This window comes from Canis aureus, chromosome 19 (genome assembly GCF_053574225.1).
Source record: "Canis aureus isolate CA01 chromosome 19, VMU_Caureus_v.1.0, whole genome shotgun sequence".
In the NCBI taxonomy this organism is placed as follows: Eukaryota; Metazoa; Chordata; class Mammalia; order Carnivora; family Canidae; genus Canis; species Canis aureus.
This window is the reverse complement of record NC_135629.1, coordinates 51,264,698-51,368,614: the sequence shown is the minus strand read 5'-3', so window position 1 is coordinate 51,368,614 and position 103,917 is coordinate 51,264,698. Positions and strand designations below refer to the sequence as shown.

Sequence of the window (103,917 nt, the reverse complement as noted above, 5' to 3'; positions counted from 1 at the left end):
CACTGCTCAGTGGGGAGCCTGGTTCTCCCTCTCTCTCTGTGGGCCCCCCACCTCATGTTCTCTATCTCATCCATGCCATCTCCCTCCCTCTCTCTCAAATAAAATATTTTTTAAAGATTAAAAAGAATAAAAATAATAATAGATAAAGTATAGACCCTTATATGTGACAGATGGCCACAACAGTATCTCCCATCCCACATTCATTTCTAGAATCTTGCAGCTCCCCTATTAGATTCCATTGGCTATGGAGTCTAATACACCTTTCCCTGAACCTGCTGATACCCAGTGGAGTGCAGGGAAGGTGACCCTGCTGACTGGTGAGGATGGATCATACAAGGCACCACAGCTTTCCCCATGCTTGCTGGAAGACTCACTCAAAGGTACCAGCTGCCCGAAGGCTGCAGTGTTGTGAGGAAGCCAACACAAGCCCATGCTGAGAGACCACCAAGCCCACATGAGAAGAAAGAGCTCACCAGCCAACCCCCAGCTTCTAAGGCTCTAGTCCCTAGCCATGTGCACGCACCCAGCTGAGCCCTTCCCACACTCCTGGCACATTAAAACCATAAGAGAGGGGATCCCTGGGTGGCTCAGTGGTTTAGTGCCTGCCTTTGGCCCAGGGCTCAATCCTGGAGTCACGGGATCGAGTCCCGCTTCGGGCTCCTGGCATGGAGCCGGCTTCTCCCTCCTCCTGTGTCTCTGCCTCTCTCTCTCTCTCTCTGTCTATCATGAATGAATGAATGAATGAATGAATAAATAAATAAATAAATATTAAAAAAGTAAAAATAAAACCATAAGCGAGAACAAAAATGATTGTGTTTTAAGCCACTAAGCATGAGGTGACTTCCTATGCAGCCACAGTAACTGGAACATCCCCAAATTTTTCAAATGACATGAGTATAAGTCACATGGAAAGATCTTTCGAGCATTGCTAAAGAGAAAAGCAAGCTACACAATGAAGTGCCCAGTGAGGTACTATTTTGGACACACACAAGATCTGACTATTGCCTCTGGACCAGGTCACTGCCACATCAATGTTTAGAGAAAGGTCTCTCAGGGTACGCTCCTAACACACGACATTTGGAACAGCTGTTATCCCCCAAGTGCAGGGAACAAGAGGATGGAGTTGGGAGCTCCTCCAAGCTCGTGAGGCCCTGGACACCTGCCCATTTTAAGAACCATTTCTTAAATTCCTCACCAATGTTTCATTCAGCAGAAGGTTTCCAATTGATGTCATGGTCTCAAAGATCCCTACTGCAGTGAGGCCATTCATTTCTTCTGAAGCATTGATATTTATGAGGCCCAAATCCTCACGTTCCTCCCACACTGGACTTCTCGTGTGTCCCCTTCACAGGTGGCCTGAGTGGTTCCCAGCAGTCCTACTCAGCTGTCATCACTTACCCTGAGGCTCCACCATCCAGTCTCAGTCCGGCCCATTCTTCTTTTTTTTTTTTTTTTAATTTATTTATTCATGAGAGACAGAGAGAGAGAGGCAGAGACACAGGCAGAGGGAGAAGCAGGCTCCATTCAGGAAGCCTGACGTGGGACTCGATCCCAGGACCCCGGGATCACACCCTGAGCCAAAGGCAGACACTAAACCACTGTGCCACCCAGGGATCCCTCGGCCCATTCTTCTAAGTGACTCTTCAATCCACCAGTTCTCCCTCCACCGTGCCTCCCACCTTGTCCAACCGCAGCCACCGTCCCTGGTGTGATCAGCTCCTCCCTGATTCCCCGGCTTCCACCCCCACTCCCTGCCAGGCTGTCCTTTCCACAGGGCCAGAGGCATCTAAACCTTCAACGTCTCAGTGCATGTGAGGCTCAGATCATCTGAGCCTGGCGACTTTCCAGCTATAATCACTCTAAACCTAAACCACACAAGTTTTCCACCACACGCTCAGGCGTTTGCCCATGCGCCTCCCTCTTCCCATAATGGTTCATCTGCCAAATCTTCCTCTGAGCCTCATCTCAAATGTTTCTTTCCTGCCCCTTCTTGCCTTCCTTGACATTCTAGGGAAGGAAGCAGGTAGGCCCTCCTTAAGAGATTCCTAAAAAAGCTCTCATTCCAAAGCACATTCTTATGACGCCCATGAAGACTTGTTGATGAGTGACAAACAGGAGGAGATGTGATAAATACAAATAAGTAAAAATTGAAAAAGAAATGCTAGCTTGCGGGACCTGGCTGGCTCAGCTGCTAGAGCCTGTGACTCTCAATCTCAGGGTTGTGAGTTCAAGTCCCACATTGGGCGTGGAGCCAGTTCAGGAAAAAAAAAGAAGAAATCCTAGCTTGTTTACTGAAAAACACTTTGAGAAACTAACAGAAGTTTTTGTTCTTTATCTTTAGAAGCCCCACAGAGCAACTGCAAAGAAGAAATTCGAGCGTGTACATGAAAATAAAGGGGTTTAATCCCATGAACCGCCAAATAATGCAAATGAAAACAGTAATGAAACACTTCGTTATTATTTTTTTTTATTCTTAGGCTTAGCAAATTGGCAAACATGTTTTAAATGACACATGCAGTGTTTGCAAGTGGTGGAAAGGCAGACTGTCAAACAGCTACTACGCCTGATTGTGACTTCCTAAAAAGCAGTATGACAAGATTACTTAAAAATATGTATACCCTTGCAGCTCAGTGGGTTAAGCGTCTGACTCTTGATCTCAGCTCAGGTCTTGATCTCAGAGTGAGCTGTGAGTTTGGGCCCCATGTTGGGCTCCACACTGGACATGGAGCCTACTTACAAACACATACACACATATACATATATGTACACTTTTTTCTCAAGAATTTCTCTTAAGGAAGTCATTGGAGATACAATCAGAGAACAAGGCATCATTTCCATTATTTGAGTGGGAATGAAAGTATTCAATAAGGCAATGGCAACATGCATTAAGGTTCATCCAGAGGATACGGAACAGCCATTAAACATATCAGGGGCATGAGAAAGGGCTTATATATGGCACAAAGAGGGGGAAATGGGCTACAAATGGTATTGATCAATAAAATTTGAGTTGAGTCTATAGTCTTATTTATCGTGTTATACTAATGTACTAATGTTAATTTCCAAGTCCAATAAAGTACTATCGCTATGTAAGATATGTAATATTATCTACCATTGGGAGAAGCTGAGGAAAAGGTCCATGGGACCTCTCTGTACTGTTTTTGTAACTTTTGCCAAGTCTATAATTATTTCAAAATAAGTGGTTAAAAAATTGTAGCAGGACAGTCTGCTGTAATAAACATCCTCATTGTCTAAGGGGTTTATATCAACAGAGGGTGATTTCTTTTCTGCACACACTACCAGGTTGTGTTACTCAGGGATCTAGGGATATGAAGGCTCCACCTTGACATGTGCCTCTATAGTTGGCAAGCCAGGAAAATGACACTTAGAGTATCGCCTTGAAGGTGACACTTCTGCCTAATGCCTCTGGCCCAATCAAGTCTTATGGCCACTAGGAGCTTCACTTGGGGACAAAAGGAGCAATTCTTTTGGGGCCTACAACAAGTTTAGTGAGTACCACACTATGCATAGGAAATAATCCCATTTCAGGGATCCCTGGGTGGCGCAGCGGTTTGGCGCCTGCCTTTGGCCCAGGGTGCGATCCTGGAAACCCGGGATCGAATCCCACATCGAGCTCCCGGTGCATGGAGCCTGCTTCTCCCTCTGCCTGTGTCTCTGCGCCTCTCTCTCTCTCTGTGACTATCATAAATAAATAAAAATTTTAAAAAAAAGGAAATAATCCCATTTCATAAACATTTACATTATATTTATATATCGATCGATCGGTTGATAGATAGTAGTTGACTGGAATAAGTAATATATAGGGCAGCCCCGGTGGCCTAGCGGGTTGGCGGGTCCTTCAGCCTGGGGTGTGATCCTGGAGACCCGGGATTGAGTCCCACATCAGGCTCACTGCATGGAGCCTGCTTCTCCCTCTACCTGTGTCTCTGCCTCTCTCCGTCTCTGTGTCTGTCATGAATAAATAAAATAAAATATTTAAAAATAAATAAATAAATAAATAAAAATTAAATATACTGTGATGATCTTGAGTAGATTGTGGATGTCTTCTCTACTTAGAAACGATAATTTCTACGTTTTTCTAAGTTCTCTACTTTCTAAAGTTTTTGCATTTAAACCTGTGCTATAGGGATCGCTGGGTGGCTCAGCGGTTTGGTGGGTCCTTCAGCCCAGGGTGTGATCCTGGAGACCCAGGATCGAGTCCCACGTCGGGCTCTCTGCATGGAGCCTGCTCCTCCCTCTGCCTGTATCTTTGCCTCTCTCTCTCTCTCTGTCTGTCTATCATGAATAAATAAATAAAATCTTTAAAAATAAATAAATAAATAAACAAACAAACAAACAAACAAACCTGTGCTATAATCCAAGATGGTGATGGAAACAGATGGAATTTAGATCAACCTCAGGGGAATAGTCTCTCTTTTTTTTTTTTTTTTTAAGATTTTATTTATTTATTCATGGGAGACACAGAGAGAGAGAGAGGCAGAGACACAGGAAGAGGGAGAAGCAGGCTCCATGCAGGGAGCCCATCATGGGACTGGATCCTGGGTCTCCAGGATCAGGCCCTGGGCTGAAGGCGTCGCTAAACCACTGAGCCACCTGGGCTGCCCCTCAGAGGAATAGTCTTAAGCAGGAGATGATGAGGATGAGAATTTGAGGAGGTAACATCAGTGTTTTTCTAGCCTCACACATTTGTGATTTCAGCTTTAATCTCATAGACATTTGATCAAGCGGGATTCTTGTTTACAAATAACATAAACCAGCCTGGGTGGTTCCTGAATCAAAAGGGCTACAGGTACTGGATTCCTAGCCTAGCTCTGGAGTCAAAGTCCTGGATCTGAGAATATGGTTGACCGATTCCAGGTCACACATTCATGTTCTTGTGCAAGGGATGCCAGGAAAGCTGCTAGGTAGCCTTCAGAATTTCAAAAACTGGAGGTGGGAGACAGAGAGATCCACAAATATGAACGAGATTCAGATGCAGAATAGACAAAATAAAGTGTGGAAAAAAAACAACAACAACAAAAAATAAAGTGTGGGGTGAGGATCTCAGTTTGAGAAAAGGGAGATTAGCTCTACCATCAACTTGCTGTGTGACCTTGGGCAAACCCATTTCCTTCTCTGTGCCTCTGTTTCTTCATCTCTTTGTTGAAGGAGGCCTGAGTGATTTTGCTGATATTCGTCTAATGAACTAGACAGTTTATATATATGTTTTTTAAAGATTTTTATTTATTTATTCATGAAAGACAGAGAGAGGCAGAGACACAGGCAAAGGGAGAAGCAGGCTCCATGCAGGGAACTCTACTTGGGACTCAATCCCAGGACTCCAGGATCATGCCCTGGGCCGAAGGCACTAAACCATTGAGCTACCCAGGGATCCCCGACAGTTTATATTTTTAAGACCTTTTTTATTTATTTTTTATCTTTTTATTTTTTTAAGATTTTTTTAAATTTTATTTATTTATTCATGAAAGACACAGAGAGAGAGGCAAAGACAGGCAGAGGGAGAAGCAGGCTCCATGCAGGGAGCCTGATGTGGGACTCGATCCCGGGACTCAGGATCACACCCTGGGCCAAAGATAGGTGCTAAACCACTGAGCCACCCAGGGATTTCCCCTAAGATTTTATTTATTATTTGACAATGAGAAAGAGAGAGAAAGAGCACACAAGCAAGTGGGGCAGCGGGCAGAGGGAGAGGGAGAAGCAGGCTCCCTGCTGAGCAGAGAACCTGACACGGGGCTGAATCCCAGGCCCCCAGGATCATGATCTGAGCTAAACACCGACGCTTAACCCACTGAGCCACTCAGGAGCCCTGTTATATACAGATTTTAAAGACTCTTAAAGAGGTGATACTTGGGGCACCTGGCTGGCTCAGTCAGTACAGCACGTGACTCTTGATATCAGTGTCATGGGTTTGAGGCCCACGTTGGTTGTAGAGATTAAATAAATCTTAAAAAAATAAAGAGGTGATACTTGAGCTGACCTCTGTTGGGCTTTCTTCTCAACCATTTCTCAGTATGTGGCTTTCACCTTCATGCAGGTGAGACAGCAGCTGCACTTCTAGGCACCACTGTAAGATCCAGACAGGAGAACAAGAAGGCCCAAGGGCCAATGGCCCACAGTCAAAGGATTTCTCCTTTCAAGGATTGTTATTTTTTTATGGGGGCAGAAATTTCCATCTGCTTCATCAATGAGAACTGGGTCTTAGGGCTAGCAGCAACAGCAAGGGAGTCTGGGAACATACTTTTAATTAGGCACATGATAACCTGAAATAGGATTGGGATTCTATAAATAAAAAATAAAACAAGGGGCACCTGGGTGGCTTCCTCAGTTAAGCCTCTGACTCCTGGGTTCAGCTCAGGTCATGTGTTCCGGGTCATAAGATTGAGCCCCCCATTGGGCTCAGCACTCACCGAGGTGTCTGCTTATCCCTCTCCCTCTGCTCCTCCCTCTGCTCTCTCTCTCTCAAATAAATAAAATCTCGTTTTAAAAATTAAAAAATAAAATTAAATGAATGAGGGGTGCCTGGGTGTCTCAGTTAGTTAAGCAACCAACTTTTGATTTGGGCTCAGGTCATGATTTTGAGTCACGCCATTAAGTTCCAACCAGCTCTCCACTCAGGGCAGAGTCAGTTTGTCCCCCTCCCTCAGCTCCCCACCTCTCCTGCTCATGCTGTCTCTCTTTCTCAGATAAATAAATAAAATATTTAAAAAATAAAAATAAGGGACACGTGGGTGACTCAGTGGTTGGATGTCTGCCTTGGGCTCAGGTCATGATCCCAGGGTCCTGAGATCGAGTCCTGCATCAGGCTCCCCACAGGGAGCCTGCTTCTCCCTCTGCCTATGTCTCTGCCTCTCTCTGTGTGTCCCTCATGAATAAATAAATAAAATATTAAAAAAATAAAAATAAATTAAAAGAAGAGAAAATAAAAATAAAATGGATGTTAAATGGTGCAGCTGCTGGAGAAAATAATACAGAGGTTCTTCGAACAATTAAAAATAGAATTACCAACACCTGGCCAGCTGAGTCGAAGAATGTGCAAGTCTTTACCTCAGGGTTAGGAGTTTAAGCCACATGTTGGGTGTAGAGATTACTTACATAAAACTTTAAAAAAAAGAAAGAAAGAAAGAAAAACATTGCACTGTAGTGGCAGGCAGGTAGCAGTATTCCACTGCCCTTGTAGACAGGTGGATGTCTCTTCACTGCCCGCCCACCTGCCGTGACCCAGGACCCCAAGTTACGGTCAGTTTGGCCAAGGAGGACAGAGCCTGGATCCCAGGCAGGGCATCAGGGGTGCTGAGCACCCTAACACGCAGAATGAGAAGAGGAGACATGGGTCTGTGCAGCCTCCGTAGGGATTCCAATGGGCTTTTTCGCCCCGGACTCCCATGGTCCCATGGGTTCCTGGCAGCCAGGGAGTGGGCGACCTGAAAGAGGTTGGGTTGGCCATGCCACCCTTGACTTACATCCCGAGGCCAAGGTTCACTGAGACTGACGCAAGAAGCTGAGGGAGCCAAGGTTGCACGCATAGCTTGGAGGAGATTTTCACAATGTTAGGGGATTTTTTTTCCCTCTTATTTATCTATTTCCCCTCCCTCCCTTCCCTCTTTCCTTTCTATTTGATTTTTTCTTTTCCTTTCTTTCTTTTTTTAGTGTTAATCATGGCAAAATACATAGATACACGTAACATAAAATTTACCATCTTAATCATTTCAAGTGCATGGTTCAGTGGCATGAAGGACATTGACATTGTTATGCAACCATTAGCACATCAACCTTCAAAACATTTCCATCTTTGCAAACTGAAAGTCTGTCCTCATTAAACACTAACTCTCCCTCCCCCTGCTACCCACCATTTTCCTTCTATCTCTATAAATCTTTTTTTTTTAAGGATTTAATTTATTTATTCATGAAAGACACAGACAGAGAGGCAGAGATAAAGGCAGATGGAGAAGCAGGCTCCCCATGGGGAGACCAATGCAGGGCTCGATCCCCGGACCCCGGGATCACACCCTAACCAAAGGTGCACTGAGCCACCCAGGTGCCCTGTCTCTATAAATCTGAATCTGACTCCTCTAGGGACCTCCAATAAATGTAACTTGCCCTTTGATGAATGGTTTGCTCCACTTTTTTCTTTTTTTTTTTTATAAAGATTGCATTTATTTGAGAGAAAGAGAAAGAGAATGAGGGTTGGGGAGAAGGGGAGAAGATCTCAAGCAGACTTCCCACTGAGTGTGGAGGCCAACATGGGGTTCAATCTCACGACCCTGAGATCGTGACCTCAGCTGAAATCAAGAGTTGGACACTCAACCAACTGAGCCACCAGGCACCCCTTGTTTCACTTTTTTTGTAATCACATAAGTAGTAATACATGAATATGACACATCCCTGTAGGACATCAAACATCATAGGACACAGTGAAAGACACTTTCTCACTTGCCTCAAACTGGAACCCACAGCTGTGTGGCTCCCTGGATGTCACCACTTGCTCTGGACAGTTGGCATGCAGCCTTGACTGGAGTTCCAACCTCCACTCATTTTCACTCCAGCCCACGACTGTCAATCAGTCTTGGTTCTTCAAGAGTCATAGAAATTCACAGACAGTCTGCTCTTTTTTTTTTTTTTTTTTTAAGATTTTATTTATCCATGAGAGACACACACAGAGAGAGAGAGAGAGAGAGAAAGGCAAAGACACAGGCTGAGGGAGAAGCAGACTCCATGCAGGGAGCCCTGCATGGGACTCGATCCTGGGCCTCCAGGATCAGGCCCTGGGCTGAAGGCGGTGCTATACCGCTGAGCCACCCAGGCTGCCCGACGGTCTGCTCTTAGAGATGCGACTGACATGTCCACCTGGGCAGGCAGAAGCAAGCCCAGCTGGCCATCCAGGAGCTTGTGCCTTTGTAAACCAAGAACAGACTGCTGGTAAATGAAAGTCTGATCTTGGCCTTTGGGATCCCCGTGGCATCTCAATCCCACCTCAAGTACCTTGCACTTGCTCTTCCTTCTGCCCACATCGCCCTTTCTTCAACCAAGCCTTACCTTAAATGCCCTCATCCTCAGAGATGCCTCCCTTCCTTCCCCATCTTAGCTCAGCCCAGTGGTGTGAGGGACACTGCTAATATTACCTATCTTACTCTAGGTGGTAGTTACATAGATAAGCCCATATAAACCTTTTTTTTTTAATTTTTATTTATTTATGATAGTCACACACAGAGAGAGAGAGAGAGAGAGAGGCAGAGACACAGGCAGAGGGAGAAGCAGGCTCCATGCACCGGAAGCCCGACGTGGGATTCGATCCCGGGTCTCCAGGATCCGCCCTGGGCCAAAGGCAGGCGCCAAACCGCTGCGCCACCCAGGGATCCCAGATAAGCCCATATAAAATAAATCTCTGGTGGAACACTTGGGTGGCTCAGCTGGTTGAGCGTCTGACTCGATCTCAGCTCAGGTCTTGATCTCGGGGTTGTGAGGTTGGACTCTAAGCTCAGTGAGGAGTCTGCTTGAGATTTTCTGATTCTCTCTCTCCCTCTGCCCCTCCCCTCTATGTGCTCTGTCTCTAAAATAAGTGTATAAATATTTTTATTTTTTTAAGATTTTATTTATTTATTCATGAGAGACACACAAAGAGAGAAAGAGAGAGAGAGGGAGAAGCAGGCTCCATGCAGGGAGCCCGACGTGGGACTTGATCCTGAGTCTCCAGGATCACACCCTGGGCTGAAGGCAGATGCTCATCTGCTGAGCCACCCAGGTGTCCCTATAAATCTTTTTTTAAAAATCTATGGAGGTGAGGGCAGCCCGGGTGGCTCAGCGGTTTAGCGTCGCCTTCGGCCCAGGGCGTGATCCTGGACACTGGGATCGAGTCCCACGTTGGGCTCCCTGCATGGAGCCTGCTTCTCGCTCTGCCTGTGTCTCTGTGTCTTTCTCTGTGTTTTCTCTCATGAATAAATAAATAAAATCTTTATAAAAAAATCTATGGAGGTGAATACATTAGGTTTGTGCATGTCTTTGCTTGTATGTTATATCTCAGTTTTAAAAAGTCACAAAAAGAGGCACTTCCCACACTAGCCATTCCTTTTTGTATTATCAAGAATTTGGTTATCTAAAATCACCTTGTTGGGACGCCTGAGTGGCTCAGAGGTTGAGAGTCCGCCTTTGGCTCAGGGCGTGATTCCGGAATCCCAGGATCGAGTCCTGCATCGGGCTCCCTGGATGGAGCCTGCTTCTCCCTCTGCCTGTGTCTCTGCCTCTCTGTGTGTCTCCCATGAATAAATAAATAAAATCTTTAAAAAAATAAAATAAAATCACCTTGTTGATTTGTTTCATACTATCTCCTCCAATGGAATCTCAGCTCCTGGAGGGGTGGAATCTTTGTTTTGTTTCTGTGTTGTCCTCAGCACCTAGAACATTTCTGGGACAGAGTAGACGCACAGGAAAAGTTTAGGGACACCTAGGTGGCTCAGCGGTTGGGCATCTTTGGGTCAGGGCGGGATCCTGCAGTCCCAGGATCAAGTCCCGCAACAGGCTCCCTACATGGAGCCTACTTCTCCCTCTGCCTGTGTCTCTGCCTCTCATGAATAAATAAATAAAATGGAAAAAAAATGAAAAGTTTATTGAATGAGGAATAAATACAAGGAAATGGAGACCCAGAAAGAAGATTTGTCCAGGGTCCCAGAATTGACGTAAATGAGATGCAGAGCTGACTTCCCACTTCTGGACAGATTTCCCATACCTCTGAAGCTTTCCAGTATCTTCCAGATCATTCCAAATATTTCAAAACCATTGCAAAAATTCTTCATCTGTGAGCAGACTGTGCGCAATGCACTTCACATGGATATATTGCCTAAACCTTGACAGGGTGCTCGCTTCCGCAGCACATGTACTAAACCATGACAGGGCAAGGACTGCTAATGATTGAATTTTTCATTCCAGGATTCATGTGGATTAGTAACCGGTGGGTGCGTCAAATACAAACTGTAACTAAGAGGTGTAATCCCCCACTCTGGCCATCTCTCCCTACCCGCACCTCAACTCTTGTCCAGGGCTCCATCCCATCCCTATCCTGTGACCTAATTAATGAGTCATCTGCCCAAATTACCACTTGGAGCCTGCTGCTCTCGGCCTCCCTGGCCTCAAATGCTTCTGAGTGCCCTGGAAATAGTTTCCTTCATTCGAAGGGCATGCCAAGGCCTCGGGTATCTATCCTGATTTTATTTCAGCCTTACAGCATTCCACACATGTGCCTCACCCTTCAGCCACCCTGTCTCCTGCCTCCACCGAGGTGCCTCTCCTGCTATTTTTAGTCCTGTTTCAGTGGACAGAAAGATAGAGCATGACATGCAGAGATTTCCCATATATCATCGCCTCCACCATGCACAGCCTCCCCACCATCAACATCCCCACCAGAGGGGTGCATTTGTTACAATGGATTGACCCACGCCAACAGTCATTTTCGCTCAGAGCCCATAGTATACATTATGGTTCACTCTCCAGGTTGTACATGCTTTGAATTTGGAGGAATGTATGAGGTGTAGCCGTGGTTACAGTATAATATAGAATAGTTCCACCACACTAAAAAAACCTCTGTGCTCCGGGACACTGGGCGGCTCAGTGGTTGAGCATCTGCTTTTGGCTCAAGGAGTGATCCCAGAGTCCTGGGATCGAGTTCTGCATCAGGCTCCCTGCACGGAGCCTGCTTCTCCTTCTACCTGTGTGTCTGCCTCTCTCTTTCAATCATGAATAAATAAAATCTTTAAAAAAAAAAAAAACCCCTCTGTGCTCCACCTATTCATCTCCACCCCTCCCCCAGGACACCTGGCAACCACTCATCTGTTTACCGTTTTCATAGTTTTCTCTTTTTCAGAATATCATATGCAGGGTTGAAAGTGTACAGTATGGTGCTTTTTCAAGCCAGCTTCTTTCACTTGTTAATTTGTGTTTATGGATCCTGCATATCTTTTCATGGTTTGATAGCTCATTCCTTCTTAGTTCGAATAGTCCATTGGCTGGATGTATCATGGTTTATTTATTCATTTACCTGCTGAAGGACATCTCGATTGTTTCCAAGTTTTGGCCATTCTGAATAAAGCTGCCATAAATATCTGCATGCAGGTTTTTGAGGTGGGCTTAAATTCTCATCTCATTTGGGTAAGTATCAAGGAGTGTGATTGCTGGATGATATGGTAAGAGTGTGTTTACATTTGTAAGAAACTGCCAAGCTGTCTTTCAAAGTGGCTGCACCATTTGCATTCCCACCAGCAGTGCATGAGGGTTCCAATTTCTCCACAACCTCACCAACACTTGTGATTTTCTAGTTTTGGCTTTTTAAAATTCTTATAATAGCTGTCATGGTAGGTATAAGGTACATAGCATCTTGTTGTCTTTTTTTTTTAATTTTTATTTATTTATGATAGTCACAGAGAGAGAGAGAGAGAGAGAGAGAGGCAGTGACATAGGCAGAGGGAGAAGCAGGCTCCATGCCCCGGGAGCCCGACGTGGGATTTGATCCTGGGTCTCCAGGATCGTGCCCTGGGCCAAAGGCAGGCGCTAAACCGCTGCGCCACCCAGGGATCCCGCATCTTGTTGTCATTTTGACTTGTATTTCCCTAATGTTTAGTGATGAACATCTTTTCATGCCCTTACTGGCCATTTTTATGTCTTCTTTGGAGAAATGTGTATTCAAGTCCTTTGCTCATTTTTAAAAATTTTTTTTTAAATTTATTTATGATAGTCACAGAGAGAGGCAGAGACATAGGCAGAGGGAGAAGCAGGCTCCATGCACCGGGAGCCCGACGTGGGATTCGATCCCGGGTCTCCAGGAACACGCCCTGGGCCAAAGGCAGGCGCTAAACCACTGTGCCACCCAGGGATCCCCCTTTGCTCATTTTTTAACTTGGATTGTCTGTTTTGTTGTTGAGTTGTAGGGGTTCTTTACATATTTTGTTGGAAGCTAGACTGTTATTGGAAACAGAATGTTCAATTATTTGCTCCCATTCCATATATTGCCTTTTCATTTTCTTGAGAGTGTCCTCTGATGCAGGATAGTTTATAATTCTTCTGAAACCCACTTTACTTATTTTTTCTTTTATTGTCTGCGCTTTTGGTGTCACATCAAAGAAAGGATCATCAAATCCAATGTCATGAAGTTTTATCCCTATTTTTTTCTTCTAAGAGTTTTATAGTTTTAGCTCTTCCTTTTATTTTTTTTAAATTTTTTTAGCTCTTCCTTTTACATCTTCCTTTTACTTTACATGTGAACATCAAGTTTTCCCAACACCATTTGTTGAATAGACTGCCCTTACCTCATTGAATTGTCTTGCACCCTTGTGAGAAATCATTCAGACCAGATATACATGGTTTATTTCTGGGCCATCTATCCAAGTCCATTGGTCTATATGTCTGTCCTTATGCCAGCAACACAGTGTTTTGGTTACTGTGGCCATAAAGTTTTGAAATCAGGAAGTGGGGGGATCCCTGAGTGGCTCAGTGGTTTAGTGCCTGTCTTTGGCCCAGGGCATGATCCTGGAGTCTGGATCTAGTCCCAAATCAGGCTCCTTGCACGGAGCCTGCTTCTCCTGCTTCTCCCTCTGCTTCTCTCTCTCTCTCTCTCATGAATAAATAAATAAAATCTTAAAAAAAAAAAAAACAGAAATCAGGAAGTAGAAAACCTCTGACTTTGTTCTTAAGATTTTTTTGGCTATTTAGGGTCTTTTGAAATTCTATAGGAATTTTAGGCTGAATCTTTCTACTTCTGCTAATAAGCTCATGGGGAATTTGATATAGATTACGTTCAATCTGTAGAATGCTTTGAGCAGCAGTGACACCTTAACACTATGTAGTCTTTCTTTCTTTTTTTTTTTAAGATTTTATTTATTTATTCACAAGAGGCACAGAGAGAGGCAGAGACATAGCCAGAGGGAGAAGCAGGCTCCTTGCAGGGAGCCTGACACCGGACTTGATCCCCAGAGCCCGGGATCACACCCTGAGCCAAAGGCAGACAGATGCTCAATTGCTGAGCCAACCAGGGGTCCCAACATTATGTAGTCTTCCAATCAATGAACTCGTGACGTCTTTCCATTTATTTGTGCTTTTTTTGAATTTCATTCAGCAACATTTTTTAGTTTTCAGTGTACAAGTCTTTTATCCTTTTTAAAAAATATTTATTCATCTATTTATTTATTTATTTATTTTTTATTTAGAGACCCCGGAAGGGTGGGGGAGGAGGGGCAGAGGGAAAGGGAGAGAAAAAATCCCAAGCTGACTCTGCACCAGGCACAGAGCCCAACACATGGCTCAATCTCACAACCCCAAGATCATGTCTTGAGCCGAAATAAGAGTCAGACAGACCCTCAACCCAATGAGCCACTCAGGCGTCCTACAAGTGTTTCCTCTTGGTTCATTTTTTTCTTTTTTTTTTTTTTCCATTTTTTTCCTAAGTATTTTATTCTTCTTACTTTCCCAACCCTGGGGTTTTCTACATATAAAACTTCTACTTGTTTTCTACTTCTTCCTTTCTGTTTCGGATACCGATTATTTCTTATTATCTAATTACTCTGGCTAAAACCTCCAGTGGTATGTTGAGTAGAAGTAATGAAAACAGCATCTTTCTCTTCTTGATTTTAGGGAAAAGTCTTTTATCATGTTTGAATCATGGGAATGTTTCACCCATTCAAACTAAATGAAAATATACTTTTTAGTTTAGTGGCCTTTTTAGTTTAGTTTAGTGGCCTACTTCTCATTTGAGAAGTGGTCTCTGCATTCTCCAGCACTGCAGAGGCCCATGTTTGTAGACCCATCCTACCCTGTTCTCTCTCCTGGAGTCTTTGAGGATGAGGTGGTATCTTGGTTGGTTTTGTTTTGTTTTGTTTTGTTTTTTTTTTTTATTTATGATAGGCACACAGTGAGAGAGACAGGCAGAGACACAGGCAGAGGAAGAAGCAGGCTCCGTGCCCCAGGAGCCTGATGTGGGATTCGATCCTGGGTCTCCAGGATCACGCCCTGGACCAAAGGCAGGCGCTAAACCGCTGCGCCACCCAGGGATCCCTGGTTTTGAATCCACACCCCACACACCCAGCCACTGACTTGTGGCTCTCTCAGTATTCTCAATACAGGATTGCATTTGAGTCTGCTGTTGTGTTTGTGTGTGTGTGTGTGTGTGTGTGTGTGTGTGTGTGTGTGTTTTAAAGATTTTATTTATTTATTTGAGAGAGAGAGAGACTGACAGGGAGAGAACAAGCAGGGTGTGGGATTGAGGAGGAAAGGGAGAGGGAGAAGCAGACTGAGTAGGGAGCCAGACATGGGGCTCAATTCCAGGACCTTGATATCATGACCTAAGCTGAGGGCAGATGCCTAACCAACTGAGCCACACAGGTGTCCCATCTGCTGCTCTGTTTCAAAGGAAAGACTGTCAGCCTGAGATCAAAGTTGAGTTCTGAATTATCAAAATCCCAACAAAAGTGGAATTCAGAAACAGTGCATCCCCAATATGGCAGCCACCCCAATGATGATTTCTCTTATTTTCACTTATTTATTTAACCCTTACCACAGCCAGATACTGGAGATAGAAGTAATGGTCTCAGCTCTCACGTGGCTAATGGGCATCGTATGGGGATAAGTGATGGTCCAGTAGATTCAGGTCCTTTAGTCACACCTATTTGAAGGCACAGAGGCATCTGTAATTACTCGCCTTCTCTATGTAGCCTGCTGGGCCAAAGGGCAGGCTGTATCTGCCGTGGCTCATTTCTGGCAAAAGGCCAGGCTCCTCTGGCCTGAGCCTCCTAATGAATTAGAGGTAAAAACTGGGACATGGCAGGTTGTCCACCAGAATGAAGATTATGCCTCCCCTAGTCCTAGATGACTATGCAAGCCCAGCCACTTTGAAATGAAGTGGATTCTGTGGAAGGATTTTTGGTTGTTTGTTTAGAAAACTAACATTTATTATAGATTGAAGGTGTAATACAGTTTCCAAAAATGTGGCAGTGAGAATACCAGCATAAAAGATAAATTTGAGGGCAGCCAGGTGGCTCAGCGGTTTAGTGCCACCTTCGGTCCAGGGCATGATCCTGGAGACCCGGGATTGAGTCCCACGTCAGGCTCCCTGCATGGAGCCTGCTTCTCCCTCTGCCTGTGTCTCTGCCTCTCTCTCTCTCTCTCTTTGTGTCTCTCATGAATAAATAAATAAAATCTTTAAAAATAAAAATAAATAAATAAATAAATAAATAAATAAATAAATAAATAAATAAATAAATTTGAGTGGTGCCTGGCTGGCTATTAGTAGAGCATGCGACTCTTGATCTTGGGGTTGTAAATTCATGTTGGGTATAAATATGACTTAAAGATAAAAATCTTAAAAAAAAAAGAAAAGAAAGAAAGAAACTTGTGCTAAAAACAACCTTATTCATCATTGGCAATATTACATAACAATTTTCGTGGATTATATTTTAGTGCCTTCAAGGAAGGTTTTCCCTGAAAAGAAGAAAAAATGATGCAGTTATAGCCAAAAAAATAAAAGAGTACAAATCCATATATGGTGTTTACTGAGTGCCAAGCATGGCTCGAATCACTTTATACATTTATGTATTAATTTACTTCTCACAACAACCCTATGAGCTAGCTGCAAATGGAGTCTCCAGTAAATTGAAACAGAGAAGTTAAAAACAGCATGACTCCATCCTTAAGGTAATATATGACCATGCCTAGGTGTTGAAGGGACAGGTGGGGCCTTGCGATTTCCAAAGACAGATCAAAGGGAGACCTTGTCCAGGGTTAGGCATCACTGAGATGTTCTTTACTGAGCTCTCATGGCCCTTTGCCAAGCTTGCCCTTACATCTCTGTAGAACTAGCTTTGAAGACATTTTAAGCTAAGTCCCTTCCCAGAAGAGAACTCCCTCCTAATAACTTCTTCCAGACCAGCTGGGGAGAAAGGGCCTCCTCCTACCCTATGAATAAGAGAAAGCTGGGGTCTCAACAGAAACTGAACTTACTAGCTGTTGCAATTTTTCTGAAGGGAAATGAAACCTAGTGCTTTTAACTGACCCTTCCGCCTCCCCCCAAAAGAACAAGAAAAAGAAAAAAGAAAAGTCACACATGGTAATAGGAATGGAATTTGATGATGACATTCATAAATGTGGCAAAAACTCCCAGACCCTGCCCATCCTTACAGATTTTCCCAGGTGATTACTAATTATCTCATTTGACCCCCACACGGAACCTGTCAACAAGGGAAGCGACCATTATTTCCTCCCCTTTCCATGTCGGAAAAGCTCATTTACTCACCCAGGGTCTGCCTGATTCCGAAGCTGGAACTCTAAACTTTTTTCTTTTCTTTTCTTTTCTTTTCTTTCCTTTCCTTTTCTTTTCTTTTCTTTTCTTTTCTTTTCTCTTTTCTTTTTTTCTTTCTTTTCTTTTCTTTCTTTTCTTTTCTTTTTTTAGATTTTATTTATTTATTCATGAGAGACACACAGAGAGAGAGAGGCAGAGACACATGCAGAGGGAGAAGCAGGCTCCATGCAGGAGCCCAACGCGGGACTCGCGGGACTCGATCCTAAACCGCTGGGCCACCCTGGCTGCCCTAAACTGCTCTTTCTTTCTTACTCTGGATTAAACATTCCCACCCGCCCCCCAGGGTTCAATTGTCTCCTTTTTGCCTCTTTTCTGCCTCCTCTCCTGGGTTTCTCCATAAGCCTGCTGAGAGGTTAGTACACTCTGCCAAGCTCAGTTTGTAAAGCCCCAGAGAGCTCTGCTTATTCTGGGGGGCGGCGGGGGGGGGGTGCCCTCCAAGACTGCCAGAGCCTTCCTGGGGTTCAGGCAAGATTCTCACACGTGCCTTTTTGGCAAGTGGTCTTGGCAACCTCATGAATCCCAAAAGAGACTGATTCTTAAAAGCTGCTCTCCATCAGTTCTCTGTGATTAGGGCAGTTTCAAAACTAAAATCCATTTAGTTTTGATTTTGCTTTGGGAAGAGGAAACACCCTGTTTGCTCAACTCCTCCTAAAACAATAAATCAATATTTATGTCCAGACCCCGACTGGATGGATCAATTGATTTCAGAGATGTTTTTCCTCCTATTCGTCCAAGTGCTGGATCCCACAAAACAAGATCAGTTTTAGGCTGAATATTTGCGAAGATTTTGTTTAAATTCTTCACCAAGTACTGTTTAGACCAATTCTGACGAACGGTCTCAAAAGTATCTAGGACTAGACTCCGTTAAAAATCTAGATATACGATTCCTAGAAAGGAGAAGGCAAGTAGAGGGAAGAGGGGGTAAAGTTTCGGACAAGTCTAGTTCTTCCTTTGGAGCCAGAGGGGAGATGGTCATCAATTAGCCTATTCGATGATTTGGAAGCAAGGTTTGGAAAAGCCTGGAATCCAGAGACAGGGCTTCACGGGTTAACTAGCCCTGGTCACATCGGCCGGTCGAAACTCCTCCTCTCGAAACTCCTCCTCCCGCAGTGAGGTGAAGATATTCGAAAATCACCCCACCGCAGACTCCTCCCCCTGGCGAGGAAAGTCTCATTGAAATGCTGCAAATGACCGGGGCCCCGCGTGCATTTGCCGCCCGACCGCGCGAAGCCCGGGTTTCCTGCACGGCAGCTAGCGGGAGGCTGGGAGCATGAGACCCGAGGGCTGGGGGCTATGCTGGGCCGCCGCCCTGCTCCTCGCAGCGACGGGGGCGGCAGGTAAGGCTGGCTCCAGGTTCCCGCGTGCGGTGGGGTGACCTCCCAGAACTCGGGGACCCCCTGGATAATTCTGGGGCGGAAGCGGAATATCACCCCGTCCTTGTGAGATGTGTGGGGAAAATGGCACGAAGTCCCCAAACGGCTTGGAGGGAGTGATGATGGGCCTGCGAGGCTTTGGGGGTGTGGGGGCGTCACGAGAAGCGGGGCGAGGCTTTCCCTAGAAGTCTCCGCCGGATGGGGGGGCCCCCCTTGTGTTCCTCAGAGAGGGACAGCGGGCTCTCCAGCCCTAGGGAGGCAGGGACCCCTCATCGAGTTGTTCTAGGGTGAGGGCTGCCAGAAGCCCGGGGGGTTCCTGCGGACGCCCCGGGGCGGCTTTGTACCGCGCAGGGGCTCGGCTGGAGCCCAGAGCCGGACGCAGACCTTCCTCACGGGCTCCGCACGCTCGCTTCTGCCGGTGGCCGCCGCCTGCGGCCCCGCCCCCGGCCCCGAGGGCCAGTCCCCGAGCTCCCATTGGACGCGACTGGAACACGCGAGCCTCGAGCCACTCCCCTCGGCCAATGGGAGGCGGCGGATGCGAGGGGCGCGCGGGGCGGGGCGGGGCGGGGCGGGGCTTGGCCCGAGGTGTGGCTGGGGACCCACCGCACCTGGTTCCGGTGAGGCGACCGCGGAGTTCCTCGCGCCCGGCCCGGGTTCCTGTCACAAAGCGGCCCGCGCGTCCCAGGCCCCCGGCGTCGCCTCCGCGGCCCCGGCCCGGGTGGAGTTCGCCCTCCGCGCCCCCAGACCCCTTTAGGGGCCTCCGCTGAAGCGCGGCTGAGAGACACGCAATTCGCGGGGACCCTCCGCGGGGGCAGGGCCCGGGCGGCGGCAGCGTCACACGGATCCCTCGGGGTGGCCTTGCTCGCTCAGACGCTCTGAACGGCTTTAGCGGCGGCTGTGCGCACGGCGATGTGCCGTTGACGGGGGCGTCCGGCTTAGATGTGGTGATGGGAGCACTTGGTGCGCCCTCCCTGAGGTAGCCTCCCCGAGGCATTTGACCTCGCCCTGGGTATCAGAGAAGCGGGCTCTTTTCCAAGCTTAGAACCACAGCCGCCCATTAAAGAATTGGGGTCACCCGATCGCAGGATGGCAGGAAACGTTTTTTATTGACAGGAGGGGAGTGGGCGGCCTCGTGTGCGGAGATTTGAACTGGGATTCCTTCCTCCCCGTGACGCGTCAGTTTTCTCCGAGGGGAGGAAGGGAGGATGCTGCCGTGCAGGGGAGTTGCGGCAACTCGGCCTCCCGGTGTGTGAAGACGAGGGAGTGCAGCTTGTCAAGAGGCGTGTAATTGACCTTGTATTTCAAACGCCTGTTGACTCCATGCCTGAGGAAATCGTGGCTCAACTCTTGAGCAAGATTTGTCACTTACTTACTTTAGTTTCGGCTTTCCCCCTGGGGTTCTGATATAGCCGCAGGAGGAGGAGTTTTCTGGAACTGTCTATGTGGCCGGGCTGGTTAACCCCTGAAGCCCTGGCTCCCATTCCAGTCTTTTCCAGAGCTGCTCCAGGGCCAGCTGCTTGATCTGTCCAATTTTGGTAAGCCTGGAAGAGCTGAGCCCCGCCCCCACCACCCCAAATTGGGAATGCACCTCCCGAAAGATCTCTTTCCTTTCTCTCAACTTGTATTTGACTTTTTTTTTTTCATCCCTAAGCGGAAATGATGACAGTGAAGTCTTGAGCAAGATGCGTTGCTTGACTTTAGTTTTCTCTGTCCAGGAGCCTCAGTCCTGATGTGTTCCCCAGACTCCTGGGAGCTAGCAGCTCCTTCTCTGGTGTTAACAGGATGATGCGTATTTGTAGCAGTCCTGGCTGCTCCCGCGTGCTCCTTAACTGTCTTTAAAACATTTTGAGGGGTGTAGGGAGATGGAAATTCTTGTTCTTTATCCTTGGAAATGGAAATTGTTGGAATCTGAACTGCATGCCTTCCCTCAGCCAGATCAAAATCAGTTAACAGTTGTGTGCGGAGTATGGAGTATGCCCAGGGCACACCCAAGAAACTCTACGCAGAAAAGTAGAGCACCTTGCAAAGAGTTGTGTCTGTTTTAGCAACGTGGGCCAGGGAGATTCATTTAGTCATTGCTGGGCATACTTTTCTTCCAGGGCAACATTGGAAAAAAGACCAGGAGAGCTTTTTTGAGACTGCGAACCTTCAATGGGAATTATGTGGCTCATTCTGTCTTTCCAGGATATTCCTGCTCTTATCTGTAGGGTTCCTCCCTTGATAAGATCCAAATCTAGATGCCTTTGTTGCTCAGTGCTTTGATGGCCCTTCACATTTCATCTTAAGTACATTAATAGCATTCACACTTTCCGTGGCTGTCAAGCACGTGACATTTGTTGCTAAGATACCGTGGAGGTAACCAGCAATGAACAATCACAAAAATCAAACCCTCCCCAAATGAGCTGACAACAGCTTCCACAGAGATCACCTCTGAGGAAAATGCCTTGGCATCCCCTAGTTTGGAAAAGCCTGCTGGAAAATTGATTTTTCATTCATATTCAGCTGAGTCTGTTTGCTCCAGCTGTTTCTTTTTTTCAAAGAAACAATTCTATAATTTTTTTTTTGGAAAGATTTTATTCATTCATTCAAAGACACAGAGAGAGGCAGAAATAGGCAGAGGGAGAAGCATGCTCCCCGTGGGGGGCCTGATTTGGGACCCTGGGATCTGGACCTGAGCCAAAGGCAGACGCTCAACCACTGAGCCACCCAGGTACCCCCTATCTATAATTTTGATTTTCCTCAACAACTCTGTTCAGTAGTATGGGGGAAAAAAACATCGAAAGCATTTATGTGCTGGAGAAAAAGCAGAAATGTGTATTCTCCTTTTCTGTTTCGATAACCTTATTCCTGACTTGTCCTATGTGACAGGAGAAATTTACTGGCTAAGTTTTGAGATTTGGACGCTGGAGGGTGTGAGTGTGTGCAGTTTTTGTATAATTTTAGACATCCCCAGCCTGAGGAGAGATGGGTGGATGGGGGATGCTCCAGTTTGCTTTTACTGGAATGCAAATGAAACTGACAAGGAAAACACAAACCTCACTTCTGCAACAGGGAGGAAGCCCTGTGGTTTCTTTGGGTAGTGGTGCTTGAAACAGGACTGATTCAGTCCCCTTTCTCAGAACGGTGTTGTGTGCTGTGGGAACAACCTTCTGATGTGCTGTCTCTTGGTGCTTGCTGTTCCTGATCCCTGTCCCCACTAGCCAGACCATGGGACTTATTGATTTCCCAGCTGACAGTTGCCTGGCTGCGCCTGTAACAGTAAAATCCATTAGCTTTTCATTCAAACATTGTCTGGAGCTGTCAGCCAGCTATTGGACGACCTATCCTGATAAAAAGTAAGGGTAGGGTTTTCCTGTTGGTGAGGTCTTCAGCCATCTTTGACTAGCAAATATTTGGAGAGCTGTTGCCAGGGTGAAGACATGGTGTCCAGGGAAAGGGTTTATTATTCCTTATCCCTCTTTAAAGGGCCTCAAGGGGTTATTACTACTTCCAGTCTTTCTGGTGGTATGTTTTGTTGGTAAAATAGGGCTTTGTGCAAAGGTTAGGAGGCCAGAGGAGTGGATTAGTGGTAATGGAAGTTGTGATCCCCTAGGAGAGGAAGATGTGATAGAAGCTCCTCCTCCAAGATCCTCATTGCAAATGCTCTGTGCTTGAACTTCCTCTTTAATTTTTTTCTGAGAGTCCTGGAATTCCAATTGCTTTTTACCCACCCTGTGTGCCAGTAGCGAGAAGTGAGTCATATCCGGCCTTTGGGACAATTACAAATCAGTTGTGAGTCATAAGGGTGTAGGGTGTATTATAGAGGCAGCTCTGAGGGAGTCATTGTTCAGATCAGTAGCTGGGCAGTTCGATTATTGGTATCTGCAGCACATTCCAAAGCTCAACACATTCCCTTCCCTCTTACTTTCTCCTCCTCATTCTCCTTAGTCACCTGGGCTGTCCACTACGGCCACCTCAAGCATGGCATCCTTATAATTCAGTTTCCCATTTCTTTAATTCTTCTAAGCACTCCTTGTATTTCTCTGAGCCACCCAGGTGGCCCTCACCCCCGTTTGCTTTTTAAAATGGACAGCCCCAGTGGCTCAATGGTTTAGCACCGCCTTCAGCCCAGGGCGTGATCCTGGAGACCCACATCAGGCTCCCTGTATGGAGCCTGCTTCTCCCTCTGCCTGTGTCTCTGCCTCTCCCTCTCTCATGAATAAATAAATGAAATCTTTAAAAAAAAAAGTTAAAAAAAAATAAAATGGACAGATATTAAATGAAGAGTTCAGTGAGTTTTGGTAAATGTCTACCTCCATGAAAGCACTTCCCTTTAGGATATAGAACATTTCCAACTTCCTAGAAAGTTCCCTGGTGCCTCCTTTCTTGTTTAATTACCTCCCCTACACACTAGAGGCAACCACTAATCTGATTTTTATGCTTAGAGATTAGCTTTACCTGAACTACGACTTCACATACTCTTGAGCAAAAGAAGCCAGGCAGGTAACGTTCCAGAGATTCATCCATGACAGTGCATTCACCAGCCAGTTGTCCCCTTTTATTGCTGAGATGTGTCCCATTGGATGAACACATCACCTGTTTTTAACCTGATGTTATGTCAGCATGTGTGCAGAGCTCCTTTTTGTTATTATGTTCCTTAATCCTCAAAACAGTCTCACAAATAGGGACTCTCCCCTGTTTTACAAATGAGGAACTGAGACCCAGAAGGATTAAGTCAGTAGTGCAAGTCAATCTACTTAAATGACCCAGAAAGCCATTTAAACCTAGGTCTGGGGGCACCTGGGTGGCTCCTAACATTAAGTGTTAAGCATTGGCCTTCATCTCAGGTTATGATCCCGGGGTCCTGGGATCAATCCCCATTCTGCATCCCTGCTCAGCGGGGAGCCTGCTTCTCCCTCTCCCCTCTGTTCCTGCTCTTTCTCTCTCTTTCTATCTCTTTGAAAGAAAGAAACAAAGAAAAGTTAAAACAAACCCAGGTCTGACACTCACTACACTGCCTCTCAGGGAGTCTATGTGAAAGGGCTGGGTGAACCATCAAAGTAGAAATGATAAAGGGGCTCATATTTGAGAATGCAATACATGGGTGCATACATACATAAATGCAGACACACCTCATTTTTTTAAAAGTTTTATTTATTTGAGTCATCTCTGCACCCAATATGGGGCTTGAACTTACGACCCCGAGGTCAAGAGTCGCTCGCTCCTCTGGCTGAGCCAGCCAGGCACCCCCAGACATACCTCATTTTATTGAACTTTGCAGATACTGTCTTTCTTTACAAATTGAAGGTTTTGGCAATCCCTCATGGAGCAAGTCTCTATTTTTTCCACAGCTTTTGCTCACTTCATGACTCATCATATTTAATGTAAACATAACTTTTTTTTTTTTTTTAAAGAGTTTATTTATTTATTCATGAGAGACACACACAGAGAGAGGCAGAGACATAGGCAGAGAGAGAAGCAGGCTCCATGCTGGGAGCCCGACGTGGGACTCGATCCCAGTACCCCAGGACCACGCCCTGGGCCAAAGGCAGGTGCTCAACCACTAAGCCACTCAGGCGTCCCTAAACATAACTTTTATATGCATCAAAAAAATTCGTTTGGTTCGCTTTATTACAATAGTCATTTTATTGTGGTGGTCTGGAACTGACCTGCGATATCTCCAAGATATGCCTGTATGTAAATAGTTAGATAATATAAATAAATTAAAAATAAGTAAATATATAGTTATTTTAGTTAAAATAGCTTCTTTTGGGGGGGGGGCGTGCCTGTGTGGCTCAGTTGGTTAAATGTCTGCCTTCAGCTCAGGTCATGATCCGCCTGTGATCCCTATGTCAGGTCTCCCTTGCTCAGTAAGGAGCGTGCTTCTTCCTCTCCCTCTGCCCCTCCCCACTCTTTATGTTCACTCACTTTTCTCTCTCTCCTCTTTCTCTTAAATAAATAAAAATCTTTAAAAATAATAGTAAAAACAGCTTTTTAAAAAGATTTTATTTTTAAATAATCTCTGCACCCAATGTGGGGCTTAAACTTATGACCTTGAGATCAAGAGTTGCATGTCCCACCAATGGAGATAGCAGGCACCCCTAGGGAGGTCGTTTTTAAACTGGGTCCCAATGTCCCTGGCCCCCAGGAACCCCCGGCCCAGGTTCAGGATTAGATTTAAGCCTGGCTAAAGTGTTCAAGGGGGTCTGGAGGTCTCTAGCTTTGTCTACTCCTATTGGAATGACCAAAGACATCAAAAGATACTTGGAATAGTTAGACAATTGGAGTAACAAGCACTAAAGCCAGGGACATGCAGTGACTGGTATGGTTATTGTGCTTGATTATTTTTTCTTTCCTTTTAAAAAATCTAAAAAATAAAGTATTTTTTGAAGAAAAATAACTCTGAAGTGAGCTGGCCATTATTCCCTACGTGGAAGCACAGATAAGATTCTATTTCTTTTCTTTTCTTTTCTTTCTTTCTTTCTTTCTTTCTTTCTTTCTTTCTTTCTTTCTTTCTTTCTTTCTTTCTTTCTTTCTTTCTTTCTTTCTTTCTTTTTTCTTTCTTCCTTTCTTTCTTTCTTCTTTCTTTCAAGGTTTTATTTATTTATTCATGAGAGACACACAAAGAAAGAGAGGCAGAAACATAGGTAGAGGGAGAAGCAGGCTCCATGCAGGAAGCTCGATGTGGGACTCGATCCCAGGACTCCAGGATCACACCCTAAGCCAAAGGCAGATGCTCAATGGATGAGCCACCCAGGCATCCCTCTTTTCTTTTTTTCTTTTTTCTTTTTTTATTATTATTATTTTTTTAATTTATTTATGATAGTCACACACACACAGAGAGAGAGAGAGAGAGGCAGAGACACAGGCAGAGGAAGAAGCAGGCTCCATGCACCGGGAGCCCGATGTGGGATTCGATCCCGGGTCTCCAGGATCGCGCCCTGGGCCAAAGGCAGGCGCTAAACTGCTGCACCACCCAGGGATCCCTCTCTTTTCTTTTTTTAAAAAAAGATTTTATTTATTTATTAGTGAGAGATATAGGCAGAGGGAGAAGCAAACTCCCTGCAGGGATCCTGATGCAGGACTTGATCCCAGGACTCCAGGATCACAACCTGAGCTCAAGGCAGACACTCAACCACTCAGCCACCCAGGCGTCCCAATAAGATCCTATTTCTTTAAAAATAGGGCAATAAGGAACTATTACAAACTATTCTGCACATCCTTTTTCTCCCCAGTTAGAAAATGTGACGGGCAGCTTTCCGTTTTACAACTTAGGATGACTGACTTTCTTTCTTTCTTTCTTTCTTTCTTTCTTTCTTTCTTTCTTTCTTTCTTTCTTTTTGGACTTCATCTTTTTCAGTGGCTATAGAGAATTCACATTATTATCATCTACAGATTTTGCATACATCACTATATTACCTACAGTTAGATATAGATAAACCTTTTTAAGTTAGGTTGTGTGTTAATTAGGGGTGCCTGGATGGTGCAGTTGGTTAAGCATCTAACTCTTTGGTTTCGGCTCAGGTCATGATCTTAGGATCATGGAATCGAGCCCCCACTTTGGGCTCTGAGCTCAGTTGGGAACCTTTTTGAGAATCTCTCTCTCCCTCTGCCCCCCCCCCCCATGTCCTCACTCTCTCTCTAAAATAAATAAATAAGTCTTTAAAAAAAAACCCATGCATTTATTATCTCACAGTTTCTGTGAATCAGGAATTTGGAAGTAGCATAGCTAGATGTTCTGGCTCAGGGTCTCCCATGAAGGTGCAATCTGGATGACTACAAGGAAAAAAAAAATTGGGCAAGCTGGGAGGGAGCATTGCAGCAGACAGAGCTGCAGGGATTTGAGCTCTGAGGTTGTGAAACTTTTATGGGATCCAGTACAGAGCCAGGATATGGGTCACAAGATTCATTGTGAAGGGGGCAGGAAAAAGTCCCTTCCACAGTGTTATAATTCACACTGTTTTGGGGCAGGGGGCAGTTTTTGAAATCTGGTGACCTCAAGGTCATCACTGCCTTCCTTGCTTGTAGGGAAGCTTTCAGATCAGCAATTTATGGGGAAAACAAACGTCTGCAGGTGTGTGTGTGCGCGTGAGCGTGTAAGGAAATGGGATGGAAGGAGTGCTGGCCATATATCCGTGAGATTGGAAGGGAAGTACTAGGCAGGTCCTTTTAATTAAATAAAATAATAAAATAATCTTTAAATAAATAAAATCTTTAAATAGCCTTTCTATTTTGGAATTAGGTTAGATTTACAGAAAAGTTGCAAAGATATTGCAGAGAGTTCTCATGGGCCCCACATGCAGATTCCCCCAATGCTAACATCTTATAGACCATGGTATATTTGCCAAAACTAAGAGTTTAATGTTGGCATATTACTATTAATTCTATCTAGACTTTATTTGGATTTCGCCAGCTTTTCCCTTTCCTCTTCTAGGACCCAGTCCAGAATTCCACTTTGCATTTGGCCCTAAAGTCTTTCATCATAGTCTTAACTAGTTGCTCTCCAAACTCTTTAAATTACATACCTCCACTGGTAAAACAAAACAAAACACACTGAGTATGTTCTCCCCAATATAAATTTTCATTATATACCACTATTACTGGTATGATATGACTCCATAGAAAAGCAGAGATGTTGAACAGGATGAGCTTAAAAATACGTAACACTTCTTTTTTTTAAGATTTTATTTATTGGGCAGCCCAATAAATTAATTATCTTTGTGCAAAATGAGGTAATGATTAAATTTTGTACAAACCATTAAACTATTCTTTTGGTTATGGCTAACATTCAAAATTGATAAAAGGAAAAAGAGAGGTGCCCAGGTGGCTCAGCAGATTAAGGTTCTAACTCTTGCTTTCGGCTCAGGTCACAGTCTCTGGGTTGTGGGATCGAGTCCTGAATTCTGAATTGCTTGGTGGAATCAGCTTGGGATTCTCTCCCTCTCTCTTTCTCTCCCCCTCTACTCCTTCCCCTGCTCTGTCTCTCAGATAAAATGAATGAAATCTTAAAAAAGAAGAAAAAGAAAAACGATCTTTCTTTAAAGATTTTATTTATTTGTTTGAGAGAGAGAATGAGATGGGTGGGAGTCAGATAGAGAGGGAGACTCTGCTGAGTGGGGAGCCCAACACAGAGCTCGATCCCAGGACCCTGAGATCATGACCTGAGCTAAAGGTAGTGCTTAACTGACTGAGCCACCCAGGCACCCAAAAAAAAACAATCTTCTTACAAGAATAGTGGAACTTATAATAAATATAGCCAACATTCAAAACTTATATTTTACATACTATTTGCCTACAGAACATCTGAGTCAATAAGAAAATCCTGCTAGCTTCTATTTTTATTTTTTTGGTCTTATTTATTCATATTTTTTGGTCTTTTTTATTTATTCATAAAACATGATGAGATAAGCCACATCATAATTTTGGCCACATTGTTTTAATTTACATAGGGCATCCAAGTTTATACTTAGAGATTAAAAGATTTTTTTTTAATTACCGGGTCTCACTAATAATAATAGTTTGCTTTGATTCTAGTTCACATAGAATTGTGCATTCCAAATCAATGATCAATTGATTGAGGGATGCCTAGTGACTCAGCGGGTAAGCATCTGCCTTCGGCTCAGGGCATGATCCTGGAGTTCCAGGATCGAGTCCCACATCGGGCTCCCTGTATGGAGCCTGCTTCTCCTTCTGCCTGTGTCTCTGCCTCTTTCTGTGTCTCTCATGAATAAATAAATAAAATCTTTTTAAAAATTATCGATTGATAATGAACAGTTAATGAATAATGGTCAACATTGAGATCTCTTTTCCAAAATGCAAAAATCAATGTATTTTAGGAAATTTCCCCAAAATTTACTTGTCCTCTTTTTTTTTTTTTTTTTTAAAGATTTATTTATCCATGAGAGAGACAGAGAGGCAGAGACACAGGCAGAGGAAGAAGCAGGCTCCATGCAGGGAGCCTGATATAGGACACCATCCCCTGACTCCAAGATCATACCCTGGGTGGAAGGCAGGCACTCAACCGGGGATCCCCAACTTGTCTTCATTTTTATCTAAAAATCTGAGTCTTTTTTTAAAGTTTTTATTTATTCATGAGAGACAGAGAGAGAGAGAGAGAGAGGCAGAGACACAGGCAGAGAGAGAAGCAGGCTCCCTGCATGGATGTGAGACTGGATGTGAGACTGGATCCTGGGACTACAGGATCACGCCCTGGGCTGAAAGCAGGAGCTAAACCACTGAGCCACCCAGGGATCCCCAGTTTTTGCTTTTCTAGAAAAAAGTTTCTCTTACTACAGCTTTTGCTATGTCTCTGTTCCATTGTTTTTTATCTGACCTTCCAGTATCTGATTATTTTTGCTGCAGCATCTCTGTTCTCTAGCATCCACATTCATCATTTCTCACAATTTTTTTTTAATTTTTATTTATTTATGATAGTCACACACACAGAGAGAGGCAGACATAGGTAGAGGGAGAAGCAGGCTCCATGCACCGGGAGCCCAACGTGGGATTCGATCCCGGGTCTCTAGGATCGTGCCCTGGGCCAAAGGCAGGCGCCAAACCGCTGCGCCACCCAGGGATCCCCATTTCTCACAATTTTTATCTCTGTATTTCCTCCCTACCTACTGGAGACGGCCCCTCATTTTTCCTTGATTTCACACTGTCAATTTTCCTCATTACTATTGCCAACACAGGTTTGTAATATGTTAAATCATTTAAATCATTTTCTTTATTCACATGCAAGGAACTTACACTATTTTGTTTCCTACCTTAGTGGGTCCATACATTGGACTCAACAACTATTATGTCAAGTTTTACACGTTTTAGATCTAGTCTTTGCATCCTCTGCTACACTTTTAGTTCATGAAATTTATTGGGTGTGTTTTACTTCCTGGGAATGATTAGATTTTATTTCTAGTTCATTCTGCAGCTGGCAGGAAATAGAAACACTCAGGTGGTGGTGTCAGTTTCCAATTCTGGCGCTGAATGGTCCTTCCTCTTCCCTTCTCTCTCAGTGGAAGACAAATGCGGGAGAAACGAGTTCCAGTGCCAAGATGGGAAGTGCATCTCCTACAAGTGGGTTTGTGACGGGAGGGCCGAGTGCCTGGATGCCTCAGATGAGTCCCAGGAGACCTGCAGTGAGTCCTCTTTGGGTGTAACACACTTCTTACCCTCTTTGATGATAGTGGGTGACAGACAAAGTGGACATCAGCCAGCAGATTCATGTGTTGAACCATGAATTGGGACTTGGGGGAGGAGATGTTTCTGAACTTTAAGAGCTTTTTTTTTTTTTAACGAGGTGAAATTCACATAATGTAAAATTAACCATTTTTAAAATTTTTAAAAATTTTTTAAGAATTAAAAAAAAAGAATTTTATTTATTTTTGCATAAGAGACATAGAGAGAGAGGCAGAGACACAAGGAGGCTCCATGCAGGGAGCCTGACATGGGACTCGATCCTGGGTCTCCAGGATCCCACCCTGGGCTGTAGGCGGCGCTAAACCGCTGAGCCACCAGAGCTGCCCAAATTAACCATTTTAAAGTGACCAGTTCAGTAGTATTAATACGGTCATGATGCTATGCCACTATCACCTCTCTCTCCTTCCAAACCTTTCCACTGCTTCATGTCTGATTTTTTTTTAAACAAGTTCCATTACATGTCCTTCATTTTGACCCAGAAAGGTGGGCTTGGCACCTTCTTTCTGAAAACTGTGTTTTTCCTCTGCAAACCTGGGGCTGGGAGGCAGATTGGGCTTCCCTCTGAGCAAACGCTCAGTTCTGTTTCTCCCACAGTGTCTGTCACCTGCAAGTCGGGAGACTTCAATTGTGGGGGCCGTGTCAACCGCTGCATCCCTCAGTTCTGGAGATGTGATGGCCAGATGGACTGTGAGAATGGCTCAGACGAGCAAGGCTGTCGTAAGTGTGCTCCCTCCCCCTGCAGCCCTGCGAGGGTCCCACTGGTTCCCCCAGGCAGTCCTGCCCCAGCTGAGCTGCAGATTGGTGGCTCTTCAGTTGGGTCCATCTCCTGGAAGCTTCTACCAAGCCCTCTTGCACTATTTGAACCCCACCTTGCCCAGGAGGCATTGCAGGGGATACTGATGGTATCACTTCTTGGGGTCATCAGCATATTCAATGAGGCTGTCCTTGTCAAGTGTCTTGCCACCCACATGGCACAGGATCTGTTGAGCCCCTGTGACCACCACCACCAGCCACCCTGGGAGGCCAAGCACACAGTAGGTGCTTGCTGTCTAAGACCTGACCCCTCAGCTAACCTGAGAAGAAGGAAGCTTCACCAAGTTGCAGGGTTCTGGGAAGAAACAGGGTCAAGAGTCCTGGAGGGGGAGGCACATTAGAGAGCTGGGTGTCTGTCTTGGCTCTTCAATGCTAGTTAATTAGTTATCGAAATGAGTGGTTTGGTTTGGTTATCCTAATAGGGTAAGTCTCTGAGAAAAATAACTGGGAAAATTTTAAATAACTAAGATAATGTCAGATTTGCAAGTTTGGAAAATATAAAGCTCCATGATATTAAAAAAAAAAAAAAAAGCAACACATGAGTTTCACATACATTCACTTTAGAAATGCATGTCTAACCTGGATTAATTGTCATCTGATGAAATACCCCCTCAGGGAATATTTACAAATAAAATGGATTGTTATTCTTCTTCCAGGTACATTTTTTTCCTTCCAGCTTTATTGCAATATACTTGGCATACAACATTATGTAAGTTTAAAGAGCAGGCGGCAGAAAATTAATTAATTTTTTAAAACTTTTTTTTTTAACAAAAAACAAATTTTTTTAAAGTTGCCAATTTCTTTTTATTTTTTCTTCCTACAGATTTTATTTATTTATTTGAGAGAGTGGGTGGGAGGGAAAAGGAGGAAGAATCTGAAGCAGATGCGATGTGCTGAGTGCAGAGCCCAGTACAGGGCTCAATCCCACCACCGCAAGATCATGACCTGAGCCAAAATCAAGGGTCAGACACTCAGCTGCTCAACTAACTGAGCCAACCAGGTGCCCACACCCCTTTGTAAAATTTTTTGGGTGGAGGTGGCACCAGGGTAACTCCATTGAGCGTCCTACTCTTGGTTTCTGCTCAGGATTGTGAGATCGAGCCCCAAGTCAGGCTGTGCTGGTTGTAGAGCCTGCTTAAGATTCTCTCTCTCTCTCTCCCCCTCTCCCTCTGCCCCTCTCACCCACCTCGTGTGTATGCTTTCTCTCTCTAAAAACATAAAGAGTAAAAAAAAAATTAAATATTAAAAAAAATTAAAAAAAAACATAAAGAGTAGGTGATGATTTGTTACACATACATATTGCAAAATAATTACCCCTGTAGTATTTTTTTTTCCTTTTTTTTTTTTTTTTTTTTTACCCCTGTAGTATTAACTAACATCTCCATCACATCACATGAACCACATTTTTGCGGGTGGCTCTTTTAATAATAACAGCAAACTTTTTTTTAGGGTTTTATTTATTTATTAGAGAGAGAGAGAGCACAAGCAGGGGGAGCAGGCAGACAGAGAGAAGCAGGCTCCCTGCCAAGCAAGGACCCCGATATGGGGCTTGATCCCTGGACTCTGGGATCATGACCTGAGCCAAAGGCAGATGCTTAACTGACTGAGCCACCCAGGTGCCCTAATAATAACAGCAAACTCTTAAATAGTGCTTCCCCTGCCTGGGCCCATGTACAGATGAGGAAACTGAGGCACAGAGGGGCCACAGGAGCAGGCTGGGGACACTCACCTTGCCCGGGGTTTCCTATCCAGGGCCCCTGACCACTATCCTGGCTTCCTCTCCAGGGTCTCTCACTGGGATCCACCCTCTCCGAGGCTCAGTGTCTTCATCTTTGGAATGGGCTGCTAGTGAGAAGTGAGGGCTCTCTGGTGACCAGGTTGTCTTTTCCCATCAATCCCTGCAGCGCCCAAGACATGTGCCCCGGATGAGTTCCGCTGCCAGGATGGAAAGTGCATTGCCCCAGAATTCGTCTGCGATTCAGACCAGGACTGTTTGGACGGGTCCGATGAGGTGTCCTGCCACATACCCACGTGTGGCCCATTGCACTTCCAGTGCAATAACTCTGCCTGCATCCCTGAGCTGTGGGCTTGTGACGGCGACCCAGACTGCAAGGATGGCTCAGATGAGTGGCCACAGCACTGTGGGGGCCGCAACACATCAGCCCCCCAAGGGGACGACAACCCTTGCTCTGCCCTTGAATTTCACTGCCAGAGTGGCGAGTGTATCCATTCCAGCTGGCGCTGTGACGGTGGCCCTGATTGCAAGGACAAGTCTGACGAAGAGAACTGTGGTAAGGGCGTTGTGCATGGGTCCTCTCCCCTGTCCCATAGCTGGCCTTTCAGGACTTAAACGATTTCAAGCCACACAGCAAGCACTTCAGTCTCATTTCGTGTCTCTTCTAGTGTTACTGATCACATGGAAGAGAAAGCCTCCCTTAAAAGGAGACCCTGTCTTTTATGCTTGTATAATTAATCTCTCTTAATTTAATTAATTAACTACTTATTTATATGACAAAGAGGAAAAAGAGGGGAAGCAGCAGAGGGAGAGGGAGAGGGAGAAGCAGGCTCCTGGCTGAGCAGGGAGCCTCATGCAGTATTTGATCCCAGGGCCCCAGGATCATAACCTGAGCCAAGGGCAGATGCTCAACCAGCTGAGCCACTCAGGCACCCTTAATCTCTCTCTCTTTTTTTTTTTTTTTTTTAATTTTTTTTCTTAATCTCTTTTTTTGACAAGGGGAACAAGCTATTATTTTCATCCAGAAAGGATCCTGGGCTCCAGGCCTGGCTGGTGATCTTTGGCCAAGGACTCAACCTCACTGTGTTGTGTTCTCCTCCCTCACAGATTGGGGCAAGAACATTGGCATTTGTAGACTTCAACTGGAGTCCAGCACCACCCACTCAAACGTTCTGTGATGGTGGAGACATCCCATGTCTGCACTGCGATAGCTGCTACCGAGGAGTAGCTGGTGCAACCACAGAATGGAATATTTTGTGTTATTTCACTTTAATGAATTGAAAGTTTTGTAGCCACACATGCTTAGTGGCTCCTGTGTTGGAGACAGTGCAGATAAAGCATTTTACCAAAGCCCTGAGTCATTGCTTCCTGAATGAGGGGCTGGTTCCTCAAAGCTAGCGGTGTTCTAGATTCACAGTAGACATGCTTTCATGTCTCTGTTTCTTTGGTATCTTTGCTCACGTGCACTCTTTTCATAGAATTGTAATTGCAATCTCTGTAGATGTAATCAGACTTTTTAAAAGTCACTTTAAAAAACATCACTTTGCTGAGTGAAGTAAGTCAATCGGAGGACAAACATTATATGTTCTCATTCATTTGGGGAATATAAATAATAGTGAAAGGGAATATAAGGGAAGGGAGAAGAAATGTGTGGGAAATATCAGAAAGGGAGACAGAACGTAAAGACTGCTAACTCTGGGAAACGAACTAGGGGTGGTAGAAGGGGAAGAGGGCGGGGGGTGGGAGTGAATGGGTGATGGGCACTGGGGGTTATTCTGTATGTTGGTAAATTGAACACCAATAAAAAAAATCACTTTTTTTTTTTTTAAGATTTTATTTATTCATGAGAGACACAGAGAAGCAGAGACATAGGCAGAGGGAGAAGCAGGCTCCCAGTGAGGATCCTGATGTGGGACTTGATCCCAGATCCTGGGATCACGACCTGGGACAAAGGCAGACGCTCAACCACTGAGCCACCAAGGTGCCCTCCCTTTTTTTTCAAGTTTATGTCTTCTTTTTAAAGTAATCTCTACATCCAATGTGGGGCTTGAACTCACAACCCCAAGATCAAGAGTTGCACACTCTAACAATTGAGCCTGCCAGGTGCTCCTACATATCACATTTTTAAATAATGTATGGTCTTGTATACAATCAGTGCTAAAACTTAACACAAACTCACTTAATTCTTATAACTTGTGAACAGGCTTCCCTCATTCTTTACAGATGGGGAAACTGAGGCCCAGAATGGGTGAGTAACTGGGGGACACACGCCTGTGAAAACAAAAAATTAATCTTTCTATGGGTACCTGGGTGTCTCAGTGATTATCTGCCTTTGGCTCAGGGTGTGATCCCAGGGTCCTGGGATCGAGTCCTATATCGGACTCCCCATGGGGAGCCTGCTTCTCCCTCTGCCTATGTCTCTGCCTCTCTCTCTGTGTCTCTCATGAATAAATAAAATGAAAAAAATTTGTCTTCTACTGCAGCATCACCTCATAAACATTTGTCCTACTTCACAATGTGACTCTGTTCTGCACAATGGTACTGATCAAATTTGTCACAATTTGGCCTATCTCTGTCTAGATTGGGGATACAATATTGCTCTTCTGCTAAGAGTAGCCTTTGGCTCTGTCAGGTTTATAGCAAATTATGTGATCTAGAGACACCTGACTGGCTCCCATCAGTAGAGCGTGCAACTCTTGATCTCAAGGTTGTGAGTTCAAGCCCCACATTGGGTATTGAGATTACTTAAAGTCTTTTTAAAAAAAAATTGTGCGTTCTCAAAAATGCATAAGTGGAAAGACTGGAGAGAACTCCAGGAAAACTCAGTGGTTGTGTTAGGGTGCTTCCCCACATTTTCTTATTTTCCAAACTTTACTCTGTGACATTAGTAATAATTTTCGGGGATTCTTCATTGAGGTAGAAAGTACTTACTGCCATGAAAGAAAATCTAAAACTACATTGGTCAGGGAAGCCTGGGTGGCTCAGTTGGTTAAGCATCTGACTCTTGATTTCAGTTCAGGTCTTGATCTCAGCATTGTGAGGTTGAGCCTCATATCAGGCTCCATGCTGGGCGTGGAGCCTGCTTAAGATTCTCTCCCTCTCCCTTTGCCTTCCCTGCCCCCTCTTTAAAAAAAAAGAAAACTACATTAGTTAAAATTTAGAACATGAAATGGGGGGTACCTGGGGAATTTTTACTCAGGTGGGAAGTAGATAAAATGGATGGGCCACTGTCTTCTCCTGCTGGCAGTGGGCTGTGTTTTCTCACCTTGAAAATCTTTCCTGTTACATGCTCTCCCTGATGCCTGAGGTTGCCAGGAAATTGCTGCTTCAAAGATGGTAATTGGTTTTTCTTTGCTGCTCCTTGAAAAAAACCAACATGTGCCCTGTCTTTCCCAGCTGTGCCCACATGCCGGCCTGATGAGTTCCAGTGCTCAGATGGGACCTGCATCCATGGCAGCCGGCAGTGTGACAAGGAGTATGATTGTAAGGACATGAGCGATGAGATTGGCTGCATCAATGGTGAGCTCCCCTTGTGTCAGCCCTGCACCCACCCTATGTCTTCGGGCAAGTTACTTGACCACCTCAAACCTTACCTCCACTTATCTGACCAATGTGCGTGGCAAAAGCATCTACTTCAGGACTGTGAGATTTAACGAGGCCAAAGTGTGCAGAGCTTCTGTCTTTTGAACTTAGAGATAACACGTGCAGTATAATTCCATGGAAAGCCCTTTCCTGAGCTTATAATATGACAGTTCCACTCCTGGGAATGGTCCCAGGAGGACATGCAGAGCAGCACTGGCCTAATGGCAAAACATAAGCAGCAACCCGATTGTTTATCAGTAGAATTAACTTTAAAATGGTTTTAATTGTGGCAAAATCATGTAACATAAGGATTTTATTTTTTTTTATTCAAATATTATATTTATTTATTTTTAGAGCGAGTATGTAGGGGAGAAGGGGGAGGGCGGCTGAGAATCTTTTTTTTTTTTTAAGGATTTTATTTATTTATTCATGAGAGACACACACAGAGAGAGAGGCAGAGACACAGGCAGAGGGAGAAGCAGGCTCCATGCAGGGAGCCCGATGAGGGACTCGATCCGGAGTCCCCAGGATCACGCCCTGGGCTGAAGGTGGCGCTAAACCACTGAGCTGCCCAGGCTGCCCAAGACTAAGAATCTTAAGCAGGCTCCACATCCAGTGCGGAGCCAGGTGCCAGGGTTAGTCTCACAACCTGAGATCATGACCTGAGCTAAAATCAAGAGTTGGGTGTTTAACTGACTGAGCCACCCAGGCACCCCCTGAAACAAACTTTTTTTGAACAAGAAGTTAAATGCTGATAATCCACTTTTTAACAATTGTAAATGATACATCTCAGGAAATTAAGTATGTTATGTTTTATTTATGAATACATTTACATATAATCATATACAAATGAACTCTCATGTGAATAAGGAGTAGTAAGCAGGCTCTTGCATCTCAGAAGCACCTGACCCTCCTCTTTGCCTCTTAGTGACACTGTGCGAGGGCCCCAACAAGTTTAAATGCCACAGCGGCGAGTGCATCACCCTGGACAAAGTATGCAACTCGGTCAGAGATTGTCGGGACTGGTCGGACGAGCCCCTCAAGGAGTGTGGTGAGCCCCGGGGTGCAGGTGGTGCTCAGACTTATGGGGAGCTGGGGATGTGACCCAAACATGGATACTGTGCCTATGAGTGCTTTAGCTGTGGGGCAACACAAATGTGGGGGTCCTTGGGGATAAGTGGCTTTGCTTCCAAGCCTCAGTGTTCACATCTTTAGGATGGTTCACACATCTTAGGGTAGCTGGGGATTGGCTGTTGCTATCCTTGTAAGTTTTCAGCAGTGCCCCTTAACCTGTAACTATGTAAATATTTTGGACTTGACCAGCTGTAAGGTCTGTCACAGCTGTTCAACTGTCACACCTGTTCAATAGGACCGTTATGGCAGGAAAATAACATGAATGCACATGTGCACACAAACGTGTGTGACTGTGTTCCGAGCAAACCTGATTATGGACATTGATGTTTGAATTTCATGTGGCACAAAATACTGTTTTTCTCTTTATTTTTCTTTTTCTTTTCAATCATTTAAAAAAATGTAAAAACCATTCTTAGCTTTTGGGCCATGCAAGAACGCATGGTAGGCTGGCATTGGCCGAAGTTCTGTAGAGAGCCTGTGCATGGATGCTGGAGCTAAGTACCCTGAGTGTGGTCCAGCACTGTGATCTTGGACAAGTCTTTGAGCCTGGCCATGCCTCATTTTCCACAGCTGTAGTTCAGTTACCTGTATGGTTGTTGAGAGTTAGCATATGCAATTGTGGGATATGGTTTTTATTTTTTATAATCAAGAACATTTTGAAATGAGTTTTACCCAAAAATAGCAGAGGATTTATCCTCTTCACCATTTTTAAGTGTCCGGTTTAGCGGCATTAAGCAGATTCACATGGTTGTACAACCATCCCAATGATCTGTCTCTAGAACTTTCTCATCTTTCCTGATGAACCTCTGTCCTGTGAAACACCAACTCCCCACCCCTCCCCCACTCCTGGTGTCTGCCATCTACTGCCTGTCTCTGAACTTGACTCTAATAGGGACCTCCTAAGAGTGAATCCTATAGTATTTGTCCTTCTGTGCCCCACGGAGTTCACTCAGTAGAATGTCCTCAGATTCACTCATGGCACTACACATGACAGTGGTTATTTTAAGTCCCCTTAGCAGACATGGTAGTTCACTGGTCTCCACGTCCTTGTGATCATGATAAGGGTGATGAGATGGTGCAGGGGTACTAACGACCTGAGCGTGACCAGTCTGCCCACCCCTCCCCCACACCTGGTGCAGGGACCAATGAGTGTCTGGACAACAAGGGCGGCTGCTCCCACATCTGCAACGACCTCAAGGTGGGACACGAGTGCTTGTGCCCAGAGGGCTTCCAGCTGGTGGACCAGCGAAGATGTGAAGGTGAGTCCTGAGCAGGATGGGCTCCCTGCCTCCTCAGCCCTTTCTCCTTGTGTGGTTGCCAAACCTTAACAGGTGTCCCCACCTGTTAAGTGGGCATGAAAATGGTGCTGACCTCCAGGCCAGTTAGGAGGATTTAATGAGGTTGCCAGATGCATGGGTCATCAAGTACAGGCTTGGCCCGTGAGGAGCACTTGGTTCTTGCCTTTGGGGATTAATAATTAAGAAATAAATCCCTGCTGACGCAGCTTTGCCCTGTGGGTGGCACCTTTGGGGTGAATGGTGAGGTCAGGGTCATTGTTGGAGATGACGCTTGGCTGTTTCCGTGTTTTCATTCCTGAACCTGATGGCCCCCAAGACCTTGGTTCTGCAGGTCTTCCCCAGAGGGCATGGGGTGTCCCCATTTGCTCCCGGGAGGCATGGCTTTTAGTAGGAGCCCATCAGTCTATCAGCACCCCATGAAGAAGAAGCCCCAAATCTTTTTCTGTGCCCTAACTTGCAGATATCGACGAATGTCAGGATCCCGACGTGTGCAGCCAGCTGTGTGTGAACCTCGAGGGCAGCTACAAGTGCGAGTGTGAGGAGGGCTTCCAGCTGGACCCCCACACCAAGGCCTGCAAGGCTGTGGGTGAGCAAGGGGTGGGGCTGGTGGGGGGAGAAGAGCACACTGTGTCCTGCAGAGACCTCTGGCAGATGGATGAGCAGGCCAATTAGAAACTTTCTAGGATGCTGCTCTCACATGTCTTGCTTCCCTGCAGACTCAGGTCAGTTGCATGAGTGCTGGTTTCTAGCCCTCAGCCCTGCCAGTGGCTTCAGGGTACAAGAGGTGAAAAGCCATGGCCTGAAGGGCCTGCACCCCCTCCAGCTGTTCTTTTTTTTTTTTTAAAGGGTGAGTTTTATTTCTATCAATACATCGGTAACATTCACCATTGTTGGGAACCAGCTTTATTTTTTTTAAGTGATATTGATAGATTTATTTTTATTTCTTTTAAAGATTTTATTTATTTATTTATGATAGTCACAGAGAGAGAGAGAGAGAGAGAGAGGCAGAGACACAGGCAGAGGGAGAAGCAGGCTCCATGCAGGGAGCCCGACATGGGATTCGATCCCGGGTCTCCAGGATCGCGCCCTGGGCCAAAGGCAGGCGCTAAACCGCTGCGCCACCCAGGGATCCCTTGATTTTTTTTTTTTTTTTTTTTTTTTTAGATTTTATTTATTTATTCAGAGAGAGAGAGAGAGGCAGAGACACAGGCAGAGACACACGCAGAGAGAGAAGCAGGCTCCATGCAGGGAGCCCGACATGGGACTCGATCCCGGGTCTCCAGGATCACGACCCGGGCTGCAGGCGGCGCTAAACTGCTGCGCCACCGGGGCTGCCCCCCCTCCAGCTGTTCTTATTCACTTATAAGAACCTATACCCAAAAAGAAAATTCACTTAATACAGACCAAGGTATAATCTCTCATAAGAAAACCAAATCACAGGTCAGCCCGGGTGGCTTAGCGGTTTAGCACTGCCTTCAGCCCAGGGTGTGATCCTGGAGACCCGGGATTGAGTCCCACGTCAGGCTCTCTGTATGGAGCCTGCTTCTCCCTCTGCCTGTGTCTCTGCCTCTCTCTCTGTGTCTCTCATGAATAAATAAATAAAGTATTAAAAAAAACAAAACCTGCAGCAATAGTTGAGGTTCTTTTCTACCTAATCTAAGATTATAGGGTGCTTGGGTGGCTTAGTTGGTGAAGCATCTTCCTTTGGCTTGGGTGATGATCCCGGGGTCCTGGGATCGAGCCCACATTGGGCTCCCTGCTCAGTGGGGAGTCTGCTCCTCTGTCTCCCTCTGCCCCTCCCCTTGCTTGTGCTCTCTCTCTCTCTCTCTCTTTCTCAAATAAATAAAAACAAACAAACTTAAGATTAGAACGGCACTCATGCACTGATTCTCAGAATCACCAAATCAAGAGATCCCATGTGTTTGGAGGCATAGCCAAACTTCCCTTTGCTTTGTGTCATGTCATTACCCACCTGTCTGATTCTAATGAGGTACAAGTTTGCAGAAATATTTTAGATCAACTTCTGTTTCCTCAAGGTCTGTTTTAGCCTTGAAGTCTTTCTCCTGTGTTATCACCCCTTTTGTGACAGTTCCTTGGCCTCCCTTGCTCATACCCCCACACATTTCCCAGTTTTGGGGAAAACCAAAGACTGAGCTCATGAAACCCTCTAGGATTTGAAGTTTCACTTTCCTTCCAATATCTATGGGCTGATGTCTATACAGGTGCCTTTCAGGGGGTAAGGGGCACATGGTGTCGTGGGAAGGGGTATTCTGAGCGAGGTCCATTGTACACATGGTTAGCTTGTTGGTGAATATTGGCATCATGGTTAACAGCACAGTCCCCAGGGACAGGGCAATGTGTGTTCAAATTCCAGCTCTGCCACTTACTAGCTGGTATGACCTTGGGCTAGTCCCTTCTCCTCTCTGAGCTTCAATCCCCTCACATACAATGGGAGTTTGACAGTAGCCCTGGTCTCATAGGAGTGTGAGGACCAATGAGGGAAAATATAATAGGAAAAGCACTTAAGCAGAATTTCCTGCCCTAAGGAATAGCTCTATACACATTAGCTGTTAATGTTTCTTCTTCTTCTTCTTCTTTTTTTTAAGATTATTTATTTATTTGAGAGAGAGAGAGAGAGAGAGCAAGCATGAACGGGGTGGAGCAGAGGGAGAGGGAGAAACAGGCTCCCCACTGAGCAGGGAGCCTGACGCAGGGTTCCATCACAGAATCCTGAGATCATGACCTGAACTGAAGGCAGACACTTAACCGACTGAGCCACCTAGATGCCCTTCGTTTCTTCATCTTTACGTTCCAAAATGTAAAATGCTGGGGCCCCAGTGCGGATTTTATTACCAATGTAGGCTTTATTATCATTCAAGTATGGCAAGGCCAACCAATCAGGAGACGGCCACCATTGAAATGATCGGTTGTTACTCACAGTTCCCAAGAGGAGGGCCATGGCAGCCAGGCGGCCAGCTGGGGAAGCACCAGGGTCAGTCAGGAGGTGGAGGAAGAGAAGGGGGATCACATGGGCCAGAGCCTCCCTTATGGTTTCCTTGGGCATGAGGTGAAGCAGGGTGAGCAAGCTCAGGACTAGGTAGTCTGAATAATCTCAGCGGGCTCTGGGGCAGAGCGGCTGCCCCTGGTTGTCTGGTACCTGCCCTGTGGTGACTGAAGCAGGCGGAGGGGTTGCGACCCAGAGCGTGAGAGCCCAGTGGAGGGGTGGCGGACATGGGCTGGAGAGTTTGCTTTCAAGGCAAGTCATGAACCATCCCTAGGAGCTGGTTGGCCCTGGGAGGGGCTGTCCTTTCAGGCTCTGCAAGGCCTCGGATGTCAGAGTATCAGAACCACATGGTCTTGTTTTGTTCTGTTTTGTTTTTAGATTTTATGTATTTATTCATGAGAGACACAGAGACAGAGGCAGAAATATAGGCAGAGGAGAAGCAGGCTCCATTTGGGGAGTCTGATGCGTGACTTGATTTCTGGGAACCAGAGATCACAACCTGAGCCAAAGGCAGACACTGAACCACTGAGCCACCCAGGTGGCCCTGGAGCCACATGGTTTATACACCAACGAGGCATTTCCCATGGCATCCTGGGTGTCTCCCCTGGTTCAGCCAGACCCCCCAAGGGTGACAAGCTCGAGTCAGAGGGCCTTCTGCTCCCCTGAGCATCCTTCCTGTGTCCCCAGGCAACATCGCCTACCTCTTTTTCACCAATCGCCATGAGGTGAGGAAGATGACTCTGGACCGCACCGAATACACCAGCCTCATCCCAAACTTGAAGAACGTCGTCGCCCTGGACACAGAGGTGGCCAGCAACAGAATTTACTGGTCCGACCTGTCCCAAAGGAAGATCTACAGGTGAGCCTTGGAGCTCCACCCAGCCCCCTAACCCAGGTGAAACAGGCCCCTCGTACTGACGTTCTGCTCCCCCTTCTCCCACTGACAGCACCCAAATCGACAGAGCCCCCAGCTTCTCCTCCTATGACACTGTCATCAGCGAGGACCTCCAGGCCCCCGACGGGCTGGCAGTGGACTGGATCCACGGCAACATATACTGGACAGACTCCATCCTGGGCACCGTCTCCGTGGCTGACACCAAGGGTGCGAAGAGAAAGACGCTCTTCAAGGAGAAAGGCTCCAAGCCACGTGCCATTGTGGTGGATCCCGTGCATGGGTTGGTACCCCCATAGCTGAGGGGCTCAGAGGGAAGCACAGGCGGGGTTTAGAAGTGGTGCGGACTCAGCCTGGGGAAAGGCATGTGCCTGGGCTGGACTGACCTCTGTGGGCATGGGGCTTTCCTTGCTGTCAGGAAAGCACAAAACCTGGAATGGTGGCTCTTCTCCACCTGCCTTTTGGGAACCATGTGTTGATCCTTCTCGATGTCTGCTGAGATGGAAGCAGACCCTGAAAAGTCATGTGCTCAGGATAAGAGCCCCAAATCAGAGAGGCGCCTGGGTGGCTGAGTCAGTTAAATGTCTGACTCTTGATCTCAGCTCAAGTCCTGATCTCAAGGTTGTGAGTTCAAGCCCTGCTTTGGACTCCATGCTGGGTGTGGAGTTTACTTTAAAAAAAAAAAAAAAAAGAAATTGAAATTGAAATATGGATTTAAATTGGTATTAGAAATTAATACTAAAAAATTAATACTTATTTAAATTCTGCTTTAGTATTTTACTGCAGAGAATCCTGTGCCAGGATAGGATTGGAGAAAAGTAAAAGCACTCAGCTCCAATGGTAGTTTACAGGGAGTAAAGGTCGCCACCCCAACGGGGCCCCCCGGAGGGTGTTTGCAGGGCCGGGGGCTGACTCAGCACTCCAACGCCCACAGGGACCTGTGTCCCCTGGCAGAAAGTATCTCCCCACCCCCTGTCCTGCACCCATTACACCACATCTGCCTGTGGAATTTCACAACTCTGGAGGGGCGGTGGCAACCTTGGTACAGGCATCCTGTCCTGGTGGCAATCATCAAAAGGAAAGGGAACTGTTTTTTTTTAAGGTTTTATTTATTTGAGAGAGAGTGAGCACAAGCAAGGCATAGTGGGAGAGGGAGAACCAGGCTCCCTGCTCGGCATGCGGGGCTCGATCCCAAGACCCCGAGATCATGACCTGAACTGAAGGCAGAAGCTTAACTGACTGAGCTATTCAGGTGCCTCAAAAGGGAACTTTGGAGATGAACATGACTCAGATGGGACAGACCCTGGGGTGAAGGTGGGCCTTGGCCCACAAATGTTCTTATTTAGCAGAGGGACACTCGGTTTAATAAATTTAACCCCCCCAGCTGCCAGGAAAGAGCGAGACCCCTAGAAATAACCCCTTAGATACAAGTCATGGGATGTGTGTGTGTGTGCGTGTGTGCGTGTGTGCGCGCGTGCACGCGCGTGTGCGTGCATGCTCTACTGTTGGGTTTCTGTTCCTCTCCAGAACATAGTATAGGCTTGGGCTCTTGCTCTCTGTTCTCCACTTGGGTCTTTCATTTGGCACATGGGGTTCATTCCCTGTGGACTGGATGAGCCCTGATTTGCTTTGTACCAGCACATGAAAATTGAGTTTTTCCCCCACCTCACACCAAGGCCCTAAATACCTTTGAATTCCTTTAAATGGGTGTCACCACAGTTTTTTGTCTGCAGGATTGTAGATTCTAGATTTCTCATTCTAGAAGTTAGATCACTAGATCCGAGGGTACATCCACGGATATAGCATCAAACTGTCATGGAACACCTGCTCTCCAGAAGTGCAGCTGAGGACCCATTTCACTCACTGTCACCAGCCAGTCTTCCCTCTTTGCCAGTCTTTTTTTTTCATTTTTTTTTAAAGATTTTATTCATTTATTCATGAGAGACAGAGAGAGAGAGAGAGAGAGGCGGAGACAGAGGCTCCACGCAGGGAGCCTGACGCGGAACTCGATCCCGGATCCTCAGGATCACATCCCGGGCCGGAGGCAGGTGCTAAACCGCTGAGCCACCCAGGGATCCCCGACCTCTTTGCCAGTCATGATGGGGAGGAGGTCTTTCAGTGTATTTGTATTTGGCTACTTGTTAGTTTGAACATCTCTTCAGAGGCGTAAAAGCCATCAGATATCTACTTTTTTTTTTTTCATGAGAGACACAGAGAGAGAGGCAGAGACCTAGACAGAGGGAGAAGCAGTCCCCCTGTGGGGAAGCTGATGCGAGACTCAGTGCCAGAACCCCGGGATCACGACCTGAGCCAAAGGCAGACACTCAACCACTGAGCCACCCAGGTGTCCCCACTTCCAAGTACAGATCCAAAAGCAGTGAACACAGGCAGGCAAACAGGTATTTGTACCCCCGTGTTCATGGCAGCCAGGGTATGGAAGCAGCCCAAGTGTCCCTGGATGGATGAAGGATAAACTAATGCAGTCCACCACCTAATAGAATTGTATTCAGTCTGAAAAAGGAAGAACATTCTGACACCTTCTACAACATAAGGCAAGAAGTCAGACACAAAAGGACAAATACTATATGATCCCACTTATGTGAGGTTTCTAGGGGAGTCCCATTCATAGAGATAGAAAGTGGAGTGCTGGGAGCCAGGGGTTGGGGCAGGGGTTGGGGCAGGTGTTTGATGGGGTCAGAGTTTCCATGTGCGGTGGTGGAAAAGTTCTGGAGATGGATGGTGGTGATGGTTGCATGACAGTATGTATGTACTTAATGTCACTGAACTGGACACTGAAAAACGGTTAAGCTGGTAACTTTTATGTTATGTGTATTTTACCGTGATAAAAAAAATCTTTTTAAAGATTTTATTTATTTGAGATAGAGTGAGAATGAGAGAGAGAGTGCACACACGAGTGGGGGGAGAGGCAGAGGGAGAGAGGGAACAGGCTCTCCACTGAGCAGGTAGCCCAATGAGGGGCTCAATCTCAGGATCAGGGATCGTTACCCAATCCCAAGGCAGACGCTTACCCAACTGAGCCACCAAGGCGCCCATTAAAAAAATTTTGTTTAACGATTTTATTTATTTATCCATGAGAGACCCAGAGAGAGAAGGAGGCAGAGATACAGGCAGACGCAGAAGTCTGTGCAGGAAACCCAATGTGGGACTTGATCTGGGGACTCCGGGATCACACCCTGAGCTAAAGGCAGACGCTCAACTGCTGAGCCACCCAGGCGTCTCACCATTAAAAAATTTTAAAGAAAAAAAAACACTTTACAAAATAAAAAATGTATAAAAGCCTTCAGAAAGCACTGTTGAGGGTGCACATTAAGCGCCCTCAGGGATCCCTGGGTGGTGCAGCGGTTTAGCGCCTGCCTTTGGCCCAGGGCGCGATCCTGGAGACCCGGGATCGAATCCCACACCGGGCTCCCAGTGCATGGAGCCTGCTTCTCCCTCTGCCTGTGTCTCTGCCTCTCTCTCTCTCTCTCTCTGTGTGACTATCATAAATAAATAAAAATTAAAAAAAAAAAGCGTCCTCAGTCCTGACATTGGAATCAAAACCTCCCTTTGTTCTCGAAGGTTCTAAAATCCTGCAACCAGGTTGCAGGCACTAGGGTAGTGGAAGAAATCAATTCGAGGCGTCTTTTGGGGACTCCTTACAATTCCTGGCCCGGCTGCTTCAGGCGGGAGCCTCCCCTACTGACATCCTGCTATTCTTGCTGCTTTCCCACCAGCTTCATGTACTGGACGAATTGGGGAACCCCCGCCGAGATCAAGAAGGGGGGTCTGAATGGTGTCGACGTTTACTCACTAGTGACGGAGGACATCCAATGGCCCAATGGCATCACCCTGGGTATGTCCTTGGTTGGGACCTTGGTCTCTGGGGTTAGGCACGGCCTGGAGAAAAGAAAGGAGTGGCCAGGCTGCACCTGAATAAAAAAAAATGCAGCTCCCTGTTTTTTATAACCTGCCACTAAACTGCCCCAGCATGGCGTTTGGGCTGACAGGTGGAGATGTGCAGTGGGGGCTGCTTTTCAGGGCACGTCTCTGCCGGGTCCCGGGGGTCCTTCCTGTGGGGAGTGGAGTGACCAGGCCCAGGCCCCTCTGGCATTGACATGTGATCTCTCCTTGTCCACCTGTGGATTCTAGATCTTTCTGGTGGCCGCCTCTACTGGGTTGACTCCAAGCTCCACTCCATCTCCAGCATTGATGTCAACGGGGGGAACCGGAAGACCATTTTGGAGGACAAGAAAAAGCTGGCACATCCCTTCTCCTTGGCCATCTTTGAGGTGGGACGGGGAACCAGGGGTTGCTCTTTGGGTGCTTGAGGGAAATCCCATCTACATGCTAGTTACTGACACAATGTATGTACGAGGTATACGTGCTCATGCTAATGGGTCAACCCACATTGTCTGGTTCATTCAAGCCAAGACCAACTTATAAAACTGAAGTTATTTCCATTTTCTTCTCATCAAAAGAGATATATTTTTTAAGATTTTATTTATTCATGAGAGACACAGAGAGAGAGGCAGTGACATAGGCAGAGGGAGAAGCAGGCTCCCTGCTGGGAGCTCAATGCAGGACTTGATCCCAGCAGGACCTGGGATCATGACCTGAGCCAAAGGCAGATGCTCAACCACCGAGCCACCCAGGTGCTTCTGTTTTTTGTCTTTTTAAGTAAACTGTACCCCCAACATGAGGTTTGGACTCACGACTCAGATCAAGAGTCGCAGGCTTCCTGAGCTGAGCCAACTTTTGGGTGCCCCCTCACCCAAAGAGTCTTAAAGCAGCAGTTCTCATTTGGAGAGGCCATCTTGGTGCCCAGGGGACAATCCGGCACTTTCTGGAGACTTTTTGGTGGTTGCACTTGGAGGGGGAGTCCCTCCCGGTACTTAGTAGGTAGAGGCCTAGGAAGCTGCTAACAGCCTCACAGAGAGAAAAGGGGGCCAACCACAGCTGGAAACTGTTTTAAGGAAACATGATGTTTGTGCACCCTCATTCAAGCAGCGTGACTCAACATTCACCAAGAGGTAGAAGCCCCCTGGGTGTCCGTCAGAGATGAAGGGCTAAACAAAATGTGTAACTATGCAGTGGAACGTGATTCAGGAGACAGGGAGGTGCTTCTGACACACTGCCACGGGGACGATGCTGGAGAGAACCAAATCCAGACACAAGAGAACAGATCCTGTCTGATTCCACTTCTGTGCGGTCCCCAGAGGAGTCCTGTCCTCAGAGACCGGAAGTCAATGGTGGGCATCAGGGCCTGGGGCGGGGTGTGGGGAGTCCCTGTTTCATGGGGACAGAGTCTCAGTTTGGGTAGATGGAAAATTCTGGAGACGGATGGTGGTGATGGTTACACACCAATGTGAATGTACCTAATGCCCACAACACACTTAAAAAGGATTAAGATGGTTGATTTTAGATTATGTGTATTTTACACAGTTAAAATTTTTTAATTTATTTTTATTTTTATTTTTTTAAAGATTTTATTTATTTATTCACAGAGATGCAGAGAGAGAGAGAGAGAGAGAGAGAAAGAGAGAGGCAGGACACAGGCAGAGGGAGAAGCAGGCTCCATGAGAGAGAGAGAGAGAGAGAGAGGCAGAGACACAGGCAGAGGGAGAAGCAGGCTCCATGCAGGGAGCCCGATGTGGGACTCGATTCCAGGTCTCCAGGATCATGCCCTGGGCTGCAGGCGGCACTAAACCGCTGAGCCACCAGGGCTGCCCTAAAATTTTTTTTTAAAAAGAAAGTAAAAAGAGGGGCGCCTGGGTGGCTCAGTCAGTTAATCATCTGCCTTCGGCTCAGGTCATGATCCCAGAGTCGTGGGGTCGAGCCCCACATGGGGCTTCCTGCTTAGTGGGGAGCCTGCTTCTCCCTCACCCTCTGCAGCATCCCCTGCTTGTGTTCTCTCTCTCTCTCTCTTTCTCAAATAAACCTTAAAAAAAAAAAGAAAAAGGAAATGAGGCTCGTACCCCCTAGTATTGCTTCCTTCCAAATATTCGGGTGTCCTACACCCTCAATTAATGGGATCTGCTGTCTTCCTTAATGCCCATATAGGATAAAATCTTTTGGACGGACATCATCAATGAAGCCATTTTCAGTGCCAACCGCCTCACAGGTTCAGACATTAATTTGGTGGCAGAAAACCTCTTGTCGCCGGAGGACATTGTCCTTTTTCACAACTTCACACAGCCAAGAGGTAAAGATGGGGTGACCGCTTCCTGCCTCTACATCCCCGCTGGTGTTCTGGAATTTTCTAGAATTTTCTAACCTTGCTCTCCTGCCTCTTCCACCTCAGGGGTGAACTGGTGTGAGGGAACTGCCCTCCCCAATGGCGGCTGCCAGTACCTGTGTCTCCCGGCCCCGCAGATCAACCCCCACTCGCCCAAGTTCACCTGTGCCTGCCCTGATGGCATGGTGCTGGCCCAGGACATGAGGAGCTGCCTCATAGGTAGGGGCACCGGCCTGCCTGCGCGTCAGTCCTGCTTCTGCCCCCTCTTGTGGCTTTAGTCCTGCAACTTGACCTTCCTGATCTTTTCTTTGCTCATCTTCCAAACGGGAGGGGGTGAAGCTCCAGGAGGCCCTCATAAGGGGTAACCATAGTTTGCCTTTGTCGTGCTGGATACGTGAGCCCTGTGCCAGGCATTTAGACAGATGCCATTCACCTTTGCTGTCCGGTTCACTCTCTCCCAGCCCCCTTGGGAGGTGACCGATTGTAGACCTGGGCATCGAGGGAGAAGATGACCCCCTTTCTGGTGTTTCTCATCCTCAGAGAAAGTCTCAGTTTGGGGACAGTGTGTTTGAAATACTTGTGAATCTGCCTTTCAAACTATAACAAATAATGTAATAACAATATAGATATTAGTATGTTTCAATTATTTTCAGTTTTTTTTCAAGATTTTATTTTTTATTAGAGAGACAGCACGAGCAGGGGGGAGGGGCAGAGGGAGAGGGAGAAGCAGACTTCCTGCTGAGCAGGGAACCCACCGAGGGGCTTGATCTCAGGACCGTGGGATCGTGACCTAAGCTGAAGACAGATGCTTAACTGACTGAGCCACTCAGGCACCCCTGTTTTCAGTTATTTCTTTGTGACCCATGGCACATGCTACTTATCCATCGTCATTATCACAGTTATCAGAGAAGCCCTTGGGCAGTAGAGTACTCAGGAGATGTTTCTTCTTTCAGGGACTGAACCTGGAGCCACCACCCAGGGCACGATCACGGTCAAGTCGACGGTCCATTCCACAGCCGGGAGGCCGACAGTCCCCTCCACAACCATGGGGCCAAAGCACACAGCCAGCCCGTGGTCTGTGGCCAGCCCTGAGTTCACCACGGCTGAGATGGTGACCATGTCCCACCAAGGTAAAGGCAGGGACTATCCTGGCCCCAGGTTTATAGCTCAGGCGTCTAGACAGGCCCCTTCAGAGGCCAAGAGAATCTGGGGAAGGGATACTGTGGGTCTAGTCTTGTCCCTGCACTCTTTCTGACATAACCTATGCGATTTCAGAAGCCTCCATTTGGCTACTGGAAAATGGGACCAATGACAGTGGCCGCCCTCCTCATGGTAGTAGTGGGGATTGTGTGGCCCAAGGCATGTGAAGCACTTGAGTGTGTGGTGGTGACTTATCCCAGAGTCTTCCCAGTGCAGAGACCCCGGAGCCTGAAATGTTATCAAGGCCCATTCGATGACCTGCTTTCCAGGTGTCTGCCCAGCGGGCCAGGGCTAGGGTGAGGCAGGTGAGGCGCTCCGCAGGGTGGCATCTGAGGGACCACCAAAAACCCAGGACTTAAAATAATATTTTATTGCATTACTTTTTCAAAGATCAAATCCCTGAACTATGGGCCGAACACCTGGTCTTGCAAATATAATTTGATCAGATGGGGCACCTGGTGGCTCAGTGGTTGAGCATCTGCCTTCGGCTCAGGTCGTGATCCCGGGGTCTGGGGATCGAGTCCCACATTGGGCTCCCCATGGAGAGCCTGCTTCTCCCTCTGCTAATGTATCTGCTTCTCTCTGTCTCTCATGAATAAATAAATAAAATCTTTAAAAGACTTTGATCAGAGCCTGGGTCCCAACACGGCCAGGACAGGCAAGTGTAGATTCAGAGCCTGTCTTCCTAAACATTTGATTTTTATCAGGGGGTATTGGCCTTCATTTTTATTTCTTAAAAAAAGGTCACATTAAAACATTACTCTATTACTAAGGGTTTTTTTGCTTTTGTTTTTGGCACGGGGCGGGGCCGGGGCGGGAGGGGGGGGGGGTTGGCGCAGGCTCTAAGTTTTGTGCTTATGGCTTAGTGCCTGGCTCACAACCTAGCCCAGGCTCTCAGTGAATTAATGGAAGACCCGCCATTCATCTCTTTGCCCACCAGAGGGCACCTGCCCTCGTGTTTGGCCAGAAAAATGGAGCTCATAGATGTTTCTAGCCAGAAAAAAATGGGCTCATCAGCAAGTTGGACATTTTTTTCTCCCTCACAGTGGCTGAAGCCTATGTACCACCATAAACAAGGTAAAGCAGAAACTGCTGTGGTTGAGAGAGGCCAGGAAATCTTTCCACCGGGGGCAGTGCTACTGCTTGGAAAATTGTTTCACAGATGGGCCCACCCAGGGCTCCTTGATTTGAGCAAAGGAGCCCCCCCCTTTTTTTTAAGATTTTTTATTTATTTATTCATAGAGACACAGAGAGAGAGAGAGAGAGAGAGAGAGAGGCAGAGGGAGAAGCAGGCACCATGCAGAGGGCCTGACGTGGGACTCGATCCAGGGCCTCCAGGATCACGCCCTAGGCCGCAGGCAGCCCTAAATCGCTGCGCGACTGGGGCTGCCCCAAAGGAGCTCTTTTAAGGGAAAAACTTCTCAAGGATCTTGCTGGTGCCTTAAAATATTTTTGTTAGAAGTTTTCTTAAATATGCACAAATATTTTTTTTTAAAAAGGCAATTTAGGGATCCCTGGGTGGTGCAGCGGTTTAGCGCCTGCCTTTGGCCCAGGGCGTGATCCTGGAGACCCAGGATCGAATCCCACGTCAGGCTCCTGGTGCACGGAGCCTGCTTCTTCCTCTGCCTGTCTCTCTCACTGTGTGCCTATCATAAATAAATAAAAAAAATTAAAAAAAAAAGGCAATTTAAACTACACCACGTATAACCAGCCAATATAGGGCAGCCCTGGTGGCTCAGCAGTTTACTTCTGCCTTCAGCCCAGAGCGTGATTCTGGGGACCTGGGATTGAGTCCCGTGTCGGGCTCCCCACATGGAGCCTGCTTCTCCCTCTGCCTATGTCTCTGCCTCTCTCTCTCTCTGTGTGTCTCTCATGAATAAATGAATAAAATTAAAAAAAAAAGATTAACCAGTCGATATAACCCACCTGGGGTTTGAATAGAACTGATGATGTAAATCATGGCTCACTTGCGTCCATGTGGCCCAGGTGTGGATCTTCGGTCTTCCCGGGCTGTTTGTTTGGAGGACTTTAAACTTTGATTTGCCTGGGGCCCTCACAGGGCTCAGGTGCACCAGTGTGCTTGTGTAACGAGGTTCCCCCCAGTATTTATTAACTGGGGTAGTTGACACAGGAGTCTGGAGCTTTGGTGCAGTCCACACTAGGCCCAGGAATTGCTGAACAGTCCAGAGTCAGGTGGCTGCTATCCCGTCCAGACCTGTCTCGTTTCCATCAGATGCAGAACCAGCATGAAACATTCCACCAGTGACCTCACCAGCTAGCGAATGTACCTGCAGGCTCTTGCCTCAAAGATCGTTGGTCCCTCCCCCAGAGCTTTGAAATGCTTGGCTGAGGAACCCTCTTAAATCTGCTCTAAGTCCCATAATCCCAACTGCTAATGAAAGAGGCCCCAGTGTGATGCCTCTCAAACCTGGGAGACGCTCCAAGTTCCTTTGAACTTCTTTTTTTTTTTAAGATTATTTATTTTATGGGGAACCCTGGGTGGCGCAGCGGTTTGGCTCCTGCCTTTGGCCCAGGGCACGATCCTGGACACCCGGGATCGAATCCCACATCGGGCTCCCGGTGCATGGAGCCTGCTTCTCCCTCTGCCTATGTCTCTGCCTCTCTCTCTCTTTCTCTCTCTGTGACTATCATAAATAAATAAAAAAAAAATTAAAAAAAAAAAAAAGATTATTTATTTTAGAGAGAGAGAGAGTACAAGCAGTGGGAGGGGCCGAGAGAGAAAGAAAACCCAGCAGACTCTCTGGTGAACACGGAGCCTGACATGCAGGGTTTGAACTCATGACCCTGAGATCACAACCTGAGTTGAAAGCTAGAGTCGGACCCTTAACCCACTGAGCCACCCAGGCTTTGAACTTTTAAAGACACCAGGAAGCAGGAGGTGTTTCCATCTATGTGTGGGTTGTTATACACCTGCCGTGGATCTGAGCTTCACTTTGTCCTTTCTCCCGTGCAGCCCTGGGCGACGCTGCCAGCAGAGGAGACGAGAAGCCCAGGAGCGTGGGGGCTCTGTACATCATCCTCCCCATCGGTAAGCGAGCAGGCCAGGCCCACCCTGGGGCCCGGCTTCCTGCAAAATGACCTCCCTGCCCAGCGAAGCCACCCCAAGAGCCCACTAGAAATGGTGCAAAGAACACTCAGAAGAAAAGAGTTTTGGCCGCATTGATAGAGACCGGTCCCATTTCTGAAGGATGGGTAGCCCCATATGTGGGGACTCAGAGGAAACCTGGGAGAACCAGCCACAGTTGGGTAGCTCCAGGGTGACGCAGTCGCAGTGGGCTTTGCGTTAGAGATTTGTTAGGCACGTAGATAGGTTTTGTTTGTTTTCCAGTGGAGGAGTATGGCTTTAAATTTGCAACAAAAACCCTAAATAAGTCAAAAAGGGCAGGAGTCTGCAGGCGGTGTCACTCGGGGGGCTGAGCTGGGTGGCAGGGCCCTGGGGCGGCCTCCTGACCTGGCCACCTCCCGCTGCAGTCCTGCTCATCCTCCTATGCTTCGGGACCTTCCTCCTCTGGAAGAATTGGCGGCTTAAAAGCATCAACAGCATCAACTTTGACAATCCCGTGTACCAGAAGACCACGGAGGACGAGGTGCATATCTGCTGCAGCCAGGACGGCTACACCTACCCTTCGGTGAGTACCGGCCCAGGAGGCCCCCCACCTCCTCATCCTCCCCACAGGGCTGGGAGATCCTCCAGAGACCCTCAAGGCGGGGGATAGGTAAGGACAGGATCAAGAGAAAGCAAAGAAGGGAAGTGGGGGCTTTTGGGGAGGGAGGGAGATTTTTTTTTAAGTTTTTTATTAAAAAAAAAATTTACTCATGAGAGACAGAAAGGCAGAGACACAGGCAGAGGGAGAAGTAGGCTCCATGCAGGGAGCCTGATGCGGACTCAATCCGGGACTCTGGGATCGCGCCCAGGAGGGAGATTTTAGATGAGGCAGCTGGGGCAGGCTCCCCAGGCCAGGGAGTGTGTGGCTTGCAGAACACATTGCCAAAGTGTAGACTCGGAGGCTGGTGAGGCTGGAGCTGAGAATCGGGGTGGGGGTGTCGAGCGAGTTGCCCAACGTAGGGAAGGGACCAGGCAGGGCCTTGTGCACCTGGCCTCAGGAGGAACCACATGGGAGCCGTGGAAGGTTCTGATTAGAGGAGGGACTTGGCCTGACTCCCGGCTCACCGGCGCCCTCAGGTGGCTGTCGGGGGAAAGACGGGGGCAAGGTCGTGGGGTGGGGCGGGCCCCCAGCTTGGCCGAGGCTGCTGCGCTGGTGCAGGCTCGGATGAGGGGGGCTGGCCCCCCGCGCGGGCGCGGGCGTCAGGGAGGGAGGCGTAGGTGGCCTCTGGCCATGTTTACTGAATGTTGGACTGATCGCTTCCGGCGTTTATCCTTCTGTTGACAGAGACAGATGGTCAGCCTGGAGGATGATGTGGCCTGAGCCGCTGCCCCTGGTCCCGTCCTTCCCCGGAACCTGCTGCCGGTCACGAGCAGGAAGGACACTTTCTCCCCGGACCCTTGACCTGCCACAAACCCTTCCTGAGACCTCGATGCCCTCCTGTTTCATGCAAAGTGACCAAAGCCCTGCTGGCGGCCGCAGCTGGCTGCCGCTTGGCCTGTCTGCCAGAGCTTTGTTCTATATATTTATTCATCTGGGAGGCAGAACGGGCTTCCAACGGCGCACACGCAACGGGTTTAGGTAGGGCTTTTTTTTTTTTTTTTTTTTTTTTTAATTTCTCTATGAATAGCGGAGAAGAGAAAGTCGAATGAGCTGGGGGGGCGGGGCGAATGAGCTGGGGGGGGCCTGGGCATGTTTCTGCCCTCTCCAGGGACTGCACACTTCTCCCCTCCTGTGGGACTGACGGACAGAGAGGGGGAGAGAGAGGGAGAGGGAGAGAGAAGGCAAGCGGCTCTGACCACGAGAGCAGGCCCTACCCCAGGTCCTGAGTAAGCTGCCTGCCCCCACTCTAGCCCGAGCCCCCAAACTCAGGAGTAAATGTGTTCACCTCTGCCTTGCTGGACAGCCAGCACTAGCTTTTGCCTTGCCGCCCCCTCCCCTGCCCAGATCTGGATCAAACTAGTGTTTTCCAAGCGAGATTTGTGCCCTCCCTTTACGCCAAGACTCTGGCATTGGTCCTGACGTGGCCAAATCCAGCGTCCTGGGGCCGGGGGCCAACCGAACCCCATTCATTCACCAAAACCTCATCGGTTCCCAGGGAAAGCCTGAGCCACCGGTTGCCCTTAATATTTATTAAGTGCCTGAGATACCCAGTCAGCTGATGCATGGAGACAGCGGGCCCCGACCTCTAGGAGCATCCTTAGGCCTGGGTGCGGCGGTGCAGACCCCAGCCCCTGCGCCCACCCCAGCCCCTTCCAGATCCCCTTGCACTTTTTTTAGTTCAGGGCTGTATCTTGTGTAAAGTTGACATAGTCACTATTTTGCACTGGTTTCTGTTCCAGTTGGGATGGGCTCCGGGGTGGGAGAGGATGGATGAATGTACAATCTCGGGGCCTTCCCCCTCCAGCGCCCCCCTTCCTGCCCCTCCCAGCACTTCAAAGCCACAATCATGACTATCCAGCCTGTGTTTCCACTTCTATGCAGATCCCCCTGAGCCATTAACTTCCCCAAGATGGTTGTCTTTTGTTTGACGAATGCCCACTTTAGCCCTGTAGGATGTCCCCCGGGCTTCGTCATTTTATGGGACTTAAACAAAATATCTTTCCAATACTATCATACGGTGTCACGTCTATGACCAAAGAGACAAGTGGCAGCCTCCTGTGGACTCCTGTCAAGGGCTTGTCCACTGTTCACTGCATGACCACCAAACACTGTGCCCCTGTAGGAAACTGTGAAAGCCTTTTCTCCTTCTGAAGCATGTAAATAAACCCCTGTACAGGTAATGGGGGGGGCTTTTTGTTATGTTTGCACTTTGTATATTTGTTAAACATTATCACTTATGTATATGAAACAAAGATCTATTTATTTTTGCAAACCCTGGTTGCTGCATCGGTGACCCCTCCGGGGGCTCTGCGTTGGGGGAAGTTGTCTCTGAGACGCCTCTTCTTTTTGTACAAAGATGACTCGTGCGGGCTTTGCGCAAAGCTCTTCGGGAGAACCATGTCTGTGTTGTATATATGATGGGTTGCTTTGGGGGGATGGGTATCGCTTTTTAAACCACTGTATAGAATGTTTTTATAGCCCAAATGTCTTACTGTGATCAATTAAATTTCTTAAATGAACCACTTGGTGAAACCTGGACCGCTTTCTTCCTCTAGTCTCTGGCTCCTCTGTCTGTGCATGAGCAGAACTTCTCAGGAGATGGCTCTGGAAAAGGGAACATTTCCCCAGAGCTCAGGATGGCCACCGGCTATGGGGTGCTTCCCTGAAGTGGGGTTTTGCTAAATCTCCTGCATGCTCCTTCACAGAACCAACATCTAATGGGTGCCTGTGTGGTGTGCAGGTCCCGGCCTAGGCGTGTGGGACACTGCCATAAATAAGAGAGTAAGTAAGAGTCTGCCCTCAAGGAGCTGATATTTTAGAACGGGAAACAGATACAAACAATGACCATATTTTAGAAGAATATTCTAGAAGAATGTTAAACAGGGCAATGGGGCAGAGAAGTGACTGGCAGGGAGAAGGCTCCTTTAGGGAGGGCTCAGGGAAGGATTCTCTAAGGAGGTGACATTTGGGCTGAATCCAGAAGCATAAACTGCGAGGAGTGGCTGGAGCGGAGACCTTCCCACTTGGTTCAATCAACACATGATTCCCGAAGGGAGCGCCCCCTTCAAACCCTTTGGGCCCCTGGAGGTTGATGTGAGGTTTCTTTCTTTTTTTTTTTTTAAGATTTTATTTATTCATAACAGACAGAGAGGCAGAGACACAGGCAGAGGGAGAGGGAGAGAAGCAGGCTCCATGCAGGGAGCCCGACGTGGGACTCAATCCCGGGACCCCAGGATCACATCCCCGGCCGATGGCGGGACCAAACCGCTGGGCCACCGGGGCTGCCCCGATCTGAGGTTTTCTTAAAGGATGAACACCTAGGAAATAAATCGCTGAGATAATAAAATGAGGTCTCACAACACAAATCCAAATAATCACGAGTTCCGGCGAATCGGGCCTCAAATTCCGTAGTAGCAACATTTGGCCAGAGCTGTGGGCATCCCAGGCACGCACACCCCCATTCTCTCGTGCACCCCAGCTTTACTGGAGTCTGACGTGCAGGCTTCAGACCCCTTCCCCGGGACATGGCAAACCAAACTGCAAGGAGTCTAGGCGCACCTGTCGGGGGTCAGGGACACAGCGGGTCCATGGATGCAAAGAACTTAATATGGGGAAGTAGGTATAAAAGCTCAAATGGGACCGATCACACTGACACCTCACGCCCTGGGCTTCTGCTCTAGGTCCTTACAGGTGGGAGCCAGGGCCTGGGGGACGGGGGTGGGGAGTTAGGGTCTGGTGGGGACACAGGTTCCATTGTGAAGACTGAGAAAGTTCTGAAGACAGGTGGTGGCGGTGGCTGCACAACCATGTGGATGTACCCAATGACCCCAGATTGGACACTCAAACCCGGTCAAATGGGAAGTCTGATGCTGTGTGTATTGGAAGGCGACGCTAAATGATTATTTCTTTGAAGACCCAATGGGGGAACAATGAGGCAGCCAGAAGTAAACACGGTGTAGGGCGGAGCTGGTATTATGGGACCCAGAGGGAGCTGTTGGGAGCCTCGCAGGTGACACTGTGTATGGCAAAAACAAAAGGAGGGGGGAGAGTCAGCTTCTCCCCTCCTCCTGGTGGTGCCCTCTCCCACCAGCGAGGACTCCGCAGCCTGAAGCCAGCAGGACCCCGACCCCCACCCCGACACACACACACCCGCCTTACAGGGCAAAGGGAGGGAGAGCAGGGAGGGCTGGGAAGCAGGTGACCCCGGGTGCAGGGCGGTGGGGTGGGAAGGAGCACATCCCGGGCCGAGCCACCTAGGCACCCAGGTTGAGATGGGGGGGGTGTCTCGCATGCCTTGGAGCCTCAGTTTCCCCAGCTGAAGCTGGGGCCAGGGCTAATCCCCAGCTCCCAGGCTCAGAGCCCGTGCGGGGCCCTGCACAGGCCTGGAGAAGAAGGCCCGGAGCCAGGGGACTGTCATGTTCGCTGTGTCCACAGGGTGGCACTTCCTTCCTTCCTTCCGCCCTTTGTCTTGGGAAGGTTCCAAAATGCCTCTGGGGGTGAAGGCTGAACGGGCGCCCGGGAAGCGCGGGCCGGAGGCCGCTCGATAATTGGTTGATTGACTGATTCCAAGCTCAGCCGCGCGGCAAACGGGCCAAATGAGCGTAAATGGCCCGGCAAACCGAAGGGGCCTGGAGGTGACCCGGGAGCAGGCGGGGAGGGGGCAGGACGTGGTCCCCGTGTCCCCGCGGAGGGCGCCGCCCGCAGCCAGAGGGGCGGGCGCTTCTGGTCTCTGGCCTCGGCCGTTTGCTGCTCCAGGACGAGTGACCGGCTTCCTTCCTCGGGGCCCCCGCGGCGACACTGCATGTGGGCCACGTGCAGGACTCAGAGCTTCATGACAAGTGACAGCAAGCCGTTGGCGGGGATGAACGTGGCTGCTCCCCAGCGCGGCCCCTGAGCACAGGGCAGTGTCAAGCGCCCATTTCACAGATGGGCAAGGGGAGGCTCGGGTGGCTGGGCTCAGCCCACACGGCTCGGGGAGGACCGAGAGGCCACCCCTTGCCTTCCCCTACAGGCCGCGAGGGGTGGGGGGCGTTCTTGGGGCTCGGACAGGGTCCCCTACCGGAAGGCCCCCGGCAGGACTCCAGGCCTGCACGCACCGCCAGCTCCCGGCCTGTGGGCTCAGCACCAGAGCACCGCGACGGAGCCGGTTCTGGGGGGCACAGGACTCTGCAGCTCGGGGCACTGTCACCCCCAAGGACAGGGTGGGGGGCTGGCAGTCCCCTGCGCCTTGGCTCTGAGGGCTCAGCAGCTCCGGCCAGGGCAGGGTGGGTGGCGCGAGGAAGCTGCTCCCCTGGGCTTGGTACCCCCAACTCTGTCCTCTGCTGCCCCCCACCCCCACCGGCGGCCCAAACCACAGCTGCCTGCGGTGAGTCAGGCTGGAGCCTGCGGGGCGAGCCCAGGTCCGGGGGGTGTGGGAGGAAGGGCTGCCCGCACCCTGCAGCTTCCCCAGCCAGCCCCCCTCCACTGTGGGGGGTCAGGACCTCCTTCGGGCCCCCCGGAAGTGAATTCTCCGACGGCGGGGTGTGGGCGAGGCTGAGGGCCCCGACGGGGGGTGAGCCCTGGGCACACCATCCACCCCCGAGCGGGGCAGCGGCCGGGGCGGGAGGGGTTGGAGGCGGGGCAGCCCTGGGACTCCTGGGTCTGGTCCAGCCTCCCCTCCAGGCGGCTCGGGTTTCAGCCCTGCTTCCTGCCCTGGTGGAGGGGCTCCCTCCTCCCCGAGCCCCGCCCTCCCAGGCCCAGCTGCTCTGCTCACCCTGGCCTCTGCTCCCACGCTGGGCCCGGGACGGAGTGGGGAGAGCTAGGGGGTTCACAGCAAGACCAGCCCCCTAGAAACGCGGGGCTAGAGCAGGGTGGCCTGCGCTCAAAGGTCGTCATCAGACTCCCTTTTCCTGGGTCCCAACTCTGGGGTCCTGCCTGACATCTGAAATCCCCCGCGGATCTTCTTGTGGACTGCAGGCCCAGTGTGATCCAGCAACCACTCCCTCCTCCCAACCCTGCGTGATCCAGCCCCTTGCCCCACAGTTCCTGCAGGCCTCTTTGCTACCTCTGAGCACTCACTTTGCACTGGCTGTTCCCTCTGCCTGGATCACCACCTCCACACTTCTGTCTCCTAGGGCTCAAGTCTGGGCTCCAGTGACACCTCCTCTCCAGGGCCTCCTACAGAGCCTCCCCCGACAGCAACAGCATTGATCACTAGCTGAAAGTTGGAGTTTAAATGCCCAAACTTTGGATCCAGGTCAAATCCTGGCTCTGCCCCTCATCAGCTGTAAGAACTAACACAAATAACTTGACCTCTCCGTGACTCAGTTTCTTCCTTCTCAACCCACTGGTCTTGGCCTTCACGGGAGTGTGGCTCCCTGACGGGGGTGCCGGGGCAGGGCACCAGTCAATCACGGATGCCCAGTTCACATTTCTGAGTCAATCAGGGAGTGTCCCCAGGAACCCCAGCACTGTCATGACATCCTGTAACCAGTCTTTCCGGCCTCTCCCCAGCCAGGCCAGAGAGATCAGGTCACGGCCTCACATCCAAGAACGAGGTTCAAATCCATCCTTGGACACCCGTCCCCCAGGCATACACACTCACTGGGTCCCAGGCCCTTGATCTAGAAACTAGGAGCAGCTCTGACCACGGCTCAGACCAGGACTGGGAGTGGGGGACACTGGGAGGACCCACCCATGGCGATGAAGGCCTGGGGGTTCAGAGGAAGAGGCCGAGCGGGACCCTCGGGGGCAGCCAGCCTTAGGACTTTACCAGCGACTGCCCAGTGTGAGGCCTTCGCTCCCAGCAGTCCCTTGGCGCTTTCCCCAGAAACACCAATGACAAGCTGGGTCAGCTGGGCATCCGGACACTTGCCTCACAGCCACCTGTCAATAATGCCTTTATCTAGAACTTCAGCTTTACCGCTCCATCAACGCAGGCGTGAGTTCCAGTCATTGCTTGGCGTCTTCCTACCCGGGTAGCCTTGGAAAAGGCCCAGCCACCTCAGAGGCTGTTTCTCCTCTGAAAAGCCCGAGATGCTCCTCCATGGACCCTACAGCCCCACTGTGGGGGTTCAGACTCCAGGGGTGTCATTGTCCTGTGACTGTCAAGCCTGGATCACGCCATGCCTCTTTCCCCATCTGTAAAATGAATACTCTTTACTGGCTTGGGATGGTGCTGGGCCCGTGCTGGCCCTGGGGTGGGGGTGGGGGTGGTGCAGGAGGAAGGGTGGGGGGTGAGGGGGTCAAGGCTCAGCACGACAGGTGCAAGGCCAGTTACCTGGCTCCCCACTCCCTGGTCCTGGGGACACGAATCTTGCTTCTACCTCCACCGGGCTGGGCCCAACACTCCGCATGCCTGTGGCCGGCCTCCAGAAATCAAGAGCTGGTGACCACTGGTGACCATTGCCGCTTGGGCGGCTCTCCAGAGGAACGACAAGCAGGAATGGGGGTAGGGGTGCAGGCTGGAGGTCTGAGGCTGTCCTGCTGGCTGTCCCAGGCATCCAGCCAGCACTGGGCAGTGAGTCAGGGCCCAGGCATGCAGAGGGCCGGGGCCTCTCCAGGCCCCTGTGAGCTCAGGCACCTCCCTGAACCCGCCCGCCAGGCCACGTTCCTTACTGGCTTGCTCACTCCTTCGGCCAGACCCGGGGCTGCCGGGGGAGACGAGAGGAGCACGGCCACTCTGAGCCTGGGCTCACGCAGCCTCCCCGAGGGGACCTTCCTCCTGGGGAAACTGAGCTCCGAGCAGGCCAATACCTCCTTGGCCTCCGCCCAGAGCCAAGCAAAGGGACTGCCTGGAGGGAGACGGGCCCGTGGAGGGCTTTAGGGCCAGGGCCAAGGGCACTCCTAGGTTCTGGTCTGTAACATCCCGCCCCCCACACCTGCTCTCTCCCGGGCACTCGGTTTGCTAGCCGGCAGGTCTGCTGGATCAACCGCGGGACGCATGCCTCATTGCCTGCCCCGCAGCCCTGAGCTGGGCTGGGGCTGCTCTGACATGCTCACGGGGCCCACTAGAGTGGGGGGGCGCTCCTGGAGCCCTCACCCACGCGGCTGGGCAGGTGGAGGCCAGCTGTGTTAGCAGGAATGCCCATCAAGGTGACAGCAGCTACTGAGCCGACCACAAGTGGATGCCTGGCTGGTTCTTGGCTGAGGCTGCAAGGCCAGAAAGGTGGGGGTGGGGGTGGAGAGATGAGGGGGGAGGGGGCAGGGAGGAGGACGACTGCCTCCAGTGTGCTCCACATTTGTCACGACTGAGGGGGTGCTCCTGGCATCCAGAGGGTGGGGGCCAGGAATGCTGCTACATGTCCTACGGCGTCCAGGACAGCCTGTGAGAATGACTGGCCCCGATGTCCCTAGGGCTGGGGTGGGAAAACCATGGCCAAGGTCAAGTTTTCTGGAGGCCGATGGTACAAAGAGGGGGCTCTGCGCCCATCTCATGCCATAAAAGACCTTACTGATCTTGAAAATCAACAGCTCAGGAGGGCTTATGTGACCACTTACTCGAACACATTAAGTCAAGCTCTTGGCATAAAAACAGGGCCTCCGAAGCTCTGGGAATCTCTGTGAACCGAATGACCTGCTCTGTCTCCCTAGTCCTAGAGCCCAGGCTCCCTTGCCCCAGAAGCTGCAAGGGTGACCTGGACAGACTGTCCGGTGCCCATGACACGCTCAGATGCTGCTAGACTTGCTGCTTACGCTCCCTCTACCTAGCACGTCTCCTCTCCAATTATAAAAAACTGTCACATTTGCACTTACTAGAAACAGAGCAGTTACAGAGGCGCGCACGAAACCCCAGACCCTGAGGACCCAGAGGCTCGTGGGACCATAACAAATCTACTGACGAGGCTGCATATAGAAGGTGGCTGGTTAGGTTTGAGGAGGACCAACTTCCCTTTCCCTACCCTCAGGCAGGCGGGCCGTAAGCGTCCCATTCTTAGTGGTACCCCAAATCACTGAGGATGGTGGATAAGGGAACATATAGAATGGCCTGGGTCGTATGCTGCATCAAGTAGATTTACATCAGGAGCACGGGACTCTTGCTCTCGTAGCGAGTTCGTGCCCCATGTTGGGTGATTATAAATATATAGACTAAAAAAAGGGCAGCCCCGGTGGCCCAGTGGTTTAGCGCTACCTTCAGCCCAGGGCCTGATCCTGGAGACCCGGGATCTAGTCCCACGTCAGGCTCCCTGCATGGGGCCTGCTTCTCCCTCTGCCTGTGTCTCTGCCTCTCTCTCTCTCTCTCTGTCATGAATAAATGAATAAAATCTTAAAAAAAAAAAAAAAAAAAGAACGAAATGTGGAACTCAACATCAAAAAAAAATTAGCTGTTTGTGATAAAAAAAAATAAGTAACAGTGGCACACACAACATAACTTAGTCTTCCCTTCCTCCACACAGAGAGGTCCAGGGCTGGGGCACCTCGCTGGTTTAGTTGGTCATGTCCGACTCTTGATCTCAGCTCAGGTCTGGTTCTCTGGGCCATGAGTTCAAACCTCAATGTTGGGCTGTATAGTGGGTGTGGAGCCTACTTAAAAAAAAAAAACAAAAAAAAAAAACAAAACGAGGGGGACCTAAGTGGCTCAGTTAGTTAAGCATCTGAATCTTTTGACTTTGGCTCCGGTCATAATCTCAGGGTCAGGAGATGGAACCCTGCATCAGGCTCCACCTTCAGCATGGAGGTGGCTTGTCCTTCTCCCTCTATACCCCCCTCACTCGCACACACTCTTTCTCAAATAAATAAGTAAATAAAATCTTAAAAAAAAAAAAAGTCCAGTGCTGATTCCTGGGTTCCACAGTCATCGGGGAACCAGGCTCCGATCGACCCTAGAGGACTGCATCCCTCCTTACATGTGGCAACATGACTGCCAGGGCTCCAGCCAGCACTTCCATATTCCAGTTCTGGGCACACAGTGCCTAACTTCAATCACAAATGATAAAGACCCAGGATTTGTTATCACACACACTATGGTATCATTTGTATAGTGTCGCCAGAGATGTGAGGCTACGATCTGGCAGTTAGGGTAGTTCTCTATGGTTACCCAGCCAAGGCCAGTCCAGCAACTGAGGCCGAAGGCAGAAAGACACCCAGTAAAAAACCTGTTTGTGTATAAACGTTTAATTTTAAGCTCATCTCATCACTGAGGCACCACCCACCCTCCACGGCAGATCCGCGCTGTGCGCAAACGTGTCCTCGAGGCTCCTGGCTACCAGTCCGTGTCCACCAGGTTCCAAAGGTAGTCGCTGATGAACTTCTTGGAGAGCTGGGTGCTGTCCAGGTGGATGGGCTGTGCGATACTGGGGCCGTGATGGACTATAGGGCAGATGTAAGGAAACCTGACACGCACGGCCCACCCCATGACCCCAAGAGGAAAGAATACTGCCTCTAAAAAAATGTTACTAAGATATATAGAGACCAAACGAGACTTTTGTAAACAAAACGTTGAATTCTGGGCACCTGGGTGGCTCAGTAGGTTACGTGTCTGCCTGGGTAGCTCAGTGGGTTATGTGTCTGCCTTTGGCTCAGGACATGATCCCAGGGTCCTGGGATGGAGCCCCTCATTGGGCTCCCTGCTCAGTGGGGAGTCTGCTTCTCCTTCTGCCCCTCCCCCTGCTCACATGCTCTTTCTCTCATAAATAAATAAATAAATAAATAAATAAATAAATAAATAAATAAATAAAATCTTTTTAAAGGGACACCTGGGTGGCTCAATGGTTGAGCACCTGTCTTCAGCCCAGCACGTGATGCTGGGGTCCTGGGATTGAGTCCCACATCGGGCTCTCTGCATGGAGCCTGCTTCTCCCTCTGCCTGTGTCTCTGCCTCTCTCTCTTTCTATCATGAATAAATAAATAAAATCCTAAAAAAAAATTTTTTTTAAAAGTTAAATTCTGATAATGTACTATCTTTTTAAAAAACTGGTGAAATAGGCAGCCCAGATGGGTCAGTGGTTTAGCATCGCCTTCAATCCAGGGTGCAATCCCGGAGATCCGGGATCGAGTCCTGCATCGGGCTCCCTGCATGGAGCCTGCTTCTCTCTCTGCCTGTGTCTCTGCCTCTCCCCCCCCTCTCTGTGTCTCTATGAATAAATAAATAAAATCTTTGAAAAAAAGAAAACAGGGCAGCTCCAGTGGCTCAGAGGTTTAGCGCCACCTTCGGTCCCAGGGCCTGATCCTGGAGGCCTGGGATTGAGTCCCACATCAGGCTCCCTGCATAGAGTCTGCTTCTCCCTCTGCCTCTCCCTCTCTCTGTCTCTCATGAATAAAATAATCTTTACAAAATAAAAAGAGGGATCCCTGGGTGGCGCAGCGGTTTGGCGCCTGCCTTTGGCCCAGGGCGCGATCCTGGAGACCCGGGATCGAATCCCACATCAGGCTCCCGGTGCATGGAGCCTGCTTCTCCCTCTGCCTATGTCTCTGCCTCTCTCTCTCTCTCTCTGTGACTATCATAAATAAATAAAAAAAAATTAAAAAAAAAATAAAAAATAAAAAATAAAAAGAATAAAAAAGTAAAATAAAAATAAAAAACTGGTGAGATACATACAAAATAGACCATGGGAACCAGCTCAGTGGCATGAAGTACATGCACATGATGTGCAGCCATCCCCACCCCCTGGCCCCTGGTGCCCACCATCTACTTTGTCTTTGTGGATCTGACTCCTCTTGGGGCCTCCTGGCAGCGGAACAGTAGTTCACTTTTTGTGTCTGGTTTTTTTCACTTAACATCACGTCCTCCAGGTACACCCGTGTTCTAGCATGTGCCAGAATTTCCTTCCTTCCTAAGGCGGAATACTATTTTATCGCACGGAAACACCACAGTTTGCTTATCTAGCACTTTGCGGCTAGATGATTGGGTTGCTTCCACCTCTTGGCTGTTGGGACCAAGGCAGTTAGGAACACAGGTGCAGAAATACCGGTTCAAGTCCCTGCTTTCGGTGTCTTTGTGTTTATCCCCAGAAGGGGGACTGCTGGATCCTGTGGGGACTCTGGGGAGACCTGCCAGAATGTTTTCCACAGTGGCCTGGCGCTTTGCGTGGCCACCAGCAGGCGCACGGGGCTCCGCTTTCTCCACAAAGGATACTGCCTTTGACCATCCCCGGCTCACACTCGTAGTCCCACTCAATTTTACTGACTCGGTGATAAAGCTGAGCCACGTACCTGTATGAGAACACGAAAGGAGAGAGGGAGGGAGAGAAGCCAGTTACCCCAGTGCAGACTCCAGCTCAGGGCTGCGGGGTACGCACACGCCAGCACACGCACTGGGGGGACGTACACGGCTGAGGGGATGGTGACGGTTGTGTCTTCATCAACTTCCCTCTCCTGTCTCTCGAGACCGGCCTCGACCTCCTTGAGCTCCTCCAGCTCTGTGGTGAGCTGAGTAAAGCAGGCAGTTAAGGTCACCTCACTGGAGGGGGGCCTCGCGCGCTAACCCAGCCTCTGTGGGCCCAGGGCCCCCCTGACTCCAAGCGGGGTCCCTGGCTTGAACCAGCTGGCGACCCCGGGGGTGAGCCTGCGGCCCGGCCTTCGGCGCACGAGGGAAGGATATAGGAGGCTGGCCTTCAGATGCGTGTTCTCCTCGCCGGCCTTCTGAAGCTCAGCTTTGAGCTGCTGCAACTCGACCCCCCTCTGGTGCGCCTGTGCCTTCGCATCAAGGAGGCACTGGGCCACTTCTTCCTCCGTGGCCAGGATCTCTGTGGGGGAGAGGGGGAGAAGGCTGAAGCCCTACAAAGAGGTTTCTCCAGGGTCTGTCTTTGCCCCAGAAGAGCCGAGGACAAAGCCGGGGGCCGGAGTGGGGTGGGTAGGGAGGTTCATCTGCCTGAGGCCTCAGCCACTCCTGGCGTCCCTGTCTACGGCTCCCCAGGGACCTGCTGATCCTATTTGCAAAAGCCCATCACTCAGGTCCACTCGGACCTTGTAAAAGTGCTTCCATTTCACCAAAACACATCTGAATCCTCAAAAACAAAACAAAACAAAACAAAAAAACGAATGAACGATAAAGTAATCAATCAATCCAGTCCTTTGCACACCAGTCTTAATGTATAGTGTCCGGGTCAACGTTGCTGCCCAAGCAAGAAGCCTGGCACTCACTTTCCACATCCAATTAGTGATCCAGGCTTGCCCAGTCCCCTGCTCCTGCCCCCGCTGCAATCCCCTCACGGGTCCCTCCAGGATCACCCAGCTTCCCCCTCACACCTTGCTTTGGTCTCTGCTGTTGCCAGTTCCTTCTGCTCTCTGCCTCCAGAGTGGCTGCCTTAGAGACCAAATATGAAGTCACTCCCCTGCTCGAAGACCATCCATGGCTCCCTAGTATCTCCAGGGTAAGATCCCGGTCCCTCTGAGCATCTTTACCTTCCCCGACAGCCTCCTTTCTGCCTGCTTTTCACCCCCACACATACTCTTCTCCCTGCTCCGGCTACAAAGACACCTCATCATTCTGCAAACAAGCCCCATCCTTCACAGGCCTGAGCCTCCACCTGCCTGTCCTCTGTGGGATGCCACTGTGCTCCTGCCTATCGGGCACTCCTGGACCCAGTCTTCCAGACTTCTGGGCAGTGCTCGCCTCGGGCAGCTGGACACTCTCCATGCTTCCATGACAGCCCTGCCAGCACTGAATGAGTCATTCTTCCTCTTTCTTCCTCGAACCAGGGATTGCATCTTATATTCACCATATATCGCCAGCACCTACTCAGAATAAACATGCTTTGTACGAAACATCCAGAAAGATCAAAAACACCCTAACAAGGTTACCGTGTTCCTTTCCAGAGAGCTGGAGAAATCTGCCAATTCCGAGAAGGCACAGATGGAAATGCTTCCCAAAGGGCTGGCGTTTAAGTGTTTACAAACTTACATTAAGTTAATTTTTCATCAAAATATTACATGTATATGGCTGTGAAAATTTAAACACACAGAGGAACCCTCCCCCCCCCCCCAAGCCTCTCCACCCCTCTGAAGCAGCCACTTTCAACTCATCACTGTTTTCTCTGGCACTGACCTTCACATTTCTAAATAATTTGCTTATGCTGCTATTTCTTGATTTGTCTTTTTTTAAACAGTGCCTGCTGACTTCCTGTTAGGATAGCTGGGGATCTGGCTCTGTTCTGCAGCCTTCCTGCCCCTTCTCCCCTCACCTTCCCTATAGACAACTGAGTCTCCTTGGAATCTTCCCTGGGGGCACCCTCCTTCCCGTGGACGCTGGTAAGGAGTGCCATCATCTGAATGTGTGCTGAGTGCTGCAGGATGACCTCAGAGCCCCTGTTCGGTGTGTTCTCACAACCCTCTGAGGGGAGTGGCTTAACCCCTGCCCACCATGGAGAGGTGAGGGACAGAAGCCCAAAAACAGTCAGTGACTTGTCCATAGGCTCTTAGCTCTGACATCTGGATCTGATCTGGATCCCAGCCCCAACTCCATCCATAATGCTAAACCCCAGGCAGGCTGGGTGATGCCATCCTTCTCCCCAAACCATCAATCGAGTGGGGAGTGGGGAGGAGAGAGGAGAGACAAGAAGAGAGAGGAGGAGAAGAGGAAGACTGACTGGGGCATCCACCACACTTAAAACAACCTCCAGGGATGCCTGGGTGGCTCAGCGGTTGAGTGTCTGCCTTCGGCTCAGGGCGTGATCCTGGAGACCCAGGATCAAGTCCCACATTGGACTCCCTGCACGGGGCCTGCTTCTTCCTCTGCCTGTGTCTCTGCCTCTCTCTATCTCTGTGTCTCTCATGAATAAATAAATAAAACCTTTATTTTATAATTATTTTTTTTTAATTTTTATTTATTTATGATAGTCACACAGAGAGAGAGAGAGAGAGAGACAGGCAGAGACACAGGCAGAGGGAGATGCAGGCTCCATGCACCAGGAACCCGACATGGGATTCGATCCCGGGTCTCCAGGATCGCGCCCTGGGCCAAAGGCAGGCGCCAAACCACTGCGCCACCCAGGGATCCCAATAAAATCTTTAAAAAATAAAAAATAAAACAACCTCCAAACTCCTCCTGGGTGCTCACTGCCGGCAGAGTCTGGTTGTGGTTGACCTCACCTTCACTGCTTTCTCCTGGGTCTCCAAGTTCACTCTCACCTTATGACCTTGGCATTTCCAGTCACCTCTGCCAGGAACACTCTTCCCCCAAGCCATTCCCTGCTTAGCTCCTAGGTCATTTCAGTTTCAATCTAAATAGCATCTCCACATGAAACGTAACTGTAAAAAGACATTTAAAAAAAACCTAGCACCAAAATCACTATAGAAAACTGGAGGACTGGGATCCCTGGGTGGCGCAGCGGTTTGGCGCCTGTCTTTGGCCCAGGGCGCGATCCTGGAGACCCGGGATCGAATCCCACATCGGGCTCCCGGTGCATGGAGCCTGCTTCTCCCTCTGCCTGTGTGTGTCTCTGCCTCTCTCTCTCTCACTGTGTGCCTATCATAAATAAATTAAAAAAAATTATTAAAAAAAAAAAAAAAAGAAAACTGGAGGACACTTTCTCAAAAAATTAAATATCAAATTACCATGTGATCTAGCAATTTCACTTCTGGGAAAATACAAAAAAGAACTGAAAGCAGGGACCCAAAGAGATATTTGAACACCCATGTTCATGGCAGCATTATTCACAACAGCCAGGGGCTGGAAGCAACCCAACAGTCCATCAATGGAGGAATGAACAGAGGCAGCCCAGGTGGCTGAGAGGTCTAGCGCCGCCTTCAGTTCAGGGAGTGATCCTACAGACCCAATATTGAGTCCCACATCGGGCTCCCTGCATGGAGCCTGCTTCTCCCTCTGCCTGTGTCTCTGCCTCTCTCTCTCTCTCATGAATAAATAAAATCTTTAAAAAAATTAAAAATGGACAAATGAACAAACAAAATGAGGTATGTCCACACATTGGAATATTATTCAGCCCTAAAAAATGAAATTCTGACACGTTACAACATGGATGATTCTTAAAAACACTGCACTGGGATCCCTGGGTGGCGCAGCGGTTCGGCGCCTGCCTTTGGCCCAGGGCGCGATCCTGGAGACCCGGGATCGAATCCCACGTCGGGCTCCCGGTGCATGGAGCCTGCTTCTCCCTCTGCCTGTGCCTCTGCCTCCCTCTCTCTGTGACTATCATAAATAAATAAAAATTTTAAAAAAATAATTAAAAAAAAAACACTGCACTAAGTGACATATACCAGACACACAACATAAAAAATAATAATAAAAAGAAAATAAGCCACACTAAATTCCAGGATTCCACTTATATGAGGTCTCTAGAATAGTTCATAGAGACAGGAAGTAGAAGGGGCTGGGAGAAGGGAAATGGGGAGTCAGAGTTTAATGAGCAGTTTTAGTTTGGGATAATGAAAACATTCTGGAGATGGGACAGTGGGGATGGCTGCACAATGATGTGAATGTACTTAATGCCACTGAACAGGACACTTAAAAATCGCTAAAATGTTGTGTTTTGTTTTGTTTTGTTTTTTAGGATTTTATTTATTTATTCATGAGACACACACACACAGAGTCAGAGATATAGGCAGAGGGAGAAGCAGGCTCCCCGCAGGAAGCCTGATGCAGCCCTCGTCCCAGGACCCCAGGAACACGACCTGGGCCAAAGGCAGACAGACGTTCAACCACTGAGCCACCCAGGTGCCCCTAAAATGGTAAGTCTTTTATCAATTTTACAACAACAACAACAAAAACCTGGCACTGAGAAAAGCAGTGACAATGAGTGCTGTCAGCAGTCCCATTTCACAGATGAGGTCACTGAGGCATGGGAGGGAAGCCCGGGGATCAGGGCTCATGAGTTACCTGAAATCCAGATCAGAAGCTGAGAGAGCCCCTCTCACCTGCAGGAGAGGCTTGATGCAGCCCTCTCTCTGTAGCATGTTAAGATATTTATTAGCAAAGCTTTTCATCCTTTGCTTTAAAGGAGTCTTACATTTGATGGCGTCTTCAATTCCACGTAAACGGTATTATCCATGTAAAGCAGGAAGCACCTTTACCTGCACCGATTTATTTAATCCTCCCTGGCTCTCTCCCAGGCCTCCTTGGGTTTCTGCTAAAACATCATCTTTCAAAAGGCTTTCGCTGACCAGCCCCAAAACATCACCACTCCCTCCAACACAACCTAGTTTGTCCTTGGCCCTCCTTAGCCCATCACCTCCTGACATACCCATTTTCTTGGTTTATCTTCTGACCTCCCCTCACTAGCGCTATCAACCCACTAAAGGGATATATGGTCTTTTTCGTTCTCTGCTTCCATCCCAGGGCTGACACTCTACCTGGCACACACCAGGTGCTCAGTAAAACAGCTGAACCTCTGTAAGTGGAAATGCTGGGATTAAAACCCAGCGCTCCGACTCCTGAACCCCACTTCGGACCTTGGGTCCCCCAGCTCCTGCTCACGGAACGCTCAGAATTGGACCAGACCCTCTGAGCTCCTATATTCACTAACTCGAGGGCGCCGACATCCCGAAGCCCATTTCACGGGTGGGGAAACTGAGGTTCAGCGGGCGTACTGTCCATGGGAGAACAGGGCAGGGATGGGGGCGCCGAGGAGGGAGGGACTTGCTGCCCCCAGGCATCACCCGGGTCCCAGCCGCCCCCGGCCCCGCCCCCGGCCCCGCCCCTGACCTCGCAGCCGTTGCTCCGCGAGGTCTTGCGTCTCCAGCAGCCGCTCCACCACCTGCTCGTGGCGTCCCAGCAGCCGCCGTTGCTGCGCCTCCGCGCGGTTGGCACCCAGCAGGCTCAGCAGCCCCTGGCTCACCTCCTCCATGTCGCGGAAGGCCGCCATGACTACGCCAGGACCTTTCCCGCGCAAGTTTAACTGCCCTCAGGGCCCGCCTCTCTCCCCAGGAGCCTCATTCCCATTGGTTTGCTCCTCCATCAGTCATCAGGAATGGGCGGGCGGTAGCCTCTGGTCTGGTCTAGTGCGCCTGCGCCGGCTCCTCCTCCGTCTCCGGCAATGGCCAATCGGCGCAGGGAGGTGGGGCTTGTGTGCCTGCGGGAGATCTGCGTGACGCGCCTGCGCAGGCTGGAAAGCATCTGGCGGCTCCTGAGGCTGTTTGTCTGTTTAGCTGTAGCTGCACCAGGGGCGCGGTGCCAGGGGCGAAGCGTTGGACCGCCTCTCGTGGGCTGACGTTCTATAGGGTGTGCGTGGGATGCTCGCAATCAGCGTAATAAATAAATAAGTAAATTCCGTAAGGATGCACAGCAAGCTGGAGCATGCAGCCAGATATATGGGGTCCGAATCCCACTTCCTAGCTTCCTTATCCTGGGCAAGTGACTTCACCCCTCTGTGCCTCACTTTCCTCGTCAGTAAAATGAGGGTCATAATAGTACCTACGTAGGGGTCGGCGTGAGGATTAAGTGAGGACGGTGCTGAGTATTCAGGGAGCACTATATTAAGGCGTTCAAGAAAACATACATGGAACCCTAGCAGGTGCGGCACCTACCCTAACGGGCACCAGACACCATGCTGTGTGAAGGGTCATAGGAGAGAAAAGACAAAATGCGCATTTATATGACAAATTTCTCAAACTGAGGTAAAGAAATCTAATTTGGCAGGTTATGACCAGCATTTTCTACAAAATACAATGGGGAAAACATCAGTGCATTGTGTGCAGAAAGTTAAGCATTGTTTTTGGGAAACTCCAAAATCTGCGAGTACTGGGTGTGACAGATTATATTTTCAAAAATTGAATACAGAAATAGTTCCAACCTTGCCACTCCCCGTCCAGAGGCAGACTTTCATTCTCCTCCTTTTGAGCTTCAGCAGGACTTGGTGCAGCAAATAAAATGTGGCAGAAAGGGGATCCCTGGGTGGCTCAGCAGTTGAGTGCCTGGCTTTGGCCCAGGACATGATCTTGGAGTCCTGGGATCGATTCCCACACTGGGCTCCCTGCATGGAGCCTGCTTCTCCTTCTGCCTGTGTCTCTTCTCTCTCTCTCTCTGTATCTCTCATGAATACATAAAATCTTTTTTTAAAAATGTGGCAGAAAGGATACTGTGAATTACAAGCCTTGGTCGGAAACTAGGAGGCAGCTTTGTGCCTGGTGCTAGCTTGTGCAATCTCTTGCTCTCTTGCCCTCTCTCAGTTTTGGGGATACTCTTACTCAGAGCCCAGCTGCCATGTTGTGAGGAATCCGAGGTGATGTAAAGAATCTCCCAGAGGAGGTTGCAGCAGAAGCCAGCATCAACCACCAGACCAGTGAGTGAGCACAGAAGTGATTTTAGTCGCCACCCTTCGAGCCATCACAGCTGACAGCAGGAGGAGCAGAGATGAGCTGTCCCCACCAAGCCCTGCTGAAACTGCAGATCTGTGAGCAAGATCATTGCCATTGTTTAAAGGCAGTAAATTCGGGAATATTTTGTTATGCAGCCTTAACATGTGGATTGCTGGGTCCCCTGTGAAATTTCTGCCTACTGTGGGTCACATAAAGGGCATCAAAGGCCAGTGCTCTAGTGGCAAGACCTCACAATAAGCAAGGAAACAAATGAACAGAATCATTTTAGATAGGGACATTCACTTTGAAGATACTCCAACCCGGTCTAGGAAAGCGTCACTGGAGTTGGGGGCAGGGAAGGAAGTGACTTTAGGCTGTGTGGGCAGGGGCAGGGATGGACTCCCTGGACAGGGGACATATGAACCATGAACTAGGATCTGAGTGATAAAAAGATATTGGGAAACCAGTGCCAGGCAGAAGAAAGAGCATGTGCAAAGGACAATGAAGTGGGGAAATCTTTAATTTGTTTAAGGAATAGTGAGGAGGTCCAAGTGGCTGGAGAGGAGGAAGGAGAGAAGGTTTGGTTTCCAGGGGCCCTGAAACTTTATTCTGGTGTAACAAGAAGCATTGGAAGGCACTGAAGGAAGGACAGCTATGGAGTGTACTGGCTTCCAGATCTTCCAGAGTCTAGAGAACTCTGTGGCAGGCTGGATATGCAGAATGAGGAAAAGGAAGAAGTTGCTTCCTGGGTGTTTGGCCCAGATACCTGGATGGGTAGTGGTGGCCCAGATGGGGAGGAGCAGGCATGGAGGTGAGGGGCTCCATGAAGTGAAAGGTTTAGAGAAGTGCTTAGTAGCTGGGGAATGGCCACATGGAGCTATGAAGAAGATAGTGGCTTGGCTGAGTCTGTAGAGACACTTAGGCTGGGAATAAAAGCCAGTTGTCCAGAGGCACCAGAGACCAGATGCCACACCCTGGAAGAGAATAAAAGGAGGGGGTCCAAGGACCAAGCACTGTGATCCTCCAACTGTAGAAATTGTAGAAAAGAGAGGAGGCATAACCGGGGAGGATGGAGAGAAGCTACCACAGAGCAGTCAGAAATGTGATTTTGATTGACCATCAGGACTCTGACAGGTCCCCGATCCCACACCTGGGACCACTTTCTTCCTCAGAGCTTACTTTCTTTTTCTTTTTTTAAATTTTATTTATTTAAGTAATCTCTCCACCCAACATAGGACTTGAACTCACGACCCTGAGATCAATAGTTACATGCTCCTCCAACTGAGCCAGGCACCAGCAGAACTTACTTTCAAGAGACAGTTTTTGAGAAGCCCCCAAGGGCTGTTTTTATGTTTTTACAGTGGTCGTGTAGTGAGGGACACGCTTAGGGCTGATAGATTTATTTAATCTTACCCAAGGGGACGCCTGGTGGCTCAGCGGTTAAATGCCTGCCTTTGGCCCAGGGAGTGATCCTGGAGTCCAGGGATTGAGTCCCACATCAGGCTCCCTGGATGGAGCCTGCTTCTCTCTCTGCTTGTGTCTCTGCCTCTCTGTCTGTGTCTATCATGTATAAATAAATAAAATCTTAAAAAAAAAATCTTACCCAGGTCACAGATCTCTTTGAAATTTGATAAAAGGAATGACACAGGCTCTTCCTTGAAAAATGCATGCAACATCCACATCTGTTAGGATTTTGTACATATTTTGGGTTTAGGACCCCAGAGGGCCATCCCCAGATTTTTAGGTTAAGAAGCTCCCCAGCCTTTGTCTCATGGAGTAGCTAGCAGATGAATAAGTGATGAGAGTCTTGCAGAAACATCAGTGTGTGGGCATGGAGTTGGGTCCCTGGAGTCAGCACCTACGGTGAGCAATGCTCAGCTCCTCTTGGCTGAGTATTTATGCTAAGATTGCTATGTCACCCTCATCTGTGTGACCTTTGGTGGCAGGGGCTCACATTCTCTGTGTCTAAAGGGGGTGGATTACTTAACAATGCAGAGTGAAATAATGAGGAGATAAGACGTCAGGGGTTCAGTTTCTGGTTCTGCAGATTACCTGTGACCTTGGCAAGCTCTTAACCTTACTAAACCATGGGCTAATGATAGCTCTCTCTTATCAGCTGGGGTGGGCTGTTCACAAGATAAGCCATTTGAGATTGCACAACCATAGCCTGACAGATATAAATGCTCCTGTCAAAAAAAGGTCACTCACCTCCCTTCCAAAAAGCAAAGAAAGAATCACCTCACAACCATTAGGATGGGTACTATTAAAAAAAAAAAAAAAAAAAAGTATTGGCCAGGTGGTGGGGAAATCAGAACTCTAGAGCATTGAGGGTGGGAATGTAAAATGGTGCAGCAGCTATGGAAAACCTATGGCAGATCCTCACAAAATTAAAAATAGAATACCCCAGCACTTTTATTTCTAGGTATATACCCCCAACACTGAAAGTGAGGACTCAGAGATATTGCGACACTCAACATTATTTACAATAGCCTCAAAGGTGGAAGCAACCCAAGTGTCTATTGATAGGTGCTTGAACAAAATGTGGTGTATCCATTCGAATGGATATTTAGTCTTAAAAAGAAAATTCTGACAGATATGACATGGGTGACCCTTGAGGACATCGTGCTAACTAAAATAAGCCAGTCATAAAAGGATGACCACAGCATGACTCCATTTTTTTTTTAAGATTTTATTTATTTATTCATGAGAGACAGACACTGAGGAGAGAAAGGCAGAGACACAGGCAGAGGGAGAAGCAGACTCCTCGCAGGGAGCCGGATGCAGGACTCGATCCCAGACCCTGGGACCCACGACCTGAACTGAAGGTAGGCGCCCAACCGCTGAGCCACCCAGGCGTCCCTCCACCTTTTTTTTTGTTTAAGGTTTTATTTATTTATTCATGGCACACACACACAGAGGCAGAGACATAGGCAGAGGGAGAAGCAGGCTCCCTACAGGGAGCCTGATGAGGGACTCGATCCCAGGACCCCGGGATCATGACCCGAGTCGAACGAAGGCAGACAGTCACTGAGCCACCCAGGTCCCCCTTCATGACTCCACTTACTTGAAGTCCCTTCAGTAGTTAAATTCATAGAGACAAAGAGGAGACCAACAGTAGCCACGTTGGGATGGGGTGCAGGTGGTGAAAAGTCGATGTTTAATGGGCACAGGTTCAGTTTGGGAAGAGGAAAGTCCTGGAGATGGACAGTGGGGATGGTTATACAACAGTGTGAATGTGCTTCACATCACTGAACTGGACACTCAGAAATGGCTTCGATGGGGGGGTGCCTGGCTGGTTCAGTCACTGGAGCAAGCAACTCTAAATCTTGAGGTTGTGAGTTCAAGCCCCCAACTGGGTGTAGAGATTATTTTAAAATAATCTTTAAAAAATGGCTTAGATGGTAAAGGTCATGCATATTTTACAACTAAAAATAAAAATACATATATTAGAAAAAAGTAAAGCAAGAAACTGGGTGGTATTGGGGAACAAGGGAACAAAATATGAGCTGAATGAGTTAACAATGACAAGATGGTCCCCAGCAATTGCTTCTGGAAGGCCTCTTGACTCACAGACCCCTCTAGAAAACTGACGGGAGTAGACCTTTTAGTTCAGAAACACATAACTTTCCAGAGGGAAAACAAGAAGAGAGGTAAGGAGAGCCATCTTTAATCACCCTTGAGGGAAGTGAGGGGCAGGACCCAGGGAAAGGCAGCGGGGATGCTCCACCTCTTGACCTGCTGCTGACCTAGGGATACTCTTTGTCAAAAGTCATAAAGTTATATACACTTTTGTACATGGTGGGTGCACAAAATGTATGCATATGATGCCTTGATAAAAAATCAAACAGCAAAACACAATGTTAAAGATTCAACTTATTAGAAAAAGCTTTGGCAGGAGATACCCCAGTGAGTTGACAACAGCAGACATTTCCACCAATTGGAACCATGGCATCTTCCACTATGCCAAACATTTCTATATTATTTTTTAAACTTTTTAAATATTTTATTGATTGTTTGACAGGGAGACAGATCACCAAGGGAAAGGGAGACAAGCAGGCTCCCTACTGAACAAGGAGACTGATATGGGGCTCAATTCCAGGACCCCAAGATCATGACCCGATGGAAGATGCTTAACCAACTGAGCCACCAAGGTGCCCTCATTTCTGTATTTTTAGAATTTTGCCTTTTGCAATCACTATGAAGTATTTTATCATGAGGGAAAAAAATATCAGTAAAGATCTTTTTCTGTGGTGTTCACAGTGGGTGTTCATTAAAACTTTCTGCAGGGGCGCCTGGGTGATGCAGTCAGTTGAACGTTTGACTCTTGGTTTCAGCTCAGGTTCTGGTCTTGGAGTCATAGCATCGAGCCCCATGTTGGGCTCTGTGCTCAGTGGAATCTACTTGGGACTCTCTCTCTCCCTCTGCCCCTCCTGCTCCTGCTCTAAAAGAAATAAATCTTAAAAAAAAAAAAAAAAAAAAAACTTGCTGCAAACATGGCAATGTTCTATACCTCCACAGTTCAATACAGTAGCCACCAGGCACGTGTGCTTAAGGAGCACAAATTAATTGTAACTAATTTACATTTAAATGGAAATAGCCACTTGGGATAGAACCCCGGGACAGAACCCCGTAGTGCAGAGCAGTAGGGAGTTTACTGTATTATTCTTGTCACTTTTCTGTTGCTCTGACCATTGTTTGAAGTAAGTCCATTTTAATTTTAATGTTTTTTTGAGAGTGCATGTGGGTGGTGGGGAGGGATGAAGCAGAGGCAGAGGGAGAGAATATTCCAAGCAGACCCCCAGCTGAGCGTGGAGCACAATGTGGGGCTCCATCCCATGACACTGAGATCATGACTGGAGCTGAAACCAAGTCGGATGCTTAACCGATGGAGCCACCCCAGACGCCCCCAAAATAAGTTCATTTTTTAAAAAAGATTTTATTTATTCATGACAGAGAGAGAGAGAGAGGCAGAGACACAGGCAGAGGGAGAAGCAGGCTCTATGCAGGGAGCCCGATGTGGGACTCGATCCTAGGACCCCAGGATCATACCCCGGGCTAAAGATGGTGCCAAACTGCTGGCACCTAAGTTCATTTTTAAAAAGAGATCTATTTTAAAGCTTAAAGAGGAGCACAGTGAGACAAAGACCAGGCATTCGTGTGTGGACATTATCATACGGTAGCTTTATTAAATTCTTTTACCTTCTACAACGCGATTACAAAAAGGAATACTTCATTTAAGTGTAATACTGTCTTTATGGACGTACCGTGGTCGGAAAGTGGAGCTAAAGGTCACGAACGAATACACGTGAGAACAGGGACTAAGGCGGGACGTCCCTGGAGCCTAGTCTAGCACAGCGAGCCCAGTGGGTAGGGGAAGGGAAGCAGGGATGAACAGAGACTTATTTGGGGGGCGGTGGTGGTATTGTCAATGAGCTGCTTCTAGGAGCTTAAACCCAAGGGCCGGCTCAGGGGCCAGACACACAGGCGTACAGCTTTGGTACCATATCTCAAAGCTGCCCAAAGTCCTGGCCTTGTGTCACACACAGCAGTCGTCCCCAGTCAGCTTTGTTTTTGTTTTCTCTCCAATTTACATACACACACACACACACACACACACGCATGCATGCACACGCAATCGAGGGTGTCTTCTTTGACCGTCCAAGCTCTTCTGTCTCAGGTACCTCCCTGCTGTCAAAATCAAAGCACGCCAGACTCCATCAAGCCAAGAAACCCCTTCTTTCCTAGGAGAGAAGCCAGCACTTCGCTTTCCTGAATGAACATGAGCACTCAGGGCTCGCTCTGTCCAGCTGCGGTTTGGCTCCGACCCTGGCAGCTGAGCTGAGAACCGGACGAGAGGGGACAGGACGCTGATTAGCTGGGGATCTGACTCCCAGTCTGTCACAAGGCACTTCTCAAGGCTCCGAGCCCATCCCCCACCCGCCCCCCCTTTTTTTTCTTGTTCACCAAAGGAAGGAACTGGAAAGAAAACTCTGTTAAGATTCTGAGGACAGAACAGGCCATGAAGGAAACTGTGTGTGTCTGGTGAGCCTGATTTCCAGCAGGCCCTGGTCCAGGCAGCTCCGAAAAGCCCATAGGTTGTTTTAAAAAAAAAGAAAGAAAGAAAAGAAAGAAAAGAAAGAAAGAAAAAGAAAAAAGGGAAAAAACAAAAAACCATCACCAACCCCAGCTGGCCTTTGTTTGGTTTTCGGCAAAGCCCTGTCTCTTTAAGTTTGCACTGGGAGCCCTCGAGGGCAGCCAACTTTTAATTGTGCACACATGGAGTTTCTGGAGCTTGCCCTGTGCTTTGCCAGCAAGCGCATGCCCTGTTTTATCCCCCCTCCTTTGAGGAGAGAAATTCTGGAGTCTGGGGAGGTGGAAGGCGGCCCCCGTGTTACCAGGGTTCCAAGCCCAGGGACGCGGCAGCTGCTCTGGGAACCGATTTCATTTCCTGCATCCCTAGGTCTGAAGGATTTTCTAGGAAAATTAATATTTGCCAGGGCCTCCACGCAGGGAGGGGACGGATTTCTGGGTGATTCTTGCATGTGAACTGCTCACATATCTCGGCTGCTGGGTCCTGAGCCCCCCTGACTTGGAAGCAGCAGGAAGGACTGAGCTTCCAGCCCTGAGTGACAAGGACAGAATCTGGCTTTGCGAAGAGACCAGAAGAATATTCTCCCAAGAAAGCGGTTAGGGGGGGGGGGTTTGAAGTGGACAAAACACTATTATCTGGCAGACAAGTAAATGTGGGGTGGGCGGGAGGGGGCGGGGGTGTCAAGCCACTCCAGACGTGACCCGCGCATAATGACATTCGGGATTAAGATGAAAATATGCAATTCCAGTGACTTTCAAATTTGGCAACAAGGAATAGGATTTCCCCCACTCCCCCGATAATGACTCAAAAATACGGTATTCTCCTTTTCACCCCGCTCCATGCATAATTGCCAGCTGATTGTTCTCCATGTTCTTGTTCTTCACAAACCCACGCCCCAGCATCAGCCACTGGCGCCAATTTATGGAAGAATTTAGCTCCAGTCTGCGCTGCGGCCGCTTTGAACTGGCGTACCAGGGAGAAACCCGCTTTAGGCTGGAGTCTTGTTGCAGTTCCTCCTGGGAAGCGGAAGGAAAACCCCACTTGCCTTTGAGACTTGGGCCTCGGTGGGTCGGTGGGTCGGTGGGTCGGCGTGGGGGCTGGCGAGGGAGGAGACAAGGGGCAAGGGAGGAGGGACGGTTGGCTCTGGGGCTGGTCTCCCTCACGGCTACTCTTCCGCAGAGGATGACGCAGGGCTTTCGTCATCTGACATCGGGGCAAACTGAAACAAGAAGCAGAATTCTTTTTGTTTGGCATCACTGCCAATGCCTACGTGGCGCCAACCTTGTTGGCTGGCCCTGTGGCTGAGGTGAGTGAACAGAACGCGGTCCCTTGGCCTCGAGGAGGGGATGTTCAGAGCAGCACACGAATGCAGAGGAGGATTTTCATCACGGATTAAAGGATGGAGGGGAATGAAAGTGGGGTACAGGTAGTCAGGGCAGGGGGCCTTCTGGGCTGAGTGATGCTGAGGGGCCAGCCAAGGGGTGGGGCATTCTGGCAGTGGGAGCAGCAAGTGCAAAGGCCCTGAGGCAGGAGCAGCGGACAGGCTGAGTGGCCTGAGCAAGGTGCAGAAGAAGAGAGGGGGGGAGAGGAGGGAGTTGGTGCAAGGCTTGGTGGGCTCTGGGGATGACTTTGGCTGTTTCTCCAAGTAGGGGGACAGCCAAAGACGGCTGTGAGCTGAGGAGGGATGTACCCTAACTCAGGGGTTCACGATGACCTCTGGTTGCTGTGGGGAGTATAGACTGGAGGAGGCAGTGAGGGTGGGTGCCAGGGTGGAGGCAACAGCAGTGGTCCAGGTGGACAGAGATGGAGGACTGGGGTCTGTCCCTCAGGAGTCCCTGGGGGCAGGACCACGTATCAGACAACAGGTTATCACCTGGTCCTAACACTCCCATCTTCCAGTTGAAAAAAACTGAGGCTGAGCTGATCCCTAGGTGATGCTCTGAGCACCACAACTGAGTCCCAGGTGACCCAACACCCTGGGGAATGAAGCTGGAAAAACCTAGAGCCTTAGTAAGAAGCCGAAGACCCCTTCTGTTTGGAGGGGGGGGGTCACTGTAGTCAATGCTCACCATGCCACCCCCGAGCCAGGCTCCAGATGTGCCTCAGGGAGGCCAGAGCAAGTTCAAGGTAGAGTGAGGAGGAAGGAACATGAAATTCCTGCCCAAGGTCTGGAGTCAGATGCCCCCGGGGGCCTCCACCCCTTCCTATCCGTGGGACTTTGGGCTGTTGGGGGGAAGGGGGCTGTAACCATTCTAAGCCTCAGTTTCCCCACCAGAAAAATGGAAATGATAACAGTACTTTGTACAGCTGAGTCAGGCTTTTCTGGAGGGTTCGAGAAATCATGGCTGAGAGGCACTTAGCATACAGTCCATCAGATTGGAAGAGCTTGTCTCCTCCATCAGACAAGGGTATCGTTTTAGAGACCTATGAGGAGTGCCCCTGTCTCCTCCTTCAGACTGGATCAGCTCTCTCCTCCATCAGACACTTAGGATAGAGCAAGTATTGGGATCCCTGGGTGGCGCAGTGGTTTGGCGCCTGCCTTTGGCCCAGGGCGTGATCCTGGAGACCCGGGATCGAATCCCACGTCGGGCTCCCGGTGCATGGAGCCTGCTTCTCCCTCTGCCTGTGTCTCTGCCTCTCTCTCTCTCTGTGACTATCATAAATAAATAAAAATTTAAAAAAAAAAATTAAAAAATAAAAAAAAATAAACTAAGCTTAAAACATTTAAAAAAAAAAAAAAAAAAAAAAGGATAGAGCAAGTATCAAAATTATCCTGTCAGGCTTCCTGAGAGTGTTTTTTGCTAACAGGCATGATTTCCTTTTTTTCTTTTTGTGCATGATTTCTTAAAAAACCCTGGTTTCTATGCTCAAATAGAGAAATGCCAAGTTAGACACAGGTGAGGTTTCTTTACAGGGAGACGTGTCAAGGTCTTTCATACACTGACATGAGTCGAGTAAAAGCCAAAGTCCTCACTGTGGCCCAAAAGATCCTTCATGATCTATGGAATCACCTCCTCGCTTTCATCTCCTCCCCTTGGAGCCCTTGATGCTCCACACCACACCAAGCATGCTCCTGCCTCAGGGCCTTTGCAACGGCTGTTCCTTCTGCATGCACAGCCACACAACTCACTCCTCCTCTTCATCAGTAGGTCCCCACTCTCACTGTCCCTCTTATCCTGTTTCAGGTTTCTTTCCAGCTGCTACTGTCCCCTGGCTACACAGTGATTTGCATATTTTGTATCTTGCTACGATGCCTGCTCTGTGGGGGCAGAAGCCATTTCCTGTTTGGTTCAGCGCTGTGAGTACCAGGGCCTATCATGCAGTGGGTGCTCTGTAAATATTTCTCAAATGAGTGGATGGTAATTAAGAGCATGCATTTGGAACCACAGATCCAGGTCCAAATGCTATTATGTAGTCTCAGCTGTCCGTGCCTCATTTCCTCATGGGGGCACCGGGAAGGTTCAATAAGCATGGGCTGCACACAGCACCAGCCCAGAGTCCCCACCGCCCACCCTGCCAGGGTTGACACTCACAGAGCACTTGATGTTCATGCGAGAGTACAGCATGGATGCGATTTCACTCTGCCCGGCGTCCAAGGCCACCATCAAAGCTGTGCTCCCGTCCTGTAAGGCATCCACTGCTATGACGAGGCCCCGAGCTGGGCTCCCGCCCTCCCCGGGGTGCACCTGGGTGGGGACTCACGCGATCAGTGAGCGAGATGTCGCAGCTGGGCACAGCCAGCAGGAGCCCTGTGATCTCCTTGTGGCCGTGCTCACAGGCGCACATGAGGGCCGTGGAGCCGTCATCATCCTGCACGTTGACATCTGCTTCACAGGCCAGCAGAGCTTTGACCACATCCACCCGTCCGTGGCTGACCGCCAGCATCAGGGCTGTCTGTCCCGCCTGGGCAGGGCAAGGAAAAGGTTTATGGACCATGCAGGCCCCAAGGCATGACACCCTTGCTCTGGAACCTTCCGTGGTTCCCAAGTACTGTGATATTAACAGTATCCCCACTTGCTGGCCTTCTAGATCTCAAACAATTCCTCCCACCACCGGGCCTTTGCACCTGCTGGTTCCTTCTCTTCCTGCTGTCCCCTCATCCCTCACGTTTTGGCTTAAACATTTCCTCTTTGGAGAGGTGTTACTTGCCTACCCACTCCCATCCCCAACTAAAGCTGATTCCTAGCTCCCAGATGTAAATATAGATGTAAAAACTTATTGATCTAAGATTTGTATACTTTTCTGTATGTCAGTTGAACCTCAATAAAAATTAAATCAACGTTCATTAGTGGCTGAATGGAAAAGCAAACTGTCATATACCCATACTACAGAGTATCATTCAGCCTTAGAGGTGAATGAAGCACTGATGCACACCGCATCACGGACGGATCTTGACAATGTTACACTCAGTGGAAGAAGCCAGACAAAAGAATACGTATTATGTGATCCTAATTATATAAAATATCCAGAATTGGTAAATCGATAGAGATAGAAAACAGATGGGTGTTTGCCAGGAACAGAGGGAGAGGGGATGGGGAGTGACTGCTAATGGCACAGAGCTTCCTTCTGGGGTGATAGGAATGTTCTAGAAGTAGATAGAGGTGATGGTTGTACAACACTGTGAATGTACTAAATGCCACTGAATTGTATACTTTAAAAGCTATAATATTTTTTAAATTATTATTTGTGTGTGTGTGTGAGAGAGAGAGAGAGAAAGAGAGAGAGAGGGAGAGAGAGAGAGAAAACGCTCATGTGCAGGGGGCAGAGCAGAGAATCTTTTTTTTTCAGAGCAGAGAATCTTAATCAGGCATCATGCCTAGCACAGAGCCGAACACAAGGCTCGATCTCATGACCTGAGATCATGACCTGAGTAGAAATTAAAGAGTTGGATGGTGAATCAACTGAGCCATCCAGAACCCATTTATTATTATTATTATTATTATTTTTTTTTTTTTTTTAAGTAAACTCTACTCCCAGGGTGGCACTCAAACTCAAACAGGACCCAGGATCAAGAATCACATGCTTTACCAACTGAGCCAGCCAGGTGCCCCTAAATGGATACTCTTATGTGAATTTCACCTCAGTTAAAATAAGTAAACCATTGAAATACTGTTTTTACTTAAAAACTAAATCAATAGGGACGCCTGGGTAGCTCAGCAGTTGAGTGTATGCCTTTGGCTCAGGGTGTGATCCCAGTTCAAGGATCGAGTCCCACTTCAGGCTCCCTGATGGGGAGGAGCCTTCTTCTCTCTCTGCCTATGTCTCTGCCTCTCTGTGTCTTTCATGAATAAATAAATCAAATCTTAAAAAAAAAACAAAACTAAATCAATAGAAGAGCCAGCAGGGTCTGTTCTTGCTCGTTATGCCCTGTGACAGAGCCCTGCTTCTATCCTGTGTTTTTTTTTTTTTTTTTTTAAAGATTTTATTTATTTATTTGAGAGAGGGAGAGGGAGCATGAGCAGGGGAGGGGTAGAGGGAGAAGCAGACTCCCCGCTGAGCAGGGAGCCTGACTTGACACAGGGCTCAATCCAGGGCCCTGAGATCATGACCTGACCTGAAGGCAGACACTTAACGGACTGAGGCACCCAGGCGCCTCTCCTTCGCTGTCTTTAAGCTGTTGCAAATCCCCCCTTTCCTGCTATCCCCATAGAGTCCTGGCTGCCCTTCTGCCCAGGTGCCTGTCCATGCCCCAGTCACCTCCACGGTCTCCTGGCTTCTGCTCCCCAACATGCAGCCAAAGGGAGATTTTTCAAATCAGAAAGCAGGCCATTGCCACCGCCCTGGTTAAATGCCGCTGGTGGCTTTCTGCAGCCCCTGACCAAACCTGCTCCAAGCCTCTGTGCTGCCTGGAATGCTCTCAGCTCCCAGAGCTCCAGGCCGCTAGTGAACTTCAGGAGGGCGGAGATGTGCCCGCTCGTCCACCATCTGAATCCCTAGCATCTTCAGCTGCTGCTCAATGAATTACCAAGCACGACGTGGGATGGTGTCAGATTAAGAAAGGTGGAGGATCCCTCCCACACCCCACAACCCATCTCCACTGGAAGGCCCTGTATCAGAGGCAGTCTGGCAGGCAGGTCATTAAGGATGGGGTTCTAGGGGCATCTGGTCTGGGTGGCTTGGTCGGTTGGACATCCACCTTCAGCTTGTCACGATCCCGGGGTCCTGGGATCAAGCCCCAAGTTGGAAGAGCAGGGAGCCTGCTTCTCCTTCTCTATTTGCCTGTCACTCTGCCTACTGTGCTCTCTCTCACTCTGTCAAATAAATAAAATCTTGAAAAAAAAAAAAAGAAAAAAAAGAATGGGGTTCTAAAGCTAGATCAGCTGGGTTCAAATCCCACCTCCTTTAGTCTGACCTGGAAGAAATGAGTGCTTCTCTGAGACTCAGCTTCCTCTTCCGTGCAGTGGGGATTCTCCCCCTGGGCACGGAATGATATCACACCTGGGCTTGGTGCACAGCCAGGGCTCGGAAAGCAGAAGTACCACTGGGGTCTGCAGCACCAAGGGCCTGTACCTGGCTGGCTTTGGCATTGACATCTCCAAGCCGGAAGAGCTGCAAGACAGTCTCGATGTCATCCTGGGTCTTCAGGTTGGCCAGGGCAGTGAGCATGATGGGGCTGTAGCCAGCACGGTTCTGCTTGTCTACCTGGCACACACCTGGGGGGGGTGGTAAGGAGGAGTGGGACCCTCAGACCTCAAAACTGGGGGAGGGCCCATGAGAACCAGGCAACGTCTTGGCTATCACAGTCTAGCTGTGGCCTGAGTCCTACCTTTCCCCAGGTTGAGTGCCCCATTCTGCCCCAGGGTCTGCACCTCTATTATGCTGCCCCATTAGATGAGGGACTTCTAAGGAGGGGGAGACTGTGTCTCCTTCATCAGCCTGGAGACTCTGACACTGGCACGCAGGTTTAGGGCTAAGAGTAGGGGACTGTGTCTTCTCCACTAATCTGGAAGAGCCAGTCCCCCTTCAGACTAGCCTCTACCTTCTCCATCAGATTGTGGGCCCTGCTTCCTTCATCAGTCTGGGAGGCTGTTATCTTCTTTGTTAGACCAGGGAAGAGCAGATTTCTTCCTGCCTATTCAAGGACCACATATTTGAAGTCCCAGGAGGGAGGCTATGGCCTTCTCTCAGACCATGGCTCCAGAGAGGTCACCTTCATCACATAGGGGTCCTTGGGGGTGGTGGAAAAGTCTACACAAAGACTGTGTCTGCCTTCGCCAGTGTGCGGGGGCTATGGGTATGGACTGTACCTCCCTGACCAGGCTGGAGGGTGGTGTCTCCTCCACCAGACAGGGAGGACAGCGTCCCCCCATCAGACCAGAAGGCTGGCATGCCCTCAAGAGACTATGAAGGCAGTGTCTCCCCCATCAGACCATAAGCTGGGGGTAGCAGCCAGCCCACTTGCCCAGGGCCCCCCCGTCCTGCCCCACTGGCTCACCGCTGTCGAGCAGCTGCCGTACCACGGGGAAGTTGGCATGAGACACGGAGTAGTGCAGAGCGGTGTTGCCATTGCTGTCGGCGATGTTGACCACGTAGTCCAGCAGGCGCACTGACATGGCCCGGAACGTGACCAGGTGGCGCCGCACGAGCTCGGGGTGGGCGTCGCTGCGGCAGGCCAGGCGCAGCCACTCCTGCAGCACCGTGGTGTAGGCCACTTTCTGGATGAGGAGGGGAGGAGAAGGGTAAGAGGGCGGCAGCAGCCTGCTCCCCGCCAATTGGACTGAGCCCCAGGTGTGGACACCCCCGTCCTGAACCAGAGCCTGAAGGAGAAGCGTGGACAACCCTCCCTGGGTAAGCCCCTTGCACTAAAGAGTGTCGTCTCCCCGTCCCGGACAAGGGAGGCCCAGGTGTGCCCCCAAGGAAGGTGTGAGCATCTCCATCCTGCGCATGTGCTCTTCAGAGGCAAGGACGGACACCAGACAAGAGAAATGTGGCACCGCCTCCCTCAAGATCCCAAAACAACAGGAACCAGAGGCCAGGACTGCCAACAGGTGACCGTCTCCGGCCCCACCCACCACCCTGGCCCCCATCCAAGGCCCATGACCCAAGCCCGACCACCCCACCTCCCAAGCTCTCTGCTTGGATCCTGGAGTCCCTTCGAAGCCGGCACAGGGAGACACTGTGGATGAGACGCTGGGGTAGGGGTGGAAGGGAAGAAGGGGACCCCGGACCCAGGGCCCCATCATACCAGCTCCCGCTCAGTGAGGGCATTCGGATTGTCCAGGTACTTTTCCAGGGCCAGGCAGGCTGAGATGAGGTCGGGGCTTAACTCCATCCTGCAAGGGGTGGACAAGACGGAAGTTTACCTTGGGAGCACTCACCTCGGCCTCCTGGGTGACCACAGACAGGGGGAACACACAGATTCCAAGAGAAAGTGGACACACAGACTAAAGTTTATTCCAAGTGGGCAGTAGTGGATAGAAAATCTTTGCCCAAAGGCAGATTTTTCATCAGGGTGGAAAAAAAAAAAAGATTCAAACATGTGGGCAGGTGGGGCATTCATCCCAAAGACAGTGGGTGGCTTAAGGACAAATTCTGCCTGCCACTTAAATTCTAACCCCAATAACCCAAACTGCCTGCATCAGTTTATCAAAGCCTGTAGACCTTCCGATAGCCAGGAGAAAGCACTTGTTTGCTAATTCAGACTAAGGTGTGTATGACTGATGGGAGGTTCCTTCAGAGGGCATGAATGGTGAGATCTGAGGCAGAAGTCACCCACCTCACCCTGTCTGAGTCCCTCCTAACAAAGAAAACTGACCGGATCTCCTCCTCTGCATTCGCTCCTGATGCTGCCTCCGCCACAGGCACGTGCTGAGACTCCCGAGGCAGCTGGCACTCCTCCTGGCTGGTCTTGGCTGCTGCTGTCCCCGAGGGCCTGAGCTGGGGGGCTTCGACCACACTTGGAACCCTCTCCTCTGGCTCTGGGGCCTCATTCTCTGTGCTCTCATTGTCCGAGAAGTTCTCTGCTGTGCTAGAGTCCTCAGATGAGGACTCGTATCTGGGAAGGAAGGACGGGCAGAGTGAGGAGATGCTGCAGATGGGACAGGACATGGCAGGGGAGGGCACAGGGTTCTGACAACTTGACTGCTCTGCGCCTTGGCTTCCCCATCTGTTAGGTGGGAGTAATGGCAGTATCTACGTCACAGAGCTGCAGGGATGTGCCTTCCAGCACCTGGCACCCAGTAGGTGCTCAATAAACACTAGCTCAGCCTGTGATAATGCTCAGGGTGGGTCAGGGAGAAATATTGCTCTCACCTTCCACCTCTTCCCCCTTTGCCTCTTACGCAGGTCCCTCAACCCACTGCAAACAGGTCTCTCTTGTGCTTCTTGCTGCCTCTGGACAAAGCCTAAGCTTTTGGGCCTAGCAGTCAAGCCCCCAAATGGTCCCTGACTCCAACCTCCTGTGCCTCTTGCTTCTCAAGGGTATCACTGCTTCCTCTCACCAGAGCCTTTATCAGGCTGTGCCCTCTACCGGGAGTGCCCTCCCAACCCCCACTCTTCACTTGGTAGCTCCTGCTTATCCTTTTTTTTTTTTAAAGATTTTATTTCTTTATTTGAGAGAGAGAGAGCGAGCACAAGAACGGGGAGGGTCAGAGGGAGAAGTAGGCTCCCTGCCAAGCAAGGAGCCTGATGTAGGTCTCGATCCTGGGACTCTGTGATCATGACCTGAGTCAAAGGCAGATGTTTAACCGACTGAGCCCCTCCAGGCGCTCTCTGCTTATCCTGCAGCACACTCATCCCCTCCTTCAGTGTCCTCTCTGGGGACACCAACGCCTCCCCTGACACAGTCTGAGGAGGGGCATGGGGCAGAGGCTGCGGCCCAGGCTCGGGAGTCTGATTCCCGGTGGCCGTGTGAGCTCCAGCAAGTCACTTGGCCCCGAAGTGCCTCGGTGTCCCCAAGTGGCTACTGTGCTTTGGTTCCAGTAATGAATCAAAACAAGGGGCCCAAAAAAAAAACAAAACAAAAAACAAAACAAAAAAAAAACAAGGGGCCCAGACCAGGGGGCATTCTTGGACATGAAGGAGCCAAGGAACAAGGAGGAAGGTAAAAGCTGAGGAAAGGGTGGTAGCGTGGGCTGGGGGAAGGGGAGGCCCCCCCTCTCACCCGCCGTTGACGCCCACAAACTGCAGGCTCCTCCGCCGGGCTGCAGGGTCTGCAGGCTCCTCTTTGCGCTTCATGATGGACCGTACGCCGACCTGGGGCTCACCTGCGGGGACGGGCGGCATCATAAGAACCTCCCTGAGCTGGACCCTAAGCCCAGGCCTCCAGCGCCCCGTCCCCCTGGGAGGCCACCCGCACTTACCTGCACCCCCCACCTCCTGTGACTGGCATGAGGCTGCTTGCCTGGTGGGCTCCCCGTCAGCAGCAGCCCGGGCAGCCGACCCACCTGCACTCTTCTCAGGCTGTGCCAGGGAGGTGGCCTCCACCCCTGGGGGTGACGACGGTGACTCTGCAGGAGCCGGTGGGAGCTCTGGAGGGGAGGAAGAGAGGTGCTCACCATGGGTGGATAAGAGCTGGGTCCTTGGGGTCACATGCCCTGGGGCCAGGTGCTCTGGGGGCTGATGCTCATGTCACTTCGTCAAGTCTTCCCACCCCATGAGATCCGGATTGTTACAGATGAGAAAACTGAGGCACAGAGGGTTGCCTGGAGTCACCCAGTGAATGAGCAGCAGAATCTGATTCCACCAGCGGTCTCTTGCCTGCAACAGCAGTGGGTCAGGGACAGGGAAGACGCTGCAACCTTACAATCCTGGCTTGTGACCCCCACCTCTCCAATATCACTCTGAAGGTCGTCTGGAAACGAGGTGTGATCACAGCCAAGAGTCGTGGTCATGGGAGGGTCTCAACTCTCCCATGAACAAGCTGTGTGACCTCAGGTAAGTCACTTAACCTCTCTGTGCGTCAGGAGAATGGCATTTCCTCCATCATGGCATTTCTGTGCGGACTGAGGACCACAGTGTGGGGGGAAGGGCTTAGAACAAGGTCTGGACATCAACAGTGCTCGAGGATCATGAATTGTAGACGCTACTTTGATCAGACTTATTAGTATTTTAATAAGAGCAAGGCTGTGTTATGATATCACAGCTCCCTTCTTCTGAACTTTAAGCAGGTTAACACTTTAACAATCAGGAAAAAAAACAATAAGGGCTATTGCAAAATAAATTTTTTGAAAGATTTTATTTGAGAGAGAGAGAGAGAGAGAGTGAGAGTATGAGCAGGGGGAGAGGGAGAAGCAGGCTCCTCGCTGAGCATGGAGCCGGATGTGGGGCTTAATACCAGGACCCTGGAATCATGACCTGAGCCAAAGACACTTAATCCACTGAGCCTCCCAGGTGTCCCCAGAAAATAAAAATTAAAACCCCACCCATGTAGGGGTGCCTGAGTGGCTCAGTCGGTTAAGCACCTGACTCTTGGTTTCAGCTCAGGTCATGATCTTGAGACATGGGTTGGGATCCACGCTCAGTGCAGAATCTGCTTGAGATTTTCTCTCCCCTTCTGCCTCCGCTCCTCCCACCCCACTCACAGGGGGACGCATGCGCGCTCTCTCTCTCTCTAACAAATAAACAAAATCTTAAAAACAAAAAACAAAAACAACCCAAGCCCACCCTGGTAGATTTTCAGTGTGAGAAGATGAAAATGTTCTGGAAATGGATGGTGGGGGTGGTTGTACAACAATGTGAATGTGCTTAGTGCCACTGAACTGGACACTTTAGGGATCCCTGGGTGGCGCAGCGGTTTGGAGCCTGCCTTTGGCCCAGGGCGTGATCCTGGAGACCCAGGATCGAATCCCACGTCAGGCTCCCGGTGCATGGAGCCTGCTTCTCCCTCTGCCTACGTCTCTGCTGCCTCTCTCTCTCTCTCTCTCTCTCTCTCTCTCTCTCTCTGTGTGACTATCATAAATAAATAAAAAAATTTTTAAAAAAGTGAACTGGACACTTTAAAATGGTTAAGATTGGGGGGTGTGATGTGGGGGGACACCTGGGTGGCTCAGTGGTTGAGCTTCTGCCTTCAGCCCAGGGTGTGATCCTGGAGTCCTGGGATCGAGTCCCACATCGGGCTCCCTGCATGGAGCCTGCCTCTCCCTCTGCCTGTGTCTCTGCCTCTCTCTCTCTGTCTCTCATGAATTAAAAAAAAAAAAAAAGACAGGGGGGCGGGGTGGCAAATGGCTGGCTCAGTCAGTGGAGCATGTGACTCTTGGTCTCAGGGTCATGAGTTCAAGCCCCACATTGGGGATGGAGCCACTTTAAAAAATAAAGTGGCTAAGATGGTTAAGTTTTATATCATGCATATGTATATGTTATCACATTTAAGAAACCCTACCCAGGTTTGGTAGAGGACAAAGGTGACTCTGAGGGCGCTAGTCCCTGGGGTGCCCCCTGCCCATGTTGGTGGGAGTGGGGTGGCAGGGTGCTCCAGGCCTGGATTGCCAGCCTGGTGCCAGGAATAAAAGTGCCACTGTGAGTGGCTGTCCCCAACTCAGAACCTGCTCAGGGCCCCCCACAGGCCAAGTGTGGCTTCCATGTCACTGCTTCCCCAGGGCGTCTCATTTCAACCGCTGGCCTTGGGGTCTGCTGGGCAATTCCTTTCAATTCCCTTGAATGGTTACAACCTTTTCTGACATACACAGTAACTACTTCAAGTCTATGATACTCAAATGGAGTTAAGAACAGAGAAGGGACACCTGGGTGGCTCAGTGGTTGAGCGTTTGCCTTTGACTCAGGGCGTGATTCCGGGGTCTGGGATCAAGTCCCACATCAGGCTCCTTGCAGGGAGCCTGTTTCTCCCCCTTCCTGTGTCTCTGCCTCTCTCTGTGTGTCTCTCATGAATAAATAAATAAAATTAAAAAAAAAAAAAAGAACAGAGAGGAAATAGAACAAGCACAGAGTGAAGGACAGATGAGACCCAGCCACAGAATGTGTCTCTGACAGCACCCAGCTCAGGGTGTGGCTGGGCCAGGCCGATTCCAGAGCCGCAGCCCAAGCCCCTGTGGGGAACCAAAGCACACGCTGGGTGTCTATGTGGCTCTCTCGGTTTCTTTTTTAAACTCTGTCAATAAAGTCAATCAAACAAACAAACAAAATCACTATATGGCCAAGTGGAAGGTGTCAGAAGGCAGACGGGCCAGTTCAGAACCTTGGTTATTTGCCCCAAACTCAAGACTCTTAATTTAAAGACCTGGGAGGGTAAAAAAAAATAAAAAATAAAAAATAAATCAGGTGAAACAACACTCAGCTTGGTGAAAGAAACCAGTCACAAAAGGACAAATCCTGTCTGATTCCACTTATGTGAGGTCCTCAGGGGAGTCACATTCACAGACAGGAAGTCGATGGTGGGCGCCAAGAGCTGGGGGAGGGAATGGGGAGTCTGTGTTTAAGAGTTTCAGTTTGGAAAGATGGGAAAGTTCTAGGGAGGGATGCTGGTGCCATGTGAATGTACTTCATGCCACTCAATTGGCCAGTCAGACATGCTAAGTTTCATGTTCTATGTTCTTTACCACAATTTTTTAAGACGTAGAAAAAGGAAACAAACAAAAAAAGAAACAGAGCAGCACTATAACCCATTCTGCCCCAAAGGTAAAGCAGGCCCTGTCTCCAAAAGCTTGGATGGCTCCTTCTGGTGTGAGGAGTTCGAAGTCAGGCACTGCAACTGTTAAAACAGCAATGACAATAATAGAACTGATCGAAATTGTTATTGTCATTCCACTAAGGAACAGGGCAAAACGACACCACAGTTTATATGGAAGAACCGAAGTCTATGACCAGCCAAAACAACCTTATAGTAAAAGAGTAGAGATGGGGAACCTGGCTGAGGAGGGCATAGTAAAACATGCCAAACAGCCAAACAGCCACAGTGGCCAAAAGAGCAAATGCTGCTGAGGGAAGAAATGGGCCAAAGGAACAAAAAAAGAGAAGACCCAGCAAAGGCCCCAGCTGAGGGAGCTTGGGTTAAGACAAAGGGGTTTCCACAAATTAGTGGGAAAGATGGTCTTGGGGTGTGGTGCTGGGAAAAGAAGCTCACTCAACCCAAGAAAAATCAAGCTGCATCCCTACCTCACACCTTAACATGAAAACTCAGAAGGATGGATGTAGCTACAGGAAGGTACAAAGCTACAGGAAGAAAATGTAACAGAATATCGGGGGCCTCAGGAAGAGGAAAGATTCCTTTAAAAATTCATCAAAGATAGGGCACCTGCATGGCTCAGTGGTTGGGCATCTGCCTTGGCTCAGGGTGTGATCCCAGGGTCCTGGGATCAAGTCCCACATCAGGCTCCCCACAGGGAGCCTGCTTCTCCCTCTGCCTAGGTCTATGCCTCTCTGTGTCTCTCGTGAATAAATAAATAAAATATTTAAAAAAAAAATTCCTCAAAGATGAGGCGCCTGGGTGCCTTAGTTGGTTAAATGTCTGACTCTTGATTTTGGCTCAGGTCATGATCTCAAGATTGTGAGATCAAGCCTGGCATCAGGATCCGTGCTAAGTGCGCAGCCTGCTTACAATTCTCTCTATCCCTCTCCCTACTCCTCGTTCTCTGTCTCTAAAAACAAATAAACAAACCTCAAACTACATATGAAAAATACAAGATGATCTCACTTACATGTAGAAGTAAAAAAACAAAACAAAAACAAAAACAAAAAAACCCCAAGGGATTTGTGGGTGGCTCAGCAGTTTAGTGCCTGCCTTCAGCCCAGGCATGATCCTGGAGTCCTGAGATCGAGTCCCGCATCAGGCTCCCTGCATGGAGCCTGCTTCTCCCTCTGCCTGAGTCTCTGCCTCTCTCCCTCTCTGTGTCTATCATGAATAAATAAATAAAATCTTAAAAAAAAAAAAAAAAAAAACTCCTAGATGCAGAGAACAGACCGGTAGTTTCCTGAGTAAGGGGGTGAGAAAATGGGAGAAAGGGGTCAAAATGTACAAATTTCCAGGTATGAAATACATAAATCCTGGATCTGTCCTGTGCAGCATGGTGACTATAGCTAATAATGCTGTATTGAATGAACATCTGAAAGTTGCTAAGAGAGGAGATCTTAAATGTTGTCACAAGAAAAAGTCTGGAACTCTGTGAGCTGCCAGATATTAACTAAACTTACTGTAATAATTATTTTGCAATATATACAAATATCACAATCATTATTTGATTACCCTGAATGGGTACAGTGCTACATGCCAATTATAGGTCAATAAAATCTGAAAAAAAAAATTTAAAAATTAACAAAAGAAGAAAAATAGGATGGGTTTAACTGTATTTGACATGAACATTTCTACTTCATTATAAAACAACAACCTTCATAGACAAAGTTAAATGACAGGATATACACTATGGGAAAATATTCACAATGCCAGAAGTGGCCAAAGATTTTCTTCTAGAACAAGACTCAATAATCTTTTTCTGTAAGGGGCCAGACAATAAATATTCTGTTATGTGGGCTGGAAGGTCTCATTTGCAAAAGCAGCCCTGGACAGTATATAAATTAATGGGCATGGCTGTGTCACAACACGAATTTCATATTAATTTTGTTCGTGTCACAAAATGTTGTTCTTCTTTTCACATTGTTCAACCATTTAAAAATATGAAAAACCATGCTTAGCTTGTGAGCCTATAAAAACAGGCAGCGGGCTGGACTTGGCCCAAAGGCTGTAGTTTGCCAACCTCGATCCTGGAATATGTCAGAACTTCTCAAAATTGCCCAAGGAAAAACGGACAAAGGCTACAAATAAGTGATTCACAGAGGAGTCTTATGAAACATGTATGGTGATGCCCTATCTCACCAAAAGATCAAAGAAATGCACATTAAAACAAGGAGATACCACCCTGCACCAGAGTCGATGGGCAAAACATGAGAGAAAAAACTTCGTGTTGGTGGGTATGTGGGGCAATGGGCACCTCAGATCCAAGCGTGGCTGGTGGGAGCTTGGACAGGGAGAGCTTGCCCAGAGAGGATTGGACAAAACTTGGAGTGAAATGGTGAATTCCCTGTGAATCAGCAACCCCAGGGGAAGCGACATGTGAAGACAGCACCAGCACTGCTCATGGCAGCCAGGAGCTGGACATAACTGGGTGCCCCCAAGGGGGTATGGATGAGAAAAGCGTAGCACACACTAGGGCAGAAGGCGATGTGGTCCTTCTGACTGACAAACCCAATGTATAAGCATCAGGGTGGAGAGTTCAAAAAGAGTGTACAGAGAGATAAAAAAAGAGAGAGAGAGAGAGAGAAACAGCAAGATTTTTTTCTTCGGAAATCACAATACCATTTTAGGAAATCAAGCATGCACAGAGCATATTTTTCAAGGACACTGAAATGTCTAAATAAGCTTCTGGAAGGTGGATTGCGAGGAATGATATTACATGGGCTGGGGGGGGAGTGTGAGCGGCATAGAGCAGGGGTTGGCGAATTATGGACTATGGGCACGATTTTTGCATTCTTGATGGTCGGAAAAACAAAAAAGAATGCTATCTGGGACATGTGAAAATTACATGAAATTGCATTTCATACAGCCACGCTTGTTCCGTTCTATACTGTCCACACTTACGTGCTACAGAAGCAGAACCGAGACGCTAAACTCATCAAAATTCGTGCACAAAATATGCTAATTTTTTTGCATATTAAGCTCACTGCAATCAAGCTTAAAAGAGAGAGAGAGAGAGAGAGAGAACCAAGCAGAATTGAGCCATTGCCACTAAGATCATACGGCCCACGGAGCTGAAAATATTTACCGACCCTCAGCACTGGGGGTGGAAGGTGGAGGTGGAAAAAGAATCAAGTAAAATGAGGGAGCTGGCAGACGCAGATGGAGATGGTCACTGTGAGCAGAAGAATTTAGATGAACTCAGTTTGGGCCTCCTTTGGCCAAAAGAAATTTTTAAAAATTTAAATCACTCAGCCACCCAGTGTAGGAAGGGAGTGGGGCCACAGGGGAATAAAGCAAGTTGGCAAGAGACATCATGGTCCTCAAAAATGGTCTTCCAGAAACCTGTCCTGAGAAAACAGAAGACGTGAGGGGTTTCTGCAGAGGGACGTCTGTGTGGCGCCCGATGACAGCAGACATCGACGTGGCTCACCAGTAAATACTACGTCCCGGGAATTTTTAATCACGGGAAGAAATGCCCCTGGGATCAGGTTCCATCAAAGAAAACCAAAGGCGGAGTTTGAATCCTGGCTCCATGAACAGTGGGCAACCACTGGGGCCCTCTGTTTCCTCTTCTGTCAAATGGGGAATGATAACGCCACCCACCTCACAGGGGTGCTGGGGATGTAAATGAATTAAAATGGAAAAAGAGCGTCTAGAAACGCCCTGGCCCCAAGTAAAGCTACCTAAATGCTTTTAAAAGTGAAATATTGCAAGACAACACATTCCATCGGTTCCCTGTTGCTGGACTTGAAACCTACATATTATTTTCTGCATTAAAAATTTCGGAAGGAAAGAAGCAGAAGTGCTGACAACAGCTGTGTCTGGGCGGTGGTGGGTTTATGGGGGTTTTGTTTTGTGTTCCAGATTTTTCTGTACTTTCCAAACTTTCCACAGAGCATATGAATTGCTGTCATAGGAATATGTTTTGAACAGGAGCAAAGGAAATTTCAAAGCTTTGGAGCCCCCACGGATGCACACGCCCAGCTGCCCCGTCTCCCACTCATCTCCCTGCCTTGCTTTTGGGTGGTGGGGGATGGGACTTCATGAGGTCTCCCAGCCTCTGCCTGCCCCACCCACCCTTTCCAGCCTGAGGGGAAGGCTGCTTCGCCCTTTGGCTGCAGTGAGGGAATTCTAGATGGCAGAGAAGTCCTCCTTACTTCCTCCCCCAGGGAGTACTCCGGGACCTACCCATCAAGCTGGGTGACCTAAACACATGGTCCCAACGCTTGTCAAGTCCTGTACATCTAATTTCATTTTTCATATTGCTCCTCCTCCCCAGTCTGCAAGCCCTACAGGGCCCGCCGCTGATGCTCAGGCACCTCTGGACCTTGCTTGTCTGGCCTCATTACTCTAGCCCCTCCTCGCTTCAGGACCTTTGCCCCCACTGTGAACACTCTTCTTCCCACCTTGGTGCCACGTGGCTGCTGCCTCTCTTTCACATCTTGGTTTATTTTTTATTTATTTTTAATTTTTTTTAAGATTTTATTTATTTATTCATGAAAGAGAGAGAGAGAGAGGCAGAGACACAGGCAGAGGGAGAAGCAGGCTTCACGCCAGGAGCCTGATGTGGGACTCGATCCTGGGACTCCAGGATCGCGCCCTGAGCCAAAGGCAGGCGGTAAACCGCTGAGCCACCAGGGATCCCCCACATCTTGGTTTAAAGAGCCAACCGCTAACCCTCAAGCACCTACCATGTGCCTGATGCCACATGGAACACCCAATGGGAACTGACACATTGAAGCCTCACACTGATCTGGTGATACCAGGCTGTCAGGACACCCCTACCCCTGGCCATTTGCAAATGAGACACACAGAGGTCAAATAACTAGCTCAAGGGCACAGAACTAGGGGGCAGGGTAATCAGAGTTGGAACCCAGACCATCACCCCACCTGATGGCTGCCTACCCCACGCCCCTGTTTTATTTGCTTCAAACACCTCTCCTCTGAAATGATACTTCTTCACTTATTTACTAAGGGGCTTCATTTGTTTGTCGCACTCGTCTATCTTGTTCACTGCTGTACCCCCAAAGCCCAAAAGAGTCCTGCACATAGCAAATGTTCAATAAAAGTTTGCAGACTGAGAAGACACTGAAATGAACGGGCAAGCTCCAGCTCCGCCCAAGCAAAGCAGAGGCTGGGGCTGGCTGCAGCAAGGAGGAGTTAAGTGAGACACAAGGAAGAGCTTTTGGGGGCAGCAGCCCACACACAGTGGGAACATCACTAGGTCTGTGTGTCCTGCAGGCAGGCAGCCCCATGGCTGCCCTAGGTGGCATGTCTGGAATGAAGGCTGCCTCTCAGAAATCCCAAGGCGGAGCCGGGCAGAGCCCTTGGCTGGGGGCCAGAGTCAAAGGGCCGGGTGTTTGCGATGGACACAGAACAGAGGAGTGGTGCCTGGAGCTGGCCAGGAACAACATGGAAAGGCAAAAAAACACAGCTGGGTCCCCTCCCTCCAGCATGTGCCCTCTGGTCCCTCCATGGGGCTCTGACATTTGAGACTGGGACGGGGACCTAGGCTGTACCTTAGAGCCCCCTGCAGGTTCAGGCTGACCTCGGTTTAGATCCTGGCTCAGCCACTTCGTGGCTGTGCGACACAGGGCAAGTACAGCTCTTCCCTGAGCCTCAGTCTCCCCAGCTGTGAGCAGAATGGGCCTGAAAGTTATCAACAGAAGCAGCAACAATGGGATCCCTGGGTGGCGCAGCGGTTTGGCGCCTGCCTTTGGCCCAGGGCGGGATCCTGGAGACCCGGGATCGAATCCCACGTCGGGCTCCCGGTGCATGGAGCCTGCTTCTCCTTCTGCCTATGTCTCTGCATCTCTCTCTCTCTGTGTGACTATCATAAATAAATAAAAATTAAAAAAAAAAAAAAAGAAGCAGCAACAGGCAGCGCTGGAGGGTTCACTGTGTACATCAAGTCACGAGTCCTAGGGGCTGGGACTATCGTTATGCCACTTTACAGATTGGGAAGCTGAGGCCCAGAGGGGTGAAGTCCCTCACCTAGGGCTACATCATGAAGTAGAATTTGAACCCAGGTTGCTTAACTGTAAAGCCCATACTCTTCAGCCTTCCATGACTGAAAGCCTCAGCACAGCACCTGGCACCAGGCTAGCCTCTGATAAAGAACAGCTGCCATTATTATGACTCATTCTGACAGCTTCTCCCAGGAGCCTAAGGGTGGCAGTGGTGGGGCAGCTGTCTTTTGCAGATCCCACATCCCCTTTCCTGGCATGAGGACTCAGCACTTCCTCTAGGGGACACCCCCTTTGTTCCCTCAAAGGCCACAGGGCTTGGGTGGGGCTCCTCTACCCCCAGGATCTGGGGTTAGAGGATCTGCACTGGGGGCAACGAAAAACACTGTGATTTGGCTCAGTGATGGGCACATGACGGCCACTGGCCAACGAGGGGCGCTCCTGGGATCGTTTATGGGCACCATTTGGACTGAGAAGTTCCCTTTCCACCAAGATGGAAAGACAGATCCCTGGAGTGGTGGGGCCACTTTCACTCACCTGAGAAAGACCTCAAGGTGCACAGAAGATATTTGAGCACCTAGATCTAGCTATGACTGAACCCGTCACCAGGTTACATGAATAATACATTGCCTAAACCGGACTGAAATTGGTTTCTACCATTTACTGAATAAAATGGATGGGTTTTTTGGCTCAATAAGCCAACAGTCCTAGGGACCCTTCCTCAAATACCTCCTGTTTTCTGGATACTTATAATGCACTAGACATGAGGACGTACACTCAATCAGATACCTGATTTTTCTGCATGGTCCCTACAGCACAGAATCAACGTCACAACTGTCCCCTTTTTGCAGGTGAAGAGACCGGGGCTCTGAGAACCAGCGTGGTTGGTCTGACGGAAGGCCAGGGCTAAGGCTAGACCTTGGCCTTCACAGGAACAAAGGGCACCTCTCCCCCAGCCTCCCCCGTGCACTATGGCTCACCTGCTGTCCCGTCGCAGCTTCGTTCCGTGATGCTAATTTTCTTCACCAGGTGGACGTTGCCAGTGGATGCAGTGGCTGTGGGGAACGCTGTCTCTACCACCTCATGGGTACGGAACACTGCAGGGCTATCGACCCCTCCAGGCGTTGCCAGGGACCGCAGCCCTGTCCCATAGGGCTCCAGACTCTGGGCTCGCTGTGCAGGGGCCCCGGCGGCTGTACTGGCAACCACCTCCACCTCCCGAGGGCCCTCTACCACCCGGACAGTGTCCACGCGGATGGGGCTGTCTGGTGGAGGCCGGGGCTGGGGCTGGGGCTGGGGCTGGGGCTGGGGGTCAGCCTGCCTGGCCTGAGCTGCCTGCAGCTCCTGGAGTGCTTTCTTGAGCTGGGTCTCCAGCACGGCGACCTTAGCGGCAAGGGCTGCCTCCCCGTCAGGCACACCCAAGTCCCGCTCTCGGACCCAGGTGCCCACGCTCCGGGTCTCGAGGGTCACCGGGTCCTCGAGGGGCTCTGGGAGGTCCAGGCAGAGCTCACTGCGGCTCCGGGCCCCTGTGGGGTGGCCCAGGAATTTCTGGCTCTTGAGCTGTACTGTGAGCTGCCGTTTCTCCTCCTGCAGCACAGAGAGCTTCACCTGGAGCACGGGGATCAGCTTCACCTGCTCCTCCAGCTGCCGCAGCTTCCGTAGCGCACCCGCCATCTGTTCCCGCACGTGGGCCAGGTGCCCAGCACTGGGAGGCACGGGTGTGGACAGTCCCGAGCCCCGTGGCGTTGGGGGTGGCAGCCCCACGCCCACCAACGAGCTTGTGGAGCCTGCTGCGCTGGGGGTCAGGGAGCCCAAGCCAGTGGGTGCAGCCGCCTGGTCCTCCAGGCGGCGACGGGCGTCCAGCAGCGTGCGCTCCACGCGCGGGTTGAAGCCGGCGCGCGTCTCTAGGGCACCATACTGCGGGTAGAAGCCACGGCCACAGTAGGAGTAGGCCGAGTGGCGGCTGTCCCCACTGGCATTAGAGCACAGAGACTCAGTGGATGTCCACCAGGAGCCGGGACCCCGTGGCAGTGAGCCGAGGCGGGGCCGGCGCTGCACGGCCACGCGCCGGAGCGTGTGGCCTTTCTCAATGTCATCCACGTACTTGAGAAAGTCCAGGTCGAGGCGGTAGCCGTAGGGCGTCTCCACGGAGTATGGTGGGTCAGGCTCCCTGGCAGGGAAGGCGGGTGGGGAGGCTGGACCGGGGGCCCCTGGGGCGTGAAGAAAGACCAGGGCCTCTGAACACTGCTGTCCCCTTCTCAGGGGGAAGACTCATGTTCACATCCCAGGGAGAGTCGAGGTTTATTCACCCACAGGAGGGGAGACCACTGGGTGCTCAACTGTGGCTCCAGTCTCAGGGCAAGGCCCTGCCCCCTCAGAAACCCTCAGGGCAAGGACCAGGGACTGTCTCTAGTCTCAGACCAGCCCCTTTCCCTAAAAGACTATCTCCTCCATCAGACCCTCTAGGGCAGAGCCAAAGGCCCTCATTCAGGCCTGCAGGGAAGGGCTGTATCCTACCCCCAGTAACCATGCCCCCCCCCCACACTGCCCCCGAGGCAAGGCCTTATCTTTCCCCCCAGACCCTGGGGCAGGGCCCTTTCTTCCCGAGCCCTCTGACCTGGGAAGGGGGCTGGCACGTGCAGGACTTGGGCCATCCTTTGGTCTGCAGACGCTCCTCAAGAGTCACCTGGGGTTTATCTCAGATCACCTGCAGCACTGGCTGAGGCTTACCTGGGGAAAAGGGGATGTTGGAGCCTGGAGTCAGGAAGAGTCTGCAGTGGGGAAGAAGGGGATGTGGCCACCCTTCCCCCACAATTGTCCCCCTCCCAATCCCTCCTCTTCCCCGAGTCTGGGACCCTCTCATAGGAACACACCCGGCCTGGCTGTGGAAAGGGGTGGGGGTGGGGGGGCTCGCGGCCTGGAACAAAGAAACCAAACCTCACGGCCCGCCTGCACATCTGTCCAGCCGCTGGACAGGATCCAGCTGTTCCCACAGCCCCGCCTCCACAAGGCCCTGGGCTGGGGGCCCCCGAGCCTAACAGGCCCCACCCTTCCTGCACCCCTCCTCTCAGCCCAGGCCAGAAGCTGGCTACAGGGATGCATGGGGGCTGAGGTGGGCAGGGGGCTGAGGCCCTGAGTAAGGGACTGTCTTCCTGAAAGGATCCGAGGACACAGAGACACAGGGACACCAGGAGAGATGGAGCTCAGGGTAGGGGACCCCAAAGCAGAGCTGGGGCAGGCCAACCAGAGTGGGGGGGAGGGAAAGTCGGTGAGGTGGGGGAGGCAGTGAGGAGCAAAGCCTTTCCTCTTTATGGAAACAATTTTCTCTAAAAATAAACAGTTTCGCTGCCGGGCTACACGAGAACTTCCTGCCCCCCCAGGATGCGTCCGGCTCAGGGGCGCAGCAGGGATAGAAGGCCGAGTGGTGGCCAGGGAAGTCATGGGGGTGGGAGGGTGGGGAGGAAGTAAGAGAGGGTGCCTGGAGGCTGCAAAAGGGAGGGACAATCAGAGCCTCTCACTAACCCCTCCTCAGCCCTGGAGACCAGCCAGCACCCTTTTGTCCCCAACACTCAGCCTGAGCTTGGCCAGTTCTTTCTGCTGTCTGACCTCTAGCCACCCTGCTCCAGAGGCCCCAGCCCATCCCATCCCACCAAGGAGGACCCTTTCTGGCTGAGGGGGGCCAGGGCAGTGGGTACCTGGGAGGATGGACCAGGCGGGGCACCTGCCGGGCATGAAGGCGGGGCTGGGGCTCCAGGGGCGGCCAAGCTCCTCCTAGTCTTACACCCTGCTCGCCTCCTGCTTAGTGCCTTTGCTTAGTCTCTTCACGTCCCTCTGCGTCTCTCCACGCTCTCCACGCCTGTGTATCTCACTCCACTTCTCTTACCCTCTGTTTCCACGTCTCTGGCTTCCAATGCCGCCTGCAGCACAGTAACCAATTGTATGAAACTTGGTTTTCCACGAAACCAAGAACTTGGAGGTTCACCCCTACACACCAGGGAGGTGATCAAAAGCATTTTCTGGGGACCTGAGAGAGATGGGCGGGCAGGAAGCAGAATCGGAATATCCCGTGGGGGCCCCTGGAGGTGAAAAGCGGTGGGGCGAGTAATAATCATAATAGTAATAATCACCCCAGCTGCTCATCTGATCACAACATTCCCATCAGGCACAGGTTATTGCCCTGTTTTGGAAACAGGGCATCTGGGGTCACAGAAATGTCCAGTGAGTTTGTCCAGGGTCACTAGAAGGGGAAGGGGCTGGGTCTGCACTTGAACCTAAGCCCGGAAGATTCCCCACTGCCAGGGTCACCTCACCCCTAGCTCCGCATCCCTCTGCCCATTTCCCAGACACAGAGACTGAAGGCAGAGGGTCTCTAGTCATCTGATCGCCCTCTAGGTGCGAGGACGACTCCAGGTCTAGAACGCAGATGGAGGTGGGGAGCGTGATGGGGGAGGTGTCTGTGGCTGAAGGCCCCCTCCCTGAGTGGGACCCTGGGGTATAAAAAAGGAAACACCGGGTCGGAGAGAAATGGAGAAAACGAGGCGGACACTCCAAGAGGGAACAGGTAACGGGGCGCGGGGCCGCGGGACCGGGGCCGAATGGCCGCGGGGTCTCCCTGCAGCCCCCACTCCCAGCCAAGCCGGACGTCTCTGGGGTCTCCCCGCCCCAAAGATGGGGGCAAGGGTGACCCCGCCCCGTGGAGGGAGGGGGCGGGGCCTGCGGGGTCCGGCTAATGGCAAACAGCTGCCGCTCCCCACGCCGGCCCAGCCGCCAGGCCGAGGCCCAGCCCGGCGTCCGGCCGGGCCGCCTTCCCGCCGTCTGGGGCCCGGCCCGGCTCGGCCGCGGAGGAGGCGAGGGGGGCCGGGGCGGGGGAAGGAGGTACAGAGGACCGAGGTGGCGGAGAGGGGCAGAGCGACGGCAGGGATGGGGCGGAGGCAGGGCGAGAGGTGCAGGCGGAGGAGGACGGGGCCGGGGGCGAGAGGCAGGGACGGGGCCAAAGGCGGGGAGGGGACAGAGAGGCGGGGAACGAGGCTCTCAGAGTCCGGAAAGTTTGGACCGAGACGTAGAGTTGGAGGCAGAGGCTCGTAGAGAACGGCGAGGTCGCGCCCCGGGATTGGGGGTGGCTGGGGCGGGGACCACGCTCCAACCCCGAACCGGACTCGAACCCCGACCCAGCCTCGGGTCCTACTCGCCTCGCGCGCTCCGGCCGCCGCCGTCCCTGCGTCCCGCCGCCCGTGCGTCCTCCGCGCGCCACCGCCCGGCCGCCCGGCCCTCGGCGGTGGCCCCGCCCCCGTCCCGCCCTCCCCGGGCCGGCCCCGCCCCCGCCCCGCCCCGCCCGGCCCCCGGCCCCGGGCCGCCGCGGAGGGGGACGCCGCGAGTGCGCGATCGCACCTGGCCCGCAGGTGTATACGCGCGCGCGGGGGGTCCCGTGGCGCCCTCCCGCCCTGCCCCGGAGTCCCCGGGGCACGGGCCACCCCCACCGCTGCAGCTGGGCGCAGTGGGGGGCAGGAGGGGGCGGGGCTGGCCGAGGCCCAGCTCCGGGAGGGCGCTGGCGGG

General features: G+C 49.7%; 3 protein-coding genes and 3 long non-coding RNA genes across 9 annotated transcripts; 3 read left to right on the top strand and 3 right to left on the bottom strand.

Annotated features, from left to right (window-relative positions):
- The first annotated feature begins 18,499 nt into the window (after positions 1-18,499).
- Positions 18,500-56,035, top strand: LDLR (low density lipoprotein receptor). The gene is made up of 18 exons (XM_077859915.1): positions 18,500-18,684; positions 29,712-29,834; positions 30,490-30,612; positions 32,613-32,999; positions 35,840-35,962; positions 36,954-37,076; positions 38,299-38,418; positions 38,918-39,043; positions 42,149-42,320; positions 42,409-42,636; positions 46,088-46,206; positions 46,503-46,642; positions 48,414-48,555; positions 48,655-48,807; positions 49,542-49,718; positions 52,763-52,837; positions 53,281-53,438; positions 54,201-56,035. The coding sequence occupies exons 1-18, from the start codon at positions 18,618-18,620 to the stop codon at positions 54,234-54,236; spliced, it is 2,592 nt and encodes an 863-aa protein (XP_077716041.1). The 5' UTR covers positions 18,500-18,617; the 3' UTR covers positions 54,237-56,035.
- Positions 56,036-60,345: 4,310 nt separating this feature from the next.
- On the bottom strand, positions 60,346-61,078 carry LOC144290557 (uncharacterized). Its single transcript, XR_013358148.1, has 2 exons — positions 60,775-61,078; positions 60,346-60,635 (listed from the first exon to the last, which is right to left on the bottom strand). It is a non-coding gene; the product is annotated as an uncharacterized LOC144290557 (long non-coding RNA).
- A 2,514-nt stretch (positions 61,079-63,592) lies between these two features.
- SPC24 (SPC24 component of NDC80 kinetochore complex) lies at positions 63,593-71,488 on the bottom strand. 2 transcript variants are annotated; one of them, XM_077859914.1, is made up of 5 exons: positions 71,092-71,488; positions 66,021-66,178; positions 65,761-65,861; positions 65,569-65,645; positions 63,593-63,803 (listed from the first exon to the last, which is right to left on the bottom strand). In XM_077859914.1, exons 1-5 carry the CDS (start codon positions 71,249-71,251, stop codon positions 63,697-63,699), a joined length of 603 nt encoding a protein of 200 aa, XP_077716040.1. In that variant the 5' UTR covers positions 71,252-71,488; the 3' UTR covers positions 63,593-63,696. The 2 variants fall into 2 exon arrangements, with proteins under 2 accessions (XP_077716040.1, XP_077716039.1); XM_077859913.1 differs by lacking the exons at positions 63,593-63,803; positions 65,569-65,645; positions 71,092-71,488 and adding exons at positions 66,681-66,734; positions 66,962-67,169; positions 67,616-68,258 and having other exon boundaries at positions 65,773-66,178.
- LOC144290552 (uncharacterized) lies at positions 71,086-78,690 on the top strand. Of its 2 annotated transcripts, XR_013358146.1 has the most exons (3): positions 71,106-72,002; positions 72,555-72,778; positions 76,705-78,690. It is a non-coding gene; the product is annotated as an uncharacterized LOC144290552 (long non-coding RNA). The 2 variants fall into 2 exon arrangements; XR_013358145.1 differs by lacking the exon at positions 76,705-78,690 and having other exon boundaries at positions 71,086-72,002; positions 72,555-72,833.
- Positions 77,842-103,639, bottom strand: KANK2 (KN motif and ankyrin repeat domains 2). Of its 2 annotated transcripts, XM_077859911.1 has the most exons (13): positions 103,554-103,639; positions 102,060-102,281; positions 100,982-101,094; positions 99,345-100,574; positions 89,076-89,243; positions 88,877-88,979; positions 87,530-87,769; positions 86,960-87,047; positions 86,210-86,429; positions 85,285-85,427; positions 82,477-82,677; positions 82,308-82,397; positions 77,842-79,993 (listed from the first exon to the last, which is right to left on the bottom strand). In XM_077859911.1, exons 3-13 carry the CDS (start codon positions 101,016-101,018, stop codon positions 79,940-79,942), a joined length of 2,574 nt encoding a protein of 857 aa, XP_077716037.1. In that variant the 5' UTR covers positions 101,019-101,094; positions 102,060-102,281; positions 103,554-103,639; the 3' UTR covers positions 77,842-79,939. The 2 variants fall into 2 exon arrangements, with proteins under 2 accessions (XP_077716037.1, XP_077716038.1); XM_077859912.1 differs by lacking the exon at positions 102,060-102,281 and having other exon boundaries at positions 103,554-103,631.
- LOC144290555 (uncharacterized) lies at positions 79,442-83,059 on the top strand. Its single transcript, XR_013358147.1, has 2 exons — positions 79,442-80,080; positions 81,960-83,059. It is a non-coding gene; the product is annotated as an uncharacterized LOC144290555 (long non-coding RNA).
- Positions 103,640-103,917: the final 278 nt, after the last annotated feature.

Excerpts from the sequence above, each read along its gene's own strand:
- LDLR (XM_077859915.1), top strand. The coding sequence starts at position 18,618 with ATGAGACCCGAGGGCTGGGGGCTATGCTGGGCCGCCGCCCTGCTCCTC. Across the intron at positions 35,963-36,953 it reads TGAGATTGGCTGCATCAATG|TGACACTGTGCGAGGGCCCC; the intron begins GTGAGCTCCCCT and ends TTTGCCTCTTAG. Across the intron at positions 48,808-49,541 it reads CATGAGGAGCTGCCTCATAG|GGACTGAACCTGGAGCCACC; the intron begins GTAGGGGCACCG and ends TTCTTCTTTCAG.
- SPC24 (XM_077859913.1), bottom strand. The coding sequence starts at position 67,843 with ATGGACAAGTCACTGACTGTTTTTGGGCTTCTGTCCCTCACCTCTCCA. Across the intron at positions 67,170-67,615 it reads CTCAGTTGTCTATAGGGAAG|GTGCTGGCGATATATGGTGA; the intron begins GTGAGGGGAGAA and ends TATTCTGAGTAG. Across the intron at positions 66,179-66,680 it reads ACAGCAGAGACCAAAGCAAG|AGATCCTGGCCACGGAGGAA; the intron begins GTGTGAGGGGGA and ends TCTCCCCCACAG.
- KANK2 (XM_077859911.1), bottom strand. The coding sequence starts at position 101,018 with ATGGCCCAAGTCCTGCACGTGCCAGCCCCCTTCCCAG. Across the intron at positions 89,244-99,344 it reads AAGCTGCGACGGGACAGCAG|AGCTCCCACCGGCTCCTGCA; the intron begins GTGAGCCATAGT and ends CCTCCCCTCCAG. Across the intron at positions 82,398-82,476 it reads ACATCTCGCTCACTGATCGC|GACGGGAGCACAGCTTTGAT; the intron begins GTGAGTCCCCAC and ends GATGCCTTACAG.